At 32.8% G+C, this 144,179-nt stretch overlaps 1 protein-coding gene across 1 annotated transcript; it reads left to right on the top strand.

Annotated features, from left to right (window-relative positions):
* Positions 1-28,217: 28,217 nt before the first annotated feature.
* On the top strand, positions 28,218-127,767 carry LOC129219001 (zinc finger FYVE domain-containing protein 9-like). Its single transcript, XM_054853320.1, has 18 exons — positions 28,218-28,958; positions 33,732-35,669; positions 35,779-35,924; positions 60,990-61,086; positions 69,448-69,696; positions 80,020-80,166; positions 80,323-80,433; positions 80,528-80,581; positions 80,688-80,756; positions 80,838-81,002; positions 83,210-83,434; positions 83,519-83,601; positions 93,672-93,776; positions 106,382-106,535; positions 110,384-110,627; positions 118,014-118,160; positions 120,141-120,285; positions 126,178-127,767. Exons 1-18 carry the CDS (start codon positions 28,895-28,897, stop codon positions 126,331-126,333), a joined length of 4,299 nt encoding a protein of 1,432 aa, XP_054709295.1. The 5' UTR covers positions 28,218-28,894; the 3' UTR covers positions 126,334-127,767.
* Positions 127,768-144,179: the final 16,412 nt, after the last annotated feature.

Genomic DNA, 144,179 nt, shown 5'->3' with positions numbered 1-144,179 from the left:
TATCTCTTCATGCGGGCTTTTTTTTACTTGTTTCATCGCCGATAGTTTTAGTAAATAATGTTTGAAAAAAAGGACTTTATTTTGAACTTTTTTTTTTCCGGATGCTATTTTTTTACTTCCTTCCTTTTTTCAATAAAAATCTTGTCATTGTTCACTTTCAAGTAAAAAAAAAAGGTGCTACATTTTAACTGCATAAAAATTGTCCTTTTTGTCTTCATTTGTTTGGTTATTAATTTTTCCCTATGCAGATTAAAAATAATACCTAATGAAAAATGGCTTTTATAATTTAGTTCCATGATTTTTTTTTCACCTCGTTTGTGCGCAGAAATGCAGAAGAAATTTATTGAATTTAAAATGTTCCTAAAAAAGTGCTATTAATGTAGCTGGAATTAACTAAAGACTAACAGCTGAAGTAAATTAATTTTATATTAATTTTATAATAACAAAAAGGCTTTTTTTCCCACAGAACGCATTTAGAAATCTGCTGCCCCCCCCCCCCACACACACATAATAACTTTTGGGTGAATAGTCAGATTTGAACAAACTTTCTGTTCGAAAAATTTCAGCGAGCACACCTCATTTCCAGATTTTACTTTTTGATTTGAAATACATTTTGTTCCATTTTTTACGCATCAAAGGAATGTAACATTAGCCTCTAAGGGAAAATTTAAGGCAAATATAAATCCCTAACTTAAAGGTGAATTTGCTTCAAACAAACTTAGTTGGAAAAAGTTCTTGGTGATGAACATGTATATAGAAAAGGTATTTGTCAATTTAACTATTTTAAAAGTATTTTTTGAACAATTGAAAATTTTTTAACATTCAGAATGACAGAAAACATTATTTTTTATCACCTAAAAATTAAGGGAGGGGGGATTTGTGCAGATTTTGAATACATTCTCAATTTTTGGTATCAAGGAATAGATAAAAAATTTATCACTAAAATTGAAATGCCATATCTCGTAGACCTGAATATTGACACGAGATAAACAAGACTGAACCAAAATGAAAGGAATTTGAAATGCAAATGGTTTTACTAATGCTGCGGAATTGAAGGGCTAGCTACCAATTCTGACTCCTGTACCATACAATTAGTCGTAATCCAACTCTGCAGCTGTGGCAGAAATTCATTACTTCCATCTTTTTTTTTTTTTTTTTTTTTTTGTTTTACTTCATAAGTTAATTTATTAACTTTTCCCTATTCAGATTAAAAGTGTACGTTCTGAAAAATTGTTTGAATAATTTAGTTCTATTATTTTCTTTCTCCATGCATGTACAAAGAAATGCTAGAGAAAATTTTAGGGCCTCCGACTCATGTACCCCCAAAATTAGTCGTACTCCTACTCTGCAGCTTCCGCAGAAATTCCTTACTTTCATCCCTTTTGTCTTACTTTATTGACTACCGGTACCCGCACGGCTTTGCCAGTAGTAGAAAAATAAAAGGTGGTTTGGTTCGCCTGTATATTTACAAAAAATGGATGATGAATTTCTCGCCAATTTGCTATATGTTCATTTGCTCTCGAATGTTACGTTTCCATGTTATGATAAATTGCAAATTTATTTGTCCAGGTTACGATAATTTCCTTGGTAAAATTTTCTTAACATTGGAATAGTAAAAGAACAAAATCGAATTTTCGAAAAATTGCTTCGAGGTGCTCACCCCTATGCTACAAACTAATTCTGCGCCAAATTTCATAAAAATCAGACGTACAGAGATCCAGAGACAGACACAGACTTTCAGCTTTATTATTAGTAAAAGATTATTTTTTTCCTATTCAGGTCAAAAATTTTACAAAATGAAAAAGTTTAAATTACTAATTCAATGATTTTCTTTCTCCATGCTTGTACACAGAATTTTTTGAAAACATTTTACGTCCTCCGACTCCTGTATCCCAAAACTAATTGTACTCCGACACCAGTACGTAGTGTTTTCAACCCTAATACTACCCTAATATTAATATCTGTACCTCAGGTCAGAACAACGTACACTGTAAAATTGCTTCATTTAATTTACTAATGCTTTTCCGTAAATTTACTGTACAATTTCCCCTTATGAATAGAAAAGTTCCGTTCTGGATTGATAACGGAAATTTTCATGGAATTACTGGAAATTTTCTTTTACTTTAGCGCACTAACAGAACATGTCCGTATGCGATCGTTAGAGGAAGCCTTTATCCGTGAAAAAACGGAATATCTCCAGCGTAGAAGATTTTTTAAGTATTGAGTGATAGTAACAAATGAGTAATGGCGGCGAAGCACGTTGTTTATTTCGTGCATGGAGATAGCTGATACTGAACATTTTTCGAACTTTTTCCTCTTCTCCATCAACATCAAATTGTTTTGAACAACAGCAGTGATTACTGCATTAACTGAAACGCTTAGAGCATTTGTTCGTAGGCTACGGTTTTTTTGATCTTGCAGCAATGGCGGATTCCGTAGCGGTCAGAAATCATTATCGCCGAAGACGAAGTTTTTGTATCTTCTCATCCGGGATTGATTGCTGGTAAGTGTTTACATTTTTACTACAAATAAATACTTTTTGAATTCTCTAACGATGATTGCTGCTTAAAATTAAGTTTTTATCTAGTTTTAACATTTAATTTCCCGTAGATCTTTGTTTAAACATTAAAACATCGTGACAAGTTTTTTAAATTAAAAAACTTCTAATAATATTAAAAACTTCTGTTTGCTAAGGGGATATTTTACAAAATTGTCTCGAATAACTAGGTAATTGTTAAATGGGACACCATTGAGTCTTGATTTTGTTTTATTGTTAATGAAGAATATTTTCTGCCTATATGTAAGGTTAATGTAAAGATATTGCTTATTACTTAAAATACTACTGTTTTTTTAATTTTTTTTTATTAATTTATTTTAATTTCCATGAATAACAACTATGTCTGTATAAACTTGTTTCTTGCAATGGATTAGATTTCAATTAACAAGTTGAAGCATCTAGTTTTAGTTAACTACTTGGGTTTTCAATTCTTCCCCCTCCCCCTCTCTTTCAAACTTTTAAATGCTTGTTATCTACATTAATGAATATAGCACATAATTTTTTAAGGAAATGAATATAAAAAAAATGTATCAATCATTAAAAAAAGCATTATTTTGAGAACTTTGAATCATATTATTCTAAGCACTTTAACATTCCAGATGCTGTCCACTTTGAACCCTCTCAGCACTGGAACCTTCCAAAGTGAGCCGGAAAATTTATTGATGGAAGACGGATTCAATTGTGCAACTGAGTGAACAGAACTCCTTGAACAGAAAAGGGAAGTTTGCCGCGAATATGCAAATTGTAAGTATAAAACATGTTGTTTTACATATGCATTATAGACCAAGAGCTGAACCCCCAAAACACGATTTATCTCTTTTATGGCTTGTGGCCGGTTAAAATAATTAAAAAATGCAATTTAAAACTTTGGCTCGAATCCCCCCCACTAATTTTGGGTCACACGGCTGCGTGGGTGGATGAAAGGTCAAAAAAATGAAAAATATTAAAGTGATGAGTTAAATGGCTAAAAATTATATAATAACATTAAATTAATAAGAAAAAACACGTAGCGAATTTCTCCCCCAGCTATGTTGGGGCGTTGGGGCGAACGTGGTGGCCCCCAGGGGTAAAGTATCGATTATTAAACTTTAAAAATAATGATCACTTTCGTGGGGGGGGGGGGAATTTTACAGGGTATTAGTTTCATTATTTTGATTGCCAAAAAAATTCCCCCCCCCCAGTAACTATGGGTCAATTTGTCAAAAAAAAAATTTTTTTTTGTTCCTCTTTATTTGGTCTAAGTCGAGTATTATTCGAACTTACGCATGACTGTTTAAGTTGCAAAAAAAAAAAAAAACCCAAAGTTTGAACGTTTATTCGTTAAAAAAAAAACTCGTAGCAATCCCCCCTCCACACCTATGGAGGGGGTTGCTACGCGGTGCGCAGGTTTACAACGTGGTGCCCCCCCCCAGGGGTGAATTGTCGATTGATTAAATTAAAAATAAATGATCACTTTCAAGGAGGGAATTTTACAGTGCATACATTTAATTGTTTTAATTGCAAAAAAAAAAAAAATCTCCCCCCCCCCCTTCCCCTCCAATAACTATGGATCAATTTGTCATTAAAAAAAAAAAACCCTCTTTATTTGGTCCGAGTCGAGTACTATTCTTCGCACTTTAGCCTGACCGCTTAAATTGCAAAATACAAAGTTTGAATATTTATTCGTTAAAAAAACTCGTAGCAAATTTCCCCCATCTATTTGTGGGGGGGGGGTTGCTACGTAGTGTGCGGTTTTACAATGTAGTGCCCCCCAGGGGTGAACTATCGATTGATTAAATAAAAAACAAATAACTGTCGTGAGGGAATTTTACAGAGTATACATTTAATTGTTTTAATTGCAAAAAAAAAAAATCTCCCCCTACCCCAGTAATTATGAGTTTATTTCACAAACAAAAGTGATTTTATGTTAAAATTGCAATAACGATTTTTTTTCTTGTAAATGTTAATGCGTTAATCTGATGCGTGAAATGAATTTTTAAAATAATAATTTGGAAATTCATATAGATTTATTTACCTTCAGCATATTGGTTGTGATAGTGTCTATCTAGTTTGATAAAAATGTTCCTGCAATCTCGAAGATATAAATCTGCTTCTGTTAAGAACTCGGAAAAATCTAAATCACGGAATTTCAGTTTTCAGTGTTTTCGAATCTTTGAAACTTCCTTCAAATAAAGTTTCTGTCAAAACATTATCTTTTATCTGGTCGCTGGCTACACTTAAAATTACCCTTTAAAACACTCATAATATAAAAACATCAAAATATATTTTTGAAAAAAAGGATTTTTTTACGTTTTCAGTTTAAGGATGCGGTACAGTGTGCTCCAAAAAGAAAAAACCAACAGCTATAACGACTTCACTGTGTTGGCTACAGTTGATCACTGACGAAACTGCCCTCGAAACAGCAAGAAGAAATCATCACATGCGTATACTTTCCCCTTCCTTCTTTTCATACTGAGCACACAATGGTAGAAGCAGATGTACGGACGCTGAATTGCTTCCTTTCATTTTGAAAAATATTTCAAAATTTCTAATTTAAAAATTAAAACCTTTTTTTTTTGGGGGGGGGGGATTTTGTTTCCTGGGGCTACAATCAAATGTAAACTCTGAGGAAATCTCCCCTCTCTACGAAAGTAATCTTTTTTTTTATTTAATCAATCGATAATTCACTCCTGGGGGGCAACAAGTTCGCCCTAACATAGCTGGGTGGGGGGGAATTTTCTACGTGTTTTTTTTACCGAATAAATAATTGCAATTGTTTTTTACAATTTAAGAGGTCATTGGAAAGTTCGAATAGTACTGGACTCGGACCAAATAAAGAGAAACAAAAAACTTTTTTTTTTTGACAAATTTACCCATAGTTACTGGGGGGGGGAGAGATTTTTTGGAAATCAAAATAATGAAACAAATACCCTGTAAAGTTCCCCATCCCCAACCCCACGAAAGTGATTTTTTTTTTTAATTTGAACAATCGATATTCACTTCTGGGGGGGGGGCTCCCACATTCGGGGGGGGGGGGCAACATAGCTGATGGGGAGATTTGCTACGTGTTTTTTTTTTATTAATTTAATGTTATTATATAATTTTTAGCCATTTCACTTATGTTAATATTTTTCTTTTATTTTGACCTTTCATCCACCCATGCAGCGTGTGACCCGAAAATAGTGGGCGGAGGGGGGGGGGGGATTCGAGCCAAAATTTTTAATCACATTTTTTTATTATTTTAACCGGCCTCCCGCCATAAAACAGATAAACCGTGTTTTGGGGGCTCAGCTCTTGGTCTACAGGGACGACGGGTTCGAACTGAAAAATTCATTTTGTGTTGAATAGTCCATTTATTGAGAAGGCTATAGGCTATATAACATTGCGCTTTGACTAATAGGAGTGGAGCAGCAATAAGAAATGTAATGAACGCGGGAAATTTTATATAATTGTACAAAATGCTTGGAACGCCGAATACACGTACATTTTTGAGGTAGACCGTGCAACGCCTGGCAATGCAGCTAGTAGACTCATAATTGCTGGGGGAGGAGAGATTTCGTTTTGCAATTAAAACAATTAAATGTATACTCTGTAAAATTCCCTCCACGAAAGTGATCATTTTTTATTTAATCAATCGACAATTCACCCCTGGGGGGGGGGGGGGGCCACCACGTTGTAAAACTGCGCACCGCGTAGCAACCCCCTCCATAGGTGTGGGGGGGATTGCTACGAGTTTTTTTTAACGAATAAACGTTCAAACTTTGTGGGGGGGGGGGTTGCAACTTAAACAGTCATGCGTAAGTTCGAATAATACTCGACTTGGACCAAATAAAGAGGAACAAAAAAAATTTTTTTTGACAAATTTACCCATAGTTACTGGGAGGGGGGATTTTTTTTTGGCAATCAAAATAATGAAACTAATACCCTGTAAAATCCCCCCCCCCCCCACGAAAGTGATCATTTTTTTTTTATGTTTAATAATCGATACTTTACCCCTGGGGGCCACCACGTTCGCCCCAACATAGTTGGGGAGAAATTCGCTACGTGTTTTTTCTTATTAATTTAATGTTATTATATAGTTTTTAGTCATTTAACTCATCACTTTGATATTTTTCATTTTTTTGACCTTTTATCCACCCACGCAGCCGTGTGACCCAAAATTAGTGGGGGGGATTCGAGCCAAAGTTTTAAATTGCATTTTTTTATTATTTTAACCGGACACAAGCCATAAAAGAGATAAATCGCGTTTTCGGGGGTCAGCTCTTGGTCTATTAGAGCTGGGCGTTGGATTGATACATCGCCAAAAACCAGTGTAAACCCTGCATTGTTAAATCGGTTTCTAATTTTTCTCTTAACCAATGCATTGGTTCCACACTGACTACGAATCGAAGCGCCAATGTACGGACACCGGTTTACTATTATTGCCGTTGTAATATCTTTATTGTTTCAAAACGCCACTGGAAGCGGCACCCTGAAAGGAGGTCACTGTGAACTACCAAAAGTGTTCTACGTCGACTATTTTTTCTGATGATTTTGTAAATTTGGACACTTCACTGCAAAACTGTTTGAAATTTTTAAATAGTGATGTTTAATGTCTCTTCTCATTAGATGCACGTTTGCGTTCATGCTCGTATTTTATCATTCGGTAAAATTCAGAGTATCGTTCGACAAATTAAAAAATCATCCCTTCCCGAACATTTAAAAACGGGGTTGTCTGTAAAGAAGTATCATAAGTGAACGAACAACTTTCACTTTTCCGAAAACTTGCAGTAAATGCAATTGTTTTTAAAAACCTTTTTGAAAAAAATATATTGATGAACAAAGTTGATCAGATAATAACTCTACAAAACAAAGCAAAATGAAATCTCAAAATAGGAGCAAAGGTTGTATGCACGAATTTTATTGCCTCTTTCCAAATGCAAGATGATATTGCTTCCACAAGCTTGCATCTGTTTGTATTGAAAAAATAGGTTCATTGTAGTTTCAAAACAGATGCTAATATTTATTGCTACCTTGTACACAGTTTTTTTATTTTTGACAATTTTTTGCTGGTGCTAGAACGTGTTTGTAGAATTTATATTTTTTCATTTAGAATATATGTTTTTTTTAAATTTAAACAAGCAATTATAAGTGAAATGAAGAAAGAAAAAAAAATGTACATTTTGATGCATCATAACATCGTGATGTAAGGTTGGCGATGCATCACAATGTAGAAATCCCTACAATGCCCAGCCCTATTTGGAAACATAAATATGCAAGTATAATGAATATAGTATGCATATGCAGAAGTTCGACAAAAAATGTGAACTCTTGAGAGGTAAAAAGAAATTGTAGGTTACCGACAAATTACATATCCGAGTTAATTAGGAAACTCTTAGCTTCTGAAAGAGTCTTGCTCTAAAACAACTTGTCGACATTTTTTTTTTCTTTTTTTTAGTCACCTCGGTGACCTGTTGGATCCAGTATATTTGTAGATCTGGTGCCTGACCTGTTACTTTGAGATTTTCAATACTGAGGAGCAGTGGCATAGCTACATCAAGTGGTGTGGGTAACTGAATTTTGCGAGGCCCCTGATTGTAACTAAAAATTACATTTGAAGCAAATAAAACCAAATATCACATTTACCGACTCGGGATATCAATACAAAGCCAATCATATTCTTCGACATCATATTTCAGTGCTTTTATTCATTGATTTATTAAAAGTGCTTGAAGAGAATTTAGACTTGCATGTTGACTGTTGTTGTTGAAAATTCGTTATACATTATTTGTAAATATAACAGACGAACCAAAAGACCTTTTTAATTTTTTTATAATGGGGAAAGTCGTGCGAATACCACTATTAATTGAATAAAATATTTCATTTTTCACTTTGCTCCATAAAAAAAAAAGTTGAAAATTTCCACTTTTTTTTTTTTTTTTTTTTTTTGAAACTGCAAATTTACTGCCAAAATTAAAAAATACAGTTTCAATGTTAGTTTTATTTTAAATAGAATGTTCTTTCTTTACGTACTATAATTTTCAAAATAAATTTCTAATTTTTTCATTTTGAAAAAGCTCAGTCATCTTAACTATTTCACATTGCCCTACTCAGCACAAATGGTTGGCTGTTTATCAGTTACTAGGTTACTATGAATTATGACGACAAAATTTACACACATGAAAATTTTCTGCTTTAAGTCTAACAAAAGTAATTTTTAATTATTGCAGTGTAATCTAGTTTTAACGACATAGCTGCTTTAGCAAATAAAACTAATAAAGCAGACAGCCTATCCTAACCCAACACACTTCACAATTTGTTCTAAAATGCAGAATGTCTGTAAACCGAATTCAATGATAATTTAAAGAGTAACTGATGTTAAACAGAAGTCTTTCCGCTTGCGGAAGGATATACTTTAAGTTTAAAAACCCGATTGGCCCTGAGAAATAAAGCCTAACAATATTTTACTGTTTTAAAAATAAATTTTTTATGAAAAAAAAAGTATCCATGAAAAGTTTTTCAGGTGTATAAATAATCAGTCAGAATCGGAATAATATAATTTTTACAGTTTTATGTGGGGAGGGGTTAAGGAGACCAAACTAAGAAGGCGTAACCTTGGCTCCCGTTGACCTGAGTTCAACTATAACATATACACTGAAAAAATTAATTCTGCACCAGCTGCAATTTTATACGATTTTGTGGAATTGTGCATTATTGCATCCTTCCAAATAAATGCAAAAGGAGATTGAAAGCACAGTACAAGGACAAATCATAAAAATTAATGATTTTTTTTGTGGGGGGGGGGGGGAGAGAATATAGTAGAAAAACATTTAGGTATAACTCCGTGATATTTATTGTGATTCACAAATTCATGATTCCTTTCCTAACAGTTCTTTTGAAGTTTTTGAATAATATTCTCGAAACAATTCTTATAACCTGCTAAAATATTATTTTTTCATGGATAAGTTTTGTTTTGTTTCTTGAGAGTCAAGTAATGATGTTCGAAACAAAAATTGAGTTAGCAAATAAAATGTTACACTTACTATAGTTAGGGCAAACCTAACCTGGAAGCATTGTGAAAGCTAAGCATATCCGAAGCTCAGTATTACTTGGCTGCCAGGTTAGGTTCGCCCCAATTATAGGCGAGAATTAGAAGAGATCGAGAATTGTTTTTGAGCTATTGGCTGGCACGTTCAATTCTATCATATAAACTACTCCACACTGCCACTTTTAAAATTGAAAGTATTAATTTAAAAATTGTTGCAAAAAAAAAAAAAAAAAATATGCATGGGTGTTTACAAATTAACTGTTTCTGAAGTAAGATGCCTAATTTCTCTCCAAATTTCGACAATGCTGTTGACTACTTTTTTTGCTTGCTGTCAGCGTATTACCTCATTGTCAAGAAAAATAATGTCAAACTAGTCGACCCGTGCGAAACTCCGCACTGTGCTTCAAATCGTTTCATAAGGCATTTCGCTCTTTAAGAATTTCGAAGGAAGAACATTATGAAGAAGAACCGAAAAAAGAGTAAGCGCAGAAGAGAAGGCATGTAATTTAAAGACATCAGTAACAAAACTTCGTTAAATACAACGTTGTGATAATTTGATCATAGCTCCCCTTTTAATCGTACATATTTTCTATGCAAACATAAATGTCATTAAAAGTGTGGCTGAGTGGTGACTCGTGAAAAAGCAATAATTGTGCATGTGAAAAAACAGGTTGTGGCAAATACAGTCCTGCACATGTCAGCATCTGACGGGAAAAAAAGAAACATTAAAGAGATATTTATTGGCACGTATTCGAATTGGCGCCATTCTGACTAACAGCCCGACACCCCAACAAACCTAGCAATTGCGCCTTCCTTTTCGAAAGCTATTCATTGAAGGAATGCGTAGTAAAAAACAGCAAAAAAGCTTTTTGCCAAAAAAAAAAATAATAATAAGATCATGCATCTGTGTTTTGTCATTAACCAGCATGATACGATTTAAAATTATTCGCAAAGCATGGAATTTGATTAAAGAATGACGAAGATCTCACGTAGCGATTGAAACAAACATTCTAGAGAAGTAATAAATTTGATTGAAAATAAGTGTTTTTATCTTTGAATATTGAACTATTTCACATAGAAGGTTGCTTTAACCGTTACGGCTTAAATGCCCTCAGATGTTTCTCTTTTAATCGAACACTTAAAATTCAAAACCAAAACCAGTTGAACTGAGTCTGTTCTTAAGTGTAATTTTTCGAACGTAGACAAAATGTATTTTTTTTTTCAGCAGAAAGCAGAGGAGTAGAAAATAATTTCTTGCTAATGAAGTTGATAATACTTTTAATGCTTTATATCGTATTCGCGCGAATAAAAAATTAAAGGTTTACTGAGTGAAACTCGTAGTTTTAATCGGGTGTAGTATTTTTTCATTTGTGCAAAAGGTCGAACACTGCTATTAGAAACATCAACATTTTAGCATACAATAAAAATGTTTTTCTGCACAAAAAGGATTTCTTTAGGTAAATCTAATACTTTTTTATGCTTACATTATGTTGAGTGGTCTGGATATAGTCAAAGAACACAGTTCGATTAACAATCAACTTATCCGAATGATAACTGTAGCCTGCATAAAGGAGTCGAAACACCAAGTAGCATTCCCACTGCATTTATTGTATTAGGTGTGTATGTTATGAGCACATGTAATGCGTAATACTAATATAAATTTGATATTATGTCGGACAGCCCAAGCTTCCCCGAAGTTCAGATAGTTTATAGCCGAACGCTCTACCGAAAAAAACTTATCAATTAAACCGAACAACAAAGTCCAGTGCTGTTAAGCTTTATTAAAATATGAACACACACAAAGGCTTTTTTTTTTTTGCCGAAAGCGACGTAAAAAATGGAAAACTGCATTAGAACTTTGCTTTAAAAAATGCATAGGAACTACAGGCATCATCAAGGTTTTGAAACAGCAAGAGGCGATTTCGAAAATTTAAATTTTCGACCATAAGTCTATTTTTCGTCGTTAGCCAGCCTGATAAATTTTAAAATGAGAGGGGAATAATATATAAGGTAAGATATTGAAGAAAAATGTTTTTATTTTTGAAAATTTTTACAATTTGTTATCGCAGGCTGCTTGAACCGTTATAACTTAGATGGCAGCACGTGTTCATCATTTAACAGCACGGTTAAAATACAAAATAAATTGAACTATGCTCTTTTTTAAGCGTAGCTTTTCGAATGTAGTAAAAATGTGATAAGCTATTTGTTTTTTAGCAAAAAGAAGAAAAAATATATATTTTACCCTTCAAATTGAGGTAGTATTTTATTTATTTGTACAAAGAGTCAAAAACACATTAGAAGAATATATATTTCAATATACGATTTATTATTTTTTTTGTGAACAAAAAACAATTCTATTGTAGTCTGAAATCTTAAACCTGTTACTTATATTTTCGCTTACATTATGCTTTAATTTTCTTTCCAGAGCCAAAGCTTCAAAAAAAAAAAAAAAAAAAAACACGTGCAATTGCGAAGTAATTTAGCACAAAATCACTGAATGTTTTCATATCAGCAAAGAGCATTCCCTTCTCATTTATTCTATTCCCTCATAGTTGTTATTCATGTAGTTCAGTGTTCACATAATGCGCGATATTTCTCTAATTTTTTTTGGTGCAGATTTTCCGGACGTGGGCCCGAACACGTAATCTCCTGGTTATGAAGAGAACGCTCTGCCGATCAAGCTACTCAGCTCTGTCGGTCATAGCGCAAATTAAAGTTATAAGTTTGACCGAAAACCTTATTCTGGTTCTTTAAAACAGGTTTTTCGACTAAAAGAAACAACTTTTAGACCTTGGGTCTATTTTTCGTCAGTAGCCAGCACCATAAGCTATAAAATTAGCCGTAAATCAAAAAAATCGATCAAGAATTGAGGGAAATTTGGCGTAGAAACCAAAAACAGGCTACAGAAATAATATATAAGGATATCTTACCGTAGGTAATTGATATTTTCATCTGCATGTTTATGACATGACGCTTGGTAATTTATTCAATAAAATGTTTATGTGTTAAATATTTTTGATATCATGCATTAATACTTTTATTTTTGTAATTTAGGTTTGTGACATTAATTGTGAAAAATTGGAATCGTCCAAAGATGGCCCAGTTGTACCTATCAATCATATTTAATCCCTATATATGAGGGCAGAAATAAAAAAGGTACTGATGATGACAGCAAAGCAAACTATTAATTCGACATTGGCACAACCAAAAAATTTTAAAAATTGTGTAGCACAAGATCTGCAATAAATGATTTTGTACTTGTAATAAATGTTTTGTTTTATTGAAAACAATGTTAACTATGCACAATTGATAAGTTTCAATAATTTTGATAAAGTTAAATTTTGTGGCAGTTATTATTAAATAAAACATCGCACAGTTAATTACAGGAACTTTTTTTTGTCGGGGGGAGGGGGAGAGGAGGGTATTTTTGTGAAGACTGATTTAAAAAAGAAAAAAACGGTATGATTTGCGTTTATTTCATATGTTTTGCAATTGTTTGTTGATAAAAGATTTTAATACAATAAAATGCAAAGCAAATACATTCCCAGATAGCTGTTATATCTTCCCTCTATACCTTCAAAAGAGAAGGATGCATAGTTTCTGCATAGTAAAAATGTGTTTCTTCACTTTTAGGAAGTTTCACAAATTTTTGAAAGTTAAGGAAGAAATTTGTGCAAATGCTCTAATAAAACTGCTTTTCTTTTTCTTTCTTCTTCTTCTTCTTTTTTTTTTTTTTTTTTTTTTTTTTTTTTGCTGTTTTTCAAAAAAAAAAGAAAAAGAAAAAAAAATATATGGGCTTTTAAAATCTCCAAATGTTAATTCATTATGCTTTAATTGCCCAGCTATATTTTCAAAATAATAGTTTTTTAAACTGAAAATATACGTGCATAAAACGGAAAATATTTATATTATAAACTGAAAACATCAGCTCATGAAACGGAAAATATCTACATTAAAAACTGAAAACATCAGTTCATAAAACGGAAAATATTCCGATTGAGAACGGAAAATAGCAGTTTTAAAACGGAAAGTGTCCGTGATAAAAACTGAAAGTGTCAGTATGAAAAAACGGAAACCATCCGTGATAAAAACGGAAAACACCACTTCTGTAAAAAAACGGAAAATTGTCGGCAACTCTGCTGCCAGTACATTTTCCGTTTTTTGAGGGAATTTTAAAATACAGTGTAAGTCATATAATTGTAACTTTAGAGGTGAGAGGAAAAACTTTTGTCTGCCGCATGCAAAAGATTGAACATGCGCTCAACACAGACACAAACACACATGCCTACATACACACACACAAACGCCTACACACACAGCACTGCATACACAACATGCACACATATACATGCACCCACATACATGCGCCTACACAAACACACACGAGCATTTATACACACACACGCTCGTGATTGCGAAAAACATAATTTGAATTCAAGATGCCAAAAATTCAAATTAATATAATTTTTTTTTTAGAATTCTATTCACATGGCTCGATGCGGAATGAATAGGATTCTACGAACAATAATGAACGAATATAATAATAATATAATAATGAACAAATTGAAAATCACAATTTTTGGACTTACATCAAACTGACTCTGAGGTACAGGTATTATGGAAGAGGTATGGAAAGTGTTCACATGTGTCGGAAGATGTTATATTCACAAGTACCTCATCTTATCTACCTTACAGCTGACTTTCAAAAGAAGTTGATTCAATTTAAAAAGTTATGTCATAAATTCACTTGCATGTTCATATAATGGTTTGCAACAGCTAAGTTTAGCTCAATAATTAGTTTAAAATATGTTTTTACAAGGAAAGGACATTGGTAAAATTATATACAATACCTTGAATGGTACAAAATGGTACACAAAGATTATGTCACCAAGAGGTAGGACTAATACTGTCATATTTTGAGAATTTTAAATATTTTTTGCTTGAGGTTATCTTAGTAAAACATGCCATGTACACATGTGACCCGTGTTCAAATGTGCCCCTTTTTCCCCTACATAGTCATAAAAAATGCAAATCAACATCTAAAATACATTATTAAGAGTTATGCTAAAGATGTTTATTTTTTAAAAAAGAAATTAATAAACTCATATTTAAAAAGTCAACTTTAAGAAATCTTACTGTGTTCAAAAAATTCAGGTAGAGTCTTAAAAAATGCAAATTATTATCTTAACTACTAAAAGCAAAAATTGATGAAGGAAACATGAAAAGTTATTACATCATCCCATTTAATTGAAAATTTTCTATCAAACCCCACTTCATACCGGATAATTCCCACATATATTCCGGATGACTCCCATATCAATATCAGATTAACTACTGGATATCCTGCAAAAATCTGTCAGATATCCCATACGGTGTGGGCTGGCTGGATCAGATACCGGATTGTTAAAAAAAATAGCCAGAAACCGAATAGTTTCCAAATAATTGGTGCAACATTGTTAACATATTCGCAAAGTAATAACATGAACAGCGAGACACAAAATTGAATAACAAAGTTTATTTTAAATATAAAAACTATAGCATATGTTCCAATCATGCTTTACTCAGGTAAAGAACTATTCGTTAAAAAAATAGTATAAACTATAATAAAAGAACAGAATAAAAAAATACTATGAAATCGTAATAAAAATTGGTATAGAGGGAATACATTTCTAAGTTTATCAAAGTAATGATGCTTGGGTTCAAATCTTCATATCTTCTTGGCTAAATGCAATGAATTCTCTTCAAATGGGAAAACTTGGTTTTTTTTTTTTCTTGAATTAAAACGTAGCTATCACCAACTGAACTATTACAATTGTAAATGCCTCAATGACTTGTGGTTTTCTTCAATTACTTTGGCACCGGAACTCAAAGGATGGAAAGATTAACCAGCAAGTTAACCAATATGACAGATAATTTAATTTATTTAACCTGCCAATATCGACAAACCAGCTAGCGTTTAATGGTAAGATTTCACTAAAAGGTCTTTCTCATATCCTTCTTCATTCATTTGCACAGATGAATGGCTGAAAGGGATCCTTGTAACTGAGAAGCAAAAATTATGTACAGCTCTCTTACAAAATGATTCAGAAACTCACTTTTAAATCATGATAAAGCAATAACATAGACTAATTTTAATTTTTTTTAACACTAAAAGCAAGACAAAATGATAATTATTTGCAAGCAGGATTAATACTGATTTATTAGCACTGCAAAATGAAAAGTTGTTTTTGAATCTTATGAAATTAAGAATTATTTTCTTTCAATTAAATCATTTGAGATCTATACAAAGTCTGCCAATGAATTTCTCATCATTCTAGAACACCTCAAAAACTATTTTACAAACATTTAATATAAAAATTATATATCAAGCATCAGCCTACTTTTTATATGATACTGTTTTATGTAAACAGTTTTACATTTCGCACATGCGCACTATGAGAAATAATACGGCAAATAATCAAATTAAGATTATTGTTATTTTTTCCAATACTTTGATATAGTGCCTAGAAAGAGTAGTGTGCCGATCGATGGGGAAAAAGTGAAGTCAGATCTGAGGAAAATCCAGGTGGCGCTGCACACGAGGAGTACGTTATGCTCCTCAATCAGACTCGTTTTAAATCAGCGATTGCATGCTGATTTCGCAGTTTAAAAGCCTCGTTTTTCGGATTGAACTTATTTCTGCGCAAAAGACAAATTCTGTAATAAGTGCTAATTGTTACATGGGTGTTCGTTTATTTTTTGAAGCATATAAAATTACCTTATGCTAATTTATATTCAATGAAAATAGTAGACTATAAGGGCCCATTCATTAAATACGTAAGGGTCCCGAGGGGGAGGGGGGTTGGAAAAGCCTCTACGTACCCTTACTTGGGGGGGGGGGCAGGGTCAAACTCATTCTTACATAATATTTTCCAAGTCGATATTTCACATTAGAAATTGCGCGGTCAAGTGATTTGGCAGAGATTATGTTCCATTTGCGTCTGGAAGGTAAGAAACGTGTTAGGATAAGATTTTTTTTTATTTGTTTTACAAAGAATTTATAGTATAAAATATAATAAAGGAGTCGCATTGGGTACGGCATGTTTTATTTGTAATTAATATTACATCAAAAAAAAATGTCGAAAAAACATTCAGTTTAGATTCTTTTCAGTAACTATTTCTTTACGCAAAAGGTTTAATTTAATAATGTGAATTTAATAACGATTCCAGTGATGTAACGATGCAAGATTTGTTATTTTATCATTTTGAAACACGAAATGGAATCTTACATAAGAATGGGGGGGGATGAAAATTCTTACGTACCCTTACATGGGGGAGGGGGGTCAAAAATTGCCAAAATCATCCTTACGTAATTAATGAATGGCCCCTAAGTATTCAACATTCTGACATCCGATACTGATTTAAGGAGAGGATAATCTACTTTTACACCTTTGACTAAAATAGTAGCATTGATTTGTAAATTTTCTTCTACTTCAATAATGATCTTTTATCGTCAATATTATTTTCCACATAATTTTCATTATATACAAAAACTACAATATTTGGAGATTTTTTAAATTTCATACAAACCCAATATTCGTTAGGCAAATTAATATGAACAATTTCATTTATAATAGATTTATACGTGGTTATTTCAGTTTCATCTGCGGAAAGATCAAGTTTTATTTTTTTCAAACAGGGAACATTTTTCTTAACTGCAAAATTCCTGATGGACCTTTGCTTTGGTATTTTTTTAGTAAAGTATGTTGGCAGATTTGGGAAAATTGTCGGAATTGCCTCATCTTTCAAAAAAGGTTTTCCTCGAGGAATCAAAACTTCCTCACCATTTATAATATGCTTATGATGCGTTTCAATAAAATGTTTTTCGAAATGCAGAGCACAAATTGAGCAATATTTATCAAAAACTTTATCTAGCCTGGGAATTAACGAGATTCACTCCTTTAGTTTTTCTTCATCTGCTAGAGCTTTAAAAAGCGAAACTTTTTCTTTGCATGTTTTGTATCCACTTTTGCACCCTGGTACGAAACAAGATAAAGCTTTACTTCTTCTAAGATTAAAATTTGATGCCTCCATTAAAAGCCTTAAACGCTGTTTCATGAAATATTCACGAAATAAAGGTAAAAAAGAGAAACGTGGAACTAAATTGTAACAAAATCCCGCGTCTACTAATGTAAACACCGCGAAATTGAACGTACACCTCGACCGCACTGCCCTCTAGCGGTTTTCATACATTTTGTCTTCAAGAATCGAAGGGGAAAAAGCGCCGATCGGCACACTATTCTTTCTAGGCACTATAACTTTGACAAGGATTCTGTAAAATGTAAACAAACATTTGGCGTCGATTTGTACCTGCACTGTCGCCAATGTACCTTTAACCAAAATTACGAATCAATGTAAGACTTAGCCAAATTTACAGGCGAAATTTCAGCACACACAACAATAAAACTAAAGGCATCACAGCATTTAAAATTTTTCTTTCACGCACTACATCAAGCAAATAAATAAACATCGAAAAGGATATCTTTACCGTATGTAAGGAGTATGCATGCTTTCGGCAATTGCTGATTAGGGGCCGTGGTAGCCTGATCGGTAAGGCATTGGACTCGGGACCGGAGGGCCTCGGGTTCGATCCTCGCTGATCGAAGACCCACCGTCGTCATTAAAGGGGACTGGGCGACGTTAAATATGCTCGTGGTCTCAATGTCCTCCAAGTGAAACGATACCTCTGGGGGTGCTAGTACTAGGTAGCTATTAGCTCCTGGACTAGTTCAAAATTCTCACTAACTGTTCGATCCGGTGATGGTGCTGCCATCTATCGGTGTATAAAATAATGGAGGCAAGGCACTTAGTATGCAGTCCTCGACATAAATACAGTTGAAGTCAGTTGTGACTCTTGAATAGAATAGAATAGAATTGCTGATTAATCAATTCCTTGAAAATACTCCCTCATTAACCATATCCTATACATATTCATGAAGTACAAGGGACTTTTAACGTCCCATAGATATTTTTTCTCGCTAATGAAGTCCATTATTTAATAAATTTCTCGGTTTTCCACTTCGAAATCAAGCAGTCAGCCATGTTGGATTTGCCCGTGCACCACGGAGTAGGAAGAAGGAGAGAAATGTCCTACGGGATTGCTAGTGTAAAAGTGGCAACGTTTGTTCACTATTTCCAGAGGGCGCTGTATGTGCACCGCTCCCGACAATCGCAGCAGATCAATGTAAATGATGTTAAGTTTCTCATTTTTTTAGAGGCAGCTATTAAAGCAAAAAAAAGAAAAAAACTACTGGAAATTTGTTGTAATAAGGGGACAATATAGTGGACGATGTACGGCTTTCGTCCACAGAAAGTTAGCGCAGTATTTTGATGGAAAAATTTATTTTATTTTTCGTCACCAACTTGCCGAATTCGTCTGCTATTAATATTGCGCTGTGCGATGTTTTATTTTTTACGAGTTGGAATGTTTCTATTCCTGTAAATAATTGACGAAATGAGAATGTAGTAGAATTAATTACGTAAATCCTTTTTATAATTAGTTGTAAATTTCGTGACATGTTTCGAGAACTAATTAAAGCGAAATAATTTTTTGCTTTCGCGACCTTCAACAGATAAAATTAAATGTTATTAATGTTCTATTCACTTAACTTCAAGCTGATATTAATTATAATAATTTTATTCACGTGTTTACTCACTGCTTAAACAGATTGCATTTTTTTCGACAACCAAATGGAAAAAAAATCGAGAAACCTTATTCATTCAAAAAAATTATACATTGGAACGCTTTTTTGAGATAGTTTGTGGGGTTTTCTGTTGAAAATAATCATGTGTATTTTTTAAATGAAAAAGGTTTCCCGATTTTTTTCCGATGTGGTTGTAGAAAAAAATGCAATAAATAAAAAAATAATGATAACAATTCTGTTTAAGCAGTGAGTAAACACGTGAATAAAATTATTACAATCAATATCAGCTTGAAGTTAAGTGAATAGAACATTAACATTTATTTTTTTCTGTTAAAGGTCGTGAAAGCAAAAAATTGTTTCGCTTTAATTAGTTCTCAAAGCATGTCACGAAATTTACAACTAATTAAAAAAAGTATTTACGTAATTAATTCTACTACATTCTCATTTCGTCAATTATTTTCAGGAATAGAAACATTCACACTCGTAAAAAATAAAACATCGCACAGCGCAATATTAATAGCAGACGAATTCGGCAAGTTGGTGATGAAAAATAAAATACATTTTTCCATCAAAATACTGCGCTAACTTCCTGTAGATGAAAGCCGTACATCGTCCACTATATTGGCCCCTTATTACAACCAATTTCCAGCAGTTTTTTCTTTATTTTGCTTTAATAGCTGCCTCTAAAAAAATGAGAAACTTAACATCATTTACATTGATCTGCTGCGATTGACGGGAGCGGTGCACATAGCAGTGCACTCAGAGGGTTTCCTATTGGTCGAAAGACCAATTCTATCCAACTTTATTGCTCGGACCCTGCTCCACCCTGCAACTCGGCGGACATTAATTACAGCTAAATCCTGGCGATTTTTACAGGGAAATTTACGGCAACCTTGACATTTGGCGACGCAATGGTTTGGCGCGCGAACAAACGGTAGATACACGAGGGGGCCTGAGGATTTAGGTGATTGTGAGGTACGTTTTAATGATTAATTTGAATTTATGTTTCACAAAAACACAAATTAACTCTTGAAATTAGTAATGTTGCAAGTTTCATTTGTTATTTCAACGAATATTTATTCAAAAACTGCCTAATGACTTGCAAAATGGTTTCGCTCGATCTTAATACTTTGCTCGTTAGACGAAATGTGATTTCTCTGTTAACTAATAACTATTTCTGCAATAGTTATTATATTTAGCTTTCTATATAGTGTATCTGTTTCATTTGAGTAAAATTGCAAAGTTACAGACAGGAGCAAAATATGGTATTTTCTAGAAGAAAAATAATTTATGCATTTTTCTTTTTCAAAATGCAGGTACCTATTGACCAAATTATGTTTTTAAACAGGAGTATATTCATCTGATGCAGATTCTTACCTTTTTGAATTATAAAACAGTTATCAAACAATCATTTTTTTCCTTCTAGCTTCTGCTATTTAATAGAATTCTGTGTAGCGGAAATCTCAAATTAAATAATTCACTCATCATCCTTTAAAAGATCTGTCAATCATGCTTTTATTGCTGAATTGCTTCATGACTTTCAGAAAAATAACATGCAGATTTGATTTTCTTGCCAGTTCCAGATATTGTCACATGCTTAAGGATAAATACTGAAGTATTTAAATCAAAGTATCATGTGGGGTGCAGTTAGCTGTGAGCAGCAACAAACGCTCCAGGTTAAAGTGCTTATATGTTGAGGATTTTTACTGCTTGATGTTTGTTTTTATTCTTGAGATTTTTTCTCCATTCGCGGAAAGATGTCCAATCTATTTTAATTTATTACAGTTCTACTTTTTGAAACTATTCTATATTGTTTATCTGTGTAATTATTCCTAGGCTGTTATGAAACTTGATCCTCAACTTGAATTGGTTTTGTATCATACTATAATTTGAGAATTTTCCTGTAATAAGCAGGTCGTGCATTCAATTCTTGAATAATACTTTTTATGAATTTGTCTTACTTCTATTCTTGATGTAATATTATGAAGCAATCATAGCTGAAGTATTTTTTTTTATCATAGATGGTCACACCTTAGTGTAATATACAACAAAAAAAGAGTTAAAGAGAATAAGCTATTGATAACAGCTAGTTTACTATTGTACCTGTTGAAGAATATTTTAATTAATAACATGTTGAGAAGCAAAATATACTAATTATTTTCTGAATAGGATGGATACCTATTTAGAACTATTGTATGCCATTCCATTAGCATTGTTATAGTGTTGCATTCAAATTTTAAATTAAGTTTTTTCCTCCCCAGAGTCTAAAAACTGTTTCTGGTGTCCAGTTGCAGAGGCTGAAAATTCCTGACTGAATGGCACATAGTAGAGGGAATTGGTTTCATTTGCTGCCGTTTCCTCTGCTTATGCTTTTCGGTTTTTTCCGAGCTTGAAGAGTAATTACTGAATTAACGGAAGTGTGGGTATGTTTGATCTTTAAAATTGTTACTTTCTTAGGGATGCTATTCTCTATTGTTAATCTGTATAATTGGAAACTTGGGTTACTCCCAGACTGTTATGAAACTTGATTCTCAACTTGAATTGGTTTTGTGCCATATTATATTTAGAGAATTTTCTTGTAATACACAGGCAATGCATTTAATTCTTGAATAATCTTTCGTATAAATGTGTCTTGCTTCTATTCTTGGTATAATCTCTATTATGAAGCAATCATAGCTAAGTAAATTTTTTATATAATACATGGTTACACCTTGGTGTAATAGATGACAAAAAAGTAATAGCAAATAAGCTATTGATAACAGATATTTTACTATTGTACCTATTGACAAAATATTTTAATTACAAACATGTTGAGAAATAAAATATATTATTTTTCTGAACAGGATGAAAAACAGTATTGTGTCCATTAGCATTGTATAATATTTTTGCTTTTAAATTAAATTGTTTTTTCTTCCCAGAGTCCAAGAACTATTTCAGGTGTCCAGTTGCAGAGGCTGGAAATTCCCGACTGAATGGCACATTGTAGAGGGAATTGGCTTCATTTGCTGCCATTAACTCTGCTTGTGCTTTTCGGTTTTTTCCGAGCCTGAAGAGTAGCTACTGAATCAACTAAAGAATGGGATTCTCTCTCTCTCTCAACATTCCAGGGTCCCCATACTTACTACAACATGGAGATTAACCAGTTGGATGAGGCCTTGAAGACAGTTCTGGTTTTTTGATTCAGACCAGGAGCCAAGCAATCCCTGATCCAGCAGTCCCAAAAGTATCAGTTTGGCATGGGAACTTGTACTTTAACCATGGATATGTTTAACAAGCCCTGGTCACCACTAACAATCACTGAGGTCTTCAATCGTCTGGAATAAATTCTGGAACACATTTTTTTATTCGTGTTATACAATCAACTCTCAATATCTCAAATATTCCTTGAGGGGCTGTGGTAACTTCCCATAACTTGAAGTTTGAACCAGTCTGAGATTTGAATTTATTATATATTTTCACTAAACATAATGAAGTGCAAACTTAGATAAAATGAAAAGCTTTCTGCAAACACAAATCCTAACTGGAAAATTTTCGGCAAATAATTATTTCGCCTAACTCACCCTTGAATAAAAAATTAAATTTATATTCAAATATGAAAGAGACAAAAAAAGTGCTTTAAATCATTTATTTTTTTTTTACAATAACATATAGTTTGCTTATTTTTCATCAACAGAAGAAAACTGCCAAAACCATTATTTTTTTCCTCATGTGCTTTAAAAGGCTTTTGGAGAAAGGCTTTAGTAGAAATAAACTCTGAGATTTTCTTAAAAATTCCCTTTAAAAAAATAATAAAAATTAAAAAAAATATTTTTTTTTTATTTTAAATCAACGTTAGCAGTTAGAAAAAAAATTTCTGCAGAGCCAAACATTTTCTGCGAACATCGTTGGCGCGTTTGTCTATATTATGCAAGACTGATGAAGTGTAACCAAAAGTGTGGGGAATTAGTGTTATTGAACCCCTTAATTTCCAATGACTGGCACAACTAAACTTTTTTTTGTATGTGTGTGTGTGTGTTTTTTTTTTATAAATAAAGGTTTTTTTTTTTCTCATATCACTTCTTTAAAAACCTCTCTCTCACTTTACACAACCTTTATAGAAATGTATAAAGCAATTTTACTCCAGGTGTGGGAGCTTCTTTGAACATCCCATGCTTTGCTCAGTGAGTCATCATCACAAGTAATCCCTTTTCCTTGATACCTCATTGCTATTTTTTTCATGTCCTGATATCTTACCCAAGGGTGCCTCTAGGGTCAGGGACTCAGCTGCATTCCATGTAGTCTAGTAATCAAAGCTGATGTCATTAACCCACATAATCCCTGATCTGGGCCAAAGGGAAAACCGAAGATTTTTGTATTGCTATATGGTTATCCTAAGGCTTCATGTTAAAAGTAAAGATGCTTTTGAAAAAAATAATGGCATCAACTGCACCACCTGCTTAGCAAGATTAAATCAACTTTATTAAAAGAGTTTTGTTTATAACCATGTATCAAATTTCTGTTTCATTAATCACAAAGTAAAGAATACATATTTTGAAATGGTGCCTATATTTTTTGTAGCTATAAATAAAATTCTTATATCCAAGTCTATGTGTCTGTATATTTAGTTTTTTCGACTAAATAGTTATATTTTTGCAAACCCTCAAATTTGCTACTTCTGTGTGATATCTTACAAGTGTGATAAAGTTACATCAATTTATAAACTTTATTTTTGCTATAAAGAAGCCAGAAAGGGGAGGGACCATTTTAATCAGGTGAAGTCTGGTTGCTAATGTAGCAGATAAGCATTAGTTCAGTTATGTTTGATTAAATATGAGTAGAAGAAATTGTCTCAGACATACAGTTCATCAATTGTTTGTATATTTATATATTACAGAGGATATGTTTCTCTTTTGAAAATGAACACTAATAAAAGGTATAATGAAATATTAATTAGAGAAACTAAGCATTAGTTTCTGACTAATTGATGAGTGGGAGAAATTGTCTCAGTCAGGCAATGTTCATCAAGGACATGCTTATTTATATATTAGAGAGGATATGCTTTTCCCTTTTTTAAATCAATACATGAATTGTAAATAGAGCTCACTCATTTTCGCTTTCTCTGTTGTAATTTCTTAGTTTTAAAGATTTTGTTTATTTTCCAAACATTGGCAGGGTTTAATTTCAAATTAATACTTTTATTGATAAAGACAATGTATAGATTAAAATTAAAAACTGTTGTGTAACATTTGTTTATCACTTCAAATTTTCTGAAAAATTGAAAAAAGTAATATATTTTTATGGCTGTGCTAACAAAGGGCGTACCACAACTATGGAACCTGGGCCAAATTGAAAATATCAAAAAGAGATTAAAATTCATGATTGATATTTCTAAGTTCCACCAAAATGGAAGGGATCGGTGTAGTACATTCTGTCAAGAGGCCGCAAAATAAAGGATAAAGTATAATATAGTTAAATAGAAATGAAAGAGACTAATTAGTTAACAAATATTTTATTGATTTCCTCCCCCATTTTGCGGATTTATATGTCGTGTATTTTATTCATTTTCTCCCTTATGGAGAGAAAAAATTTTAAATATAAGTTTTTATTTACTTTTTTTTTCTAGTGACTCAAGAATTTAAATTTAATATCAACGTCATTTTTTGCTGGTGCGGAGTAGAGATGCGACAGTGCATTAGCATATCGGTCAGCGGCCACTTTAACAATTTTTTCAGCCGATTTTTACCGATTAATCTGCGAAAAGATGCCACGAAGTGCCCACGGTAGCATTCGTACACATATATGATCAATAAAGACTGGGATGCCTCGGAAAATTATATTTCTTCTAAGGCTGCCGCGAATCGAAAAAGTTTGGGAACACCTGCGCTATGGGATAGAATCGAAACCAAAAGTGAAACTTTTCGGAAAACGATGGACCGCGTTTCTATTCCCTAGTTTTGAATATATGAAAAAGAAAAAAAGCAAACTTTTTAATTTAAAAATGTAGATTTCACATGTTAAGAGCATCTGTTAAATAAGTGGAGACAAAACCAGAAAGTTAGAGAATGATGAAATTTTTTCAACAAACACTACCTTTATGTTGGTATGATGAATATGATTTTTGAGACTTTGATACTAATTTATATACCTGAAATTATTTTCGTTAGTAAATATTGGGCAAAATTTGACTATATTTAAAATTAAGCTGCCCAGCCACCAGAAAAAATGTCAATGCTTTATTGAAGGTATTTAATAAACGCCCTTTCATAATAATCGAAGCTTTCTTTTTTATTACTAATTTAAAATGGAAATATTTTCTTAGTTACTCCGTAAAATTACACATACAAATGTCTATGTATGCAGGCAGTCGAGGAGGGGGGCGGGGGAGGGAATAACAGTTGCAATTTGGCCTTGAGCTCACAGATTGGTCCTGTAAACGAGATGCCTGCTCAAAATTTTGTTTTGCGATTTTTTTTTTCTTTTTTTTTTAAGTATGGGATTTTAGGAGTTTACTAACGAAAATTTTTTCTAGCATTTCATTTGCATTGGGCTGCGAAAAAACAAAGAAATAAATGCACCAAAAAAAAAAAAAAAAAACTGATCTGATTAAAACAAAAAAATTATCTTCGTACTGAAATGAGAAATTTATATTAAACAAAGTATAGAATACGCAAATTTGCTATCCATTGCAAATTTTATTAAGGAACGGCTCCAGATGGGGACGGGTACCCCCCCATTTGAACTCAAGAAGAGCAATATGTGACACGACCCCTCCCCCCTTTTCTGAATAACCCCCTCTAAAAGCAGAAGTTGGATCCGCCCTTGATTTATGCATGCTCTGACTGATTCGAGCACTTTATTATGTAAGCATGTATGTAAGTTTGTAGCAATGTGTCTTTTGTCCCAAAGGCCCGCCATTTCAAATTTTCTGGAATGGAGGGAGGGGGATAATGTCCCCCCCCTCCATTCTAGAAACTTACATTATAAGTGCTCGAATCAGTCAGATTGTGCGCAATGCATTTAATTTAAAAAAAAATCCACCAAATTCGTACAAAGATGCCCAATTTCAGAAACATTTCAAAAATCCAGGGGGAAAGGGCAATTGAATCCCTGATCACCCATATGACGAGCATGGTTGTATGTGTTGGGGGGGGGGATTCATGGGACAGAACTGCGCTGCCATTAAAATTTTCTTTACAGGTATTTTGGTTTCGTTCTTGGGGGGGGGAGGGGTATCACACTCTTGAAGGAAAGGGCACCCCTGCAGATCATGGAACAAACTTTGCCGTTGATTTTTTTTTCGGGGGGTTGAGGAGTATTTAAAGGAGTCTTTTTTCTTTCATTTATGGTGTCTCTTTTTTTGGGGGGGGGGGGGGGGACTTTGTACAGATAACTCCAATGAGTTATTACAGTCCCTGTATGAAAAGTTTATGACCCTGTATGACTCTACCATAAGTATATTAATCAACTAACATATAACCAAATTTCACGGTGAAGTTATAATAAAACAAGTAACTGCATTTAAACTGTGTTGTTTGTTTGTTTGTGGCTTATTAGTGCTTGCTTTTCAAACGTGGTACAATTCGATTTTTTAAAAATAATTTTTCATATTTGCCTCTTATGTGATATTAAAAATATTTTTTAATTAATTAAAACGAATTGCATGAATAAAACACAATTTAGGAATGGTTCTTAAGTTCAATTATAAACTAATATATTTAAATCATAGACTAATAATAAGAGTAGACCGAGCTTTCTCATTCTTGCTGATGAAGAAAATTGGTTCATAGATGTATCATGTGACTAGTGGAAGGGCTTGGCGAAGACTTTGGCAGCATGGTTGCTAGATGGCAGCATTATCTATAGTTTGGCACTCGACATGTATTTTAAGACTGTGTTTTCATTAAAAAAACTTCCAGGTGCAGAGATTGAACTGTTTTTCTTTTAGTTATGCATTATTTTGACATTAGTAATAGTTTTTGATCAGTTTTCGGTAACTTTTATTTCATTTGGAGCTGTCAGCGTTGGCGTGAACGAAATGGCGAAAACGTTTTGCGTTAACGCAAAAATGTACTAATCGGTATCTTAAATTGAAACTGTAGGTAAAAATCTTACCGTTTGCTGATTCTTCTTGGTCGCTTGCATCTTTTATTGCTTAGAGAGTTATTGAAATTGACTGAAGAAAATGCACAATACTATCTAAACGAAAAACTCACTATATTAACAAAATATTTACAACTTAGAATAACAAATTTACAAATCGGACTCCATAAAAGATCATTCTTCCGTGTTCCATAAATTCTATTTATTTTATTTCGCGTTGGCGTTGATCGTCTGCTACGATCAACGCCCGCTGTTGCTAGGATATCCACCAGTCACATGGTTTGGTTTATGAGCAGCAAAAGGGTTGCCATAGCTCGGTCTACTCTTATTATTAGTCTATGATTTAAATCATTAAAAATAAAAAATTGTTTCTGTTAAATGTTTTTTTTTCTTAACTGTACACCATTAATGAAGTAACTTAACTTGATCCGTAACGATTGTATCAAAAGAATTGCTTCATTTTGCTTATTGCCAAATAGGGCGATAAACAAAAGAATCTAGCAACCTTTTTCAAATATGGCGGCTGGATTTCGCTGTATTTAACGGACGGTCTGCAACTCCGCCGTCGCACTCCACCCCTCTGCACTCCACAAAACGGAAAGAGTGACAACCTGTTATAAAATTAGTAAAAATTTAGTGGACAACTAAAACAAAAAACAAAACAAACAATTTTTTAATAAAAATACGCAAATTATATCACATTTGAGACCTTAGTTAGGAAAAAATCTTGACATTTCCGATTTCTTTCGTTCGCAGCCACAGTTGAGCCAATGCTTATTAATAAGTTGCAATGCAACTTGCAGCACTGTACTGCTGCTATGCGTGTGTGTTTTCACTATTCCTTGTATACAGTGCTTATGAAATGATTTGTGTTGTGGTTCTTGACGATTTTGCAATATAATGTTTCGTCGTTAGAAATGGCGACGCCTTCCGTCATTTGATAAGTCGCACACTCAGTTTTAATATATTGCTTTTTTGATACTTTAGAACGTGATATTTTGTCACTGTAGTTAGTTCATGATGTAATTTCATGCTGAAGGTCAATAGCGCCGTGATGACAGTGTCCTGATGGTGAACTTTCAAATTAATTATTTGTAACTGCAATGTTTTAAAATAAAACTTGCATGCAATTATATGTGCGGCTGTTTTGTTTACATGATATCAGTGCTTGCATTTTCAGTAATGTTCATATTGTTCATTTGATGCTCAGAAGTTGTATCAACTGAAAGAACTTTCATATCATGAGATGACATAGATTTAGTTTTCTTTTAAATTCTTTTGAATGCTGTTTGTTTTGATAATGAAAATTGTCCAATGCTGTTTTAAAACTTTGCTATGATGACTTCATTTTCCTTGAAGAGGATTTAGTTTGTTTTGGATTTCTTTTCTGTGGTGCCTCCAAAAAAAAGAAAGAAAGAAAGTTTAGTTACTGATATTCTTTTTTATTTAATAAAAGTAATCTAAAAAAAAAATATTATGTCAGAAATATAATTGACACCTAAGCATTCTAAATGTTCAAAACTTTGATTGATAATTCGAACATGTAACCATTTTTATTCACCTCTAGGGATGAGCATGGAAAAGTATACTGTGGACATTGATAAAGTTTTAGATGATTTTGAAGAGACAGAAGGTAATAGTTTGTCGATTTAAAACCCTTGCTTGATTTAACGATTAATTACTTCATTAATTGTGGCACATCTTCAAAAAATAAAGAAAGACAACTTTAGAGCAAATTAAGATTTTATGCAACACCACTGTTAACTTATTTAATCCTGACTACTACAATGTGCATAAAATATTATATGTTTAAACTGGTTGGTTTTAATTATCTAAATTAATAATGAATAGTTAAAGCAGTAAGTACGTAAGCCAGGACTAAGGCATAACTGCATTAAAATTACTGACAGCAGGTTATTACATCCAGAGATGACTGTTTCTTTCTTGTCTGGAATGGTCAATGACTGAGGTGGATGCAGATGAGCTCTCATTGAAGCAGATTTTCCAAGAATCTGGCAGCTAAAATGGATTTAGCACACCAGCAAAAGTCCACAAGCTTGGTGCGGTTCAATTCAAAAATAGAAAGTCAAAGATAGTAAATTTCTGCCCCTTAGTCAGGATTTAGGCAGAACTTCATTAAAAATACAGATGAGTTGATCATCAAAGTAAGCAAATGATCCATTTAGTGAGAGTTAAATGTACTTAATGCTCAGTTATGGCATCTAGAGATCAAGGGCCAATCCAGCTTCTGGTTTTGAAGGGGGTCATTTGGTAAGTCATTTTCGATCAAAAATGAGGGGTCAGGGGCAAATTTTTTGAAATAGAAATCTTTAAAACCGAGTTTTAGGCTATCTTTAGGGAGAGGGGGATCATGACCCTCTGTGTAGATCCGCGCCTGCTAGAGACTATCTCCTGTTCAGTAACTGTATGTTCTAATAACCACGACAAAACTGCAGTCTCCGGATCTTATAACCTACCTGTTGGTAGTAGGCCATTTGCATAATTTTTATCTATGCTGAAATTTTATGTGTCGCTGTTGATTATATCATTTGCTTATGTGCCACCATGCACTTCTTGTGTAAACTAAACTTTGCAAGTTTTTTGGCAAGAAACAGAATAAAGTTTTGATTTATGCAGTAATTTTTGTGATTGTGTGACTTATTGCTGATGAGCAATATCTTCTAGAACATTTTACGCAAAATATATTTTTTCAGTTATCATAGTGTGTAAGTTTGTTGCTTTTTATATTGTTTCTTATATGAGTACTTTCTTACGACTATTTTCTAACCACTATGAATTTAGGGGTGAGATTAGATTCATACAAAAATATTGAACTCACTGTGCAAAGAAATTTCTGTGCTAAGAATTGCTTAAATGCAGAATTTTAATATCGAAATAAAACCATGAAAAAAAAAACTCTTGGTTGACAGACAAGACTCATTAAGAAAGGACAATCTGCTATTTCCAAAGCACTTCTCTATCTACTGCATGCAAAGCATCTATCTACTCGTTAAGAAAGGACAAGACTCATTAAGAAAGGACAATGCTGCTATAACTTTGACATAGAATGACCCAAAGTGGACTTGGTACAGTCGTCCCCACTTAATCAAGTAACAGATCATTGAATACCCTGCTCATAGGAATGTAAATCTGTGGAACAAAAAACAATCCTATAGCAATAATGTTAAAATTCCCCGCTTTAGGAAATATTTTTTTCATCCATACCCTGTTTAATCGCATACATTCAAAGTTTGCCCGAGTTTAACTTTTAGTTCCAGTCGAATTTTTCATCTATTTCTTGGGGAGAAATCCCAGTTCACAACCTCGGGAAAGTAAAAGGTCACTTGTAACAAAGCACAAAGAGGGGCTAATAGTTATCCTAGTTGGCTTTTAGCTGTAATCTTATCTCAGGCTGTAAAATGCATCACGGGTTGGGTGTTTGGAGAGTTGGAAGAATTGGATCACATGCTGTGATCGGGGATTAAAATATTCCTTAGATTGGTCCTGTCCGACCAATGTCCTGTCTAATGCCCCAAAGAACTTGGCTGTTTTCTCTATAGAAAAGTGGTTCTCAGGGCTATTTAGTTCTTGGAAGAGACGGTTGTCAATAACATTGTTAGACTTGGTTTGATGTTTGAGGAAGTTGTCGCTGGAGAATACAGAAAGACTTTTTCTGAAATTGGTTGACTGTTAATTTTCTGCTCTGCTTTCGACTGACCGTGTGGTAAAATAAATGCAAAAAGGAAAGATGTAAGCTTATGTATTCAGTTAAAAGTTTTGGAGACAATTAAAAATAAGAAAATACATAGTCTGATAATTGCGAAAGAATTTGAGATTTCTAAATTCAGGTTTCAAGAATAAACCAAAACGCTGATAAAATTGAGGAAAAGTTCTTTAAGAAGAAATTAAACATAGTAAAAATATAAGTTTTTTATGTGCTCACATATGTAATACATGAAATTTTTTTATCATTTACATGAAAGCATTCAGTATTTTAATTTTGATGAAATTCGTGTGTATATTCATGTAAAGAATCGTTTACGATTTATCATAGTATAATGAATATTATACCAGCAAAATACTTCAAATATTCGTTTCTTGTATTCACCGTATAGCGTATAATCAAGTGCCTCGCTTAATCGAATAAGACATGTCGGAACTGTTGATATCCGTTTAAGCGGGGCTGACTGTAGTTTCGCATTCTTCAAAATTTCGATTACGTGTAGAACATAGTAAGCGCATTTGTTCATTCATAAGACAGAAGTTGGCAAGACGCTTAAGTGCTTAACGAACAATTGACAAGTTGACAAAACAAAACGGAACTGGGCGTTTAGTGCAATGTAAACTTTTGAAAATAATACAAATTGTGCTGTAAATCATTTTTAAAATTACTTTCTTGAAATGTGCAAAATATTTATCTTTTCAATTTTATCCTTTATTACTTTTGTTTTTAGTATCACTTTTATGCTACAAATTCAGAAATCTATTTATTTAAATTTTTAGCACACTTGTCACATTTGGTCATTTGTAGGATGGAAGTAGACAAGATGTGTCCAAAAACCAAATTGGATATTTATTGCAATGCAGACTAGACTTTTGAAAATAATACAATATGTGGTGTTTTATTGTTTTTTAATTATTTTCTTGAAAAATATAAAATTTTATTTTATCTTCATTACTTTTGACATTAATGTGTTAAAAACGATGACCATTTCATCACAGTTGTAGTTTCTTGAGGAATTTTTATTTTTTAATTCCAGTAATCCGTTGTTATATTGCTCATTCAGATATATCGCTTGTTTCCTTTGACTCTTGAAAGATTCTATTTTAAAAAATGTTGCTTTACATTTGACATTGCAGAAAACCATCATATCTTGCATACATGCAAACAAAGAACATTTTCAGGGCGATCCAGCTCAAAATAAAAGGGGGGGGGGGTAGGAGTTTTTTTTTTTTTACCATTTAAACTTTTTTTTTTTCACTTTTTTATTGTCTACATATCAGAATTCGTATTGAAGAGCTTGCATACTTGTGTCCGCTAGTAATCATATAAAGATATGCATGTGGTATGATGTAACTTCAGTGGCTTTGTCACCACAATCTGAGCGTATGAAATTGAGGGATATAAACTTGAAAATTAATATTTTGACTTAGTAGTTAGTGACCGTGGGTGTATCCAGAGGGGGGTAAGAAGGGTATCTGCCTGTCTGAAAGAGGAAATAATTCAAACAAACCCCGTAAAATATGATAGTAGACAGTTGTGCAATTTCTAAACTTATCAACAAGTTCGGTTCTGGTAACTTGTCTTCTGATATTAAGGGATATATTCTTTGGGAGTTCATTGAAAAGGAAAGTTATTGGAGTAAAGTTGGGTTACTGTCACAATATCACTATGCAGGTAATGTAAGACAAGGAAATGCAGCCTGGAAAACATTTCATTTTCCACAAACTGTACACAAAAAGTTTTCTTTTTGCAAAATTTTGTTACATGTTAACTCCCTTCCCCAAAATAGCAAGCATAGTCATGTTTTTGTTTTGGAGTTATTCAATTATTCAGTAAAAGGCAATCAACAGCTACTCAAAGTTATTCACGTATGAATTTCCCCACTCATTATATAGAATGATACAAATATATATATATAGCTAGTAATGTAACAACAGATTGAGCTGCAAATGAATTTGGGAACAAAATATGCTTACTTCAGATAAACTTGTCAGAGTTTATTTAAATAAGCATGTTTGAATTTGATGTTTTACTTCACAACAATTTCATTGAAAAATATTGCACTCCAAGGTATTTTGCACTCGCCGAATTTTGCACTCTCATGACATTATTCTTGAATGATCAATTTCCTTCAAACTTTTTTTTTCTGTTTTGGCTTAAACTATAGGTTTTAACTTTTTGTTATTTTTTGAAAAAAAAATACTCCTTTGGCATCCTTACTCGTACAAATTGGTTTATACTATTTGGAGCAATAAATATAGAGTACTCAATAATAAAATCCCTGAATTTCTTTCCCTTCGAAGCTGCAGTTCTCAGAAATATATTATTAGTATTTGTTAAGCTTATAAGACACCATTTATTAACATTTGGTTTAAAAAACTGGGAAAACAGGCAATTTTTTGTTATATCATTGAATTTCAAAATTGGTTTATGAATAAAGGATAAATAACATTTTTGAATTACATAGTTTGAGTCTACTTACAATAAAAATTATATATCATATATTGTTCACATTTATATCTTTTTTTTTTTTTAAATTTATATAGCCATAGTCTTTAATTCATATATTATCATTTTTATGCTAAGTAAAATTTAATCCACAGTACAAAATGTAATTTAAATAATTTGGTAAATAACTAAATTTAAGTTTGATGAATATTAATGTTAACAATTAAATTGCAGCTTTAAAGAACCTTGAAAGACTTGTTTATCAAGAAGAAGCAGTCTCCAAGTGTGTAGTATCTAATAATTTCATAAGCAATTGTAAAGCTAATTCAACAGAAAATATCCTGAAGGAAGAAAAAAGATCTGATTTTGAGGAAATTGCCTTTGATTCTGCTCAGATCACTCATGATGATCGGTTTCCCCAGAAATTTCTAAATGATGAAACTTTCACGATAGATTCATGTGAGAAATTGAATAGATGTTTAACATTTGATGTACATATTCCTAAGGGCTTAAACTCCACTGATGTACATGATTCTAATACATTAGAAGATTTAAACAATAAATCATGTTTGATTAATAGTGATCAAACTTCAAAGCTCTATGATTATGAAATATTTTACAAAGACTTTGCATCTTCTGATTATATACAGCACAACTCAAATGTAAATCTAGATCCGTCATCAAATGCTCAAAACTTAAATTCAAGAGAAAATGAAAACAGTTCGCAAGAAGAAATTCTATGTATTTCTATGCTCAAAAGAAGTATAGTAAGAAACACTTCTGAGTTAGAAGTTAATACTGCCATATCATCAGATAGTTTTGTAAGAATACAGAATGATTTAGTTGTAGATACTGCTTCTTTAAAATATGGGAAAAATTTCTTAGATTTTGGTAATATTCAGAACTGTACAGAAGCTAAAGTTTCAGAAAATGAATTCATTGATAAATGTAATGACAAGTATGATGTTGATCTCATTTCTTCAGTGCAACAAGAAAAATGTGTCAATATTATTAGTCCGGAACAAAACATTGTAAGCATTAAAAATTGTGCAAATATGATAGCTATTGAAAATGGATTAACAGGAAATGATAGTAAAAGTAACAGTGATGCATTAACTTCATTTTTAACTGTAAAAGAAATATGTGCTAAAGAAACACCCACTGACTCTTCACTGCTACTAAGCTCTGACAATGTAGAAGCTTCAAATGTTTACCCAAGTGACGAAATAAGCAGTTCAGAGTGTAGTGTTCAGGTTAATATATCTTCTGTTTCTAATTCTGAATTAGATGCTGAAGTTAAACTAGTAAATGATCAGTTTTTCGATCAAAATATTTACATTGAAGATCCATCTGATGATGAATTCGAACAGGATTCTGGTGTAAGTTCTCAAGAAGATATTAGTGGTAATAGTCCTACAGAATTAAATACTGAAGCTGCAACCTCAGGAAGTGCAAGCAATTCTCCAGAACTTGAGTATGTTGAGGAAGAAGAGCCTTTAATGGAAAATAATGACAGTAACATTGTTAATATTTCTAAATCAAACGAAGTAACTGAAATGAATTTCAACACCCTTATATCTTCAGAAAGTTCAGGAAACAATACTAATTTCATGCCAGCCAATGAGTGCTGTTTTGAAAAAAATACAAATGATCAAATACCTGAAAATGTAACAGGTGCAAGACCTAAACTTGAAAATTTTGATAAGACACAAAATAGTATGAGCAATACTGATAATATAGCATTGGAAAGTGACAATGTTTTAGCATCAGTTGATAAAGTTAACATGGCAAAAGACTTAAACATTCAAGTTGAAGATTTGGTTGAAGAGGCTTCAAATAAGTTGAAAGTTTCTGTTCAAGATGGTCTCGGTTTTGAGCAGTTGAATGTGCCTAGTGAATGTGATAAGAATACCCTGGTAGATAACAAGTTTGACTCTAATTCAGAATCTCAATCAATCTGTAATGACGTGACTCATTCGATCGAAGGTTCAAATGCTTCTTTTAATTGTTGTGAAGTATCTGAATTGACACCATCAAAAGCAGATTATCCTTCACGTTTACAGCGCCCTACCACTCTTAATATTCCTTCTCGTAATAATGCTTCTGAAGTGAATGAGGAAACTAATTCATATCAGTCTGATACTTTCAATCCAGATGTGGATCCACTATCCGGTGATGCTTCTGATGATAACGTTGATATTTCTGGTAAATATTTCATCTTTTAAAATGTTTTTGTTAATATATGTCTGTATGTGTTCTAAATTTGAATTTTGCTACACAGGAGCAAACTCTGTAACTGTAGAACAAAATCAGATTGGAAAAGTAAAACCATTTTGGATACCTGATTCAGCAGCTCCAAATTGCATGCATTGTGGAATGAAATTTACTGTGCTAAAAAGAAGGCATCATTGTAGAGCTTGTGGAAAGGTACTATATCTTTATTTTTAAGAAGTCCAGTGAAAACGGTCATTTTGTCCTGCATATGACGCCTCATATAGTATTTCATTAAATATAATTCTTTAGAATATTAATGAACAAATTTTTTCTCTGTAACAAATTACAAACTCATGTGTGCTTTCTTGAGCAAAAAATTTGACATTACCCTTTAAAATTATTACTTTTTATTGAAATACAGTAGAACCTCATTTTACGCAGGGGTTACATTCCACGGAAATGCCGCGTAAATTAAAACATCGTAAATTGAGACCTAATACTAGTGTTAAAATAGGGGTTTGGTTCAGTAGATAACAAAATATTTCATTCTAGTGATGACTAATTGTATAATAAGTTTAGTGTGTACTTATATCGACTTTTATTCACAACATGCATAAAGAAAACGTAAATTAATTTTGTGTCCTGTTTATAAAGAGGAGCTGGCGCTGATGATCTTTTGGCAGTCATAAAGAATTTTTCTCTGTAATTCTTTGCAGAGCACTAACACATCCATGATCACTTGCGTCATTTCCATGATAGAATATTTCTTCACTAACAAATTAAAAAGATTATTTCTGTTGTCTAGGAATGGCTCAACATTTTCAATGTGAACATTTTTGGTTGTGTGTCACTAGCGTTGGTATCCTCATTGGTTTTGGCCTCCTTTGTCACTCCTAAAAGCCCTTCTTCCAGTGAGTTCTGAACTGTGTGAGTTTAATAACTTTACTTCTAGAAAGAGCTCTGGAACCAATCACATAAAATGTCTCCAGTGGCCCGAGCTCGATTATTAGCACGCCAAAATGCAGTTGATTACGCGTAATCTGCAATCTTTAGGAGTTTGGAATTTGGAAGAGGAAAAAATTTTATCTGTTAGCATTGCTGCATCCGCATCGAACCAAAAGTCATTCGCGTAAAGTGAAGGTGTCAATTCTTAAACCGCATATAATCAAAACTGCATAAAATAAACCTGTGTAAAACGAGGGTCTACTGTACATAAACTGTCACATGCGGGACAAGGGTTCACTTTTTCGTGTAATGTCATACTTGATTCAGCTGGTATTCAATCCTCTACAAACTTGTGTGTGTGGAAAAGGATATCCAGAAGAATATTATATTCAATACTAAATTCAGCTTACATATAGTGGGGAAAGTGAGACATTTCTCCCCTGGAATTCCAAACTTTAAAATTTTCCCTGGAAAGTTTGCATTTAATTTCTTATTAATTAAATATCTTATTAATTCCTGTTATATTTTCCAGTAATGTTCTACTGAGTATTGACCTTCAATATATGCTATTAAATTTTTTTGCCTTAAACAGTAGGGTGAAGCGAAAAATCGAAATTCAGAAAAAAGAACGTGGAATGCAAGGTCTTTTAAACGTAACATTACACATTAATATATTTTTTTTTGTTCAATCTTATGTGATTTCTTCCCATGCTCCAAAGCATTTAAATATATTAGCCAAAATACAACATTTATGCAGATTTCGAATAAAAAATTGAAAATACACAATTAGTTGAATAATAGATCTTACCAGTTTAAATTACAAATTGAGCATGGAAAAAATATTATAAAATGGACAAGCATTAATGTTCAACATTCCGCAGCTTTTTTTTTTTTTTTTTTTTTTTTGTACATTTTACACTGTTGCAGTCTGAAACTTCTTCAAAGATCAAGAGGATTTCATAAGAGAGGAATTGAATAATCTGTCCCCCCCCCCCCATATATCTGAAAAATCAAGAAAATGCCTCTATAAACAACAAAAAATTTTTAAGTCATACAAAAACGAAGAAATGATTTTAAAAATACCAATAAAAATGGGAAAGTTGTGGATGTCTCATTTTGTAAGTGCACGATTTGACTCCTGTAAATGGAAACTGACAAAATAAGAGTTTAAAAAAATTCCTTAATTTCTTACTCAGGTTTAATTTTTATGTTGTTACTTGTTTTTGTACTTTATCCACGCTGTCTCATGTATTTTTATTCATATTTTCAAGTACATAAACTTTTTACCCTTTAAGTTTATACTTTTACCTCCAATAAAAAAACTAACATTTTTTTTCTCAACTAATAGCCTTTCATATGCAGCATAGTTTTATTTTTTTTTCATAATTTTAATTGAAGTATTTTAGTACGTAATTATTGGAAGTTGAAAAATTGTAAGTAAGACAAAGGTAAACCAGTGGTGTACGTTGGTCTTAAGGGTAGCATACACTGAACCATGTATATGCATGGTAATGTAAGCTTTTGGCTTACCAAATGACTTTACATTAAAAGCTCACTATTTTGCATTGAAAAAAGAGTCTTTGAAACCCCAAAACACCTGTCTGCAGTAATAGGTAATTTTATGCTACAAAACATTAGTTTGCCTTTTACTTATCTGCACAAAAGTATTCATATATTAATGTAAGGATGTTTGGTACTTATGTGTTATCTGTTTACCAGTGATTAATCATTTTTTGTGTGTGTGTGTTTAGCAAGGTTTTTTTAAGCACTCAATGAATTACATTTTTATCGCATCTGACTAAAGTTGATGTTTCTATAATTTTTGAACATGGATCAGCTGCGAGCACTACTGTCTAACCTTGCGTTCGACGAACCTCACCGGTCGATCGGCTAGTAACCTCAGCGTTCTATGATCAATCGGTTACTATTCTAAGCTGTTGATTGGAGCACGTGATCATTAGCTGTCACGTGATTAACTAACCGGTCGCTACCGGTCGTGCTCATCGAACGTAAGCTAATATTCCCTGCAGGTGCTGCTCCTCTGGTCCTGTCCCTCCACCAGCAGCACTTTAGCAGAATCCACTCATTTTGACCAATAGCATCCATGACCTAAGCACTTGCAACCACTTAACATGCTCACTAGGGTGGGCCGAAAAAACTCATTTTTTTATTTCGGATTTGTAATAGCACGGAAAAGTTGAGAATTATAAAACAAAGGAAAAAAAGAATTATGGAAATCGATTGATATCTTCCATTCGTGATGGGGCCTAAAGTTTCACAAAATATGAAAAAAACATCATTTTTCAGATTTTTAAAATTCTTTTTAAATTAGTTGTTTTCTTAATGTAATAGTTTGTAAATTCTTTAAACAGAACCTCAAAGCATTGTGTTTAAATTTGGTTTTGATCAGTTAATATCTTTCGGTTGTGCATGGACCCCAAAATTTAAAAAAATAATGAAAAAGTTTCATTTTTATGGGTTTTTGGTATTTGATGAATAATCAGTATTTAAATATGATAGACATAGTATTTTTTCAGTGGAACTGTAAATGAGATGGAAAAAAACCCCTCAGATTCAGTCAATGTTTTTCGGTTCCTCAAAGCCTTAGAAACTATGGTGCGCAGACGTCGGACAGCAATCCAGACAATGTCACTCGCTTGGCTGGGGGTGCTCTCCTCCACGGCCATCCCCAACTTTCTAGAATCACGTTAGTTGTCTCCCAACACTGTTTTTTAAGTCTGCATATGTCAGTAATGATCTCAGTAAACTATTATTTAGTTCAATCTAGCTGTTTTCATTCGGCAACGCTTGTAATTTTCTGTCATGATATATGCCTGTGCAATGAGCAGTTTGTCTCTTTCATTTCAATGAGTTGCCATTTCGCCACAAGTTTAAGAACCACTGTCTGTAAGAATCGGGCAGTTTAGGGCATTTGTGATTGTTGACATTTTTAATTTTCATTATTTTCCCATGTGTTGTTCCTTATCATGAATGTAATGTAAATCCAAAATATGAGCTTTGTCTGACTTACCATTTTTGGAAAATTAAATTTTTAAATTTAGGGGGTGTGGCACATTTTTGCGTGTTTTTCAAATTTGCAGATATTAAAGTTCTTGTTACTTCAAGTGCCCTTATAATGACATGGATTTTTAAATTTCACACTATTATGTGGTCATGTTAAATATTATTACGGCTGTCAAATCGGTGTCACTATGAGGACATCGCCCATAAAATCCATTTAAAAATGACCGAAAATGAAATTTTTTACTATATTCAAGGTCAATTTTCTCAAAGCACCTCATGATGACACCAACATTTTTACATCAATTTCTAGCTACACTTGCATACATCGAAAATGTAATAAAATTGGTGTCACCATAAGAGTGCCAGAAGATATTGGAACTGTTATTTGATAAATTTCACAAAAATGCAAATGTTTAAAATCTAACTACCACTCTTGCCCTCATAGCAGAGATCTGAAACTAATTAAGTTTGATAACCAACATGTTTGTCTAACATTTCAACTAAAAAATCGGTGTCACTCCTATTACTTTTGGAAATATAATCGTTCAAAATTAGTATGTTATGGCGTTATTTAAAAAAAGACTTTTCTAATTCGAATGGCTTTTTGCACTGTTTGTTTTAAACTTTATTATAAAATTACAGTAGTGACGCCTAAAATAATGCGTTTCTAAGGTTTTTGATAAAAAAACTTCATAAAAACATTAGAAACACAGTAAATCGATATAGGTACAGATGGATGTATTGTGTAATGGGCATTATATGCTAAAATAGTCATACTAATATTCATATTTTTTCAACTATACTGATTTTTTGTCTGTTATTTATATTGAGAATGCAACTATTTATTTTTACCTAAATTAAACAAACATAAAATCTTATATAGTTATGAACATAATGTATTATATAGCGAGCATTCAGAATATGAAACATAATATGAGGATGACGTAGATTAAAATAAAGAATATGGAAAGCATCAAATCAACGAGTTTCAGAAAGATGTCCCCCTCTTATTGAAATCTGGTAATTTTGAAGCACTAAAGGATGGGAAAACATGGTATCCCGGAGAAATAGTAGAAGTTGACCGTTTGCACGTAAAGATCAAATGCATGGCAAGAAGGGTTGGAAAAAATGAATTTGTTTTTCCGGAAAACAAGGCGAGTATTGGTATTTTAATGTAGCTATATTATGCACAATAGACCTGTACCTATATCAAAACAAGCATTTTCTGTTCAAGATAAAGACGCTCTTACTGCTCATAGCTGTTTATGTTAAAAGTTACACTTCTTTGTAACTAAACAAAAACTATCTGGATGTGAAAAGATTAAAATAAAAAATAAATAAAATAAATAAACAAATAAAATAAATTAAAAAAAAAAAAGGAAAAAAAATTGCCACAACCGCCATACTAACTTTGAATGATTATATTTCCAAAAATAGTAGGAGTGACACCAATTTTATTAGGCCAAATGTTAGACAAACATGTTGGTCATCCAGGCGCGGATCCAAAGGGGGGGAGGGGGGAATGGGGCAATTGCCCCTCCCTGGGAAATCAGGGCCGCCAGTAGGAAGGGGGCGCCGAAAGCGTCCCTGGACGAATATTTAAGTACCAAAAAGAAAGAACGAAAGATAAATGGAAAATTTATTAGTCTCATTCACCAGTTCTCAAACTGTGTGAAGTGAGGCGCTTCCGTGCCCCTCTAGGGGGCGCAATATCCACAAGTTATGAGCTTTCTTTCTGAATTTGGTAGGAAAATTTTGGAAAACAAAGATATTTTGAAAATTTATTTGGTTCATTCACTACTTCTCAATGTGTGGGAAATGGGGCACGTCCCTTAGGGGCACAATATCCGCAACTAATGAATTTTCCTTCTAAATATACTGGGGGGGGGGAGTCTTGGAATTCGGCACAAAAGAAAGAAATATACTTAGAAAATTCATTTGTCTCATTTGCGATTCTCAACCAATATCAAGTAGGGCGCTTCCACGCCCCTCTTAGGGGCGCAATATTCGCAACTTAAAAATTTTTCCTCCTCATTTAGGGGGAAAGTTTTGAAATTGGGTATAGAAAAAAGACATTCAGAAATGTTATTTGGTTCATTCACCAGTTCTCAATCTGTGGGGAGTGGGGCGCATTCCCCTAGGGGGCGCAATATCCGTAACTAATGAGTTTTCCTTTGAAATTTAGGGAGGAAGTTTTGGAATTGGGTACAAAAGAGAGACATTTAGAAAACTTATTTGATTCATTTACCGATTCTCAATCTGTGGGGCGCCCGCGCTCCCCAGGGGGCGCAATATCTGCATTTTATGAGTGTCCCTCTAAATTTAGGGGAAGTTTTGGAACTGGGTGCAAAAGAAAGACATTTAAAAAAAAATTTTTTTTACGTCATTAACCGTTTCTCAACCAGTGAGGAGTGTGGCGCGTCTGTGTCTGCTTAGAGGCGCAATATCATGAGAATTGCCCGTTCTCAACAGCGGATACAGAAATTTTTCAAGTGAGGAGCGATTGATTTTAATTATTCAACCTTTACTACGTATCCTGGTTACACATGTTAATAACACAGGTTTAGGTCTTCAATTCTGAAACATTTCCGCTTGAGAACTCTGACCCCCCCCCCCCCTTTTCCCTCCTATTATCGAAGATCATCTAAAATTACGTTTTTTTTACATTCAGTAATAAAAAAACTGCGGTGGGGGGGAGGTCCTCCTAGAGGGGGGCGGCCCTCCTTTATCCTCCTTGGAGTCCCTATATAGAAGCGTAGCTTCTAAATAGGGACTCTAATCCTCCTAACATCATCGAAGAGCGTCAAAAATTCCATTATTGACTTCAATTTCTAAATATATCCGGGAGAGAGTTTCAGAATTCCATTTCTTCGTTTATCGTTGAAGCTGGCTTGCGATTGTGTTTTTTATTTATGATTTTAGTTTTCAAAAATGTCCGAGAGAAGGGGCGAACCCCTCTCTGCCCTCTCCCCTCTCTGCCATCACCGAAGATCGTTAAAAATTGCGTTTTTGAAACTTCGATTTCGAAAAATGTTCGCGAGAAAGTTCCAAATCCAAACCCTTCCACTAACGTCTAACGTCATCAAAGAGATACAACAATTACGTCTTTAGAATTTTAATTTCGACAAAATTTCCTAGGGAGAGCCTCCTAACCTCTCTTTGCGAAGCATCATCGAAGATGGTCTGAAATTGCGTGCATGAAACTTTTTCAAAAATATGCACATAAACCTCATTGAAAGATAGTTTATAATAGCATTTTTATGACTTAAGTTTTGAAAAATATCTGGCAGTGTTTAGAGGTGAAAATACCCCGAGCCATTGGTTTTAACATAAATGCCAATTCTAGTACAGTAGCTTGAGCAAAAAACCACCTTCAAAAGATATTTTTGATTAAAAAAATCCACTTCATCAAAAAAACTCCTGCCAAGGATTCTTATTCCTATTCAGAGTCACAACTGACTACAACTGTATTTATGTCGAGGACTGCATACTAAGTGCCTTGCATACATTATTTTATATACCGATAGATGGCAGCACCATCACCGGATCGAATAGTTAATGAGAATTTAGAACTAGTCCAGGAGCTAATAGCTACCTGGTGCTAGCACCCCCAGAGGTATCGTTTCACTTGGAGGACATTGAGACAACGAGCATATTTAACGTCGCCCAGTCCCTTTTAATGACGACAGTGGGTCTTCGACCATCGAGGTTCGAACTCAGGACCCTCCGGCCCCGAATCCGACACTCTACCAATCGGGCTACCACTGCCCTCCTCCCGAGGATATTTTTGATTAAAAAATAGTCCCATATGTGCCGCAACCAGAGGAGTAGTCCACAGGACCTGTACCTACCCCTGAATGCTGAGTTGATGTTTTTTTCTTCAGAAGTATTCTTTCTTACTGAAAGGAACATGTCTTAGGGATAGAAAAGTTATTTTAACAAGGAAAAGAAATGTTAGGAAAAAACCTTAATTATTTTAAAAAGAAATCTTTAGATTAAAAACCTTTAACAGTTGCAGATTCTTGGTCAGCTAATTTGTTCCACCTCCCTTCTGAAAATAAGAATGCTGTGAGCTAAGTTCACCCTCCCCCCCCCATCGAAAATTATTACAGATAGTCTCAAATTTTGTTTCCTGGTCTTTAATTTTGTAGAGATTATTCTGGGCGGTCATTCCAAGTTCGTCAGCTTGCGAGATCGAGATTCTCGCTCACGTGATCCGTTGTGATGTAGAAATGTCGCAAAGTACTATTCTAATCTACTCGAACATAGCTTTCGGCTAGGTTCGAGTAGATTAGAATACTACTTTGCGACATTTCTACGTCACAACCGATCACGTGAGCGAAAATCTTGATCTCGCAAGCTGACGAGCTTGGAATGACTGCCCAGGAGGAAGAGCCCCCGAACACCCCGCCATTTAACAACACCGAAGATCGTCTGAGTAGCGATTTTGAATCTTCAATTTCGAAAAATTACCAGGCCCTTAACCTTCTCAAATATAGCCTACAACCGCATTTTTAAGAGTTCAATTTCGAAAAATTCCTGGGGAGGGGCCTTTAAAATCCGTCCCTCTAATATCAATAAAGAATGACGAAAATTGTGTTTTTAAAACTACAATTTTTCTAGTTTTAAAAGGATGAACCTCTGAATTTTTCCCTCTAACATCATTGAAGAAAGTCTAAAAACCTTTGTTTTAAGGACTTCAATTTCGAAAAACTTCCACAGGAGAGTCCCTCCTGGAATTCCCCTCTCCTCAATATCTTCAGATTGTCAAAAATTTCGTTTTTGGAGCTTCAATTTTGAAACATTGGCTGAGGGTGGTCAATCGATTCAAAAAATCGATATCCTAGTAGTTCAATAATTCTTGGCATTCTAGGGCTTTTTTACCGTTTGATAATAGCCTATTTGCATCCATGACATTTCCTAAACCCCAGTTCCTTCTTTAACATCCACAAATGCAGTCTATAATCACGTTTTTAAGAAATTTAATTTCAGAAAAATTCTGGCGAGGGCCCCGAACATTTGCTTCTTTTAATATTATCAAAGATCATCTCCCAGTTTTGACCTCCCAACGGTACTGTTAGTTTTTGTATGTGTGTTATATATTACATATATACCATATGTTTGAGGGAATTTTTTTAAAGTGCTCCTCCTCCCTCCAACCCCCCTCCCTCTTTCAAACGAAAAAAAAAAACTATTTTCAAGTTGTGCACCTGCTCTTCTTTTAACTTCAGATGGAATGCAATCGCGTTTTTAAGACTACAATTTGGAAACATTTTTGAAGGAAACCCCATCCTCCTCCCGCTAACTTCGTCGAAGATAGACTGAAATTGCGTTTATGGCAGGTGCACAGTCCCTCAAATTATTAGGGCTCGACCGATGGCATTTTTTGGCCGATGTCGATTGTTGGCCGATTGTTCAAAGATGGCCGATGGCCGATTGTTTTCCTCCAAATGGCCGATGGCCGATGCCTTTGGCCGATGGCAAAAAAAAAAAAAAATCAAACAGAAATAAATTGATAAGATTGTCAGGGATTTAAAGGATCATTGATTCATTTCATTTTACTTCCTTTCTACAAATTAAGAATTGTAATCACAAAAAAAAATCAGATTTCGACCTAAATTTCTATTTTACTATCACCAAAAGTTATACTTCACAAGTTTTTTTGGCACATCTGTACATACTAATGTACCTAAGAACATATAGATAACCAAATATCCATTTTGAACGCCTCCTCAGTTAATTATCGCAGATTCTCTTGTGATGTCTTCATGCGCGTAAACTTGCATCACTCAAAAACGTTATGAAATAGTAAATTAAAAACTCATACGTACGTAGTATGATCTAAAAGTTCGAGGTCAAGTTGTATAAAACCTTACCCTGAATAGTTCACATTACCGAAGCATATATCTATCTACAAAATAGTCACCTTGAACGATTATGCACTTCTGCCAACGTACGTATAGCTTTTAGAAGCACTCCTGGAAGACATTTTTCGCAAATTCCTATAAGGCCTCTCGCGCTGCTGCATTAACTTCATCGTGGGGAAGAAGGCGACTTTCATGTTGAGGATGCACGGTTCGATTGGTCAATACTCTGATATGACAAACAAATAACATAACGTTTTGTCGGACTTAGCTCCGTGTGACTTTTACCTGTTCCCAGCAAAAAAACACTTGCATAGATGCCGCTTTTTTCCGTCTGGAAAAGAGGAAGCTGCATCATAGAAGGTAGCGAAAAATGGCTTCCAGGAATGTTTCCAAAAGTTATATGAACACTGGCAGAAGTACATATTCCTTCAAGGTGACCTTTTGAAGGTGGATGTGCTTCGGTAATGTGAACTATTCTGGGTAAGATTTGATACAGCTTGTCCCCGAACTTTTGCATCGTACTACGTACAATCTGTATAGGGTGTAGTTATGCTTCTCCTTTTTTGACTGCTGTATGATGAAAGAGAAAGAACAATAGCCAAAAAAAGAAGGAAGAAAAACAAAGAGACTGTTTAGTAACCAATTGATTTGTTTTTTCGTTTTTCTTTAAAATTGAGCACATAACTAAGATTTCAGTAATGTTGTAATAATGTATGGATTTAGGTACACTAAACATAGTTAAAAAAATTAAATTACGTTGTTTAATCATTCAAAAAAAAAAGTTAAGAATAGAACTATGAAACCGTAAACAAATTACGCAATAAGTGGAAAGATTGCACATAGACATTTTTAGTCATAAAATTAAACAAAAAAGGTAACAGATAAATTACAATATTAAATCAAAATAGTAATATTTTTATACTTATTTAAAATTTATGAATAGAAAAGTTTGCATTTTTCATAAAAGCTATAACAGTGACATACATTTTGCTGAAAAAAAAAATAGCCATGAAAAGAGCAAGGTTCTTAAAACGCAGGTACAATAAACAAACTCAATATTTACACCAAGTTAATAACTGAATACATATACTACTTGATCTGATGTTTGCACACATAGTATTGAACAATTTGATTGTGTAATCTTTTATGAAGCTATACAAACAAGTTCAAATTGAATTTTTCAATTTAACAATAATTTTCTGAAATTTGAAAAATTGCATAATAGAAAATCCTTGAAACTTTTCTATAAAAAACGAAAGTAACTTATTCATTGATTTTATACAAATACATAAAAATAGTTACTTACAACAGAAAAAAAAATCAATCGGTATTAATGATGCAAAAAAGATGGCAATTTACAAAATATAGGTGAAACAAGTAAGAAATACGCAAAATGACATTTCTTGACCAAAATAAATAATCGCTAAATATTTAAGAAATGCTTGAAACGACGAGGTAGGGTTGGGGGGTCACCCTCTGATTTTGGAGTAAATCACACTTTGGCCCGAACCTCTTCCTCATTTTTTTAGTACAGAACAGCTACCACCAACGCCTCAGAAGAGTTTCTGAATCTACTTCAGCACTTCCGAAAAAAAAAAAATAATCAAAAGTCCCTTTGATTTCCGAATTTTGTCACCATTCAAAATGTCTTTAATCGATTTCTTACATTAATGCCCTAAATTCTTTCTAAACAATAGATAAAGTTAGAAAAAAAATCTACAATTTTATGAATGGTGTTAGTTTTAAACAATTCAGAAGTACAACTAGAGTTTAATTTCAGAAATTGAGGGAGTGGGAGGAGGGGCACGCAAGTGTTCTCGGAAATTCAAAAAATATTCATAAAAATAGTTTAAAATAATCATAAACATTGAGCAGAAAACCCTTTCAAAACTTGCACCCGAGTTTGTTTTGACGTGCAATGGCGGATTTAAAATATAGCAAATGTTGCAATTGCCCGAGCATCTCCATAACCATAGGGCCACCGAAGGAGTTACAAAAATGCGAATTATAAATATTTTACAACTTCTGTGATCCCCAAAATGTATTTCGATTGTAACTCCGCCGAAGCGTTACAGAAAAGACTGCATTACTGTGATTCATATTACAAATATCGAAAAATTAAAAATTACCGTCGGTTCAACGGGAATCTAATAAAATGACACAAAAATCGGTTTCGCCATCTCATATTTGTTTCCATGGTCTCCAATTCGGCAATATATCACCAAATGATTGTCAGTTTGAGACGCTATATTAGTTTTACATTGAAATAAGTAATTAATAGCCACAAAAAATTAGTAAACAGGCTTTTCAGAACTCCCGATCAAAAACAAAAAGGGAAGTGCACACTTGAACGTCCGCAGACCCTACATACGAAATTTTAACCTTCAACAGATTATCATTTTTGAGTTATGACTTATGACAGATACATACGTACATTGTGCTGCAAGAAACAACGCAATAATTAACTTGTCTGGTACCTGAATGTAGTATTACAAACTCTTCTAGGGATGACTAAAAATAGAAATTCATACTGAAATTTAAGTAAATAATTTTGTATGAAAACAACAACTCCATTGACTTTGTATTAAAAAGTAAAACAGCAAAGGTCCTTTTTTTTCCCAATACCATCGGCCAATTCTATCGGCTTTTCGATGTTTTTTAAGGCCGATGGGCCGATGTTTCCCGCAAGTTAGCATCGGCCATGCTCATTGGTCGAGTCCTACAAATTATCACCCCCATCGCCTCTCCCTTGCATTCGGGCTTACATTTTTGCATTTTGTTATTTAAAGCTGTACTAAAACAATTGTTTACACTGAAAACGTTATGCGCATTAATTACATTTATTGTAATAATGAATCACAATACCTTGTTGTACTTTTTTTTCTTGATGGGGCGAGTGAGGGGGGGGGCACAAATTAACGTCCTAGGTGTCACCCGTTGTGATAACTCCACTATAAAATCCTATTATGTCCTACATTAATTCATTTAAATTATTTTTCGCTTCCAGTAGCAATGCATTTTTAATATTTTTTTCCCTAGCGGGAGAATAGCTGAATGTTCAAAAGTAAAGAAGTTGTGGATTACAAACAAAAATGTGATTTTTCCTCTTTGTGAATTCATTTGCTGGGGGGGGGGGGGTGCCAGGTGTGTGGGGGCGCAGAAATTGAAAAAAAAAAAAGTGCCCCCTCCTGAGCAGAATCCTGGATCCGCGCCTGTGGTCATCAAACTTAATTTAATTAGTTTCAGATCTGTTATGAGGGGGCTAGCTGTAGTTAGATTAGCAAATGGTCAACTTCTATTTTTTCCCAAGCTTTAGTGCTACAAAATTACCAGATTTCAATAAGAGATGACCATCTTTCTGAAGCTGGTTAATTTGATTTTTTATGTCTTCTTTGTCTACGTTGTCCTCAAATTTTGTTTCAGATTCTGAATATTCGCTATGTAATGCATTATGTACATAACTATGCAACACTTTATGTTTATTTAGTTTAGGTAAAAATAAATAGTTGAATTTTTAATATAAATAACAGATAAAAATTAGTATGATTGAAAAAATATGAATATTACTATGAGTATTTTAGCCGATAATGCACATTACACAATACGTCCATCTGTACCTATATCGATCTACTGTGTTTCTAATGCTTTTTAAAAAGCTTTTTTACAAAAAGTTTTAGAAACACATTATTTTAGGTGTCACTCCTGTAATTTTATAATAAAGTGTAAAACAAACGGTGTAAAAAGCCATTCGAATTTGAAAAGTCTTTCTTTAAATAATGCCATAACATACTAATTTCGAATGATTATATTTCCGAAAGTAATAAGAGTGACACCAATTTTTTTAGTTGAAATGTTAGACTAACATGTTGGTTATCAAACTTAATTAGTTTCAGATCACTGTTATGAGGGCGATAGTGGTAGTCAGATTTTAAACATTTGTGTTTTTGTGAAATTTATCAAATAAAAGTTCCAATATCTTCTGGCGCTCTTATAGTGACACCAATTTTATTACATATTTTGATGTATGCAAGTGTAGCTAGAAATTGATGTAAAAACATTGATGTCATCATGAACGCGCTTTGAGAAAATTGGCCTTGAGTATAGTAAAAAATTTAATTTTCGGTCATTTTTAAACGAACTTTGTGGGCGTCGACCTCGTAGTGACACTGATTTGACAGCTGTAATGGTATCTAACGAGACCATATAATAGTATAGAATTTAAAAATACATGTCATTATAGGGGTGCTGAAATCAACAAGAACTTTAAAACTCTGCAAATTTGAAAAACACGCAAAAATGTGCCACGCCCCCTAAATTTAAAAATTTAATTTCCCAAAAATGGTCAGTCATACAAAGCTCATATTTTGGATTTAAATTATACTCATGATAAGGAACAACATATGCAAAAATAAAGAAAATTAAAAATGTCAACAATCACCAGGGGTCTGGCCAGAGGATATTTGGGTCCGTTAACGGACCCTTCACAAAAATCCGATCAACCAAAACGGACCTTTCACAAAATCCCGATCAAACAAAACGGACCTTTCACAAAATCCCGATCAAACAAAACGGACCTTTCACAAAATCCCAATCAAACAAAACGGACCCTTCACAAAATTCTGATAAACAAGATCGGATCTGTCACAAATAGTCAAAATAGAGGGATCAGCTTATACAAAATCGGCTAATTTTGAAAAAAAAGAAAAAAGAAAAAATCGGCACTCTTGCAATGCTCCGATGCTCCTGTAAGCGATAAATAATTGCTACTGCCAAATAAATATAATGGTTGTTTGTTTTATCACAGCTAATTAACAGCGGTGTTGTTGTAAACCTTTCTGAAAAGGCATTGGTAAGCACTTTTCTCCGCTCATGATTTAATAAACAATAATAATATATATCTGCGAAATGAACTTAGAACTGCAAAGAGATAGTAAGGGTGAGCAAAAAATATGATCGCTTCAGATAGGGTTACCAACTTCAAAACTATCACCACTTAGCGTCTGGCGTTGAACCTTTATAATGAGATTAGAAAATATTCTCATCCTTTTGTCGGCTTGTCAATATTTGCGTTTTTACGGTGCGGTGCGATGTTCAATTGTTATTTTGGGAGAAAATTATATGGGTTTTGATTTTTCGATGCTAACAAGGATGATTAACTTTAAGTAAACTCTTTTAATTACCGTTTTTTTTTTCTTTAGATGTCTACATTTTGAAAAATGCAATCTTTTAACATCCGATATGAGAATCATATTTTGTTCTTTTTTCAAGCTAACTTCGCTTTATTAGGATTCAAATAAATGAAAAGTCTCTTTTTTATTTCTGTTAGAACTCTCATTTTAAGTTTTTAAAGCAAAGTTCCATTTTCTGTTATGAGTCAAAAATTAAAATGCTGAATAGATGGTTTATTTTATTTTATTATTATTTTTTTTTGGGGTCAACTGTGTTCACAGATATTAATGATATGTTATCATAGGACTCTAAAATGCTATTTTAAAATAATTTTATCAAAAATATTTCTTTTACAATCCGTTTTTATACTTTTGATGCTTTCACTTTGAGAATTGCGATCTCTTTGCATCCGCTATGGGAATCCGATTTTTCGAATTTTTGATGATTATTACGCTTTGTTAAGAGGTAAACAATTGAAATATCTTCTTATTTTTGTTAAAATCTCGGAATTTATAAGTTAGAAACGAAATTTCGTGCTTTTTAAGAGTGTCTTGGGTCAAAAAGTTGAATGCTGAACCCTATTCTGAATTTTGTTTTATTTATTTATATTTTTGTCTGTACAGAAATATATCTAGTATAATTTAACATAATGCAGAATGCCCCCCCCCCCGCCAAATATCAGAAAAAAAAATCCAGAATGATTTTCTCGTCATAGAAGAAGAAAACACTCAACTTTAAGTTTAATTGATGCAGTTTGTGCCATCTCTAAATTCTAAAATTTCGTTTTAACATTTTTTTTTTTTTTTTTTTTTTTTTTTTTTTTGCGAAATTTTTTGATTTTTCACAAAAATAATTCATTTTTCACAAAATTATTTGATTTTTCACAAAAAACGGACCCTGTGAAAAATCCTGTACAGACCCCTGATCACAACCTGCTTGATCCTTACAGGCAATGTCTCTTAAGCTCTTGGATGGCAAGACAACGGAGCCCAGTATTTCTAAAGGGCCAATTGGTCTTGGTGAAAAGTTTTTTGGCTGTCTTGAACATTACTTTCAAGCAATTCCCAGTGCACACGCAGACTATTCAACGCTGCGTAAAACTCGTCACGGAAACGTCTCAGGAAAAGTTTGTGGAATCTCGAGACGGATTTATAAGAACCACCCTACTGTCCAGATCATCACCAGCAAATAGGTCTTCAAAGTCAGGGATTGATTGACTGTCAATGTGTGATTTGAGGCCGTCATAGTCACTGATTTGTACCAACAATGAGGAAGAAGGCAATTCACAGTACATCTAGTTGACCATTTTTCTGAGTATTCTTGCACATAGAAGTTGACTTTTGCGTGAATGTTCTGTTTTTCTTTTTGGATCTATCTTTTGTGACTACAGTCATTTCTTCCAGCCCCGAACATTTATGTATTTATTGTCATCTTGAGTCATGGCTTAACAGTAAGTTCTCTTTGTGAGTGAAAAAACCATTCCGTTCGATCACAGGGTTGACAACATAAGCAAAGGTTTTGGCAAGTGCCTGATATATTGTATTGCTTGGTAAACAACTTTTGGGTCGTCTTAAAATGGTTTGATATTAAACCACATTTTCATGAATGATTTCAATGTAAACTATACTAATTCTTGAAGTTCAAAAGCAAGGCTTTCTTCACTTATATACACAATCTGGGAGTTCTATTTGATTTTGTCAACCACCTCGAATGTGATAAACGCTGAGGATTTTGTGCAACCCAAATCGTCTTTACAAGTTCCTGATTCAATTGTCTTTGAAATATCAAATTAATGATGGCGATCTCTGCTGAACACGTTTTGATCCATCTCTGGGACTAGGCAACCAATACTCTGAAAGTTAAGTACCAGAAGATTCAGGCAGTCAGCTAACTTTTCCCCAATTGACCCTTTAGAGGTACTAGACCTCGTTGTCTTGCCATCCAAGAGCTGAAACATTTGATGGAATGGCAACTCGTTGAAATGGAAGAGACAAACTGCTCATTGCGTAGTCATATATCATGACAGAAAAGTACAAGAGTTGCAGAACCAAAACAGCTAAATCAAACTAAATAATAGTTTACTAAGATCACTACTCAAAGATGCAGAAAAAAAAAACAATGTTGGGAGACATCTAACGTGGTTCTAGGATGTCGGGGATGGCGTGAAATGGAGCGCCCCAGCCAAGTGAGTGATGTTGTCTGGATTGCTGTCCGACGTATGCACTGGAGAGTTTCTAAGACTTTGCACTACCGGAAAACATTGACTGAACCTGACAGTTTTTTTTTTTGCTATCTCATTTTCAGTTCGACTAAAAAAAATACTTCTTCTATTATATTTAAATACTGATTATTATCAAACTATTTACATTAAGAAAACATTTAATTAAAAATTTTTTAAAAAAATCTCAAAAATGATGTTTTTTTTCATATTTTGTCAAATTTTAGGCCCCATGCCCAAACGAAAGATGTCGATCGATTTCCATAATTCTTTTTTTCCTTTGTTTGTCTTTATAACTCGCAACTTTTACGTGCTATTACAACTTCGAAATAAAAAAGCGTTTTTTTCGGCCCACCCTAATGTTCACGGAAGTTAGTTGTGTGCTGAGTGCTGTTTTGGTCTAAAGAGGATTGTATAAAGTTAAGAGGGTTGAGTCTAAATTAAGTCAATTGGAACAGGAATGTTGGTAGAAACAACAAACCCAGCGAGTAGAGTCTTATTGCATTTCGTGGTTGCAAAAAACATAATTGGCTTCAATCATGAAACTAAATCCTATCTCGTTATGAAAATCACAATACTAATGTAATAAAAGGTAACATTTCGATTTTTGTAGTAGCTCTAGGTACTTAAGTGTACCTTGAACAGGTCCAAGGTACACTTAACAAGAATAAAAATGAGTGATTGTGCCACAGAAAATTGCATTATAATGGTACATAGAAAAGATTTTGTCTTTTAAGTTCAAAAATCAAGAAAAAAAGAGAGAAAAAAATTTGTAATTTATTGAGGGTGTGCTGGAAGTATGGAGCTAGAACTTGATATACTGCAGAAAAGCACACATTATATGTAGTAAACTAATTATTTTTATTACCTAAATATTTATGTATTTTTCAGATCGCTAATGTTAAATTTTCAATTTAATCGGTAGTGTAATGATTGTTGAGCTCCAAAGAATGCTAGGTTCTCCGAAAACATTTAGTTTATTTTCTTGGAATCCAAATATGTAGTATTAATGAATTTAGTACTTGATCATACTTTTGATAAATTCTTGCAAGACAGTTGTTTTTCTTAAAATGTTGCTGCCAAAGACTTTCTTTTAAATGACCTTCATATAATTCTTTGAAAAACAGATGTTCATATTAAAATTTGCTCTGCAATATGCGTTTAGTGATAATTAATTCAATGATAGAAACCATTCATCACTTTTCAAATGTATCATTGAAGGATATGATCCTTTATTTTAAACATTTTACAAAGAATTTCCAAGAAACATTTTTAGAATCAAATTTAGTTTCAACATTTAACCAACACCCAAGCAATAAATTGTAATTTTGTGGCCTTTTCAAAGCTATGTTTAGCAAATAATCCAAAGTGTTTCTCTATTTTCCTGTAATGAATGTCAATAATGCTAAATAATTCACATCTTTTTTCTCTTTATGAGGAGCAAAATAAATAAAGCTTCACTTAATTGCAGAAACCAGACTCGCACTGCATTGTTAGAAGTACAATCGATTGAAACACATTTTTTTTTTTTTTTTGGAAAATGTTTTTTCTTCGAACAAGGAGAGCAGCAAGGAGATATGGACCACTTTAAAGAAATATTTCTAATGAATTTGACAGCAAATGGGATGAAAATCAGTGCGATAATTACGTTTTAAATTTTTAAAGTGTCATTATTTGTGGAACACAACAGTTTAAGAAACTTTATCTTTAGCAAAAGAGAGGATAAAAATCTAGAAGTCATTAACCCTTAACTGATAAGGTGGGTATGTGATGTCTTAGACCCCAGAAGAATTGGATTTTTGGATTCCAACATTTTGTAACGTTTACATACATGGTTATAAATGTTCATCACTTACGGTACTGTTTCTGTTGTATTTATATAAATAAATAAGGCAAGTGTGCCCAAATAAGGCCAACCTAAGGTTCGGGATCTAATAACTCCTTCGTTTACGATTTAGTTCTTTAATTTTTTAACATTCATCCTAATATATCTTGGATAAAAAAATTATAGTTTGTGAAGGACAATTTTTTATTGATTTATTTTTTGTTTTAATTGATAATCTGGATAATTGATTCCCATCCCGTTGTTCGCGAGGTGTAGGGGAAAGTTTTGTACCTTGGGACAAGAGGGCCCATATAGGGGGCAAGGGGGGCTCGACCCCCCCCCCCCCTTTGAAATTAGAACTTCTTTACTTTTAGTACGTTTTTCTTTGTAAAAATGTAAAAACATTTCTTCTCCAGCCATAAATGAATAAGTTATCAAAAATGTCAAATTTTAATGACTCTAATCTGTCCTGAAATCAGTTTCCACGGGGGAAACATCCAGCTAAACCACGGGGAAAATATTTGAACCCCCCCTCCTTGCAACTTTGCATATGGGCGCATCCTTGGGACACTGCTAATTTCTAAGAATCTATTTTTAGCAGCCATGTTTTTGTAATCTCTAATAATAACCTTCACCACTAAATGGTGCCATAGTAAAAATTAGCATCAAATAAGTAAAATTGACGATTTTGTGAGAGAAAGAAAATTTCATGACTCCAAAGTAAATTTTTTTCTTCATTTTAATTTCATTTTCTGTCTTTGTAGTTGTAAGTAGTTGTAAGTTTAATCAACTGAATTATATTCTTTACTAACAATAAGGCTGAAAATCTCTCTGTCTGGACATCTGTAACGCGCATAGCGCCTAGACCGTTCGGTCGATTTTCATGAAATTTGGCACAAAATTAGTTTGTAGCATGGAGGTGTGCACCTCAAAGCAAGTTTTCGAAAATTCAATTTTGTTCTTTTTCTATTCCAATTTTAAGAATATTTTACCCAGCAAATTATCATAACATGGAACAGTAAATTATGAAAATATTATAACATGGAACCATAACATGGGAAAGCAAATGAACATAGCAAATTGGCGAGAAATTCATCATCCATTATTTGTAAATATACAGGCAAACCAAATGATCTTTTCATTTTCTACTACGGGCAAAGCCGTGCGTGTACCGCTTGTTTTTTATAAAAGAGACGTACTTTAAATAGTTTGCTTATGAAAAAATAATGATATTGCATCTAGATAGACCTTTATTTTGGCTTTTCTTAAACCACGGAGTAATTGTACCTTTGGACAACCAAACATTTTGTACCTTAGGACACATTTCAAGGTACAACAATGCATAGTTCTTAATAATTAAGATAAATTTAGGAACATGGAACAATGTTCTAATATTGTGTAGTCTTTTAAACGCATTTAATGTTGGATAATAATTCATAATTAATTATTTATGATTTAATTCACTAGCATCAAAAAAAATTTTTTGTTTTTTGTTTTCTGGAGCAAAATTGGTTCAAGTATATGGCTGTTTCCTGAATCATGAAGACTTTCAAATAGTACAACAGGATGTGACCCAAGGTACAATAGGATGTTGTACCTTGGGACAGCTTGGAACTTTCACTTTAAATAAGTGGCAAAATTTTATTTTCAAACTGTCGGAATTTAAGAAAAAATGTATAGCATAGAAGCATGTTGGCTGTTTTAATGTGAATTTTAGATTTTAAAAATTTGCTTAAAATAATTCACATCAAAAATTAAAATATGAAATTATCCCAAGGTACAACACTCTTTCCTACAAAGGGGGTTCACTAAAATAATACCCTAATGACGGATTGACGGATTTTTTACACGCTTACTTCAGTTTTACACTGTAGCTTTTTATCCGAAAGTATTTTATAAAAACTTCCAAGAAAATACTACAAGGAGCACATGCAAAGGTCTGAAACGTGTTTTATTGACTTTCGACGATTCTATTCTGAACTGTTTGAGCAAAAAATATCAGTTAAAGACTTTCTTTTAATAAAATATTTTCTTCAGAAACATTGCCAAGGGGAAACTTGTCAGTTTAAGTAATGCAGTAAAAAAAAATGTTATGAAATAACATGACCCAACATAATTTGTGTTATACCTGAGGAAGAATTTTATTTGTAGAGCAAAACTCTTGTAGTAAGAGAGAGTAAAAAATATTTTTGTTAGTAAAAATTACTTTTTTGTGCACTGCAAAAAATAGAAGAAAAATGTGTAAAAAAAAAATGGTATCTAAAATTTATTGTTTTCTTTATTATTATTGTTAAAAAATATTAAAAAAAAAAAACGTTGCTGGCTACAAGTGGTTTGCCTATTTCTTTGGAATATTGGAAGGGTTTCGCAACAGGAAAGAGGTTGGGAACCCCTTGTCTAGATTTATAGTAAAGTCGAATTTGTTCATAACACGCCCTGATTTAACGAGAACCCGGTTTTAGCAAGGAAATCAGAAATATTTGGTTGGTACAATGTTAAATCTATGGGATCACATCTCTCTTTTAACGGGCTGAGCCCACTTAAAGCGAGCAATAGTTTAATGATTCATACGATTTCCATGGATTTATTACTAAATTTATTCTTTCATGGAAAAATTCCTTTCTCATTCCAAAGTCAATCTAAAGTTATAGATGAGTCATAAATCCTGAAAACAAATGATAAATGATGGCCCATTTTTCAAAATGTATTGTAGATAATCATTAGAAATTTTTTTTGTTGATACTGGTGTTATCGCTTCCAAGAGGAATGTAACTCAAATTCAAGCTACTGCAGATGGAAAAAAAGAAAGCAACAATGATAAGGATGAATGTGAAGAATTTCAAGCTGAACTGCCCTCTACCATTTCGATGGCTTTTGATGTGCAGAAAAACTTCTAATATTCTTCAAAGCTGGGTGCAAATGACAATGTTTCTTTTGTCGTGAGCATTTCTCAAAAAACAATATCACAAGAAAGAAACAATAAGACAGCTCAAAGCAAACTAACTCTTTTAATACTGTACATAAAAACAAACAAATAAAAAATGTATGAGTTTTCATGATATTTCTCGCAAACTCGTTTTTTACGAGCTCTCGGTTACAAGAAAATTTAACAGTACTTTCGTGCTCATTATAAGCAAGTTCGACTGTACATATATTTTTAGCTGCTATTCATTAAGGCATCATTGAGAATGATCTCAGCAACTTAACTATGTGTTTCAGAATATTTTATTTAAAGAACTTGAAATATGCATAAAAATTAAAAAATACATAATTTTCAATGTGTAAAGACAACTACAGTGAATTCACGATAACTCGAAGCCCAATAACTTGAATATTACTATAACTCCAAGTTTTTATCAAGTCTTTGTCTTTAATTCCATGCTAATTATTCTCAATATATCAAAGTTAAGCTTCCTTTAACTCTAAGTTTTTTCCAAGAAGACTCAAAATTTATTTCATAAGAACGAAAAAAAAAAGGAAAGATACAAATGACTATGAGAGAAAAAGTAATTCACCTTCACTTGCAATTCCTGCACAATAGCCTCTAAGCACCTCTAAAGCAAGAAGAGCACCTGTTGAGCCGATGTACGATAAAGGAGCAAGATACTTGTACGGAAATGAGTTAGCTTGTTTTCTTTTGTTGTACTGTACTATTTACTTTTTTGACATGTTGCTGGACTACGAATTTGCTTTCAAGCTGTCAAGTCAACTAATTGTACCTTTATTCAAAGGTTGACCTAAGTTAAGATGTGTTCCTATTCATTCTTTTGTTCGATTATATGCGGATCTGTTCCTGAGAGACAGAGTAAGTTTTCTTTACTATTAACAATGGCTAAGCAAGAACTGTCAATGATATTAAAAGAAAAATAGAAACTTCTAAAGCAGTAGAATCCATGAATCTGAATTTGAAACGAATAAAGATGTGCACCTTTCCTTAATCAGAATCAGCTCTATTCGAGTGGTTCTAGCACTATCGAAATCAAAATCATGCTTTTGATTTTTTTCTCTCAATATTTTTGATTAAACTGCATATTGTGCTTAAAAACTTTTAAGTTCTGTAATTTTGTCTGTTATGTGTACATATTACTTAAAATATTCCATGGTTTTTAACATTAAAATGTTGAAAATCAAAACCAGTGGTAACTTCTGATAAGTCGAATTTTTTCGTTGGTCCCTTTAGATTCAAGTTGAGTAGGTCAAATGTTTAGCTTCAGGTGAAGATTTGGAATGTAATGAATGAACCAATCAAACATTCAGCTTCAGCTGAATATTTATGCTGTAAAATTTTAAATGAATTTTTAAAATATAATATGTTTTACATTTTTCTACTTCCACCAAAGTACGAAGACCTGTTTTATTTTACATAGAATTCTGAGAAATCTTAAAGTGGAATTTGTCTCAAAATCAGGGGGGTGGGAGCTAAAAGAACTTTTCTTACTTTTAATTTTGTCGCTTTGCCACTGGTCTTGTATGAACATGATTTTTTTTATTTTCACTGAAGTTCTCCCACAATTTTTCATGCTATCAATCAGCTTGTCATATAGTGGCTCAAATGGCTAGAGACCGGTGTTGTAGCTTTAGTGATGTTATTTCAGTAAACACAACTATCTCACGCCAATTATTTATTAATCTTAAAATATTATGCACCAAAATGTAACACGTATATTGTTGGCAAAAGCCATTTTTTTGGTTCTTGGAGAGATTCGTAAAAAGCTTGAATGTATTTTAAATTGTTTAAAACTTACTTGTGAATTCAAACTATCTGAGAGAAATAGATTTCCAGTTTTAAAAGACGTAAATACCCGGCGAGCGTGTAGAAATCCCCAGTGACTAAACACCCAACAGTCAATCACATATTTCGCTCATCGGCGGACGTGAAGTCAGGTCTCAAGTGTTGAGGATCTTTCTGCCGATAGCAGTGCAGAAATAATTTAAAATAGCAGCAGTTAAAAGATTAACTGTGTTGAGTTGCTTTGAGATGCAACAGATGTAAATTTTGACGACGTCACGTCATTGCTTAGGGGAAAAGGAGACTGCTTAAATAGCAAGTCAATCAATCAATCGATCTCTTATGATTTGCTTCCGTTCTGCAGACGGTTTGTTTTGATATGAGCATGTGAGCTCTGGTTGATTTGTCCACGCAGGGGACGTGGAAGTTTATTAAAGAAATGTAAAATTAAAATTTGTTTTGCCTGCAAGAAGTGCAGGATGAGTTCTAAAACAGTACCCTATGTTTGGAAGGCGGTTTTGTAAACTTAGAATTTAGAAATAAAGAGTTGAAGTATTGAGAATGGTGACCTCTAATAGACTGTGTGTCCTCTACTTCTGAATGTTCTCCTGTTTTGCATGGAAACCAGGTAAATAATTTCCTGTGCTGCATATGGTGAGGAGTCCTCTACTGTGGCATGGGTGTGCCTGGAATGCAGTGACCATTGACAGAGGATGGTCTGTCGTCCACGAGTGGACGTGTTTTTTTTCAACTCAACAGTACATCCTATTGGTGGATGTGGCCTTCATGCTTTTGTGTGCCAAGTGCTTGCGTGTGGACTCCCAGGGGTATGAACTTTTTCCATTAGTTTTTTCCTGGACAGTACCTACAATGTGGCATTGTGTTTAAGGTTTATTAAGGACGTTTTAGAATTGAAATTTAGAGAAAACGAATATGTGATATTTCTTGTTGATGTATGTTGGGGGGAATGTTTAATTTGTTTATGGGGAATTGATTTTATAAATGTTGAATGTTTGTTTTTTCTATTTACACTAATACATTTGTTTTGAATAAAATGTTATTTAAATTGAAATTCAGTTTCCGTTGCTCATTTCTCCTGAGCCGACCATTCCACATCAGTTGGTCCTTTTTCTGAGGGCCAACATACATTACAATCGCCAAATTTTTTTGCCAACCACCCATTCTCTCTGATCGAGTTGAGTTGTCCCCTCACTGGAATCTGCGACATGACGACTCTCATCACCTGCCTACAAATGTTATTACTTGTTGAGTTTATGCCAGTGTTCATTATTGTACTACATTTTTTATGTTTCTTGTGTATTTTTATCCAAAATTAGTATTTGTATTTGTGTGCATAAATTTTTCTTTAATAAATGCGAGAACATTTTTCAGGCAAAAATCCATGAATACACAATAAACATGCATGTGAAAAATTTTATAATGCTTTATAAACATTTGCAACATAGAGGATTTAATGCTTATCTTTTCTATATTCCTATAGGTTTTATGCTCTCGATGCTGTAATCTAAGAGCCCATCTTGCATACCTTAACAAAGAAGACAGAATTTGTCAACAATGCTGGGAAATTATATTTTCAAGTAATAATATTACAAATTAATTGTTTATTTCAAATTATTAAGTTATGTTCAGACTTTTAATATGTGGGGTGCGACTGATCCTTCTCTAAACTATTGATTATTTAAAAAGAAGATGCATTACAACTTGCTTATTTTTGTTAGTCCATCAATAATTGAAGATTAAACTTGTTCACATGTCATAGTTCCTTTTTGATCTTTTAGGGAAAATTGAATGAAAACTAAATTTTTCAAACATGCACGTAAAGCAATTATTTCAGATAAGTGAGTTTGTGTAAAACTATATGTATATACGAGGATATATTGAAAAACAAGGTTTCTACAATGGCATTTCCAAACGCTAGTTGCTAGGCAAAATGTGACGACAGCGCTGTATTCCTTGGTTCTCCCTCTGCAATGTAGAATAAGCCATGCGACGCTGGGATGCTCAGTTGTTGCCTGGTAGCCGTTTAGGATGGAGCTCCCCCTTCGTTCACCTGCCAGGTGCACACTGCACTCGATCATTTCATTTTTGAATGCCAAAAAGGTTTCTCCAATAGAAATTCATTGTCAGTTAGTGGAAGTGAAAGGTGAGAAATGTTAATGTCAAAGACGTACGGAAGTGGTGCCGGAAGTTTTCTCAGGGCTGGAAAAATGTCTACAATGAGCAGCGGTCAGGGCGGCCAAGTTTGCCGGAATCAACGGCGACTCGGATCAACAAGATGGTCCGCAGCAACTGGAGGATAACCATTAATGAGATAGTGGAGGCTCTTAATGGAGAGTGACTTCGCCGTGCAGAACATTATTTCGAAGGTCCTCGGTTACAACAAGGTGGCCGCCGGGTGTGTCCCTACACAACTGACTGATGAACACAAGAGGAAGCGCAAATTTCTCTGCTGCTATGAAAAAGAGGGCAAAGAATTTCTAGATTCAATTGTCACTGGAGATGAAACGTGGGCACATCATTTCACCCTGGAAACAAGGTGCAGTCGAAACAAAGGCGTTAACCGACCTCTCCGAATCCCTAGAAGTTCAAGACAAAGAAGTCAGTAGGAATGATTATGGCTACCGTTTTCTGGGACCGGAAGGGGCATCGTCTGGTAAACTTTGTGCTGAAAGGAACAACCATCAATTCAGACGGATACTGCGAGACTCAAAAAACTTAGGCGAACTATCCAAAACAAAAGAAGGGGTATGCTCACCAAAGGAGTGTGTTTGTTGCATGACAATACTCACCCACATGTGTCGCGTCAAACTACAGCTCTACTCGATAGATTCGGCTGGGATATCCTCGAACACCCCTTTACAACCTGAGTGTTGCCCCCATCAACTATCACATCTTTCCCGCTCTCCAGAAGATTCTTTTAAGATTCGATAAAAATCGGAATTCTGGAATTCTGGAAAGAATCTAGGAAAATCTCAAGCTGGTTTGAAGCAACGATGGGCAACTGTTCCTGCATTTTTGTCATGTTACTGTTACATACTTACCAGAACTTGAAGAATCCCAAAAATCTAATGCCTTTCAACCTTAGATTCACTAGAATGGAAATGGGGAGGGGCACGAGAGAAATAATTGCAGTACCAGCTTGAGAAAAGACGTTGTTCTTGCAAAGAGCAATTTGTATCCACAAATTAACCCCCGATACTGAAGTCTTTAAACGTTTTCCGTATATGATTGCGTATTAGTCGACCTTGCATATAAGTCGACCTCCCCCCTACTTTTAGGAGGAAATTCTTGAAAAAATTGAAAACCCGCTTATAAGTTGAGCCCCTACTTTCGGAGAAAATCGGAACATTTTGACACTAATTTTGAATATAAACATTGTAAAAAGGAGGAAAATGAAGTGCAATAAAAATTTTTATGTTAAAAAACAACTGATTATTATTCTTTTGCACAAAAAGGGTTCATTTCTGCGATCGTGATTTTTTTAAAGGGTTTGATTTTGCTGTTAAGATTTTTGTTACTTATTGCTTTTGAATAAATATCAATAAAATTCTGTGCTGTAGTCATGTTATACATTTTTTTTAAATGAGCATTAATTTGTGATTATCGGGAAAAATCACGAATAGGGCGATTGTTGCACTTTTCACCTTAGTTGGACGTTTACTGTAATTATTCAGTCCTTATTTCACAGTCAGACCATTTAAACATATAGCAGAATGCATAAGTATTTACTTCTATAACATATATTTAAAAGGGTTGGACTAAAATCGGAAAAATGTTCATGTTTACGAGTTTTTTTACCAAGAATTGTTCGGGAAAAATTTTCAGACAATCTGCCCCGCGTATCAGTCGCCCCCCCCCCCCCCCAACTTTTAACTTCATTTTTTGTGCTAAATTTCTCGACTTATACACAAGTATATATGGTCTATCTTTGATAATATAAGAGTGATGAGGGGAGGGCTCGAAGGTTCCAGGAAAAAAATTGCAAGTAGTGTCGTAAAAACGCAATTGTAGGCCATTATTTGAAGTTCGAGAATGTTAAGGTTTGTTTAGTAATGTAAAAGTTTAGGTTGAGGGGAGGCTCTAAAAAAAGTCTGAAACTGAAATCTTAAAAACACTAATTCAGGCAATCTTTGGTGAATTTATGAGAGGGTTTCAGGTATTCTAACCTGAAAGTTTTCTGTAGCTGAAGTACACTCTATAACGAAAAAATCGATGCACCAAGAAGTAATCATCCAATTGCTTTGAAATTTTGTATACATGAATGCTTTGATCAGATATGCAAATGATTAAAATTTCGTGTCCAATGAATGAATAGTTTGATCTCCAGCGCATCAAAACTGCGCATCCAGCAAATGTATATAAGGAGCAGTTCTACAACAGTTGTTACAACTTTCAGTTGTTACAACTTTTGGTTTGATTGCGATTCAGATTACCTTTCAACAACTTAAAAATGCCTCGCTGCATGGTTCGTTCTCATTACGAGCAACCGTCAGAGTTTAAAAGAGGTTGTATCATTAGATTGAAAGAGGCCGGTTGGTCAAATCGGAGAATCACTCGTCATTTGAGTCAAAGCGATGCAGCAATTCGAAGATGCTGGCAAGGATGGGTAGAAAATGGCACAGTTCAGCGTCAGGATGGTATCGGTTGATCTAGGGTCACAGCAGATCGTCATGACAGAGTGATTGTCCGATCAGCTGTCACAGTGCTTTCTTCATCTCAATGAACCATCAGATGTTCAACCCAAACAGCAGTGTCCATCATGACCATTTACAGACGGTTGGGACAACAAAATCTACTCTCGTGCCGACCGTTACGCCACCTGCCACTGACGCCTACACACTGCCGAGCCAGATTACAGTTGTGCATGGCTCGATCAGGTTGGAATGGTGCCGACTGGGGACGTATAGTCTTCAGTGACGAATCCTGCTTCCAACTGTGTCATGATGATCATTGAAGACGTGTTTGGAGACACCCAGGGCAGAGGGGGGATTCTGGTTTCACTTTTGCATGCTACACTGGCCCTCAACAAGGCATTATGGTCTGGGGTACCATTTCCTTTGATCGTAATTACAGGTACACTTACTGCACAGTGGTACGTCGACGACATCCTAAGACCTGTTTTTGCTACTGTTCCTTTTGAAGTACACTTGGCTGGTTTTTAGCAGGACAATGCCAGATAACATACGGCTCGTTTTGCTATGAACTGTCTGTAAGTTTGTCAAACTCTTCCGTGGCAAACCAGATCGCCAGATCTCTCTCCCATCGAGCATGTCTGGGGTATGATGGGATGGCGATTGCATCTGGTAAGGAATGTTGATAACCTCCTCCGACAATTGGTGCAAATTTGGCCGGAAATACCGCAGGACACCCTCCGGGAGCTTTATGGGTGTTTGCCACAGTCTTGCTTCAGTTTGTATCCAGCCTAGAGGCGGGTCAATACCTTATTGAACTTGTCACTGTAATTCTGACATAAATTATTCAATTATTCTGAGAATTTAATCATTTACTATTCTGTGCATTGTCTTCCTATCCACCAATTTTCGTCTCAATCGGATCACTCCTTGGTTCGTCAATTTTTTTGTAATAGAGTGTATTAAAAACTCCTATACTTGGATGATTTAAGGGAAGGTATTCAAGACTCTCTTGAAAATTGTTTGTAACTGAAGTCTTAAAACCTTTAGGTTGTCTTTGGTAATGTCAAAGAGTGGAGACGGGGGCTCTTTTTAGGTGAAATTCCAAAATGGGAAACCGAAAAGCACAATTTTAGACTGTCTTTAGTGAGCAGGAGCAGGGTTCTGCAGTCACCCCCCCCCCCCCTCTGTAAATTTTTCAAAGCTGAAGTATTCTGAACTCTGTTTTAGGCAATCTTTGGAGAACTTAAGGAGAAGGGATCTGAAAGCTTCCTTATATGATAATTTTAAATTAAACTCTTAAAACTTAAAGGCTTTCTTTGGTGATGGAAAGGTGGGAGGGCTGCTTTAACTATTTCTAAAACTAGAATCATCACAAAACTGTAAATTTTAGTCTAATTTAGGGAACTTAGAGGAAGGAGTTGGGAGGGGGGTCTTTCCCCCGAAAAAGATTCTAAATAATTAAGGGATTCCAAACACTCCACCCGAAAAACTGTTTTTAGCTATCCTTGGCTTAAACTTCTTCAAAAATGTTTCGGAAATGGAAGTCTCAGAATTTTTAGGCTTTCATTGGTGATGTACACTGAAGAGCCAAAACATTATGACCACCCCTAACTTTTCCGAAAAACTCGTCTGGATGAGGTGGAGACCATGTGATGAAGTGGAGTTGGTATGTAATTGGGGCTGGAGAAGGTCAGGCTTCGTTCAAGCACTTTCTTTTGTGAGTTATAGGAAACGGTAACAATCTTAACAAATTTAATGGAGGGCAGATTTTATGGCCTGAAGACTCGAAAAGAGTATCTCAGAAACTGCAAAACTGGTAGGTTGTTCATGATTTGCCGTTGTTAGTACTTATGCAAAGTGGAAAAAAGGCGGTGAAACCAAGAGTAGGCGTAAAGATGTTGGACAGCCATGTGTCATCAAAGATAAGGGTCGTCAGAGACTAGGGCGCTCGATAAAACAAAATAGGAGGCAGACAGTTGATCAACTGACAGCTCAATACAATGCAGGTGCGAGTAGAAGTGCTTCCAAACACAGTTCAGTGGACACTGTTGGATATGGTACTGCGCAGCAGACGTCCCACTCATGTGCCTCTATTGACCAATCAACATCGACAACTACTCCTACACAGTGGCCCCAAAACTTCGATACTATTCCTTGGATGACTGGAAGAAAGTTGTCTGGTGCGACGAACCATGATTTTTCATTCATCACGTAGATGGTCGTGTTAGGGTTCGCCCTCTTCCTGGTGAACCGTTGCTTCCATCTTGTACTGTTGGTCGTAAACAAGCTGGTGGTAGCAGTATTATAGTTTGGATGACTTTTTCCTGGCAAGTTCTGGGATCCTTAGTTGTGATTGAACATACCATGAAGTAGGACTGGGCAATATCAGAATTTTAATACCGTGATATATCGCTCGCCAAATATCGATAGTTTCAATATATCGATATATTCTTGGGGGGGGGGGGGTGCAAAGGATCGAAAAACAATAAAAAACATTTACAAATATAATATTTCTCTAATTCAAAACTTTCCTGGAGGGGAGGGGAGGGGAGGGCGTGCTCAATGGTATATCTCAATGCATGACAAAAGTGCTTCGCAACGAAAAAAGTTTAAATATTCAATTCAATATTTTGTTTAAATCTTTCAATTTGAGCAGTCTCACTAATTTGAATGTACTATGAACTATATTTTGTATTGATGTCTTAAATAGTTTGTTTTTAGTCATTTAATATAGCTTTTGCTTTAAGATTTTTTACTTTTTAGTTGAGTAACATTAAGTAATATACTAATAATAAATCTTTAAAGAATGCAGCTACAAATGCACTGCAATTTGATATGTAACTTAAATATTTTTGAGGGAAAAAATTAAAATTAAAAAATTTATTTATTTATTTATTTTTGAAAAAATCTGAATATTATCAAAATTAATGCAGTAAACTTCTTTTTTTTTGGCATTTTTAAATAAATTATAAGACATTTTTTTTATTTCAATAAAATTTTTCATAATTTTTAAAATCCACGAATTATGTATATTATTCATTTATGTTACATTAGTAAATAAAAAAAAATGCTTAAATATTGTACTTACTTAATAAATGTCCATTGGTAATCCATCCAATAAAGCGACTAGCTCAGCTTTTTCAATCTTACTTGGTACTTGTTACTCTTCCGAAAATGTATAGAACTTTCACAAAGAACATAAGCCCATTCATGGTAGAACTGAATTCCATCTTTGTTAATGGGTACAACTTTCACAACGCTATGTCATCGCATTAACGTTAATGCGTACAACTTTCACGAAAAACACTATGTTCGCGCATTAATGGTAATGCATACAACTTTCACAAAAAACACTATGTCCGCACATTAACAGTAATGCATACAACTTTCACAAAAAACACTATGTCCGCACATTAACAGTATTGTCTGGCGAGAAGAGTTCAGTTTCAGGGTTGCCGGAGATAATGCTTTAAAATTGGATTATCATGTTATGATCGAAATAAAAAGTATCAAAGATAAAGCTTCTATTTTCATTCAGTAATGATATGAGTTGCACGCTTTTTGATGCAACAGCTCGGATGGAAATGATTGAGCTTACGGCGTATTTTTTTTAATCTCATTAGATTTTTTTGTTTTTCATTTCTGTTTTAATACAAACATTTCTGTTCAGTATATTTCGCAAACCTTTTATTCAGCGTAATATCAATGGTTTACATTTAATTAGAATTATGAACCGTGTTGATACCTCCATTGGTTAATTTTTAATTGTTGCATTAAGATGCTTTTTTAACCAACACGCATTCACTTTTCAGGCCCCACAAGAGGCCATATCAGCCTTGTCAGAAACTAGGGGCGTAGTCCTTAGAAGGGCCCTGCTCTTGAAAACTTTTTAGGGGGATGGGATCCGGAGACCAATCTGACAATGGGTCCACCTTGACCGGCGGCCCTGTTGTTAATTTTCCCTTGTACTATAATTAAAAATAAAATAACTGATTGAAGAATGCAGTTAATTTCTTGAAATTTCAAGCTCTCATCCATCATACAGAACTAGAAAAAGTTATGTATTTTTGAGTCAGTATTTCAATTTCTCCGTAATTATGTCCCGTATTTCTGTTTCAACCGATATATCGGACGGATAGAAATCTAAATACTGTTACAGTAGTAATAGTTATGTATCGATATATGACGATGTATCTGTATATCGCCCAGCCCTACCATGAAGGTCTGTGGACTATCTGAAGATCGTGGCAGATCAGGTGCACCCGTACATGGCGTCGGTCTTCCCTACTGGAAATGGCATCTTCCAGCAGGACAACATACCATGTCACATGGCTAGAATGTGCTGGAGTGATTCCAGTAGCATAACAAATTCAAATTAATGCCCTGACCACCAAATTCACCAGATTTAAATCCTATAGAGAGCATTTGGGATTTCATGGAAAGGCAGCTCAGAGCTGAAACATCACCATGTCATTCGCCATGTCAATCACCATGTCATATTAATTCAGCAGCTAATAAAAAAGTTCCAGTTGAACATCTTAAAAATTTAGAAAGATATTGGTGATTTGCTGAACTGCATTTCAATTATTCTCGGATGGAAGAGAAATCGTAAGGGATCGTTCACAAATAACATAGTTTTTAGCAAGAACTGTTTTTATCATGAATCGTGCCGAGAGACTTCTGGTTAGTGTTGCAAATTTGCAAACAGTCCCTCAGCTTAAGTTCTCTTCCAACACTATCACATGAACTGTAACAAGGCTTTCCCAGTGTCTGGGCCTCACTTCCCATTTTAGTGCCCAGCAACTTAATTGACAGCATGAGAAGTCAATGTCGCCAATACATCCAAGTTGGGGGTAGATACATTCCTCATTGAACTTCTTTTTGTAATGTTTTTATGACATTTTACCACATAAAAAGGATAGACTGCTTTCTCCACCAATAGGCTTTTCTACCAAAGTGCTGAAAATTTCCATGCTTTCCTCAATAAATAAATATTTAATGCATATTTCCTCCAAAATTGTCGTTTCTACATCCATTCATTTGCAAATTGGACACAGAGAAATGTTTTACTTTAACTTCTACAGACCAGTGTTTGTGTATGTATATATAGATTGGAATTTTCGCTAAAATCATGTGGGAAAAGTCTGGAACTTCATTCTAACTTTTGTGGTAACCCTGACTTCACTTAACGTACTTAGTTGTTTGAAATGATTAATTTACTTCACTAAAGTATTTATTTATTCTTTTATTAAATTTTCAATCAAAGAAATAAATGTCAATATATGTTGTTTAATTTCAATTTAGCTCCAACAATTGACAGTGCTTCAATGTCTGGTGTGGATTCTCAAAGCTCCAGCTCTTGTGGAAGCAGTCCTAATTTTCCCTCTTCACCACAAGTCTCAAATTCTAACTTGAGTGATAAAAATATATGGAGGCCACATCCAAATAATCCTGATGATTATTGTTCTACTATTCCACCTTTACAACAAATTCAGCTATCTGGACAGAAACCACCACCAACAGTCATGGTGCCCATTGGCGTACTCAAACGAGGTTTTTTTAATTTTTATGATTACATATTTCAGTAGGATAAAATTTTCTAGGTAGATGATGTAGTTGTATAACAGAATCCGCCCCTCCCCCCTTTTTATACAAACACAAAAAAAGCAAAGAATTTTTAAACTTTTGCATTTACATGATTTACTGTAGCAATTTTATTATTTTTGTGCACCAAAAAATAAATCGGAAACATTAAAACCTTTTAATACATTTCTTATTCAAAGTAAAGTTAATCCAAAGTAAAATGCCTCACGCACTGGAAATTTAAATCACTTGAGACCAACCACAAGGTAGTAAATTTTGTTCTGTCCTTTTTCTTGTGCTGAAACTATACACTGTTTCTCAGTTCTAGATATAAGATAAGAAGAACCTCAGTATTTGGTTGAGTCTGATATTGAAGGGGGTGGGAGAGAGGGAGAAAAGGCTTGGACAGAAAATTAAACAAAATTTGGAAAAGCAAGAAAATAAAATTGGAGTTCTTAACAACTTCTATAAAACATTGAGGATTTAAAGCTTCAGTTGCCATCAGTGACATAGCATAGGTTTGTGCCCCTTGGAGCGGATGCCTAATTCACCGCCCTTCTCCCAATAAAACATGATACTGTTATACAAATAGAACACTTTAAAGCTAAGAAAATGTAAAGAAGTTTTGTTTTCTTTCTGTTTTGAATATTGATGCTCTAAAAAAGCAATTTGAAGCTATCATTGGTCGTATTAGGGGAATAGGGAGAAGATTCTAGAGTTTTCCCTCCAAAAAAAGTATTTTAAATACTCTTTGACAAGTTGGACAAGGAAGGAGTTTTCATCCCAGAAATTGCTTGAAACTGAAGCCCTATTAACACCATTTCAAGACATATTTGTCCAAGTTGGAGGAAAATTGACCCATTACCGGCACTGAAATATTTCAAAACAGAAATCTTTAAAATGAAATTTTGAGTTAGGATGCACCGAGTATCGGGTATCCGGCTTATCCGGTTGATTTTTTTTTACTATCTGGTATCCAACGATATCCAATTGGGCCGTTCCCCTCCCTACAGGATATATGGTACTGTTGCGGTGGTTATCTGGTGTTAATGTGGGGGATACCTGGTGTATAATACGGGGATTTAATTGAAATTTTTCAATTTTCATTAAACCTTTTTCATGATGTAATAACTTTTCATGTTTCCTTCATAAATTTCTGCTTCCAAAATAAAATTTGTTTATACCTTCAACTTTGTCTGGAGATGGAAGCTTTCCACACGTTTTGACTGTTTCATTATTTCCAATATAAGTATGATTTTCTTCAGCTTTAAAAAAAAAAAAAAATTAGTTGAAATATTGCATCAAAAAAAAAAAAAAAGAGCTACAAATACTCATGGATCACATGCGATAAAAACGATTAAAAAGAATTTGTAAAGATTACAACAAAACTTTTTTTTACTGAGCAATGACAAATTGCTTATTACCCTCACTTGACCAAAGTTGATATTGTCATGACAACAGTTGTTTTCAATATTTATTTAGAGAGGAAAATTTTCGTCTGCAGTTTGATTTTATTGATACTTTTTTCAGGGCTTAACTCAAGGGGACTTAGCATTAAAAAAGGTTTATTTGTGTAAAAGTAAGTTTATTCAGGAAAAGCCCTGATATAGATGAATTTAAACAACAAAACTAGTAAGTTAGGTCCAATTGCAATTTGTGTTTACCCAAAAGGTAATTTGAATTCAAGATGTCAAAATTCAAACGATTTTATTGTGTTTGTTTATTTTTTTAAACTTATTATTATATACTTTCTTTAAGTACCCATGATGATCGTAACTATTTGGTAGCTATTGAAATTGACCATCACAGAAGTATTAAAATGCAATTTTCAAATTATTTTATTTATTCAGGTCTTTTATTTTTTGTTTTTGTACTTCTGACAATAATAAGTGCAACATTTTTACTTTTCAACGATTACTGTCTTAATAATAAATAGCATAAAATTAATAAACTATCCAATCTTGACTAAAGTGTTTGTCTATACTTGGGACAAACCTAACCTACCTGTGTCGTAGTCTGTGATTAGGATCTGTGTAGCGTTCGCCGCCAGGTTAGATTTGCTCCTTGATACAGAAAACGTTGATTTTCAACTGGTGGTCCGGCAGACTGGTACCGGCCCGCAGAAAAATTTGGCCGGTCGCCACAGATTTTTGCTTGCCCACTTACACTAAAAAAACATCAAGATATCCATAATAATAAGGCTTACATTTTTTGCATGAATTTTGCGAAAACTTCAAAGTTGTCCATGATTTTTCTCGAATGCTTACTTTCTCATGCATAGTTATTGCAATGATTCGCTACTATCTTTATATTTAAATGTTTTGTGACAGTTCTTTATAATATCAATTAAAGCTTGTATGTATGTAGTAAAACAGCTTCAAGAGGATTTAGATCATATTACTAAGTGGGCAGATAAGTGGGGTATGGTAGTTAATGTAGGGAAATGTCAAGTGCTACACTTAGGGCATGGAAATAAGCGTACGAGTTATCGTTTACAGGGTTCAGTCGTTAGTCAGGCAGAAAATGTTATTGATCTGGGTATTTTAATAAATCAGGACTTCAAGTTTAGTCAACAGGGCAGCAGGGCAAGTAACGAAGCCAACTAAATGCTCAAGTTTATCAATAGATCTATTTGAAACTAATCTAAGAAAGTTCTTCTGCCTTTATATAGGAGTTTAGTGAGACCTCATTTGGAGTATGCTGTTCAGTTTTGGTCGCCTTATCTGAGGAAAGATATATCTGTATTGGAAAGGGTCAAAGAAGGGCTAATAAGAGGACTTTCAGATTTAGATTATGATACCATAATGAATGATTATATTAATAGGCTTAATATGTATAGCCTGAAGCAAAGGAGAGTAAGAGAGGACATGATTCCGTTGTTTAAACTTATTAAAATGAAATATGTTAATGGATTAAATTTTTGCACAGAAAGCAGGACGAGGGATCATTGTTTTACGCTATTTAAATCTCAGGCTAACCTGGAAATTAGGAAAATCTAGTCCTTTAGTAGGGTCGTGGGCACTTGGAACAGCTTACCGGAAGAGGTGGTAATGGGCAAGGGGTTGGATTGCTTCAAGAGGGCCATTGATCTTCATTGGGGACTAATAAATTGACATTTGTATTTATGCTATAGTGGAGTTAAGAAAATCAAGGGGTAATCATGGCTCATTTGACCTTGGATTACTAAAAACTCGGACTTGATTCTTCGAGATTTAAAATTGACACAACTCAGAAGGCATAGAGAGGAGCACGTTTTATTTCCTCATATATAGAAAAAGAACAATTGTTTTTACAAAAAAATAAATCACTCAAATTTCAACATAAGTTTCCTTTTAATTGCTTTTAAATAAATTTTGACTTGACTTTTTCTCAATATCAGTTCATATTTACGTGTGCAAGGGAACCAAAGCATGCATTTTAAGTGATTTCCTATAGGAAACTGAGGGAAAAAAAATCTGAAGAAAAAGAACATTAGAATGTAAGTAATATAACTTTCTGAATACAACATTTTATGCAAGAAAATTTCCATTTTTTCTGGGTGAAAACAAACCCCTTTTTAGGCGAAAAAAAGAATCACCCCTACCCCCCCCCCCCTCCCGGGCCTCAAAATTTCTAGTTTTCTACAGACTATTTTGATCTCGAATGCAGCATAATTCTTAATAATATATTTTAAGACATTAATTTGCATCCTTTAGGAATGTGTACCTGCATTTATTGGAGTTAAATTAAAATTTTAAGTTGATTAAGTATAAGTTTATTAATTTATTTAAAAAAGGGAACATGCTTAAAATAACTCTTTGCATAAATATTATATAATTGCTAATGGGCGGTAATTTACTGAATAAACTCTTTGCATATTTAAAGACTGTACCTATATTTTGGAATTAAAGTAAAATTTTAAATAAAAAAACAGCTGCACTCTAGATGTTGTAGAAAGACAATTATGCGGACAGACGTGTGATTTGATTTTAGTTTTGTGTGAAAATGATGGGAAAACATAGAAATAACACAGGGGAAACCTACTATTTTGCTATGATCTTGGGACAAACTTTCTTTTCTCCCTCCAAAATTGAAGGTTGGTGCTGGGGTAGTGAGGTAGAAGCTGAAATAAATCATAATTTTCCTTATCAAATATTGAATTCATCAAGTATACTGTTTTTTTTTTCTTTTATTGCTTGTTTTCTTTTTAATTTCTGTTGTAATGGAAAGTACTGCAACGAGATCTATCTATACATATATTCAAGGCGATTATAGATCAAACAAATTTTGCTCTTCTGAGCATAACCTTCCATGCTGTTAAGCTTCAATCCAGATTGCTCCCCCCCCCCCTACCGCCCCACATTCCAAAAAAAAAAAAATGCTGCAATGAGTGTGGTTCTGTTTGTCTGTTAAAGTTTTCCCCAACTTTTAATTTTTAGGATCCCCCCCCCCCCCCCATTTATAAGCCTTAGTCACTCTACCGATGTTTGGCAGTGTTTCAGTTAGTTAGGATTATTACTCTTACGTACCAGCTTTTTTTTTAATTTCGGAAACAGTTTTGGAAATAAAAAGATGAAAAGTGATGGTGTGGAGAGGGGGGGGGGATTACCAATCTGCAAGTTCATGTCAACTCATTTTAAGCATAGTCATGTTTACTACTTACTAGACCATCACCAGTAAGAGAACCTCATATTTAACTAAATAGAATCTGAAAAATATCATTATTTCTGAAGTCAAATATTATTCAAAAATTCATAAAAATATGTTCCCATTCAGATCCCAGCTTGAAATTTTGCACTAACAAAAAGATCAAATACACAAATTTTTGAAGATTTGGAAAAAAAAAATCATTATACGTATTCTAAGAAATTTAAATTTTAAATTAAATTTTTTAAATGAAAATTGTCATAAAATTAGTCACGTTGCATATCATATTAAACAACAACTAGTGCACTTTAAAATGCTTCTTACCAAACCTTTCTATCTATTTTTGGTGCTGAGTTATTGTCTATTTTATGTTCAAGCATCCATGAAAAAAAGAAATTTTTTCTAAAAATCAAAGTCTCATAAATAAAAAAAATAAAAGAGATAAAAATCTAAAAATTTGGACTTTTTATTATCTCAAAGGGTACAATCGATGAGCCGAATTTCAAAGAAATACAAAAAGGTGAGGGAAAATTTTTCTCAAATTTTGGATCACACACTTGACATGGAATGACCGTAATAAATTTTTTCTTGAATCTTTAAAAGTTGGTTTCAATATTGAAAATTTTTAGCTATTCATAATTATTGCAATGAAAACATTCAATGTTTAATTTGATATGTTTTTATCGTAAACTTTACCCTTCATTTAGGAAACAAAGTACTTATGAAAAAAACATTTTTTCAAGTACTTAAAATTTCTTAAATAAATATTTATACCATTTTGACTTAAAATTGAGTATTTAAGATACTTTAATCAAGATCTGTTAGATTATTTATTTGTAGAAAAAAAATTACAGAATGATACTTATAGGTAACACTCATGAAAAAAACGGTTTTTGAAATTTCTAAAATCTAAGCAATTTAACTCACAAATAATCACCTGGTTAGAAAGCTGTAAATTGTAAGGAATTTATACCTAGGAAAGTTTTAATGTTGATAACAACAAAAATTTTCAAACTGTATTAAACCTAATGTGTCAATGCATTTGAAAATCACCCATTACTGTTATTATTATCATTATTAGTGCTCTAAATAGATAGGTTCTACTACAAAAAATAATCAAATTGCTAGATTTTTTAAATTTTTAAACATTTTACTTAAAAACAAAATAAATATGAAAAATGTTTTCATTTCGAACACTAATCACTTGTAATTAAAATCCAAGAAGGCATGAAAAATGGACATTTTTAAATAATATAGCCAATATTACACTGGCTCCTTATTTTGTAATATTAGCAGAGTGCTTTAGTTCCACAAAAATATTGATACCATCATGCATTCTCGCACGCTTAAATATATATCCGCAATTCCGCATGCAGCCAAACCTCGTAATTGTGATACCCAGATTTCACGACACTTCATATGTCGCGTCATTTATTAAAAAGTTCCGAACTTATTGCATCTAATTTTACTGTTAAGCAATTGGGTTTCATGCAGTGGCGTAGCTACAGTGTTTGCCGCCCGGGACGGTTCCTCAATTTGCCGCCCTTTCGTTGTGAAATAGCTAATACATTAAATTGTTAAAGGTGTTTAAATTAAAATTAGAAACTTGATTGAAGAAAACAAGATGTAATTAATTTCTGTATACTTGAAAAGAAAAAAGAGGGGAGAAAATCGCTAAATGTACGCATAAAAAGGGTAATTCCAATCAATTTTTAGTGAAGTTCGGGGAGAGGGCGGGTTGGGTTTGCTCCCTATTTTTTTTCAAAACTGAAGTCTCTTTTAGTGTTTCTTTGTTGACGTTAGGGGATCAGTGTGCACCGCAAGACAATTTTCCGAAATGAAAGTCTAAAATGCATCTTAGCTACTTTGAGGAGCTTAAGAAAATCGTTAATGGTCGAATTCAAAAATTTTAAGCTCTGAAATATGCAATTTTAAGCTATCTTTGGCAACGCAATTGCATGTGTATTCTAACTCAGTTGTAAGCGTTAGAGGAGAGATAGGCGCTGAGGTTTCTTACTAAAATATTTAAACATTAAAATCAATTTCAAAGCTATCTTCGGTGGTTTGGTGAAGGTTTGGGTTCTTCCTTTGGAAAATTTTCGGCACTGAAGTCTCAAAAACGCAATGCTAGGCAATCTTTGGTGGCGCTTTCAAAGGGGGCACCAAAAATGTTGTGAAGCCAAGCAGCTCTCTCGTGGAAAAGTTTCGTAATTGACGCCTGACTTTAGGCTTTGTTTGATAATGTTGGAAGCAAGAGGGGGCAGAGTTAGGTTTCCCTCTGAAAATCTTTCTTAAAGCTGTAGCTCATTTTAGGCTATCTTTGAAAAGGAAGGGTTAGCGAGCGCTCCCACCCCCGCAAATTTCTAAGAAAGAAAATTTGGGCTATCTTCGGTGCCGTTAGGAAAAGGAGTGAGTAGTTCGGCTTTCTTTCCTCGGAAATTTTTCAAAATTAAGGTTTTCAAAACAGTTTTTCTCTTGGAGACGTTAGGTAAAAGAAGGGGAGAGGAGGAGGGTTTAAGTACTCTCTCGGAAAAATTCCGAAATTGAAATCCTGAAAACTTATTTTAGGGGCTATTTTTGATCTCGTTAGGAATTAAGGATATTCAAGGCTCAAATGCTGTTTTCACAAATTGGTATTGAAATATCAAAGTTTCAAAAACGTAATTTTAGGCTATATGTTGAGACTTCAGAAGGGAGGGAGGGTGGGAATTTTCTCATGAAAATTTTCAGAATTAAAGATCTAACTATGCACTTTTTGGCTGTGTTTGCCAGGTTAGTGGAAAACACAGGGTTCAGGGCTCTGGCCAGAAATTTTGCAGCATTGAGGTCTAAAAACCCAATTCTAAGCTATCTTCGGTGATATCAGGAAAGAGGATGAAATATTCGAGAGCTCTCCCACCTAAAAACATTTTGAAGCTATCTTTCCTGCTGTTAGATTACAAAGTAGAGGTGGGAGAGGATCCCAACCGGAATTATTTGAAGCTGAATACGCTAAAACACAATTTTAGACTATGCTTGGCCAAGTTGAGGGATCAATGACCAAACCAAATATTGGAAATTGTAATTCGCTTAACTTCGACAAGGAATAGACTAACATGTGATACAAAGTTGTTGGATAGATTTTCTGCTCTCAAAAGCAAGAAAACAGAAATCCCTTTTACTTCCTTTGAGAGAACTCATAATGAATGAGAAATTAAAGCGAACTCTGAAACATATTAAGCCACCACTGTGATAAGCAATGAATTGTTTCATGTACCATTTCATACCTCCCCCTCCCCATCTTACTCCTGTCACCATTATCCTGAAGTTAAAAAAAAAGAGAAAGTTTTTGTTTTACAAAGTGGTTTTTAAGAAACTCTATTATAATCCAGTGTGAACTTTTTCTTATAACGAAAATTGGAAAACTTCATTGTATTCTCCCCCTCCTGGAGTTAACTTCTACAGTCTAGAAAACATTGGTCCCATGATTGTCCACTGCCGCCCCCTCAGAGAAAAGCAAGGATTATACCGATATGCTATCAAGAAAGACTCTTGTTTTGTATCAAAATATTTTTAATCCAGTAGTGATACAAAAGCCTTACATTTCGATGATTTTCTTTTTGCCTGCAGTAGCAGATTAAAACCATAATGGAAAATACGTTTTTTTTTCCACATCAAAAGCGTTGATTTGCTGCCCCTAGAAAAGTGCCGCCCGGGGCGGACCGCCCCCTCCGCCCCTCCCTAGCTACGCTCCCTAGCTGGTTTCATGACTGTTTATTGTGAAACTCTGGCTACCACAACACTTTGGTCTGCTTAGATAGGATCAAATTTTCCTTACAGTTGAAATACTTCCAGTAAAATAATTAAAACATCTGGAAAAGTTCACTGTAGGAATTTCAGAGAAGCAATAAGATACCTGTGTTATTGGTTTTTCTTTAACCATTGTAGTTCATTCGTATTTTTTCAATTTGTCCATTAGTAATATTTTGTGTTACTTGTTTTGGCTACTAACAAAATGTTTGGATTTTCCACTTCCTATCCCATGCACCTGTTAAAATCCTTCTCCCACTTTCTGTCTCCAAAACTATATCGAAGAATTCCTTTTATCTCTTTTCTAGTGATGCATTTTTCTACTATTTATTACATCCCTATTAACTATTATCTATATTAGTTTGGCTTCCTTTTTAAGTAGCTTGGCAATGTCTGAATCTCAATTTTACATTCAGTATCCTGACTACCGAACAGCACGACCTTGAGGGTCACGGATCTGGACGAAATTCTAGATTTAGGTCAATTTGCACTCAATATGAGCCCAATTAAGGCGGTTTGACTTCATAGTCCCTAGTTTGACCGTAATGGGGGTCCAAAATTTCTAGTTTAGCTACAGAAAATTAATGATTTTTCCTTTGAAATTAACCTTTTTCACTCTTTTCCTTGATTTTGCATTGCAGTATTGCCCAACTGGATGCATTCACAGTATAAAATAAATTTTTCCGCCTGTACGTTATACTAACAAGAGATGCGACGGATGTTAGGAGAGCAAATATTGTTGCCTAAGTTTCAAATCCCAAAGCAAACACTATTGCAGTTCCGGTGCCAAACAAGCAAATTTAGACCCTCCTTGCATCCGAACTAGAGCCTATGCTCTCAAACTATTTAACCTGGGCTCATATCTAGTACGAATTGACCTAAATCCAGAAGTTTATCCAGATTCGTGACCCTCAAGTTTTTGCTGTCTGAACCACACTGATTTGCAGGATTCCAGAATTGCAATATCATTTTCATAGGAATTTGAATTTTTGGGACAATATCAACTGTTCAGACATTCAGCGTCTCTTGTCAAACCAACGAAAGAGGGAGGGGGGAGATTTATTCTATGTTGTGAATGCATTTAGTTGGCTCATACTGCATTGCAAATGCAAAGAAAACTGAAAAAGTTCAACTTAAAAGAAAAAAACCATTGCTTTTCTGAACTCAAATACCAACTTTGGAGCCCCGTTTCAACCAAACTAGGGCCTATGCAGTCAAACCGCTTCTCCTACGTTCATATCTAGTGCAAACTGACTTAAATCCACAATTTCGTCTAGATTTGTGACTCTCAAGGTCGTGCCATTTGGTTAGTGGGAATTTTAATATGGATTATTACTATCTATTTTTTTTTTTTTTTTCGTATTTCAATACATGCGGTTTTTTTTTTTGTGTTGTCCCATAGGATGATTTTAAAGCTCCCTTATATTATATATACATCTGAACTTTCTTCACATTAACTTTAATAAAATATTTTTTTATTTATTTTTTCTAGGCATATTTCCCTACTTTTGGGTAATTTTAGTAGTTTTTTATTAAAAGAATATAACTGATTTAATGAAACATTTTGAATGTAAATAAGTATGTCCTGCGGAGAGGTCACCTGTGACATTTTTAAATTAATAAAGTCATTCAAATGAACGAGTTCAGTGAATGGGTCAAAAGAATGAAAAATCCTCTGATGAACAGATCATTAAAACGAACAACACTGCCCATCTCTACTGTATGTATAAGAGAATAGTTATTGCTCCTAATAAATTTCTTAGCCCTCACTCAAAGTTTCAGAAATAGTGTTTTGTCATGTTTTATGTTTATATTTGTATGTGCGATAGGAATTTTCAGTTTATCAAATATAAATAAACAATAATTGTTATCCTATAGGAAATAAACCTCGTAGAGAACCTAAGCAAGTTATCTTCTCTGATGGTATTCGACCAGGTGGTGATTTGACAGATTTAACTGAATCTGCTGAAGTTGTACCTGCTTATCGTCGCATGGGTAGAAAAAGAGTGGATAAATTTTTCTTTGGTATGTTTTCGTTGATGATGATTTTTTCTTAATGCTAAAGTTGATATAAATCATATTGATTCATGGTTCATATAAACTATTACCATGTTTGAAATATTTTTTTAAAATCAAAATATCAATAGAGTGACATAATTACATTTTAATAAAATTATTTAGGGGAATCTGCAGCATCTGATCTTTCCCCAATATCTCATCTAAGAAATAAGCAAAGAAAAATTATTGTCACTGATGCTGAAGGATCTTTGCCTGCTATATTCTTGCCACAAGGTTTGTATTATCAAATCAGTGAGTTGTGTTTCTTTGTTTTATTCCAAACTGTTTAATTTCTGTACAATAAATACTATATTGTTTTTTTATTCAGATTGTGCTGCTGATCAGACTTTTGAATGGCCACAAATATTTGAGAGACTTCAAGGTTTGTTTCTAATTTGTTGTATTATGTCTTCTTTGTGTTTTATGTATGTATAACCATGTATGTCTGTTTTTTAGATGTGTTTAACAATATTTGTCTCTTGTTTTAGATGAGGATAAAAAACCTGTTAATTTTGCTCTTATGAAAAACATGCATTTATTTGTGAAACTGATAAAATGTAAGTATTGCCGAGACATTCATTTAAATACACACATTTATGCTTGGCAAACATAACTTTTTTCTTTGCAATTATGTGCAGTGGATTGTTGTTTTGGAAAAGAGTGCTGGTGCTTTACTAGTCATGGACTTTGTACCGTTGGACAAGATGAAGTCATGGTTATATTAGAAAGGCTGCCTGAAGAAAAAGTTGTACCTAGGGGAATCCTCAAATTGTTTTCCTATATTTATGATAGTGCAAGTAAAGGTGAGTCTTTAAAAAAACTCATTAACTAATTTTTGAACTTTACACTGTTTGAAGTTCTGTTATACTCCCATATCCAACAGGATGCAATGAGAAGAGTGCTTGATAATCAAATTCTCTATATTTGATTCTACCGCAATGAAATCTTTTTTTTTTTTTTTCAGAAAACATTTTTCAAATTCAAATTTTAGAAACTGATAATTATACTTTTGATGTAATTATAGAATTTTGCTTCAACTTTTAAACAATAGTTCAAATTCGAGTATCGACCACAGTCAAAAAGGGATTTTGGCTCTCTTTCTGTGATTTTTGAATTAGAATTGAAGTTATCAATTGGCTCCCTTCTCCTGTTTAACACTCCCCCCCCCCTATTAATTGAGGTACAATAATGTACAGTATAACCCCAATTTAATGATTCTGAAGGGACTGGAAGAAGTTACTGTTAAATCGAGGATGTCATTAAATCGAGTAGCATAGACATTCAATGTAGTCAAATCCAGTCCAGTGAAATATATCATCAAATTAAGGAAAATGTTAAATCAAAGTTATACTGTATGATTTAAGTTAAACAATGAGGAAAACTTTTTTTTTTTTTTTGAAGTCTGCTTTTCACTTTCCTTCCTCTCCCCACGTTTTAGTACTTTGTAAAAAGTTCTTGGGTGACAGAAAAAATAAGGATCATTTGTGAATTTAGTACCCAAAATGCATCAGAATAACTTATCATAATTTCAGAAATACGTTACAACCGCTATTTTTCAGGTCAGTGGAATACTATCATCATAATTTTTGAGTGTTGATGTATAATTCCTAATATTTTAAAAATTAATTTGAATTTTCTGCTTGGGTTTCAAGTTAAAACATGTATGCACCTTAATGTTTTCCAAAAATATTTCCATTAGTATTTTCAGTTACATTTTTTATTACAACTAGTGCTGATCTTAAAATTTTGAGTTTTTTGTTCAATACAGGGTGTGGCAAAAAAAACTCGGACGAAGTTTGCATCATCGAATGGAAGTAAAATGATTTCTTTTTAATGGATGTCTCTTTATTTATTTTTGTCTCTCACTTTATTAGAAAATAATTTAAAATATATCTCCTAGTTTATGTTTTTTTTTTTTTTTTTTACAATTTTAAGCAAAAGACCTGCTGTTTTAAAGTTGTTTCACCAAGGAGAACGACAATTTGTTTGCTTGTTGTGCCTCCGCAAACAGTATTTGATGCAATATGCCATTTCAAGTAGCTTGGAAACGATAGTCAAAGTCCAGAAAGTGTACGAAAATGAACAGTGAATGTTTCCGTTAATCGTCAGGCCATCCAAAAGCGAGTCCAGGGGCAAAAACAGAGCTTGAACAGAAACTTTACAAGTTCCAAAAAGTTCAGCCTTTTGCTGAAGAAAACAAATTCCAAAAATGCCCGAAAGGTTTGAGACGGACCGCAAGTCCGCGGTGGAAGAGATGCCTTTCCCTGATTTACCGTTCAACCAACTCATAATCCCCAGAACAATAGGATTTGGTCTGTAAACACTCCAAGCACTATAGAAAATGTTAAACATCGCAAAAACCTGAAGTCAGGCATGGTCTGTGATGGAATCTGCATAAGCGACAAAAAATCTTTTTTATTTGTGTATGAGGGCCGTAAAATGAATCAAAAAGTGTACCAGAAGGGCATTTTAGAAGCTATTGTACTTCTGTGGGCCTAAGAGCACTTCAACAATGTGGACTGGACATTTTCATTAAACTCTACACCAATTCATATGGCCAAAAAGACATGAGTGGTGTAAGACGCATTGTTTTTGACATATCTGTAGAGTGGAAGCTCTATTCGATAGACCTCAATTCCAATTATTGCACTGTATGGCTTATTTTAGAGTCAAAGGCCTACACTAAACTACACAAAAGTTTAGACTCTCTACACCAGTTGCTTTAGAGGAAATAGTGTAATCAAAGGTTAAAGGCTTGCGGCCTTTAGACGAAAATTTCAACAAGCATTCTCTCTATCACTGTAAAAGGTGACCATTTTGAAACCAATGAAATTTATTGATTGCTAAAAGTCTACTCAGATTATTATTATTTGTGTTTTGTTAATTTCTTTATTTTCAATAAAATTACACGGAAAATTACTTGTCCGGGTTTTTTTGCCGCACCCTGTAATTGCTGTTTGATTTGTGTTGACTGTTTATGAAAAAATGATAGTTGTTTTGTCAATTTTAGGCTGTACATTTGATGACTTAGGTCACGTTATTTTTCCTGAACCTATTTTGGGAAGCAATGATCACAGAGGTTTTCTTTTTGTCCGTCCAACCTTTCAATGTTTGAGCAAGCTCATTGTGCCAAATACACCATTTTTAGTTGCTATTCTAATTCATAAGTGGGAAGTTCCTTGGGCGAAGGTTTTTCCTCTTCGTTTGATGCTACGACTTGGTGCTGAATGTAGATGTAAGTATTTTTGAATAAAAATGTTTGCTAAAACTTCTGGATATGACTTTAAAATTCAAGTATTATTGTTTTATTTGATTTCAGATTATCCATGTTCTTTAGTAAGTGTACGTTACCGCAAACCTGTGTATTTTGAAATTGGGCAGACTATAATGAGTGTATTAGCAGTAAGTATTTTTTTTCTCTGTACTTTGTGCTACTAAACCTCAGTTTCTATTGTTACTAGTTTTCCTTCGACATTTTGAGTTTGTAATTTTATTCTAGTAGTTGTGTCTAATACCCTTTTGAGTACTAGGGGATATTATAATGTCCTCAGTGGTAAGTTACAGACTGAGATTATGCCCTTGTAGTTACATTTTTCTGTGTTGTCATGTAAAAGCTCACTTATCATTTGAAGTGGAAAGTGATTTTTCTCTGTTGTCTAGAATATTAACAACCTCTTACAAAGTCTTACTTACAAAAAGTATTGTTGAAATAACAGTTGAGTCATTCCATTTCAAATCAGGCAGTGCAGGTATGAAAAGTGGCATATGACCATCACCGATTTTTTTCTTGAAAAAATTACAGTACTTACAACTAAGGGCATATGAAATATCCCAAAAGGATTTTGCAAGAAATTTTTTTTTCTTTAGTTACAGCCTACTAAAATTCTGCACAAAATCTGCCATTTTGGAAACAAAACAGCAAAACACTCCATTTGAAACGGACACTATTTCAAAAGTATTTACCTATTTGAATAATTCTTTTTTCTAAAAATAAATAAGGACCCATATATCCTCTAGACATCGTTTTTGAAAATTTAGTTAGGTTTTTTGATTAAGAAAAAAAATTTATTTTTGTGACGAAAAAAACTACCTTTTTACCAACTTTATGATTTTTTTTCTCCATCAAAAACCTTTTTTTTTACTAAACGGAGATGGCAGTCTAAAGCCCTTATATAATAGTTTCATAGCATATTTTATTATAATCCTTAGATGCAAACAGCCTTGAAAATAAAATTTGAAAATTCTAAAAAATTAGCAATTTTTGAAGTGAGATTATTCAAAAAACCCATTTTTAAAAATTTAAAAATTGGCTCATTTGAACCCCTTCTAATGTTTAACAAGTGGATATACACTGCATCCTGTATTTTTTTCCAGAAAATGTTTTATGATTTTTTGAAAGTGACCTTATCGCCCATGGTATGCAAGTAAAATAAAATTATCTAATAATTTCAGTCACTGAAATTCTGATTATATTAATGCTTAATAGCTACAATAATGCCGTACTTTATCAGTAACAGCTAAAATCTTACTGATTTTTAATAATATACATGTAACAAACCGCTTTTGATGACCCAGTCAATTCGTCTTTTTGTATGACTCTGTATGTAATTAGAGAAGAGTCTTTGGTGACCATTTGACTTCATTATATAAATGTATTTTTCTGCTGATCAGGGCTTAATTGTTATGGGAGCTGGGCTCCCTTACTTACTTATTTCATTCAAATTTTAGTATTTTTGACTGAATTCAGACCACTTAAGCACTAAAATAAGTTCTGAGTACTATAAAGCTTCTGCACTTCTTTTGTAAGAAATTGGATCCCTGGCTATAATAGCTACCTTTGGTGAGATCTGTTTGGTTACCTCAACTTACAATCATCTTCAATCGATTATTTCTCTCATAAGACAGGTGGGCTTTTTAAATTCTTAAACTATAGGTGAGTTTTGAGTTTAGTATACCTATACTTAGGTATAAAAGTAATCATACGAGGTAGGATCCATAAATTCTGGGACAACAGTCACCAATGACAACCAAGCACGAAATTAAAATTAATCGTCTTAAATGCATTGTATTGTTCTTTCCTAATCTTGGATGTTTTCCCCTGTCATGATTGAGTTGCACATTTTAATTGAAAGAGAAAAAATGAGATTGGTTGCAGCATATATAAGTAACAGTGAATGCATAGCTTTGGAGAAAAAATAAACTAATATTAAAACAAGAAAAAAGAAAGATTTTAGCTGTTACTGATAAAGTGAAACATTATTGTAGCTATTAAGCATTAATATAATCAGAATTTCAGTGACTGAAATTATTAGATATTTTTATTTTACTTGCACACCATGGGCGATACGGTCACTTTCAAAAAATCATAAAACATTTTCTGGGAAAAAATACAGGATGCAGTGTATATCCACTTGTTAAGCATTAGAAGGGGTTCAATTGAGCCAATTTTTAGATTTTTAAAAAATGGGTTTCAAAAATCGCTAAGTTTTGAAAATTTTCAAATTTGATTTCCAAGGCTGTTTGCATCTAAGGATTATAATAAAATATGCTATGAAACTATTATATAAGGACTTTGGACTGCCATCTCCGTATAGTAAAAAAATGTTTTCTTCATGGAGAAAAACAATCATAAAATTGATAAAAATGCAATTTTTTTGCCACAAAAATAAATTTTTATCTGTATCATAAAACCTAACTAAATTTTCAAAAACAACGTCAAGAGGATATATGGGTCCTTATTTATTTTTAGAAAAAAAATTATTCAAATAGGTTAAATACTTTTAAAACAGTGTCCATTTCAAATGGAGTGTTTTGCTGGGGGGTTTTCCTAAATGGGGGAATTTGTACAAAATTTTAGTAGGCTGTAACTGAAGAAAAAAAAATTTTCTTGCAAAATCCTTTTGGGATATTTTATACGTCCCTTAGTCAGGGGCGTACTGGCCAGGTCAGCTAGTCGGGGATTCCCGACTGGGCCAACTGCTTAGGAGAAGCAACTTAAATAGTTGATCCTTTTTTAACCGACTTCAAAAAGGAGGCGGTTATCAGTTCATACCGTATGTATGTATTTTTTTTTTTGTTTGTCCACTCATAGCGTCTCACCTAGTGAACCGATTTTGATGATTCTTTTTTTAATGGATAGAGGATGGCTCAACTTAGGTCCCATTACATTGTTTGACCATATTTGTTCTTTAGATAAAAAGTTATGGGCAAAAAACAGTAAATTTCCCTATTAAATGATTAAAATCATATTGTAGCGAAGTTCGCTCTTTTCATCCGTGGATAACGTGGCTCAGTGGTAGAATTCTCGTCTCCCACACGAGCAACCCGGGTTCAAATCCCGACTAGGACAAAGTGAATTTTACTAAAATTTCGTTTCTACTGTTTCCCGTATTTTCTCGAATGTTCTATTAATTTCTGTATCTTTACAAGTCTGGAAAGCTCCAGCAATTTTTCAAGTTGTATATAAGGAGATGTAACGTTCATTCGTGGTTCTGAATAAAGATCTCGAGTTGAGACTAACGAGTATTCGCTTCATTTGGCTTTCACATTGTCTTCGCTATCTTCATCTACGCGACAATATGAAACTCATTGTTATAAAAGTTTGGTGCCATATAACTGTAACATTAATAATAATTGTAATGATAATTTCGAATAAAGGCTTTTCTAACGCAATACAGTGATATAGAGCCGCACTTCTTACTAGGTAACTTCTTACTTTTACTGAAATATCTACATTTACACTAAAAAGAATGAAATAAAAATATTTTGAAAAAAAAAATAGAACCGACTTCAAAATTGCTCTAAAAAGTGAAAAATAATTTTATTCTTTAAACACCGTCGATAATACTTTTAAAAATAATTTTTGAAGTTGGCGCAAAAACAAAAAGTAAAATCCATTGTAACCATGCTTCGTTCATATTTTTATCAAAAAATCAGCCGTTTTTGCACCAACTTCAAAAATTATGTTTAAAAGTATTATCGATGGTGTTTAAAGAATAAAATTATTTTTCACTTTTTAGAGCAATTTTGAAGTCGGTTCTATTTTTTTTTTTTCAAAATTTTTTTTCGTCCAACAAATTCTCCAAAAAAAATTTCTTAAGTTCTTGCATTTCAAATTCAAGTTGAAATTGTGCATAAAGTAAAACGGAACAAGTTCTATAGAACTGAGATTGATGACATACATCAGTAGTGCCCAACCTTTTTTAGTTTTAGATTGGGCCACACCTCATATTAAGAGGGATATCGTGGGCCAGAACAAACATAAAATTTATTTACTTTTCTAAATAGAATGGGAAAACAATGAAAATTAAAGATAATAACTAAAATTTGCTTACGTTATTACTGCATGCCTATTTTATTGGTACGAACTTTGGATCTGTTTTTTAGAAAGCAATACATGAATACTTGGCTCCTAATTTTGCGACTATCATTCATAACACCCAGTGAAGATTATCAGTAGGTTTGAAACGTTTTAGAATATACTTTGCATTCCATAACATTGAACACAACAAAGAGCTATATAGATCTGCTTCGCGGACCCCATGTGGTCCGCAGGTTGTAGGTTGGGCAACAATGATATACATGATATTTCAGTCATAGACCAGCTATCTTTATGCATCCATTCCATGGTGAAATAAATTTAAGACTGTCAAAAAGGCTAATAGCCAAGAAGACAACAATATAAGCACTTGAGATAAGGGAAAAACTTTTGAGAGGAAACGAAAATTTGCTCTTTGCAACCTCGAAAATTGTTGACTTCCCATTTAGAATTAAAGCAACAAATATGAGAGAACAATATCTTGGATTGCTGGCCCAATTGGAAAAATTTATTAGTAACATTCACTCAGCTGGTTGTGACAGATTCCACTAAGTGTTGTAAGTTGGCAAGAGATTTCATTTGTCTAGTATAAATTATGGCTACGAATATTTTCATCTCAAAATCGCATACCGGAAGGCAAGTCTGAACTACGATAAACTGAATCTGAAACAGAACAAAAATTCAGCTTAGAAGCGAGAGCTCCTGAATCTGTCATCACTACCCCTATACTTTTTTGAAGCTTCGATGTCGAAAAATTTCCTAGGAAAGCCCCAGAACCCTCTCCCTTACGTCACCAAACATTCTGTGCTATGTTTGGTGATGTAAAGACCTTCAGTGACGTTTTTAGACCTTCAGTTTTGAAAAATTTCCTAGGGAGAGTACACATATTCATTTTAAGACTGAGTTCAATGTACACACACTTGTAGTGTTTCACTATACAGAAAAAAGCTTTTTCCTAAAGTCACCAACGATAGTCTACAATTAAGGGCTTTGATGCAAGAACCAGTGAGTCTGGACTTACCTGGTTCTTGCATCAAGGCTCTCAATTGTGTTTTTCAGACGTAAATATCAAAAAATTTCCAGACAAAGTCTTTGAATCTTCACCATTCCCATAAAGTCACTAAAGATAGCTTAGAATTTTACTTAATAGAAATTTCTGTGGGAGAACTCCGTAACCCTTTTATCTGCATTATAGCCTAAAACTAATTTTAGTTTCAGAAAAAAATGCCGAGAGGGAACTAGTGTTTCTCCCAAACAAAAAAAGGAGCATTGCGTTTTCAGATAAAAGGGCACTTTTTGATAGAAGTTTTGTCATATAAAAAAGGTGCATTTTTTTACTTTTTGGTATACTAGGTGCACACAAAGTTCAAGTGTTTTTGATGGCATTTAGTTTTAAAATATTGAGAAGCTTTTTTGATGTTTAATTTTTAAAAAAATGCTAATAACATTCAGTTATATATTCTGATCAGATTCTTGTGGATAAGTGTTTGAAACTTGGGAGTGACGTTTCATCGACAGGCTTGTGTGAATCTTTACCTTTAGAAAAAATTTTGATTTTGTGAAGTTTTGATCAAAATTTTAAGAAGCAAGGAGGGTTGATTAAGTAAAGGGTCAAAGGTTAGCCTAAAAGCGGAAGAGCACGGTGCCCTCCTAAAAAAATCTTCACACAAAAGCTAGAGAAACCTGTCTCCTTTCCTTTTAAGGTTTCCAAATATATATTATGTATTTCCAAATATTATAATATTATGTTTTTAAAATTTCAATGTTGAAAATTTCTGGAAGAGAATCGCCGGATTCCCTATAGTAATTAAATGTAGTTTAAAATTGGGTCAAGTAGACTTCAGTTTTGAAATGCATCTGAATGAGACCACTGATCCTCCTTCTCTATCTAATGTGACCAAAGACAGTTTTGCTTTTTTTAATAGTTCAACGTTGAAACGTTTTCATTGAGCCCCCATGCTTCCCTGTTCCATTACTTTAACCAAGGGTAGTCTAAAATAGTATTTCTAAACTTCACATTTCAGAATTTCTGGGAACAGACCCGACATTCTACTGTAAACATAGATAGACTAAAATGGTCTTCAATTTTGAAAAAGAAGAAAGGAGGAAAACAAAATCAAGGGGAACCTCTTTCTTTCTCGCTTCTCTAGTGTTACCGAAAATTGTGAAATTGCAGTTTTGACATCTATTTTGAAAGTATCGCTTGGAAGAGAACAAAAAGATAAACCCTTTCTCTGGATTCCTTACTCCTTAAGCTTATATAGATCAACCAATTTTTAAGAATTTCTGGGAAAATTTACCCAATTTCTCCCTTTTCTGAGGTCTTTTCTATGTTGTCAGTATAGAAGCCTAAAGATGTCTTAAGACTTGTAACCAGGGCTGTGGAGTCGGAGTCGGACTGATTTTTTAGGTAAAGGAGTCGGAGTCGGAGTTGTTAGAAAACATTCCGACTCCGACTCCGGGCTTCTTTTTTTCTTTCCCTTTCGCTGACTCTCCTTGCATTTTTTAAAAACTGACTTCCAATTGGTTCGATTACATGTATGAAAAGATACTAATGAGAAAATAACTGCCATTATGGCAATCAGCTAGCTTGAGTGCTTACAGAACTTTCTGTAGCCGTCCCCTAGTTTGCTTGCTTTTTAACTTAACTAATAGCAACTGTCAGCAAACGGTTTTGTTGCCTAACATTTTCCAGTAATCACTTACAAATAAAAATAGAAATATGGTGTTTTGTTCGATCTCAGTTGTAAAATAGTAAAAGAAACGTAACAAATTAGTAAGTTGAGACCCGTAGCTAATGTTGAAACGTTGAAGGGTGAACGGCAAATTCAAAAAAGTTCTGGCGCGAAAGCACGAATCCAAAAGATCCGACGAAAAAATCTAATGTTTTTTTCTTTATTAAGACTATTTCTAAGCTTGGTTCTCACTAAAAAGTATGGAACAAAATAAGTGTAAATGATTTCTTGATTACAACACTCAATAATTGCAGTTAATCTTAAAATCTTCATATTAAGGTTACCTCTAAAGCAGCAAATAAAATTTAAATTAAAAATTTTGCGAATGAGAAACATAGGTATAGTAAAAGCTATTCGTACAAATTTGTATACCGCCGCATTTTGTGTAAAATTAGCTCCTGATGTATATGCGCCCTATTTTCGTTGCAATTTTACTGATGAAATATAATTTAAAATATATTCGCGAAAATTTTCAGAATTAAAGTATTTATATTTTTTTATAAACTCTGAAATTAACTTTGGTTACCATCTACCAGATGGGTGTCACCCTAGGCAAACCACCCCCTCTCAAGAACTTGGATTTAGAAAAAAAGGTTTTTGTTTTCCCTTCAAAAATTAAAAGCACACGATTTGATCAATGTCTATTTGTTAAACATTAAAGGGGAGCAAACTACAGATAATCCTTTTCAAATTTTTTAAAAGGGATTTTTAAGTCATCTCACTTTTTAACTCGTAACTATTGGAAAATTTGATTTTTAAATTGAATTTCTGACGTTGTATGCGTCTTGGGTTTACAATAAAAAACAAAATGCGAAATTTTCATAAAAAGGAATTAATACTTCAATCTCTGTTTAGAGGTTTTTCCCCCTTCCCCTGAAGGGAGAGAGGGAGTTGAAAAAATACAATTTAAAAAAAATCCGTAGTCGGAGTTGGAGTCGGAGTCGGGCGTTTCAAAATCCCGGAGTCGGGGTCGGAGTCAGCCATTTTCCTTCCGACTCCGCAGCCCTGCTTGTAACCATTAATATCCTTCTTTCAAAGCACATAAAAATGTGTCAAAGTTAGCTTCATTTTGCATTTCACAATTTTCTTTTTTTTTAGAAATTAAAAACTAGATTTAAAAACTTAAAGGAAGTAGGAACTAGGGACAAGCAGTAGTTTAATGTCTTTGCTCATCCTCGGAAGAAGGAGATCTGCTATAATTAATACTTAAGTAACTCTCATTAATAAAGCTATTTTGCTACAGTTTGTGATTAAATTTCAATATTTGACTTATAAAACATTAAACTATTTAAAATAATACCATTTATTTGTTAATATCACTGCTTACAAATAGTACTTAATACGATTCTAGTCCTCAACAGTCATTTTTTTTGGATTATTTTGCCCACTGTAGAATTTTTTTTTTTTTTTTTTTTTTTAGCCTCAGTGTGGTGGTGTTGTTATTTTTTTATTTATTATTATTATTATTATTATTATTTTTTTTTTTGACTGCTGCCGACCTATTTGTTGCTTTTCTACCAATCTCCTCCAGACAGTCCTGGTGGAAATTTCAGTAATCACTCATCTTCTTAGTGAAACGAGCTACACTCGCTTTGCAAATTTTGAGGTGATCACTGATTCTGTGACGGCTACAAGCATTGGTAATGTGTTTTCTGCCACATTTTCCTAAACAATCTACTCCCAGTGACATGTTTTGTCAGTTGTAATTTTGATAAAACACCTGTTATGCTTGCAATAACTCTTTGGATATATGTGGAGGGGAGTAGCAATGCTTGTATTTCCCAACATTTTCTAGGAGACATGTTTGAGCCATGCCCATTCTTAAAATATCTGTTTTGACAATATATCTTTATAATATAAATACAGTTGAACTTGGTTGTCGAAATGCCAAAAACTCACGAATTTGTTCATATTAACCGTCATTCGTAACAACCGTATATAAGTAAAATGGGGGAAAATAAAAAATGCATTTGTAAATTTTTTTAACATTTAAAACAGAATTGCTTTGCAACTCATTTACAATGTCTATCTTTTCACGAATTGATAGTGCTTTTCTTTTTATGCTTGTCATCTTTAGCTTTTAATGGGCTACCAAATAAAGCAACATTCAATTTATAAGAAACGTCAGACTGCCAGGCAGAATAGATACTACGGAATTTTTCTTGCATGAACCAGAAAAAGCTAAACTTATTTACAGCTTGAAATAACGCTCTTTATCAGTACTCTAAGAGATACTAAAAAGAAGGATTGGAAATAGTGGGACAGTAATTTTTATTTTGTAAAATTTTTTAGGGATAACTGAAGAACCAATTCGAAGAAAGGTGATAATGGGGGACAGGTGGAAATACCCAAATGAAAAGATAAACAGTTTTATCCCCAAACAGGCTGACTTAATCTAAACAGGTGTAATGAGCTTTAACTCTTTCAGAGAGGGCTTTAGCCCTACTCACAATAGCTCAATGCAGCAGAGAATATTTTCCACCCCCTAGAGAGTGGTCTCAATGGTCTAAGGAGCTAACGAGTATGAATTTAGGGTGTGTTCAAGATTAAGAAGAGGCAGGGTGATATAAAGGACAGGGTGCCTGTGTTGACAGCAGTTTCCTTTTTGCTTAAACTTTTCAGTGCCATCGGGAAAAGGTAGAATATAGCTGTCACTACTTGATGACTGAAAGAAAAGGGTTGGAAGTGTTACTCAGAGGATTAAGGAATACATGAGTGATAAAGTGACACAAAATTGCTGAAAAAGAAAATTGAAGCCCTCAATCAGGATTTTTTTCAGGAAGAGGTCAGAAGTTTTGTTCATCTAAACCAAAACTTTCATTTTGATCTACTTATATCCGAGACATTTCTAATGTAATTAAATAGTAAACCTTGCTATTGTTGTTCTGACACTTCATTGTGTGTCATCAGACTTTGACATCCAAGTTTTGATCTAGATTAGCCAAGCTGTTACATTTGCATTACTGCACTCATTTCATAGGTTAATTATTCACAAATCAAACTAGTTGAAAGCTCATAGCTTTTATACAAATATTTATCCTACTGTGCTAGTTTGGCATGTTTAAATATTTGACTTTATTTTGTTAGTATATGATATGATTCTGTGTATGTAGCTGTTTCTTATCAATATGTATCAGTTGAGAAACTGTTTAAATGCTGTAAGTTTTGAAATCTGAATAATTTTTAAAAAAAAATCTTACACCAATCATTTTCCATTTAACTGGAATCGCTTAATTTGCTATTTATTTTTCAAATGTGTGAATAAAAACAATAGCATGCAAAAAAATTACAATAACCAGATTTCTTTCTTTCTTCCTTTTTGTGTGTGTGTGTGTGTGTGTGTGTATTTTTTGCTTGAGCTTTTGCTGCATTCAAATTAATGCTGTAACAATGCTGTTAATTGCTTGTACTACCTCTAGGATCTTCGAAATTATCAGTTTACTGTTCCTGTTATTCCTGGACTTGTTGTGCATATGGAAGAAAAAAAAACTTGTGTTAACATTCCACGAAACCGGTATGAAAAGGTAAATCATGCTTCTGTTTTAACTTTTAACACCAATAAGATTTTCATTTAGTCTTTGCTTGTGTTGAATTTCTTCCTTATTGTACTGGAAATATTGATTTTTGAACTCGTGATTTTTAGTATAGGTTGATGAGTTACAGTTAAATGTACTGTGTATTAAGGGGAAGTATGTAAATACTCTGTATGACTAGGCATCTCAACGTGCCTAGGGGTTTTCAGAGTAAACCTAAAATTGTTCTACTTGATGTACATATATACTCACTGTAGAATGCTGATTGTACAAACCTGTCAGGGTCAGACTAACCTTGGAAAAATTGGACAAGGGATGTTCCTAAGTATACCAAAAACAGCTGATGTATTTATTTTTGTGGGGGAACTTCTTTAAAATACAGGATGTCCGAGAAAGATCCGTACAACTTCAAAAATATATTGAAAAAGAAAGAATAGGGTTACAGCGAAACTAATTAGAACCAGGGCTGTGGAGTCGAAGAGTCGGAGTCGGACTGATTTTTTAGGTTAAGGAGTCAGAGTCGGAGTTGTTAGAAAACATTCCGATTCCGACTCTCGGCTTCTTTTTTTCTTTCCCTTTCGCTGACTCTCCTTGCATTTTTTAAAAACTGACTTCCAATTGGTTCGATTACATGTATGAAAAGATACTAATGAGAAAATAACTGCCATTATGGCAATCAGCTAGCTTGAGTGCTTACAGAACCTTTTGTAGCCGTCCCCTAGTTTGCTTGCTTTTTAACTTAACTAATAGCAACTGTCAGCAAACGGTTTTGTTGCCTAACATTTTCAAGTAATCACTTACAAATAAAAATAGAAATATAATGTTTAGTTCGATCTCAGTTGTAAAATAGTAAAAGAAACTTAACAAATTAGTAAGTTGAGGCCCGTAGCTAATGTTGAAACGTTGAAGGGTGAACGGCAAATTCAAAAAAGTTCTGGCGCGAAAGCACGAATCCAAAAGATCCGACGAAAAAATCTAATGGTTTTTTCTTTATTAAGACTATTTCTAAGCTTGGTTCTCACTAAAAAGTATGGAACAAAAAAAGTGTAAATAATTTCTTGATTACAACACTCAATAATTGCAGTTAATCTTAAAATCTTCATATTAAGGTTAACTCTAAAGCAGCAAATAAAATTTAAATTAAAAATTTTGCGAATGAGAAACATAGGTATAGTAAAAGCTATTCGTACAAATTTGTATACCGCTGCATTTTGTGTAAAATTAGCTCCTGATGTATATGCGCCCTATTTTCGTTGCAATTTTATTGATGAAATATAATTTAAAATATATTCGCGAAAATTTTCAGAATTAAAGTATTTATATTTTTTTATAAACTCTGAAATTAACTTTGGTTACCATCTACCAGATGGGTGTCACCCTAGGCAAACCACCCCCTCTCAAGAACTTGGATTTAGAAAAAAAGGTTTTTGTTTTCCCTTCAAAAATTAAAAGCACACGATTTGATCAATGTCTATTTGTTAAACATTAAAGGGGAGCAAATTACAGATAATCCTTTTCAAATTTTTTAAAAGGGATTTTTAAGTCATCTCACTTTTTAACTCGTAACTATTGGAAAATTTGATTTTTAAATTGAATTTCTGACGTTGTATGCGTCTTGGGTTTACAATAAAAAACAAAATGCGAATTTTTCATAAAAAGGAATTAATACTTCAATCTTTGTTTAGAGGTTTTCCCCCTTCCCCTGAAGGGAGAGAGGGAGTTGAAAAAATACAATTTAAAAAAAATCCGGAGTCGGAGTTGGAGTCGGAGTCGGGCGTTTCAAAATCCAGGAGTCGGGGTCGGAGTCGGCCATTTTCCTTCCGACTCCGCAGCCCTGATTAGAACATTAGATAGAATAACTCAAAAAGTTTTTTTCCTATAACTTAAGTCATTACCTTAGGAAATTTCTACATGAGACCCTTTGGTAGAACGAACAATATCAAGACGATAATCCAATTCCATCCACTACCGTTTCAGCATGCTAACATCAACAGTAGCTACAGCTGTTTGGATGTTTTGTTACGTTGTGTTTGCGTATCAGATTTTGTTTCGATAAACTACCCAACACATTGAGCTTTCTTCACGCGATCCCCCAGTGAAATAACTCAAATGCTTTAATATTCGTTTGCGTGACTTGTAGTGCCATATATAGTCAGAAACATTCTGCAGAAAAAAACTTTTGAGTTATTTTATCTAATGTACTAACTAGTTTCGCTGTAACCCTATTATTTCTTTTTCAATAAATTTTTGAAGTTGTACGGATCTTTCTCGGACACCCTGTACAGTAGATGTTATCAAATTTAGTGATGAATTGGTAGATTTGGAAAAATTTTGTGTGCATAGCAGGATTTTTCTTCATGCTTCTTCCAGGATAGGATGTTGTTGATTTATGCTGTTTTTTTTACCTTTGGTTTTCATAATATTATTTACTTTTTCTTTCTTTTTTAAAAAGTTATACACTTTTCTTTCATTTCCTGAACAGTTGGGAGTAGCAGGGGAAACCAAGAGTCCAATGTACAGGGTTATGAGAGAAGCAGGAGTTCTGTTATCTTGACCTTGATTTCAACACGTTTTGGCAAGCACTTATTCTCTTGTTATTACTCCCAATGATACTAGCACTTATGGGGGGAATATTTTTGATTTTGTATAAGTTTATTTACTTTTCTTTCTCTAGTTTTTCTCTTTAAAAAAAAACCTTTTTCACCCCTTTTGCCAAGCACTCCCCCGTGTTATTCTTCCTAAGGATGCTATCACTTCTGGAGAGACTATTTGATTTTGTCAATGTTTATTTCTTTTTCTTTCTCTAGTTTGAGAGGGATTTTGACAACTTCAAGAACAACTTCATTACAGTACCTTCAAAATTATTGGATAATACAGTGTGCTGTGTACAGCATTGCCAACCTTTTTTTTTTTTTTAACTTGAAAATTGATATTATAACTTTGCCAGCACAGTGCAGTTTTGAGTCTTTCAAAAAATTGTTTCTTTGCAGCCAACTATACTATAAAATATGAAATGATATAAAGGTAACGTACATGACTCAAAGTTACCTAAATGAAAGTGTTTTAACCAGGCAAAATGTAGCTTTTATACAGTAGTCTCTGCTAAATGTGATTTCTGTCGAACTGAACAATTTCATAACAAGGAACAAATCATAAAATTTAATAAATTTACCAATTTTAGCCTCACATATTTTGTTGCAAAATGAAACTAGAAACAAAACTTGCCCTACATTTCCTGTAAAATATAGAAGTAAAACATAATATTTAAAAAACATCAATTGCTGATCGTCTACTATTTTTCAGAAGCGCATCTATAAATTACTAGTAATCAATGTTTTTTTTTTTTAAGTCATTGGAGCTGCTAATTTCAACACTTTCATTTTTGTCAACTCTTCATTTCAGCATTTGTAGGGGTGGCTCAACATCAAGGCATTTCTCACCTGACTCATCAGCATTATCATTCATCTGTTTTCCTATAACAAAATGGAAAACTTCTGATTATGTTGATGTGGAAGCCACATAAATATTTTGATTAATTTTCATTCAGGATACAAATTCTTGAGACATATCTGAAGGATTTTCTGTCATTTTTAGGTACTTTTTTTTTTTTTTTTTGAAAATATTGAGTAGACAAAGCAGTTTTTCTTCACTTCAAGATACCTAATCCCTGACTGCAGAACTGGTTGCATTAAATGATGTTATGATCACATACAGTGATAATTTTGAAATCAATAAGCTATTGATTACATGAACCTTGCTCTCCTTCAGAGGAAACTAGTGTTTTTGGTTTTAGGGTAGTATTTTTTGAGCCATGTGCTTTTTGTATTCTCTACTGTTCGGAAAATAATATGTAATTTGGAGAAACAATTTTGGCTGTATATTGCTGCAATGCTTTGAAATTTTGCAAGACTACTTTTTGCATGCAAGTAAAAGAACACATACATATAATTTTTCTTTTTGTAACTTATTTGCATCCTTTGCAAGAATCATATTTTGTTCCTTTTAACTATGTATTATTTTTCATTATGAAGTGAACTAATGAAACTCTTTTATTGACATTGAAAACAAAAGTTGGAATATATAAATTTTATGTGGAAATATTAACACACTATAGCATAAAGTTACTAAATCACTAGCAGTACCTGCACGGCAATGCCCGTGCTAAGAAGTTAAAAGAAGTTCATTGAACACCCCCCCACCCCCGTTCAGGGCCTTCTGATGTGAAATGATCATTTTTCCTCAACTAGAATGCGTACTCACCTTTACAAAAGACCTATTAAAGTTTTTGGAATTTAAAACTATTCCCCAAACACATAAAAACATTAACAGTAGCTTTAAAACTCAAAATAATCCTTCAACTACATAGTTTTCTTAACGCGCCAAGCAACCACACTACCGTAACCCTGCCATTTAACAAGTGAAGGGTTTTTTTCCCTGCAATTTAAAGGGTTTCGCCAAATAAACAATGTTATAATAAAAATGTTATAAAAAACAATCGCAATTGAATAATATGACAAATCAAATTATTTTACATAGATAAGCGAAGGTCCCCCCCCCCTGCAATTTAAACTGTTTTGCCAAATAAACAATGCTAAAAACGTTACAAAGAACAATTACAATTGAATAATAAGATAAATCAAATTATTTACATAGATACAGGGTTTGTACTTCATTAAAAAACCCTTAATTTCATCAAGCAAAATTAAGGTCCTTAAACTCCTAAAAAGTCCTCAATTTTCTGAAAATTTTCTTAATTTTTTTAAAAACTGTATCAAGTTCAGTCTCTGGTTTCTTATTTTACTATTTTCCACCCGCAAATCTTCATCCTCCTTGATATCTGCCGAAAACGTATGTTTTGGAAACATGCCAACTATGTCAAACACGTGTTTCGCGGAAAATTGCATGCCTTGTTTGAGATTTCAATCTTTTTGCATCCTTCAAATATTTCAATCATTTTTAATGTTGGAAGCTTTTTTCACCATATGCTTCTTTATACCTGCGTATTTTATTCATTATTTCGATAATATTTTTATTTCTTAAATTTATTTTAGAAGAACTGCAAAAGTAAGTCAAAAAATTGTAATTTAACTCCCACAGTCTCAGATTGTATTGAATCTTGACATGGTTACTTTTTTTATATATTTAAGAAAGCGTTCAAAATATTTATGTTGAATCTCTAATGGTTTAAGCTTTGCAGCCTGTAACCTTTTTTTTTTTTTGGAATTTCAAGATTAAATCTTTTGATCCTGAAATAGTATTATGAAGTTTTAAATCAAATTTCAAGTTCCAATGCAAGGAAAAAAGATAACTGATTATTTATGTTTTAAATTCTCGCTGTGAAAAACATGTTCTACCATACAAAGAAAACTTAGATTTTTCACTCTGTTGTAAATTTTTACTTTACAAACAAACCTAATATTAAAACTTACGCTCTCATTTTCAGTACCTTAAAATTCAAATGTTTTTAATTAAAAAAAGCGATTTTTCTCTAAAAAATATGAAAATTGATATTATTGAATGATGCAGCTAAGATTAAGCTCTGACTCTCTCAACCCGTTATTCAAAGACTTGGGGGGGGGGGGCTGCCTCTCTTTCAAAATTTATATATATCCTGAAAAACAATTTTGCAAGATATGGTGCAATGCAGCAAATTTGTACAAAATGGAGTGTTAGTAACAATAACAAATAAAAAGCGATAATAACAAAACCATAGTTTAAATATCTTGAGGAAAAGATATTTTAGTTTTTTTCTTCAATTTGCCTTTCACTCTAATAATGTATTCTAAAAAAGCTGAAAAAATGTTTGATGTACAAATAATTTTCTGCAGTTAAACTGAAATTTGAGAAATAAACACTATGCTTTTAGAACAATATGTCTCCTATTTATTGTATTAATTACTACCCAATTATTTCAAACATAACTAATTGGGAAAATATATCGTATTATCTTTGAAACTGATAAATTAGCCATTTTTTGTACACTTTTCCAATGTTATGGACTCTACATGGCTATTTTGATCTCGGCCCTTTTCTGCATGATTTTTTTTTTTTTTAGATTTCCTCCATTTTGATCTCTGACCACTCTCATCCCTGTAATGCATGGAATTTTAAAATATAATTCGTTGATAAGGGGGCATTGCAGTCAATTGCGCCTCTCTGCATTTTCGGAACAATGTTATGCATTTGTGTATGTATAATATGTATCAAGTACTTTGCCCCCTGGAAAACTTTGAAATGGTGTACCTAAAGTTATCTAATTATTTCTGGTGAGTCCTTAAACATTTTTGAGAGTCCTTAAAAAGTCCTTAATTTTCACTTTTAAAAATAAGTATGAACTCTGAGATAAATAACTATCTTCAACTATAAGAACAAAAACAAACGTTGAAGAAATAAGGAAAACAAAATCCAATAGAAAAATCCTACAAAATCAAATTATGTACCTAAACATAAAAAAAAACGCATTAAAAAATCTGTTCGCTGTTCAGAACAGTGTAGGTGGGCATGGTTCCTCGCAGCTATTGACACTGTAGGCCAGCGCCCTCTCGAAGAGTTAACTTACAGCGCCATCTATTAGGAATTCATAGAACTAAACTTACCCCGCCATCTATTAGGAATTCATAGAACTAAACTTACCTCACCATCTATTAAGAATTCATATAACTAAGCATTTAATTAAACAGTTACATCCAAGCAATTTGCAATTGGGGTCATTCCATGCGAAATGAGCAAATCAGCTGTGGCTGACATGTCACAGATTTTAATGAAAATTTTTATTTAGGTAAACCATGCATATCTATGAGGGAATGCAAAGTATGGAAGTTTAAAAAGTGTTTGTTGCTTTGTTATTAAAATTTAAAGTTGATGCTTACGCTAAGCCTAAATTTTCAGAGTTCATTGCTGCCAGTTTGTGACTTAATAACTCCATAAATTATAAACGTACACTTAAAAAATAAATATTTCCGCATTCTATAAACAAATCTCTATTGGGAAAGAGCAAAATAAAATTTATTCGGTTCTTTCTTTGAATCTGAGATATTAACAAATATTGAAATTTGCCAATTTACTTCAGATTTCAAATCACTCTTTTAGCTCTTTTAATGAAAAAATAACAGTAAAAATGATTCAGATTGAAAAACTATCTACTCTAATTTAGTAATTGTTTATGAATTTCTTGATGACAAAATCGTACTTTAAAAAATTGAAAATTTCCGAAAATTTCATTTTTTTTCTCTATTTCAAATTTTTTTTTGAAGATGAGGGAATGCTCTAAATTTACTCAAGTTTTTTTATATAACATATTGAGGTGTCTTTTAGATGCTACTAAATTTTAATCATTGGTAGCAGCGTGTTTTTATTACTAGTTGAACTTGAACTAAGGCAAAATTTCATTAGTTAGTTCTTTTTATTGTAAGTTTAGCAAAACTAACCATTTCTGTCGTATTTCATTTTCTCAAAAGCATGTTTATGAAGTACTTGCTAAAATGTACATTTTTTAAAAATCAAAATAAATGTTAGATATACTTGCTTTTGCATCATTGAGTCATTTATCCAGTTTTTTGAATTCTCGTAATTTCACATAAGTAAGGTTCCATATAGTATTAACTACTCATTCATGTCCAAATATTTCTAAGTTATAAGATTAAAATAATTATTTTGAAAATTACAATATGTTTTTTCAGTATAATGTATTATATAGGGCACAGTATACGTAATTTTAAGAAGGTGCAATGAAGTTTTCACACTTTTTATTTCTGTTTTAATGTGTGAATTGACTAGCAAAATTGCTGAATTTCAAAGACCTGTATCTTTTTTACAAACCAAACACAAAAAACAATATGTATAACATGTATAGTACTTGATTGGAATATTCAATTGGCCAAGAAATTGTATTTTTAATTCCATCCCCTTTTGGTTTACAGGGGTCTAAAAATGTCATTTTTGTCATTTTTCCGATTTTTGAGGGGCTGTAATCTATAAAGGGTGCACAAACACACAGCAACAGTTACATATTCTTTTTAGCATGGTTCTAGTGATTAGTTTTTGCCATATTTCATTTTGTTTCCGTCCCCCGCGAGTTATCCCCCTTTGAAACGAGTAAATTTTTACATTTGACCCTGAAATTTACCCTGTTGCCGTTATTTTAATTATTAACTTGCAGCTACATAACTCAGCATGTAAGACTATCAATTTATGCACTTTAACATCAAAACGTTAAATTACCTGTCATAAATGTAATTCAAATAGATTTTGGCCAAAATGCAAAGATCTAAAAGTCCCATTTTTGACTACGAAAATCACTTTTGATGACCTCTAAAAAAATCAAAGGTCCGGTTGAGAGAAAAAATAAAAGTGGTTTTAAACATTTTTCATATCCAGCTTTTAGGGATATGAATTTCAAAAAAATTAATAATGGTCGAGCGCACCCATCCATCAAACCTGTATGGATTGACCCATAAAACACAAAGAAAATGTTATTTTTCTGAATTTTATTTTACGTTTGGAAATCGAAAACCAATTTCGAGTTTCTTTAAGTAAATAGTAGAAACACAGCTCTATATTCTTGTAAAATTTTAAAGTTGTCTGAATTTTCCCTCATTTGAATTTTTGTGTCTATTTGAAGGGGAAAATCATCATTTTACAAAATATCACTAAGTTTAAAACTGATTTTGAAGACAAAGGAGTTAAAATACAACTTCAAAAGTAATGTATTTCTTTTATGGTACTTAGTACATTATTGGGTATTAATTTCATCAAAGCTAATGCATTCCTTAAAGATTAAGATTAAAAAATAAAATGCTTAATTATGAGAAAATTGAAATATTTTCAGTTTTTGAAACTGGGTTAAAAGTTAACTATAATGACTTCAAAAATTTTACTGACATCGGATTAATTACCCTACTCCATAGATTGCAACAACATATAACTTGTATGTTTTCATTAAATAGTTAATAAGATACAAACCTTCAAAAGTGCAACATTTAGCATTTATGAGAATGCTGTTCAATTTGACCAATTTTCAATCGCATGTACCTATTCAAATCAAAAAAATTAAGCAAAAATATTTTAGATATTTTTATATAGGCATAAAAGGAACCTGTATACCAAATTTCATAAAAATCTGTTACCATGCGGCCACCACTTTTTTGCGAATTTTGCTTATTTGGTATGGAATGACTCAATTACAAATATTTCGGTCAATCTGATTTTAAAAAATAGCTTATAGCCTTCCTCAATAAATGGAGATTAAAAAGAATTTTTCAATTCGAAAAAATAGTTCCTGAGATTAGTATGTTCAAACAAACAAACTCTTCAACTTTATGATATTAGTATACATATGAATCTCCCCGTTTTCATTACATTTTTTATTGCTACTGCACTCCTATTAGTCATAGCACCCATAGTGCTGCACCCCTATAGGCCATATAACATCAGGGTTGTTATATAGCCTATAGCCTTCTTCAATGAATGGAGTATTCAATGCAAAAATGATTTTTCAATTTCAAAATTGAGCGAAAATAATTGTTTTTAGTAGTATTAATTTTAGAGTACAGAAAATAAATAAGTAAATAAGAGATAATATGTATGAAGAGTGAGAGATTAATTAAAACCTGTGATAATTTTCTCGTAAAAAATTGCACATGGGCGCCATTTTTTTTTCCGAAAGAAAGGATTTTGCACTTTGAGTTGGCAAAATCCCTATAATCTATCGCTAGAAAATTCTTCGTGTGCTGAATGTAATAAGGTTACAGTAAAAGAAGCAAAATCTTAATGTTCTTGTTTCAAAATAAAAGCAAAAATCACAATTGTGACCGCAAATTCGTTACGAAAATCGTAATTTCAAAAACTGCGCTTTACAAAATTCGCGAACATAAAAACAGAAATCTCTTACTCGATTCAGTAAAATATACATTTCTGATGATCCTAAATTCATTCAAGTACTTTATTTCTCCTTTAAAAAAGGTTATTTTTAAGTTTTGCACTTTTTTTTTAAAGCAACGTGTTAACAAAATGGCGTCGTGTTGAAGAGTGCTTATTCAATTTTATTCACAAGTCACAGAGAATGAAAATTCTTCCAAAATGAATCAAAAGCAGTACAATTGCATAAATTTCTTTTGTAATACATATGAACAAAAAAAAAAACGGTGCCCTTGCATCAAAAGGAGTCTAGACATTTTTGCGTGGAGACCTTTTTTTTTGTTTAAATCATCCTGTTTTCTTTTCTTTCAAAGAAAATAAAAACTGCAAATGGAGGGGGAAACTAAACCTCTGTAAAGGCTTCTATGTAAAGCAGAAAATGTTATCTTTTTTTTTGATGGGAGTGGCAAATGAAGATGATCAGAAAATTTTCAGGTGAAGGGGGGGGGGGGTCAATTTGGGATTATAAAATGTTTTCACTTTTTACAAAAAGAAGGTGGGCTATAATCGATAGGGGGTACTTTCGGAATTTTACGGTATATATATATTTTACAAATCATTCTTAGCATCATTTAGGATTTTCTCTGAAAAGTACTGCTAGAAAAATAGTATATTTTTGGTTCTTGAAGATAATTCCTAAAGCTGTAGAAGGTTTCTTAAAATTTGACAACTTACTTCCTTCATTTTTGAACTTTGAGAAAATTATCCTGTTAGCTAACCGGCAAACAAATTGTTCCTCAAAGTTAAAATTCCAACAAGATTCATGTGTTGTTTACCATCTCAATGGAATGACGTAATGGACATAAGTGTTGAGTTACTTTTTGCTGAGTGCATGTGAGAAACTATTTTAAAGTTTTACAGTTTAAAATGTCAACTGTGTTGTGTTGTTCAGACAACTAATTTTTCCCATTGAATTGTATTGCGTAGTTGAAAGGTAAACGTATAAAAGCGGGAGTCAATCAATCAATCACTCCCTTATTTTTTCCATCTCAGCTCTTTGCTGTTTTTGGTGCTGCAGCGACTGTTGGCCGGTTGTTTTGGTGCTAAAATGTTGCACCTGGGAGCAATGTCTCCGATCGAAATTTTCCAGGCTGACGACGTGGTAGTAGTTTGAAATATGTCAGAAAAGTTTTGTTTAGTCCTGCTAAAAGTGTGGGCTTGTTCTAAAATTCACCTTCAGTGCTTTTCAAGGTCATGTTATAATTGAAGTTGATTTTTGCCGGTGATAGGCTGTATAGTGCTGTTTGAAGGCGTGTTAGTTGAATCAGATGTTAGTTCAAAACAGAGGATACCACCTGAGGACAAAATGGCGTCCGGGTGTCTGGCCAGGCTGGATGTTTGTTTAGTAGGGTTCTTCAATGGGGGGGGGGGGGATGGACGGACCCTATTGTCTAAAATTGACAAACCTACTGAGAAAAAGGCAGGATGGTGGTCACTGAGGGAAGGGATAGTGTCAACTCTTCTGGATATCCAATATGCGGATTGGTGCCTTCATGTTTTGTGTGTGCCATCTTTTAAGAGTGAATTATCCTGTGGTATGACATTCTTTTGATGTTGTTTTGCCAAGACCTTTTCATTTTTTGGCATGAACTCAAAGTGGGACTAGATAGATAGTCATTTTGATAATATTTAGAACTTTCACAAAAATTGTTTTGAATTTTTCCTATGAACATTTTGGGGGGGAGGGGGTTCTAGTTATAATTGTTTTGGGATCATGTATTGTGATATATACCATTGTTGTTTTTTTTCCTGTTAACTGTTTAATAAAATGTTTTTAACTATTGAATAATAAAGTGTTTTTAACTATTAAAATGTATCTGTAATTCTTTTCCTCCAGACAGATCATTCCACAAATTTTCTGTTGAGCTTGCTTTCAACCTACTTCAGTTCTTTGAACTTCAGGTTTTCAATTAAGCTATGAGACTAAGTCCAACAAGTACCCTCAAGATTTGCTTCATGGCTGACTCGAACCTATGCCCACTGGATCGCGAAGCCCACGCTTTCAGGTTGAGCCACCGTGACTACACATATTCTACATTCCAAGCATTTTATATCATAATATAAATTTTCCCGTTTTCATAAGATTTTGTATTGTTGCTGCACTCTTATTGGTCATAGCGTTATGTTATATAGCTTATAGCCTTCCTCAATGAATGGACTATTCAACACAAAAAGAATTTTTCAATTCGAACCAGTAGTTCTTGAGATTAGCGCGTTCAAACAAACCAACTCTATTGCTTTATATTATTAGTACAGATTTGAGCAGCCACTAGTAAAAATGAATTACTTGCTGACAAGTACTCTGGTGATAGAAAGAGTGTTTCCTATTGAAAACTTTTTTTGGATGTTTTATACAACTAACTAGCGTTTGCATTAGAGGAACGTGTCATCAGATTTTCTCTGAGTGAAATTGATATGAGAGTTCAGCAAAAAAAATTATGTTTTCTTTTTCTTTTTTTTGGAAGTTGACCAAATGCTTGTTTAATAAATATGTATAGTTCTACAGTACAGTACTGTATGGATATATGATGTATGAATGAAATTGAAAAATGTTAATAATTATAATCTTTGTCATTATAAATATTTTAACACAATTATAAAAAACTATTACTTTATTACTAGCTGGTTGAAATTTTATATACCTTGTTTCATTAAACTATCTAAATATATTTTATGGGCAGGTTATGAAAGTACTCAACAGTAATAATGTGGAACATGTCCTTGCACTGGGATCTAATTTTAGTACAAAAGCTGATTCCCATTTGGTTTGCATGCAGAAGGAAGAAGGAGACTACCAAACTCAAGCTATCAATATTGAAAACACTACGCGTAGAGGTAATTTGTTTTTAGTTTAGTGCATTCTTCTTTTTTTTTTGCTTTAATAGTGTAATGCAGCGAATCACAACCTACAGGATATAACCCACAAGTGAACCTTGAGCAGCATGGTACTGGGCCATGGACAATGCTCAGGAGTTTAAGACATAATAAATCTTGAAATCTAATATCTGTTTTTCAGGATTATTAATTTTTGAGATCTGGAACTGCTTCAGCATATTTACTCATATCTCTCATAATCAGGCTGTCTACAATTGTTCAACCAAACTTAGTCAATAATTCAGTATTTAAAGTTAAACTTTTTTGCATGATTCACTCTATACTGAATTAAAAAACATTAGTTCTAACACTATGCTATGCTCAGATAGTATGTCTTCTCTTAGTGATAAAGGACGCGATTCATGCTTCAAAGTTAGTCACAGACATTCATTCCCTCCCTAAAGAACACCCAAAATAAATTTAAGCAGTAGTAGAGCTCAAAACAGCCACTTCAACAATGAGCAAATATTAAATTAAAGCAAACAATTGACTTGGAAAAACATTCTTTGTATTGTGATACTTGTGATACATTTTTTTTTTTTTTTTGAAAACACTGAAGACACTCATTTACAGTCGAGCCTCAAGAAACTGCCAACCTTAGTGACAGGTTGAAAGTGCAGGGTGGCATTAACTGCCACCCTCGACTTTTCAGGCAGGGGTGCCCACCTAAAGATGGGGGATCATGACACAGACTGCACTATTGAAATTTTTAAGGGGGTTTAAGGGGTATTTTTTACTTTTGGGGGAGGGGACTTCACAATACTTAAGGTGGTGGGCACCGTTGGGTAAAGGCACCAATCCTTCATAAATGCTTGTTTGTTTTTTGTTTTTTTTTTTTGGAGAATACATTGGATAGCATGTATTTTCCTTTTTAAATGAACATTGACTAATAACAAGAAATTAATTATGTTTTATAGTGTGAGTAGTGAAATGTAAAAATGAAGAGATGGGTGAGGAAACAGATAAGCTGCTTAAAAATTTGTGGCAACGATTTGGAAACAATGCTCTATGGCAGTGGGAGACAGATCAGTGAATGGTCAAAATGTAGAGGTGTAGCTGACAAAGATAAGAAATCTGGACACTTTACCTGATGGGTAATTCTAAGTGTATTTGTAAAGGGAATGAGTGACAGGTGTGTGGTGTTGACTGATTTCCCTGTATGGCCTGTGGTCGTTCCCTAGGGTTATCTCCCGCCATCAACTGAATATTTTTTGACCTAACGTGTCAAATTTTCAGCTTAAAGATTAAAATTATCATATACTGGAAGCAGTTTCCATCAAATCAATGGTGGTTGGGGGACAGTGGGGGTGGCGATTTAATGAGGGAAATTGTATTGTATTTCTATACATAAGTTTTGTTGGCTTCTTTCTTTGCAAACTACGAGGGTGGTTTTTCAGAAGGAGGTGTAATGAGGTTTATCTGTAGCTTGATTTTCTATGTTACTAGGATTGCAAATATATGTTTCAATGTTACCGGGATCCCTATTTTCAATGCTAAAAAAAAGACTGGCGGATGTTAAGATGTTTGATTAAAGTGAAACAATGAAATTATAAACTGCTTTATGATAAAGTAACTGATTAACTAAATAACCAATTAGAAAATTAGAAATTTGAACCATAACAAACAGTAGCTTTAGAATTTTTAACTCCATTGATCCTAACATTATGTTTGCTTGGGAAAAATAACAGAGTAATGGCATTCACTGTTTAGATGTTTTTATTTTTCATTCTGAGTTCAGTTTTGAAACTACTGTTTACTTCATTTTTGCTGATTCTTTACATCATCACAGAGTAACGTCTTCTTGCACACTCAAAAATTTCCTGCTTTCAATGCTTTGTTTATCATCATAAAATTTTAGTGCTGTTCTTAACTATCTAACAATGCTGAACTTGATTCTCCAACAATTGAGATAAACTATCCTCCAACTTAGACTGATCCAATTTAGAAACACTTTTCTAAAAATCTCAAACTAATATTTTTAGCAAGACTTCCACCACTAAGAGTTTGGCTGATTTGCCATTCTTTCCTTCTGTTAGTTATCTGGTAACAAATTTTTTTAAGGGTTTCCAGTTTCATGTGGTATTCTCTCCTACTGATAAAATTTTACTTCCTTTTCTTAAGGAATCTATTCATCCTCTTAATTTTTGTGGAAATTATCATATATTTTATATTTCTTAACATTGTTGAATTTGAATCACTCTTTTCACTTTGACTTATAAAGTCACTAAAAACTACCCAAATTCTTCAGATCTTGATTTTTGGAAAACTTTCCATGTTCTGAAGAATTACTCTAACTTAAGTTAATGATCTTAAAGCAGTTCTATATTTGTCAGCAGTAAGGCTACCATTTTCATTATTTGGTCTCATTTACTTGGTTGATTTTGAATTTTTTTTTCACTCTTTGTTATTTATTCATTTATAGATTTATTTGTTTTCTGTTCTAATTATTTTTAATTTTTATACTTGATTTTTTTTTTTTAGTTTTTTAGTTGGCCTCTTTTTTGTCTTTCTTGTTGTGCTATCATTATTAATGTGTTGTTTAGTTTCTTCTCAATATTAAGAGGGTATTGTACTCTAGGGGGGGGGAGAATTCAAAAAAGTCCTATTTTTTCCTTCATATTCTCAAAGTTTAGACTTTTAAGAATAAGTTTCTAAGAGGATTTATAGAAATTAAAATTTTTTTTGGAGTTATAGTGATTTTTGTTAAAATAAACTCCTTTGCTGAAATGAGACTGCAATCTTTAAACGCGTTTTTCTCAAAACTAGTTTTTTGATACAGTTGACAAGATATCTCAAGTTCTATGCATCGATTTACTTGAAATTTGGTACAGACTTCCTTAGTACTATCAAAGTTGTCTTCACCTAGGGGTTTTTGTCATTTTTGATTTTTATTATTTTTATTATTATTATTTTTTTTTTTTTTTGAATACCCAAATTTTAAAAAAAGAGCCAAAAAAGGAACCTTTTTTTTTTTCAAAAAGACGCTATTTAGTGGAAAAAAAAGATTTTCAATTTGGCAACGCCCAGACAATTCTACATCCTTGTTTAATAAGAATTAAATTTAACTTTATGTTTCAGATCACCTGGAGGATTGGAATCATGTCAACCAGGAGCCCCCCCCCCCTTTTTTTTAGGTCCTCACTTTTCCAGCCTCCACCAACTACAAATTTGAATTTTTTTTCAACTATTATACCTTTTTATACTTTTAAAGTATCAATAAAAGACTGATAAAAATAGATAGAGAAAATAGCTGCTGTTTTTTTTTTTTTTTCTATTTTAAAATCACCTTAAAATCAAGCTTCTCAGCTAGAATACCCCCTTAATTTTTTTTTTCCTAAGAATTTTGAAATCTTTTTTCATTTCCTTTTCTCTCATTTTGTGTAACCGATCATTGAAACTGTTGCTTGCATAAGCTATATCTGCTTTCTTTCCACCCATAAAATTCATCATCCATTTTTACCTTGTGTTTTTCTATTTTAATAGAATCTGTTTTTTTCTTTTTGACCTCCTGGGTGATAGAAAGTTGTGTGTGTGTACTTAACATCTTTTTTTTCCTATTGACTTTTTCCATTTGTGCCTTCAGTTTTGACCAGATTGTTTAGTTAATCATTTTGTTGCTTTTGCCTGACCTCTTTTCATTCATGAGCTCTTTGTTTTTTCTTTTATTTTTGCATTGAAAACAAGGGCCCCTGTGACCCTAAAGCATGTGTCTGCAGTTCTTAGAGCTGTTTACAATTTTGATATTTTTAGAATTATAACGATATTACCTTTACATTATTGGAAACAAGTACTAATAATTTTCAAAATAGTTACAGGTGCAAGCTTTATAGTCTTCAGTGGTGCATTGAAAAGTTCATCAGGATTGTCTGCTAAATTTAGTATAGTTGAAGATGGTTTGCTTGTACAAATCCCTCAAGAAACTATGGTAGTTCTGCACATGGCCCTCAGAGATATGAGAGACCTGACAATTAACTGTGGACAAATTAACGCAAATGAACCAGAAGAAGTTGTTATGATTCAGTGGACACGAGATGACAAAAAATTCAATATTGGGTAGCTTTTTTAAATTCTTTTAATATAAGAAATGTTGTATGTGCTTTATGCATGGTATTTTTGTATACAGAGTGGTCCAGAAAACTTGAAAGTATTTTGAGTTCCTAATTTCAAATTTATTGATATAAGTACAATTCTCCTATAGCGTAATAGCATGTATATTGACATATCTGGTGAGTACCGAAATAATGCAGATAAATATTAAGTAATATCGAATACCTGACCTTGGAAGAACTGCTTTTTTCGTAAGAAAATTTCATGAAAATAATCGAGATAGTGCCGCCGTTTGATGGACATGTCGTTCACAGTTTCAAAAACAAGGACACCTAATGAGGTGGTAATCATGCGGTAGGTTATAGCACTTAAAAGTCAGTCATTTTGATGCCATCATATGGTTAATGTTCTCGCCCCTACGATTTTCATTGTTTACCGGATAATGGCTAAATTTGAATCTACCGGAAGTGTTTGTAATGCAAGAATCATGATGTAGGGACGAAAATCTACCAATGATGGCAGGGGGCATGTACTCTCATTCTGTGAGGATCATCCAACCCTTCCTCTTGAAAGACATTCCAACAATTAAGAATATCCAAAACATCCATTTAGAAACATTCACAAAAGCTATAGAGTTGCGTCCGTACAAGATCATCACTTTGGCCCTGAAACGGGCCGGCTCAACATGACACGCCGGTACTGGTTCACGCACGATTTGGCTCATTCCCATAGAACTGCTGATGTGCTCAGGTGGTTTCAAATGACATCTAGTAAGCAGTTGATTGCATTAAATGCAGAAAATTTATACATATGAGATAGGGAGGATCCCCATATAGTCCGGACCTAAATCTATTCCACTTCTTTTTTATGGGGATACATCAAGGACAGAAAATATAGGAAACTCCTTAAAACACTGGAGGACTTGAAATCGTCCATCAGAAGTGAGACTGATGCGTTTGTTGGTCTCAGCGCACTCCAGCAAGTTACATCGAGTTTTTGAACTGGCTTTATAACACTATAACCAGAGACAGTAGACCTTTCAAGTATCTTGTATGTTAAATGTCATTTATATCTTTATCGAAAAATATTGGTTTCATGTTCTTGCATACTTTCTTTTTCACAACGATTGCTTTCTTTCTATCATGTTTTTTTGGATCACTGTATATACATAAAAAAAGGGAGAAAATACCAATCATTTATTTGCATAATAGTGTAACGAAAAAGCATTGTAGGTGGTATAACAAGGTTCTTAACTTCTATAATGGCTACTTAAATTTACTTATTTTTCTTGAAATTGTATCCACTCATTTTTTTTCCCTGGATCATTCCATGTGAATCACCCTTTATTTGTGGTGGTGCATTCAAACAAATGATGAGCATTTAACATCTGTACCTGAATACTTCTTTGGAAACTTGCTCTTAAGTCAACAACTTTTGTTTCAACCCCCCCCCCCTTCTCCTCTATTACATGTCTTCTTACCTAGGTATAGTTTCAATTTTAAAAATCAGTAGCAAACTTGGCTAGTGCAAAAAAATACTTGTTTTAAATCTGGAATGCATAACAACATTTTCTGAAGTTCAGGGTTCCCACGGGCCCTCAAAAGTCCCCATAAAGGCCCTATTTTCAAGTACTGTTTGTAGGGGCCCCTCTAAAGGCAATATTTTGTTGAGGAAAACCCTAAAAATTAATCAAAGGCCCTAATTTTTTAGGATTTGTGTCAAATTAATGAAAAAAATATATTAACTTGACTTCTCAGATTTTCATGAAACTTTGAGAAACCTTACTCTTTGATGTCTTAAATATCTGTATTTATTTTTTTAACCTATCATTCATAAGTGATGTGTAATTAATTTTTGGAATTTGTTAAACAGCTTTTTTTTAACCTTCCTGCAGCATTTTAAAGTGTTTAATTCAAGTTCTATGTGAGCAATAGAGTTGTACAATAACTCATTTTAAAGGTACTTATATGCACTTTTATTTTGTATACAATAAACTCTTGATTATCCGTGGAATTGGGTGAGACGGTAACCACAAATACCGGAATTGGTGGATAATCCACAAAATAAGTAGAAGACAATATTAGTCTATCATGCAATAGCTTTACATAAATCAATTATATTTCTTCCTAATTAAAATGATAACATTGTATGAAAAATCTATGTAAAAGCTAAAAAAGGATTGCTCATTATAGCAAATGGATTTTACTCGTATGCGAGCAAATGCAATGGTGTAAGCTGATTAATTGAAACATATCAAGCAAGGTTACACCAAAACTGCATAGGGGAAAGGAGGGAAATGTTTTGATTGGTGCAGTCACTAGATTACGTGCATAAGTCGTATAAAAATCAGTAAATATAGTGTAGCTTAAAAGCAGTAAGGTAGTGTAGATCTAAAAATCAGGTTTCAAGAAGTTAGTTTTTAGAGACCATGAAAGGTTTGATGCCATTGGAAGGGAAGGAGAAGAAATAATATAGGGATGTCTAGAAACAGGTTTTGCCCTAAGTTAAAATGTGAGCATTTATCTACATTCAGTTAATCATAGTCAAAAAAAAATTTTTTTTTTTAATGTAAAAGCCAGTGGGTAATCCGCCCTGAGGATAATCGGGAGTTTTGTGTTTACAGTAGGCGCCGCTTCATGTGATCACTTTGGGACAGATACAATTTGATAACAATAACCGACTGATAACTATAACCGAAAAGAATCCAGGAGACACAAAATAATGAATTTTTTCCAATTAATGTGTACTTATTTTGGCAACCTCAAATTAAAATCACAATGACTCAACTGATCACAATTTTAAATTATAAAATATTATATTAACAGAATGGAAATATCTGAATTATAAAAAGTTAAAGCTAAATTATGTAATTTTTAATCACATAGTAATAGGTGATGTAAAATGTTACCGTTTTCCCTGGCATTCGTAAACCAGTTTCAAAGCACATTCAGCTTTTCTATGTTTTCCAGCATGGTTTTGCTTGTTGTTTAAATTTTAATTTAACTTCGCTTTGTTTTCAATCTTGACACAATTCTTTAACAGCTTACAAAGTAATGACAACAATGGCGTTCCTACATCAATGCCTGCAACATATCCAGCGACTGAATTTTTTTAGGTGCAAAAGAAATTTTTCTTAGGGGGAGTCTGTGATCACTGAGGGGCGAACTTTCTGTAGCTTCATTCCTAGAAAAATTTTGAACTGCTATTGAAAACCACAAAATGCTACACAGAAAGTTAGTCTCGTCAGGGTTTGCCTATGTATTTCTGTTAATTGAGGAACGAAAATGGGGAAAAAAATTGAAAGTTTATGAAAAAGTGATAACACAATAAACAAAGACGCTGATTACAATATCCGACTTTTTAAACGTGTGTTAACTTACAAGTGTTCCGGTACTTCGCGATTCTGATAACATTAGGCGAATGATAACATTAACCGTGATCACATTAAGCGGTGCCTACTGTAGTTTAATAATTTTCAAGAAAAACTTTTTCACAAAATTTAAAATTTAAAATAATGTCCTTTAAAATTTTTGAAAAAAAATATGATCATAAATTTATTTTAATGAATACATCCAACATGTTTCAGAGTGGGACTATAAGTTGCTCTACAGTTACTGCAAATAATGTGGGAAATGTTTTGCAATTTTTGCTAAATTTTGCTTTCAAATGTTATAGCTCATGTCTTATGAAAGCAATAGAGTTTTAAAATTGCTCATTTTAAAGAGAATTGCATTCACTTTAGATTGAAACTTGAATAATCTTGGAAACAAAATGTGTTCCACTCAAAATTTTAAAATGTAAAAATTCAAAAATGTTGTGATGTTATCCTTTAATTTTTTTAAGTATAGTTTGATTTTTAATGCATATTTATAAAAATGTCCAAAAATTTTCAGTGGGACCATGAAGGGTTCAGCAGTTACTAAAATGTTTTAGCGGAAATTGCAGGTAATGTGTCCTACAATATTTGCTGTAACTGATAATTCTTTCATGGTCCTACTCTAAAATTCTCTGTTTTCATTAAAGTACAATAAAAATAATGTACTTTTTTCAAAAAGTTTAAAAAATACTATTTTTAAAATTTTTGAACTTAACATTTTATGAAAAAAAATTCTCAACAACTGTTCAAGTTACATAAACATATTTAATTAATGTGCATGTAATTGTCTTTAAAATGAGCTATCATAAAATCATCAATTATTAAAATGTTACATTAATATCATTACCTTTTAAGTGCTAATGTTCCCAAATGTGAACATTAACTTTAAAAAATTGTAAAAAAATAAAGATTCACTGGTAAGGACTTAATTTTTTTTCTATTTATTGCCAAAAATAAACCTGAATTTTTGAAAGAAAAACTAACTCTATTCTGCAATTACTGCTTTCAACAAAAATGCTTTTTTACCGATTTTCAGGGAGACACATAAAATTTTTTTTAATTTTTTTTAAAAATGCTTAACTGTTTTGATATTCTAGAGTAACAATAAATAGGGATCTTTTTGATGACCAAACATGACAGATAATAATTTACAACAAAAATGTAGATCCTATAAGCGAACAAACTTCATTGTTCCCGAACGGAAACATTGGCGTAATCCAGAATTTTGTTCCTACTCACAGTGAGTAGGAACAAAATGTGATGTGACACAGCTTCAAGCTGTGTCACATCACATTTTGTTATTCAGAAAATGTGATAAAATTAATGTGTGACAAATTGTAAGACAAAATTGTTACCGAATGATTAATTTTAAATATTCATACTTAAGTTTAGGATCATTCTATAGTGAATAAGACATTTATGTTACACCTCGGACAGCTGTATTTGGTTACATAAATACTGATTAAAAGAATTTTTTTAATGGATGGAAATCATATGTACATGTAACTTCGTAAACAAAAAAAAAAGTTTTTGATTTCTTTGATCAACTATTTCTCTGTGAGATATAGCTGTCATCCTTGAAACATGAAGCGTCTCTTTTCCTTGGATTGACCCTTAAGATAGGATTGGTTCATACTATTTTCGCACCATAAGATATAGATAAGTTTTCATTAAATGAAACGTATGCGCTAAATCTTGCGCATTTGACAAAATACATAAAGTTTTAGTAATGGTTCAGCTACTAGTCCCCATGAATTTTCTAGACCAATAGGTGAGCCAGTAAAAAATTTGAAAATCTAACATAAACCCAATTTGAAATAATTACGTACGTACTATTAAAGGTAAGGACCAGAAATACCAGGTGCGGCTAGAAAAAAACCGAACTAGTGAAACAGTAAAACGAATGCAATAAGGCTGAAAGTCGCCTGGCCTGTCACGTGACTCTTGCTCCGCCTGCTGCTCGAGTTTCATCTGCCTCCTGCACTCAGTCTGCCCGTGGCGTCTGTTCTAAGTAGTTGACGTTTTGTCTGTGCGTCGGAAAAATGTTGAGTGTACAGAAAGAACAGAGTGTTAACATCAAATTTCTTTTCAAACTTGGAAAATCTGCAAGTGAAACGTTTGTAATGTTGCAACAAGTTTACGGCGATGATTGTTTATCGCGAACACAAGTGTTTAAGTGGTTTAAACGATTTAAAGATGGCCGCGAAGACACAAGTGATGACGCTCGCACTGGCAGACCATTGTCAGCAAAAACTGATGCAAACATTGAAAAAATCGGTAAACTTGTTCGAGAAGATCGCCGTTTAACAATCAGAGCAATGTCTGAGTTGACAGGAATTGACAAGGAAAGTATTAGGCAGATTCTTCATGAAAGTTTCAACATGAACAAAGTGTGTGCAAAAATGGTTCCAAAGTGTCTCACAATTGAACAGAAGGAACGCCGAAGAATGATTTGTTCTGACATCCTAGAAAACATTGAAAGAGATCCCTCATTTTTACAAAATGTTATTACTTGTGATGAATCGTGGTTTTTTACTTACGATCCCGAAACCAAACGCCAGTCGATGCATTGGAAATCTCCTGATTCTCCACGACAAAAAAAAGCATGAATGTCAAAATCGAAATTCAAGGCAATGATGATTGTTTTTTTGATGTCAAAGGGATTGTACACATTGATTGGGTACCAGAGGGACAAACAGTGAATCAGCATTACTACATTAGCGTCCTGACTACCCTATGTGAGCGAGTACGGAGAAAACGGAACGATTTGTGGGGAAAAAAAGACATGGATCCTGCACCAAGACAATGCCCCAGCTCACAATGCGTTGTCAGTGAAGACGTTTTTAGCCAATCACAACATTCCCATCTTAGACCATCCACCCTACTCACCTGATTTGGCCCCCTGTGATTTTTTTCTTTTCCCTAAAGTCAAGTCACCTTTGAAAGGAACTAGATTTGAGAGTGTTGAAGCAGTAAAAGAAAAAGCGACGGAAGTAATTACCAAAAATGATCTGCAGCATTGCTATGAACAGTGGAAAATTCGTATGGAGCGGTGTATAGACCGAGGAGGAGAGTACATTGAAGGAGATAACATCAAATTGTAAGTAATGGAAAATAAAATTCTTTTATAGCATCAGTTCGGTTTTTTTCTAGCCACACCTCGTATAAGCAAAAATTGTATCAAACAATCTTGTACAGCCAAAGCTGCCTAAACTTGACTGATTGTAATTCAGGAAAATTATTGTACTCGAAGGAGATTGCAAACTATGTTCAGAACTCCAAGACTGTACAATGCAAGTGAGGGTCCATCTTCAAGTTTGAAAATTTTGGTTGAATACTTATGTATGGGCAGGTAAAGGACAATAACTGCAAATTTTTCATATATATATTTTTTTTTCATTTTTGCATTTTTGTCGTATGTTGTACATTTGCTTTATTGTACATGCTTGCTTATTTGGGTTCCACTGACAAAAAAATTCAAAGAGAAAAAAGTTTTTTAACCCTGTAAAATTATTTTTTTCTCCACCGTATTGTAGAAGGATGTTACATTTTGTTTTCCGGCTAATACGGTTAGATCTCAAGCTCTTCCAAAGAAGCCTTTATTAGCCATTTTAATTCTGCTGTTAATTTCTGCTCTTAGCTTATTTTTGTTATCAATAATCCTGCCAAGACATTTAAATTCATTAACCTTTTCAACGAAGTCATCATTAATAAACAATAAGTTGCTATAGATTACCAAAAAAGGTGAAAATTTCAGAAGTTTGGTTTACTACATAATAACACCTTGTTTGGCATCAGCTTTGAGGTCTTCAATGTTAAGCTGCTTGAAAATTTAAAATTTGCTAATGCTTTCTTAAAATCGTCTTGTACTGAAATAAACTAAAAATATTCGACTGATTACTTTTGATTCATAGGTTATTTTGTTTTCAATTAAGGTTTTGTGAGCTTTTGCATAAATTGATGTATTTTACTGCTGAAACAATTCTTTTATGTACTTATATTTGAAAAATATTTAGTGTTCGAAGTCCCATTGATGGTCGAAGTTTAGAAGGAGTTCCAAATCTAAGAATTCACACTTCAACAGATTATGCTGGAGAAAACTTTTTAATTCGCTGGACAGAAGTATTTTTCCTTGATGTTGATGAAGCTGGGAATAATTTTCAGTATGTTGTTTTCATTCTACTTTAGACCTGAAAATTTGAATTTTTATTAAGTCACCAGTGACCAGTAGACGCTTTTAGTTAAGTAGCCATAGCCACATTACGAAGGGCTTTTTTTATTGAGAATGTTGACATATGAGGCCTAACTGCATCGTTATACATATGAATATTTATAATGGATGGAATAAAGAACATTTGAGAATTAATATTGCTTCTGCCATCAATTTTTGCAGAACCACTTGAAAGGTATATGGACCATTCCTCTGAAAACGATAATTTTGTCCCATGTGTGACTCTTCATATATTTAATTAAAAATCAAAATTTAAAAAGGTAATTATTAAAATTGTACTGCTTAGATTACAAACTAATGTGTGACTCCTTAAGCAAAAGATTTTGTCATTACTTTTTTAAATAATTACTTGTAATGAAATACTCTAGTACTTCTGAATAAAGGACACTTTTCCGGTCCCAGTCCCTTTGAATAGGAACCCCCATGCATTTACCTCTCATTAAGGGACAGTCACATAAAAAAGTTAAAAGAAATTTATAAATGCATTAGAAATATCTAATTTATAGGAACTCAAGGTTCCCTTTTTGTCCAAAAATCAACTGGCAAAAGTTTGTCTTGACATTTGTTTACAAATAAACAAATAAATATTCTAAAATTCTTGGTAAAGCTTGCATTCATGCTTTTCCCTCTCATCAATTTTTTTTCAAATGGGCTGAGCTCCAACAGATAGTGTGCCGCCCATGACAAGCTTTGTATAGAAAACTTGAAATATGATCACACTGTTTTTCACATTGTAAATTTCTTGGCAACAAAAAAAAATCCATTTAACACATTAATTCAAAATTTCAATTCATGAAAATCAGTTATAACACATCGATACTACAAATGCTTTATACAATTTTATTGTTAATTTTTTTTCCAGTTTGATTAATTCTGCATTTTATTTAGTATGTATTGTCGCCTCAGAACAACAGTAGGATATCTTACTGTTGTTTCTGGGATTAGATGTCTTACTGTTGCTCTGAGGCGACGATATATAAGAAACATTTTCAATACTTAATCTTAAACATTATTAGTTTATGTTTATTACGAAATTATACTGAGTTTGCACAGCATGCTTGAATTCATATATCTCTGAAGAAGGGACACCTCTATTTAAGGGACAAGTTGTTTGGTCCCCATAGTGTCCCTTATTGAGAGGTTCTACTGTATATGAACTGCCACAAGCGAGACAAAGTGACTACTTTTTCGTGGAATGGCCCAATACATAATATCTTCAGTGGTTTAAACTATTGTTTCTCAACAAATGAGATATGTTTCCTTTTCTTTGGAATCTTTGCTCTCAAAATCTCTATTTTTTTTTTTTTTGACATTAATATGTTAATTGAACAAAATTATTATCTAATTCATTAGCAAGTTACAAGAGGTTGACTTAGGATGTCCTGCACGTCACACATGCAAATAAATTAAATTTTAAGTAACAAAATTGTTTAATAAAATATAACTGTGGCTGGAGTATCTTTGTATTAAATGTAAAGATTTAAAAATTTGCTTACCCCTGTTTAATTAAAATATTAAGAGATATGACAAAATGTTAATGAAATTAAAGCATCTTTTTTATCTCGCACGTGAGGGTGAAACAGCCCATGTATGATTTTCACCTCGTTCAGCGATGTGTCAGAACTTGGGATCGTTTTTATATCACAAAATAAGTGCAACAAAATGAAAAGGACTTGTTTAGAAAAAAATCAATTTTGTAGCCAGTATTCAATTTTTTTAAAAAGTGGCCGGGTGAGTATGTTATGCAGTCCCCAAAGTGAGACCTTTAATCACTGAGTGACGAGTGATTCTTTTCATGTCTATTTTGCCATGCGTTAAAAGTAGATTCATTTTTGATTTATGCTAAATATTTTGTTAAATATAACTTTGTTATCAGAAATTTTGCAATATTTTGTCTTGTTTCTGTTTACAGAAATGAATTAGTTGATCCCTGCAGATTGGCTGAAACCATTGCTCAGTCATGTTGTATGGCACTAACACCTTTTCTTGACAAACTAGCTGAAGGTGAACTGACAAAAATTGGTTTAAGAGTTACTTTAGATACAGAAAGAGACAAAGTATGTATAAAACTTGTTAAATAGTTTTGATTGTAAACATGCTAATTATGTTTCATTTTTTGTATTTTTAAGATGCTTGCTTTCATTAAAGTAACTAAGTGCTCCTGGAAAGTAGGACATTAACTATTATGCTGATTTTTGATTTCTTTCCAATGATTTTCTCTGAAAGTAGGGGGTTGACTTGTATGAAAATTAGCTTACATAACAGAAAAGTGCTTTGGGAACAGTATAATGCACATTAGGTTTCTCACCTTGATTTTCAAAGTGCCTTTGTGAATTTTGTAAGTGCCCTTTTGTAAGTGCCTTACCTTATGGTTTCTCTACTTCACTACATTGCCATCATTTTTTCTGTGTGAGCTCCGGTGGTGACGGAATCGGGAATAAAGTCGGGGGAATTTCATTGTTTTGAGTAAAATCGAAGAAATAACAGGGAATATTTAAAAAAACAGGAAAAAAATTTTTTGCTCTGCAAAATTAGCTACTGTTATTTTCTGCATATTATCTGTCAAAAAAGTGTTAAATTAATGGGATGCAGATTATACGCTGCTGAAAACGTTCTGAGCTTTTTTCCCCCCTCAACATCAAAGTATTAAACCATAATCAGGGGTCAATCTAGACAGAAATTCGGCCCGTTTACGGACCCTTCACAAAATTCCAAACCCTAAAAACGGACCCTTCACAAACTTCGGACCCCTATGAACGGACCTTTCACAAAAATCCGTAACAAAACCGGACCTTTCACAAAATCTATTTCACAAAGCAGTCACTGAAAGTTGTTTCTACCTCAGATCAACTAGGCACTCCGAGCGGAATGAGTCGCGCGCACGTACGCTGATCGGATCGGATTGATCGGATCCGATTGTATCGGAGGGAGGATGACGTGTGACGTGCGCCTCTCCGTGATTGAAGGAATTTCAAGTGCGCAGCGTGCTTATTGGTGGTTTTCGTTTTGAACTGCGAGCAGTGTGGCAACGAAATGGAAGTTGTTGGCGGATGCCTTGTTGCATGGTGTGTTTTATTTTGCTCGCCACGTTGGAACGTGGAGCTAGGAATGCAATCTTAATTTTGTTTAAAGCTTTTATTTTTGCTCTCAAATTTACTAAAAAATAAAAAATATGACTTTAAGTTGATTTTCGACTTTTTTTTTTTTTTTTTACTTCACTAGTCGGAATGATCATGTTTCTTGGCGGTTTCGAAACCTCCAGTTTGGCAACACTATGCAAACAACAAGTTCAAGTAGTAGAAAAAACGCACGGCGTGCAATTGAATTCTTAAACTTAAACTGTTCAAATAAATGAACTAAAAATGATTTTTAATTGAATTCTCATCTTTTTAAAACTATAACTAAGAGTTATTTAGGTTATAGTGATCTTATGATCTTTTTTTTTTTTCACAAAATTCCATTTTAGTTTTCACAAAATTCCAAATTATTTTTCACAAAATTCCTAAAACAGGACCCTGACAAAAAATCCTAGATTGACCCCTGATAATTTACAGCAGGTATTAAACAATAATTTACAGCAGGATTCATCTACAGAGACTGCTTCGTTACCTGTAGGCTTTACTTAGCTTGAATTTTCTTTTCACACAGTAAGTGCTACAGGAATTAAATAACCTTATAGGCAAAGAAAAAGCAGTCCCCATTGGCACTAACTCTCCATACTAGTGTAGGTGAAATTGCTGTTTGACTACTGTGTCCAACATTAGGATAATCACACGGTACATGCGGAAAAACTTTTTTTTCAACTAATCTTTTGTGACACCCCCCTAAAATGTGCCAATAGACTTTAAAATGATTTGCAACGTTTCAAGTCATCTCAATTATATTAGCATGTGCTGCAAAGAGGCTAAAGTTACGAAAAAAAATTAATTTTTAACAAAAAATCGTAGTTTTTCATCTGTAAAACCAAAACTATTCATTTTAGAAACTTCGTTCTGATCTCGGTTTACATGGAATTTTATTTTCTTTAAGTCTAATTTCATCTAAATTCTTGTAACAGTTGATTGAACATTATTCAGGATTTTTCAAGTCAAGTTGTAGCTAATATCCTCAAAATCGCTTAAAAAGAATGAATCATTATAATATAAATTGTATTTATTAATAGTATTTAGTTAATGGTTGTAACAATCCTTCAATGTTAAATTATCAGAGAAAAAACAGCAATATTATCAGAAATATATACAGTGAAATCATGTTACAAGGAATACCGATACAACGAAATATCTGTTTCAATGAAAGAAATTTTCAGCCCCGAGGCATGTAAGGGCTTCTGACCCCCTAGAGAAAGGAAAAACTACGATTCCCAGGAAAGTGGTCTTTGTTCTTAGACAGGGACTTGTTACGGCTTTCGTTAAAATGACAGTCATGTTATGGCTCCTTTCAGCAGTGCAAACCTGCATTTTTTGAGTACAGTTGTTCCATAAAAAGTTTTTGTATTTAGCATGTCTTTACCACATCTTAGAAGTTGATTTAAAAGGAGTTTTTATTTGCAAAACAGGTAGGTCCACTAGTCCTTAACCAGATATTTTTCAAGAATTTCAGAATGAATGCTATTGATAAGAAGCCATTCAAAGCACGTTTGAAAGATTAAAAACAAAATAAGCAATCCATGTGAAATTTCAAGCTTTCTTTTTTGAAGTAAAAACCGTTCCAGCCTAGGGATGACTACAAGGAAGTCATTCAACTTTACTTCACTTATTTAGGGAGTATTTCTCCAAAAAAAGTTACTTTTTGAGTACCTGAGGCTATTCATCATAGCAGATGGATGGCCAAGGCCATATGAGGTAGTGAGACGCAAAGGGATGTAAGTGGACTTGTTAATAGTTCCTTATAAAACCGTGTTTAAAGTTCAGATCCTAGATAGGCTTTCATTGGACTTTTTTTCTAAATCATGGTATGTAACCCCCTACCAGGGCTACTAGTATCCTCTGCTCCTAAGCAGAGGAGAGGATCCCCTATTATTTATGATGATTATCATAAAATTTCAATTTTGTCAATTATATCCCTTTGCTTCTCACTGCCTCATATACTCTTTAAAAATATATATTTTTGGGGATCAGCTGTCCTTAATTGATTTAGAGATAAAATGTACTGGAAGATATTTGGTTGTTTATCATCAATATTTACAAAAAAGTATGGTTTGTTGTCTGCAGTCCAGCTTTGGTCCCCAACCAAGATCTACAGTTCATAAAATCTTTGGTTCAATACAAGAGTATTTTTGAAGATGCTGTAGGCACAAAACTACCTAAAATAATTGACTATCTCTGGTCCCTCAGAGAAGGTTGCATTTTCCTTTTTTGATGATACTTTAGGGGAAAAAAAGATCAAAACAAAGAATGCTGCAAAAATTAAAATCCGAAGCAGGAGATAATGAAGATGATTGTGATGATAGGGATACAAAAGTACAGCTTAGAGATTTAATTTTTTAAGAGATTTGAAATTGATATAAAGTTTTTAAATACTGATCTTGATGAATAGTGTGAAAACCACAATATTGTATTAAAGCTAAAAAGATAGTAAACAGTTTAAGGGTTGTCAATGCTCAGCTGAAAGAAATGTAAAACCAATTTGTAACTAACGACAGTTTCTATTACAAGTTATGTCTGAATGCAGGCACATTTTTCCAGATTCATCAAAATCTATTATATCAAAGCCATTACCACTTTAACTTGTTAGTGAAAAGTAATAAACATAATCATGTATAATTTAACAGTAAGTAAGAAAATGCATTAGATTATTTTTTTCTTTTATGTAATTTTAACTCTTTGCTTTCTCTTCTGAATTGCTTATTTCCTTTATTTCAAACAAGCAGTACCCGCACAGCTTTGCCCGTGGTAGAAAATTAAAAGATCATTTGGTTTGCTTGTATATTTACAAATAATGGATGATGAATTTCTCGCCAATATGCTATGTCAATTTGCTCACCTACGTTATGGTATTTTGCTCGTCCATGTTATGATAATTTGCTCCATAAAATGTTCTTAAAATTGGAATAGAAAAAGAACAAAATCGAATTTTCGAAAAATCGCTTCTAATTGCATACCCCCGTGCTACAAACTAATTTTGTGCCAAATTGCATGAAAATCGGCTGAACAGTCTAAGAGCTATGCGGGTCACAGAAATCCAGACTTTCAGCTTTATTATTAGTAAAAATCAGGAATTTGTTAAATTTAATTTTTAAAATGCCTCCAAGTGAAGCCTTTTTAATAGATAAATTAAAATCAACAAAGAGCAAATAAATGAATTGAATATTGTAATGCTTTTAGGTCTTTGCATGAAAATTCCTTATTGATGATATCTTCCATGACCTAACCTGAAAAGTGCCAAGTACTATTTTGTAAATTTTGTTTTAAAAAATGGATAAGATATCTCATAATGAGAATATAATTTCCTCTAAGCTGAGACCAGAACGAAGTTACTAGGATAAAACGTTTTCATTTTAAAGAGTAAAAACTAGTATTTTTTGCCAAAAATCACTGATTTTCGTACTTTTAGCCTCTTTGCGGCACCTGTTAATATTATCAGATTAATCTGAAACTTTGCAAATCATGTTTTCTAATCCATTGGCACATTTTAGAGGTGTGCCTCGGAAGAAATTCGAAAATTGATTTTTTGTGACCACCCTAGTCCAACATCCATGGATTTGTGTATTCACCATGAGAATTTAATGTACAAAAATCAGAATGTCCAGAAAAGATCCTAATTTTTCAGATTAATTTTGATTATAGCTTAAAAATTACAACGTCACTTTTTTTTATTATTATTTGTCAAAATTGTGTGTTAAATCAAAATGAACTTTGTTTTTTACCAGTGGGTTATCCGCTCCGCCATTGTTTATATATGTACATATTTTTATCAAGTTATTTATGTTTAAAACTAACTGATTGCTCTTTTTTTCCCATGAATAATAAAATCATTTAAAATTGAGTTGCCTTGTATACATAATGTACATATTAGGATGCAGTGCATGATTAAAAACAGAATAAATCAGGGTTTTTTGAAAAAAAAACCCAACAAAATTGGGCATTGTCTCCGCATTTTTCGCTGAAAGTGGTGAAATAAAGCATTGTTTTAATGATGCCTTACTTATGAAGTTTGATTTAGTAATAAGTTAATTGTGGCATTGTCACAAAAAAAAACCTTTCAGAAATAATATATATGATGGATGTTCATTACAGTAAATAATCATACAAAGAGTTTATATGCATTATTTTTTTTTTCCTTTTTCAGATGAGATCTTAATTCATTAGTAATTTAGATAACAATATTGCATCCCAGCAAGGAAAGTGATACAACTCAAAAAAAAAAAAAAACAGCATTGGAAAAAAAATCAAAGTTTTATGTAATAGTAGTTTTAAGTGATTTAGTCTCAAATATTATAATATCGTCGCCTCAGAGCAACAGTAAGATATCTAATCCCAGAAATAACACTGAGATATCTTACTGTTGCTTTGAGGTGACGATATGTGCAAAAACAAATATTTGTTGCTGGTTAGTTTTTGTTGTCTAAATTAGTAACCATACTTGAAGTGCGAAAATATTTCTTCTAAATTGAAAATTTAATGATGCATCATTATTGATAATATCATTTTTACACCACCATGCACCAGTTGTGTAAGCTGCCTTTGTAGGAGTTTATGGCAAGAAAGAGCATTAAATTTAGTTTTTAAATCAATAGCTAGTAGGTTTTTCACAAATTTTGAATTATGTTATTTTCTTTGCCCAGGTCTGATATAATGACTACAAAATTTATTTTTTCTGCCATCTTTAACATACACTTGTAATGCGTGTTCTCTGAAACTTTTCACTCAAAATGTATAAATGTTCTACTTTTGTCTGAAGGTATTGAAATATTTTTAAACTATTTCTTTTTTTTTTTCTTTTTTGCATAGGTTGAGTATGACATTGGAGCAAGATGTAAGCCTCTGCCAGCTGCATACATGAATGCATTAGATACTGGACTGATCCCTGTTATATTACGACTATCAGGTTCAACTCAAAATGAACCAGTTGCTTTTGAGCTTATATTCCACATATTGATCAAATAACTGGAAAGAATTACGAATGAATTTGATCTTCTGTGTGAGTCCATAGATTGTACAGTCTTGTGCAGTTGTTTCTATGAAAAACTTTTTCTAACTTATAGTCATACTTTAGAAATGTGTACAGTACTGGGGAGGGGAAAAAACACTTTCTGGTTCTCCATCATACATGCTAGAAAAAGAATAGTTTTTGAAATAAAATTTTGAAAAGTAGCTGTAATCAATTTAAGTAGAAAAAACTCAAAAATTCAGGTCAGATTCCCTACTTTTGATGTCAGAGGTAAATTCAGTGCTAAAATCAGCCATAATATTGAATTAAATTGCATTTTGACTGTTAAAACAGATATTCACGAAAAGACCATCACTATTTTTAACATAGTTTACAGGTCTATGTAGGTGAAGTTAAAAAAAAAAGTTGATGTGTTTACTGAGCAAGACCAATTTCTTTTAATTCAATTTAACATATAAGCTTTTACTAACTCTTTGTGCTGTGGGGGTTTGGGGGGAATTCTTATCTTTAAGAAAAATAGAATTATGCATTCAGCAATGGTATTTTATCCTCTAAACAGAAGGATAAGGTATATTTTAGCTTCGTAAAAAAATCTATTGAATATATTTAGCTGAAAATTTGGATATTCATACAAAAGCTCTTCAAAATTAGTTTTCATCAAAATGTGATATCATTTCAGATCAATGTTTTTTTAAATGCTTATAAATATTCATACCAAAGTTCATACTAGTTTCTTCAACCACTTGAAACATATCTTTACTGTTGGTATGTTCATTGTTTTATACTGGAAAAAATGTTGTGACACAAGAAATTAGATAATATTATCAAAAATGTCAAAAAAATCTAAACATATAAGTCTGCGATAATAAATCGATTGTAAATATTCTTCAAATAAAGTAAGTGTACAGTTCTTCCCCTTAGTACTGAACATATATAAAGTGTATAAATACTATATATATATAAATATATGTATGTAAGATTACATATATTTCCAAAAGATGTATGTTTTGCACACAAATATGTCTTACTGAAGATGGTTTAATGAACTGTGCTGTTTTTCAAGCCAATTTGAAGAATCAAATAACGTCAATTATGGCTTTAAATTTTTGAAAACTGCAATGACAGTAAATATAATTCAACGATGGGATATTAACTCCCGAAAAGTGAGTTAATAATATCTGCCCTAGTCAATAGAGGAATTTATTGTATGTTTTTAGTTTTAATATTTGTTTTAGATTTCAGAGTTATTTATCTTAGCTGAAATGTCTTTTTTGTGTTGACTAACATTCCACTTCAATGGAAAAATGTATGTCCTATTTTTTTAAAATACATTTTACTTTTTTTTTTAATTCTATATAAAAATATTTTTGAAAACCTGTCTATAACATTCATCAGTATCATGATTCAAATTTTAAGCATGCTGAATCTGCTGTTGATACTCAATCAATTGTAGTTTTTTTTTTTTTTTCATTAAGTTTGAAGTTGAACAAAAAAAAAAAAAAACTTGTATATTGATTCTCAAGCGAGCGTTTTTAACATAAATTTCAACTTTTTAATGTGTTAAAATTATTGAGTTTATTATGCTTTGTTGAATTATTAACATCCTTGCATTAATATTTTAAAAATGTTCTTAGATGATGTTCTTAAATGCTTGATTTTGTCCCTAAAAAAATTCCTCAACCTGATTTTACACTATTAATTTGAGACTTGTTATTGATTAAGTGTTTGTATTGTGAGTAACTTAGTTTTTATATGAATAAAATTTGAGAGAATGTAGTATTTATTGTGTTGGTCCTTCAGAGTTCTCTTAGTACTTGAAAATTCTTTTTCATACTTGCTGTTTTAAAATTCTTAATGGTTTGATTTTTTCAGATGTGTACATATCATCGCCTCAGAGCAACAGTAAGATATCTAATCCCAGAAATAACAATAAAATATCCTACTGTTGTTCTGAGGCGACAATATGTATATTCATAAAGATATGTCTTTTATTCATTTTATGCTTTTAAAAGCTGAATATTTGTTAATATGTTTATATTTTAAATGAATCTTATCATTTAAATATTAATTTATAGATAAACCATTCTAACCAAGCTGCAGTCTTTAATAGTCAAGTCTTTTAGTTGATTTTGTGTATAACCAATCAAATTAAGCATGAACAAAATTGCCTCTTGAAAAGTAAAACCAGCAGGTCTCTATTAAAACAATATTAAACTAAGTATTGGCTACAGCACAGGATTTTGTAGTTGCAATATTAGATTATAGCAATTTTCGAACTTTGTTTTCCCCCCACGTCAAAATCTTCCTGCAACTTTTTGAATTCTGTACATTTGGCGATATCACTAAAGTAGTATATGATTGTGTTTATCAGCCAATGTGAGCCTTTATCAGACTCAAACCTTTGATCAAAGCCTTTTTTAATCAATAACGAGGCCTTTAATTTACAGTTTGTATGCCTGATAGAGGTCCAAATACGTTGGTGAATACTTCCATCAAAGATTACTGTATCAATGTATAAAATTATTTCTTAGGAAGATTTCAGCTTAATATGGTATACAAATGTTTTTAGATATGAGTAAACTTAAAAGCTTTTACTAAAATGAATAAACCAAAAAGCTTTTCCCAGTTGATGATACTTATTTTCATGTTACTATTTTTATACATGCTTTTGACATATTTCCGTCCAGTTTTTATTTCTCTCTGAAAATGATTAAATGAAAAAAAAAGTGTGCAAAATAATTTGCAGTTGATTTGCTTACACATATACTCATGAACATAGTAATCTTTTCTGGAATAATTCTTAATATCTTAGCTTTTGTACTCTTAAAGATGGCCCCTAGTCATTTTTTATTAAAGCTATAGCATTTTCCCTCATTTATATTTTTCCTTATGAGTTGCAATTAAGGAGGTGCCATGCAAAAGCAAACAGATCCACAAACATACAAAATTGAGTTAATGACTGATTTTTATTATTCAGCCTCATTCCTATACAGTAGTTTAGTTGGTTTTACCTCAAAAAACCATATCCTATTAGAACTTTGAGAGTTGACATTCTGTGCATAAAAGAATATGTGGAAAGGAATATCCATATATGTGGCTGAAGCAAACAAGAACAAATCCACTTCAGCCAATGGGATGCTGTAAGTTGGTCACGTGACTCTTACAATGCTCACATGGATTCAATGTTAACTATAGCATTTTCAACAGTGACAGAAAAGAAATTCCAGTGTGTAAAAAGTTTTTTTTTTTATGCACCTAACTCGATTGAAATGAACAAGTTTAAGTAATACAGCTAAAGAGTTGATTACAAATCAAAGTCTAAAGGAGAATTGTGGTGGATCTGCAGGGAGAAAAATTTGATTCGAGAGTTTTTAAAAAAACTAAAAGGACGAGAAAGTCATTATAATCGCAAAAAGTCGAAAAGAATTTATTTGCATTCTGATATTAATGTTACAAAACTTTTCCAGGTAACATTGCAAGTAAAAAAGTTGATGTTTTGTAGACTATTTTGTAAGTTTAGCATCGGCATTAAACCACCAGCTACTGATATTTGCAGCTATTGCAACAGGTTAGATTTTAAATTGAAAGTACCAGGCTATATATTATTTTGTTAATTTTTTGGGGGGATTCTACTAAATAAATTGAGAAAACAAATTGCCCAGGCGAAACAACATATTCCAACCTAGTTCATGCAAAAAAGCACATATCCACCTAGTTCAAGAGAACCCATCCAATATTTAACGTTTTATTTTTCGCATATTTCTATCAAAACATGATGTAAAATAATTAACAACTTTTTGCTTGTGTAAAGTCCAACATTAAATAATAAATGATTTTTCGTGTTTTCCTGAAAGTTATTTTAAAGTGGACCTGTTTGCTTTTGCATGGAACCTCCTCATTTTTGCTAACCATATTTTCTTTAGAATTTTGAGTAAGGTTCTGTCTTTCATTTTAACACTAGAACACCGAGAGGTGTCATTTCGACAACTCGGTATTTTAAAAGTTATGCAAAATTTGAAATTCACACGGGATCCATACGAACTTTCGTGACTTTTATTTAATATGTAAGGAAAACTCACGTACAAAGACATGAGAAATTAACTTTTTAAAAATTGATTTTATGGGTGAATTTACATAGAACGCCAGTGTGGTGTCAATTCCACACTGCAATAATTTTATGTCCAATATACTGATTTTTTTTTTTTTTTAAGCAGTTCTATAATAAGCGTCAGAGTATTGAAGGTCATCAATGCCTGTAAGCTAATTTCCTGCTTAGCAGGTGATAGTTCCTAATGCCATATGAGCACTCATGTGATATGATTTATCAATTACACAGGGCTTTTGGATTTTCTTTTTTGCTGAGATAGTTGATGCGCTTGCATATGTGTTGGCAGCTCTTTGGATTATTTATGATGCTTTTTATTCGAGCATTTTATATTATTATAGTTTGAAAATTTAAAAATATCTCTCAGAAAAGGGCTAAAAGTTCGAAATGCGCAGAGAATATATCAATAATTTGCAGGAAAAAAGAAAAGGAATGAACATGAATTTTAATATAACAACTCACCAAAGCGCAAAAAATGTAATGGAAATGTGGCGACCAAAATATGTTTCTCCTGTAAAAGAGTAGTATGTGGAAAGTGCACCAAACATATGAATTATCTCTGTGTTTAATGTATGGGTCATTCCATACAGATTCAATGGATGAGTGCGCACGACCATTTTCAATTATTTTGAAACTCATATCCCAAAAAGATGCATATGAATGATGTTTAAAACCACTTTTATTTTTTCTCTAACCTTTACCCTTGATTTGTTAGAGGTCATCAAAAGTCATTTTCGTAGTCAAAAATGGGACTTTTAGACCTTTGCATTTTGGCCCAAATCTAATGGAATAACATTCGTGGCAGAACATTTTACATTTTGATGATAAAGTACGTAAGATAATAGTCTCACACAGTGAGTTATGTAGCTGTAACTTAAATGGCAATAGGCCAAAGTTCAAGGTCAAATGTAAAATTTTTACTCATTTCAAAGGGTCATAATTTGCTTATGGGATAAAAACATAAAGTGAAATATGGCAAAAACTAATCACTGGAGTCACACTAATGAGAAAATATAGTTGTAATTGTGTGTGTGTGTTTGCCCCTTACAGCCCCTCAAAGATCAGAAAATTGAGAAAAGTGACATTTTTAGACCTCTGTAAACCAAAAGGCGATGGAATTAAAAATAAAATTTTTCAGTCAATTGAATATTCCATTCTTGTACTATGGACGTTATATATATTGTTTTGTGTATTTGGTTTGTAAAACGGATTCAGCTGTTCGAAATTGTGTTATTTATCCAGTTAACTCATTTTGAAAGGGAGCACTAAATCACTGAATTAGTTAATTGCGGGGTGTTTTTTTATCTATAAATGGGGGAGCTCTAAAATATTGCAAGACTACTTTAGTTATAATTTAATGAAGAACAACAAAAAGTTTTCTTGCTTTAAAAAAATTTAAATCATTTTCTGAGTTAAAATATTTAAGACAAATGAAAATTACTGACCATTTTTTAGCTTTAATTATACAAAAACGATGAAGCATTTTTTTTATGTCAGAGTATCATAAATAATCGGAAATATTTTATAAAATTACAAATAACAGTTTGTGTATTAGTTAATAAAGTGAGTAAATAAAAAGTGATGTTGCATCATCTCTATTTTCGGATTTACATTGGTCACTTGTGACAGGACAAATTTGGCATATATTGCATCATCTTAATTCTTCAATATTATTGGGTGCTGGTAATTGGTTAACATGATAGGAACTGAACATAAGTTACATTTTTCCCGTAGTAAATCATTAGCGGTCATTGACGATGGCATTACCTGTTTAAAATGAATAGTATTATGTGGTTAGTACCAGAATAGATCTTCTGTCGTGAGCAAATGGAACTTACTTTGCAAGTATAAAATACTTTTATTATGCAATAATGTATATTTTTTAACTGAGAAAATGTTTTAAATACATTTTGTGATTTAGAAACTTTGAGTAACACGTTTACTGCATAATTTTATCATGGAATGTTCTATAGGATTTTTAATAATGAACCTTGTCATAAAAAGACTTACAGTTCTACATCTACAATTAAAGAGATCAATCAGTTATCTGAGCATCAACAGCATCAGGGTTCGTATGCCCTTGAAAAACCTTGAAAAGTGCTTGAAAAAAAGTTCATTTTCAAGTGCTTGAAAACCTTGAAAAAGTTTTAAAACCTTGAAAAAGTTTCTTAATGCTTAAATTCTCCCAAAAATCAACGAATTTTGCTTAGAAGTTTTAAAAAAGTATTTCACCAATGCAATTTTCTGAACATGTGTTCAGTATGCAACATCGCGAAAAATTGCTTCCGTGTTTGGGATTTCAATCCTTTTGCATCTTGTAAATATTTTGATGTTTTTTACAACCGAAAGATATTTTGACATATGGTACCTTAGATTAGTTTATTTTTTGTTTAATTTCATTAATTAACAAAGAAATTAATTTGGAAACCATGACAACATTGACCTTACTCGGGTTTCGCGGAAAATTGCTCTTGTGTTTGAAATTTCAATCTTTTTGCATCCTGCAAATATTTAAATATTTCGGCTAATCAAATGTTAGTTTCGCATATGCTACCTTAGATTAGTATATTTTTTGTTTAATTTTAATAAAAAAAAAATAAATTTATTTCATGGGAAACATGCCACGTCGAACGAACTCAGACTTTGCGAAAAATTGCTTCTCGTGTTTGAAATTTCAATCTTTTTGCATCTTGCAAATATTTAAATATATTCACTAATCGGATGTTATTTTCATATTTGCTACCGTAGATTAGCATATTTTATGTTTAATTTCAGTAAAATATAAGTTTATTTTATGGGAAACATGACAACATTAAACTTAATTCGCGAAAATTTGCTTCCCTTGTTTGAGATTTCAATCCTTTTGCATTTTGTAAATATTTTTGTATTTTTGGCAATTAGTAGTTATTTTGACACTGCTACATCAGATTAGCTTATTTTATTTTTTATTTTAATAACTAAAGAGTTAAAGAATTTATTACCTTGGTCTTGTTTAATTATTTGCTAATTTATTTTTGCAATTTTGAATGATTATCTTTACCTAATTTTTGGTCATAGCAGATTTTTTTTTAAAAAATTTAAATTTCAGCAGTTGAGCACCTAACAAATTAACTTAAAGTTTGTATTTTAAATATAAAGTTGATTTATATAATTTTATTTATAAGTACATCATTTTTTTATGTCTGCTAAAATAAATAAGGTGTATAACAGGGGTGGTTGTGTTATGATTATTCACTTGAAATCCAGTAGTGTTCGTTTTTATGCTTTTACCTCCCTATATCTCCAATTTTCCCCCTTTTCCTCAAATGTTCAAAATTACTACTTTATTAAGGTTGTGGGTACTTGGAGCTTACCAAAAGAGGCTTTAATCAGCAAAGGGGTAGATAGCTAAAGGAGGGTCATTCATCCTCATTTGGATCTAATAAATTGACCAGTACAAGCCTAGCTAGGCCCAGTTCCGATTGTTTATGATACTCTGACGTAAAAAAATGTTTCATTGTTTTTGTATAAATAAAGCTAAAAAATGGTCAGTAATTTTCATTTTAATTAAATATTTTAACTCAGAAAATTATTTGAATATTTTTTAAGCGAAAAATGTTTTTGTTTTTCTTCATTAGAATGTAATTAAAGTAGTCTTGCAATACTTTAGAGCCCATTTATATATAAAAAACATGCCGCAATTAACTAATTCAATGATTTAGTGCTCTCTTTCAAAATGAGTTAACTGGATAAATAACACAATTTCAAACAGCTGTATCTCTTTTACAAACCAAATACACAAAACAATACATATAACGTGCATAAACCTAGAATGGAATATTCAATTGGCTGAAAAATATTATTTTTAATTTCATCCCCTTTTGGTTTACAGGGGTCTAAAAATGTAATTTTTCTCAATTTTCTGATCTTTGAGGGGCTGTAATTTGTAAAGGTTAAACAAACACAATTACAGCTATATTTTCTCATTAGTGTGACTCCAGTGATTAGTTTTTGCCATATTTCACTTTGTGTTTTTATCCCTAAGCGAGTTATGACCCTTTGAAATGAGTAAAAATTTTACGTTTGACTTTGAACTTTGGCCTGCTGCCATTATTTTAGTTATTAAGTTACAGCTACATAAATCAGTGTGTGAGACTCCTATCTTATGCACTTTAACATCAAAATGTAAAATGTTCTGCCATGATTGTTATTCAATTAGATTTGATTTGGGCCAAAATGCAAAGGTCTAAAAGTCTCATTTTTGACTATGAAAATGACTTTTGATGACCTCTAAAAAAAATCAAGGGTTAAGGTTAGAGAAAAAATAAAAGCAGTTTTAAACATCATTCATATGCACCTTTTTGGGATATGAGCTTCAAAAAAAATTTTTTAATGGTCGAGCGCACTCATCCGCTGAATATGTATGGAATGACCCATACATGATGTAGGTAAGTTTTTCTTTAAAATATTCTGCATAATTATTTTTTTCCCTATACATATAATAATTCATCAATCAATAAACTTGATGTCATTTTATTATTTCATTACCATTCATAAATTAAAAAGATATTAAAGCGAAAATTGCATTTATTTTATTCGAACATCGTACTTAGTTTTGACCAGTGTCGAAATGACATCAGTCGGCGTTCTAGGGTAAGAAAACATTCCGGCGTTCTAGTGTTAATGGAATGTAAATATTGTTTAGAATGGAAAAGAAAAGTTGTTCTTCAATATGAATATTGTCAACTTACTTGAAAGTCTCCCCTGCTGATTGTTTTAACTTGAAATTACATAATTTGATGCTGTTTTTCAATTAGGTGCAAACTCGTTAGTTATTGTTAAGTTTTAGGACCATGTTTGAGAGTTCAGGATCATGCTCATAGACCTGTAATAAGTTGAAGTATTTTTGCAACTGACAAGTAACCCTGCCCAAGTGTGAATCTCCGATAGGAATAAAACTTTGCTCATTGATAGAACACTTCAAAATATTGAACAGGATTTTTTTTGGGCAACAAACACCTTCAATGAGGTGAAATAAACCCTTAAATATTGGATAATTGGGATATTATAGGGTATACTAACTTTAATCCCAAAAATTCTAATAATGATTGAAAATTTGAAAAAACTAAACTAAACAAAAAAAGTTTGTTTCACGGTTTTTCTGAAAATACTATTAAGAGGGGTAGACCATCTTTTGCAATCAACCCTGTCACTGTGAAAGACCCTGAAATTTAAATCTATCGCATGAAGATCATGTTATATGTCAACAGAAAGCTCTATTTTTTTTATCTTAAATGTTTTTTAAATTTTCCTTTTACTATTATTAAGAGAGAAGTTACAGTCATTTGTCAGAACTCACTTTTCATTTTGTTTTGGCACATTTTGAGTTTTTTTACTGGCCTGCATTTCAAACAATTTTCAAAATAGAATCTAAAAATTGGCTGGAACACTTATCTTGTCATATGTGTCCTTCCTACCAAATGTTATTGAAATTGAAAATGGTGAGATCAAAAAGGTAATTTATGTGACATGAAATTTCTCATAGGCAACTAGCCACACAACAGGGTAAGATTGTGAGGAATGGTTTACTCCTATAAATAGTATTTTCAGAAAAATTCTGAAGCTTGTCAACAATAGTTTGTTTAGATTTTTTTTAATTTTCAATCATTATTTGAATTTTTGTAATTAAAATTTAAAATAAAAGAATGTATTGTACCCTGTAATATCCCAACTATCCGTATTTAGGAGTAAATTTCACCCATTAAAGGTGTTTGTTACCGATAAAAAAAAAAAACATGGGTTCAATATTTTTAAGTGTTCTATTGATGTGCAAAGTTTTATTCATATTGGTGATTTACTCTTGTGTAGTGAGTCCAGCAGTCTCAGCATATGAAAATCTGGCGTTTCGAATTACTAGATATCCTTTTGCCCTTTTAAGTAAAGAAACTTTTTCCGAGATCAATCTTTTATGCTGACTTGCTAATTTTATTTAATTTTGACTATATTCTGTACTGCTTCTATTTTTTAATCATAGATATTTATTTTAATGTTAAAAACATTGATGAATTATAACCTATTAACAAAAAAAAAGTAATTCTTTTTTTAAAGCTTTTATCCTGATAGCTTGCCATTTTATAAACTTGGTACTCTTCCAATCCATCATATGCTAACACTTCACTATTTTTTTCCCCACTGTAGCATTTTGTCATCACAGTAGCACCTTTGCTATCATCGACAATTTTCATAATATTACACTATGCTCTTACTATTTTAGAATTTTTTAGAAACCTTTACATTAATTAAATTTAAAATGTTAAATAAGTTATTTATATTTAAAAAGTTTTCTTTTTTTTTTTTTGTCTGGAGTGATTATATGTATCACCTTTATTTCATTTTAGCAAAATAGTGTAGATCAGCAGCGTACATAGCACCTTCGCTACCCCCCGTGCGCTTAAAAAATAACACTAAGTTAAAATTAAAGAAAACAATTCTTATGGGGGGGGGCACCAAAGTCTATGTACGCTAAAATTATATGATAGGTGTGGCATGAAGTAATATAATGCATGAAACCATAATATAAATAAGATAAAGAATTACTGGGTATGAAAGAAAATAAAGCATCTGTCAAAAAATTAATACCAGTTTTACTTTTCCGGAAATTATAACTAAGATGAATGAAAGAAGTGTATTCAAATATGCTTAAGTTATGAATAATGCCATCATTTTCATGCAATGGTTAAAGTGTTTCTTTTTTGAATAACTAAATTTGTCTTTAATATCATAATTGCCAGAGTAAAAACTGTTTCCATTGAAATGAATGTTGAAGTAACCTTGTCATTCGTATGTTTGTACACCAATAAATATGTATCGCCACTTTGATCAAACCAGATGTTAGTGTTAACTACAATATTTTTAAGTTCTACTGTTTATTTTATCTTTGTTGTTATTTATTGAATTTAGTTGTTCTGTCAACATTTTTGAAGTAAACATTTAAAATGCAGTTCCTGTTTTATGGTAACTAAAAGCTTTTGTTTTATAGTTTCTTTCCACTTTATAGCCCGGTCAAATAGACATTCGAGTTCGGAAAAATTCCCATAAAGCTGAAAATTGGTACAAACCTTAAGAACATCATTATAAGTGAAATGTCAAAAGTCCTCATCGATCCGAGTGGAGCTAAAAATTTTATGCAAGGTCAAAGGTCAAAATTGAAATTTTTTTTTTTTAAGTTGAAAACGTTCATACAGTGCTGAAAATTGGTACAGACTTTAAATGCATCATTGTGAATGATATATGAAATATTCCCATCGATTCCACTTGAACTAAAAATTTTATGGAAGGTCAAAGGTCAAAATAAACAAAAAAAACTTTAAAAATCGGAAAAATTCACATAGAGCTGAAAATTGGCAGAGACACAAAATACACAATTATAAATGAAATATAAAAAATCCCCATCGATCCCACTTAATATGAACATTTTATGCACGGTCAAAGGTCAAAAAAAATTTTTTTTTTTATTTTGCAATTATTTCAAAACATAACTGTTATTATAAAAAGCGCATTATTAATTTGTAAATTATACAATATGTTGAAAAGACGTTTTTATATGAAGTTCAACTCTTTCTGGTTCAAATTATGTGAAAATGGTGAAACAAGTACAACATTATCCCTTTTTTAACGGATATAAGATGCCTCTCAGTACCTATTATCCCTAATCAGATTCTTCAGGTGCAGCAGCAACAATTTCTCTAGTCTTTGCATACAAAGGTTGATCAAAAGTAACAGGTAATGCTTTGTATTCTCCAAAGCACAAAGTAAAGTAGTGTATATACTATTGTAGTCATTTGCAGGTTGGTGAATAAATGATAAGAACAAAATTCTAGACATTGAAAAATCCATATTATTCTTTGTTAAACCTTCAATATAACCGTTCCAACCTGATAGCGATAAATTATTCCATTTCCCATACAACCATAACAAATCTATTTTCCGGAGTAAGAAAGAAGTTGTATCACTTTCGTAAGCAAAATTCTGAGCAGTTATTTTACTATATCCTACTACACCATTATTGTGGTAATCTTGTGTTGGAATATGAGCTTTTTCTGCAAAATCTTTCGCTGAAATAATTTGTTTCATTCGCGATAAAGGATCTTCTGCTAAAACTGAACTTCTAGGAGTAATAATTTGGATTATGCCCATTATGTGTAGAGTGTTATGGCCATCTAAAGTGCGTACGTTAATACTAGCATTGTCTGCTGCGTATTGAATAAAAGTCCCGGTTTCTGGTGATACAAGATGTGTCTGATGGTTAAAAACTGTAGCCGCCTTATACGCCATAGTATCATTATACGAAGCACTTAAACCAAAAGACGAGAAAATTTGTATCAAACGTTTATATCCAAATCGTCGATGAAAAAAAACTGAGAGACCCAATTGTAATATCGAGATGAACGATCTAGGACGAACAGCTGCCATAATACAGTGGCTGACACTACATTATTAATTTCAAATGTTCCAATTTAGATCGTTTTCTTTTTAAGATAATTTGCTCCAAAAAATAAGTCAATGACTCCGGAATGTCACTATTAATATTTTCAAACATTTGACATGGCGGGGGACAATTGTTAGTGTCGCACACGACAGATTGGATATCTTCTTGAATAATTTCTGCCGCAGTCTTTAATACCCTAAATCTTTCCTGTTTTGCTGTTTTTTTTTATTTTCGTACCAATCTTTGTTCAGTATATCGTGCTGAGTGTAAACAAATCATTGCTAAACTTCCACGTTTCCCGGTTATAATCATTCTATTGCCATACCTTAACTTTAATCTGTTTTTGATTGTTTTATCATCTGGGATTTCAGTTTTACAAATATTTTTTAGTTCTTATAGTGAAAACTGACAATCATCATTATTTTCAATATAATCAAATATTTCTGTCATCGCCATAGTAACAGCGGGATTTTCAGGACGACCTGCTTTAAGACCTACAGAACGCTTTAGAAATGAAGTGTAGCAATTAGAATGGTACTCCGCTTCAGCAGCAACTAAATCGTATTCATATTGTATGCGTGCAATAACAATTTCTGCTACGTCATCTGAACGTTTATGTGCAATCTTTAGAATATTATCTTTAAAGGAAAGAGTAGCAACTTGACAAATTCTACGCCGTATATTCTGCTGTTTTTTCTTTTCAGTCTCTTCATTTGCTTCATCACCACAAAATAAGCAACAGTTTTTAAAACAAAATGTTGTTTCACCTGATAGGACTCTAGTACGAAGTGGACTACTCAGAGATGTACTGGCCTCTGTCTCTTGTTGTCTTTTAGCTGCCTCAATGCCCACTTTCGGGTGTACATTTTGCGACACTACATGAACTGATCCACCGACTGTTTGTCTTTCAAGTATTCAACAAACCCATCGTTCCTTGCACTACTTGAATCAATTATAGATTTTAGTCCGCGTTCTACAGTAACAATTTCACCGTCAGTCAAAGATTTATTGAAAATGAAGCAATCTTGCGGCATCTTTGAAGAATTATTTGTTAAGGGTACGTATTCATATCAAAAATAGTATCAATAAACCCGATTTTTAACCGACTTCAAAAAGGAGGCGGTTATCAGTTCATACCGTATGTATGTTTTTTTTTTTTTTTTTTTTTGTCCACTCATAGCGTCTCACCTAGTGAACCGATTTTGATGATTCTTTTTTTAATGGATAGGGGATGGCTCAACTTAGGTCCCATTACTTTGTTTGACCATATTTGTTCTTTAGAAAAAAAAGTTATGGGCAAAAAACAGTACATTTTATGCAATTTCCCTATTAAATGATTAAAATGATATTATAGCGAAGTACGCACTTTTCATCCGTGGATAATGGTGGCTCAGTGGTAGAATTCTCGCCTCCCACACGAGCGACTCTGGTTCAAATCCCGACTAGGACAAAGTGATTTTTACTAAAATTTCGTTTCTACTGTTTCCCGTATTTTCTCGAATGTTCTATTAATTTCTGTATCTTTCCAAGTCTGGAAAGTTCCAGCACTTTCTCAAGTTGTACATAAGGAGATGTAACGTGCATTCGTGGTTCTGAATAAAGATCTCGAGTTGAGACTAACGAGTATTCGCGTCATTTGGCTTTCACATTGTCTTCGCTATCTTCATCTATGCGACAATATGAAACTCATTGTTATAAAAGTCTGGTGCCATATAATAGTAATTGTAATGATAATTTTGAATAAAGGCTTTTCTAAAGCAATACAGTGATATAGAGCCGAACTTCTTACTAAGTAACTTCTTACTTTTACTGAAATATCTACATTTACACTAAAAAGAATGAAATAAAAAAATTTTGAAACAAAAAATAGAACCGACTTCAAAATTGCTCCAAAAAGTGAAAAATAATTTTATTCTTTAAACACCATCGATAATGCTTGTCGCAAAAACAAAACGTAAAATCCAGTGTAACCATGCTTTGTTCATATTTTTTTCAGAAAAGCATCCAAAGTTACGAACGAAACATTTATATCGTTATTCAAATATGTTGTCATCAATACATAATTTATGTGATAGTGAAGAAACGGGGCCTGGTTAAATTTATAGTTGTAGTTGAGTTATGACTGTGAATGATTTTATCTATCGTTTTTGCGCCAACTTCAAAAATTATGTTTAAAAGCATTATCGATGGTGTTTAAAGAATAAAATTATTTTTCACTTTTTAGAGCAATTTTGAAGTCGGTTCTATTTTTTTTTTTTTCAAAATTTTTTTATTTCACAACAAAGAATCACTCCCTGTTATTAGGAGCACTTGTGCGACTGACTTTGCTCATACAAAGGAATCTAAGCGCATCCACTCTCCCCTGAATGTAATTTGATCTTTTCAATTTGAAGGGGGGGGTGTGAATCGTAAGAGGGGATAGGCATAGCGGTCAAGTGTAGTTTCTCGAGGTCACTCGAAAAAAAGAAAAGGAGCTTCAGTACTATTTCCAAGTTTCAAAAACTGCGATACCTTATGAATGTTATCATTTATTGGGGGGGGGGGGGGCACGAATATTGGGCTTTTTTAACACCTAGGGCAGATCCAGTTTCTGGTTTTGGAAGTACTCGTTATCAGAAAGGGATCAAAGTAATTTTAGGGCACAAATAGGGGGTTTAAGGTCAACGAAATATGTCATCAAAATGCAGCTTTAATTTTGTCGCTTACGGGGGAGGAGGGCTGGGGGGTAAGACCACCAAGGCACAGCCTCAAAATCTCCGCTTGTATGTACATAAATTCATAGTTTTCAAACTTTGTATCCTCTATTTTAAGACACTTACCGTTTAAGAGATATTTGTGAAAAATTGATTTTCTGAGCTTCGACCTTGAATAAAACGTTTAGCTCCACTGGGATTCGTTGAGAAACGTTTGAAATTTCGTTTATAATGATGTCTCTAATTATTTCTATAGTAATTTCATAGTCAAAGCGCAATATTTGGACAAAAATTGGGATTTTAGGGTGAATTTTTAGAAATTTGAGTCCTTGAACTGCAGTTTTAGACTTTATTTTATCGCTTTAGGGAGAGGGGGGTATGACCCCTTGACCCATCCGCTGAATCCCCTCCCGTTTGTGCATAATTATCTATTAATTATCTATTAATTTTCAATCTTTGTATCCCCTATTTTTACGATAACACTTACCGTTTAAGAGATAGTTGCGAAAAATCGGTTTTTGACCTTTGACCTTGAATAACATTTTTAGCTCCACCGGGATCGATGGAGACTTCTGACACTTCACTTTAGTGTTTTCTTTACTATATTTGTGTTAATTTCATAGTCAAAGTACCAAATAGGGGTACAAATAAGGGGTCTAAGGGATTTTTTTTTTTTTTTAATATGTCTCCAATGCCATTTTAACCTATATTTAATAGCTTTAGGGTGGAAGGTATGACCCCCATGACCCATCCTCGGAATCCCCACTTGTTTGTACACAATTGCATACCTTTCAAACTTTGTAACCTCCATTTTTTCGCTAACAATTATCGTTTAAGAGATATATATGAAAAATTGATTTTTTGACCTTTGACCTTGCATAAAATTTTTAGCTCCACTCGGATCGATGAGGACTTTTGACATTTCATATATAATGATGTTCTTAAGGTCTGTACCAATTTTCAGCTTTATGGGAATTTTTCCGAACTTTCGCTTTTTTTTGGTCTATTTTGACCGGGCTATTAATTAAAATGAAATCTAAACACTTCCAATTTTACTCTGATATAACTTTAGTGGTATGTGTTAGTTGTTTAACTACTCATTCTGAGTTTAGTATTCAAGATTAATGTCATCAAAATGTATGTTTTATAGACATTTATATTCTTACTCATATTATACATTTCGAAATGGACTTGGTTAGTTTGTATATTTATTTGTTTGCTTGTAATTCTTTCATGCCTTAACTACTCAACCGATCATCATGAAATTTTGTATACATTGTCAGGGGTGCGGAATAGGGCTACCATTCATCCACAGAAGTATTCCAAGGTTTTTATTCCAATTGTATGGAAAATCATTAATTTGTGAGCATTTCATCAAAAAAAAAAAAAAATAGATTTGTGTAATTTTTGCAGCATTTTAAAGTCCTTAAAAAGCTGCACTATACGAACTTTACCCGAAGTTTGAGGGATAGCTAGAACACCCATTAATTCTTCATTTTAAGTTGATTTCATATTCTAAAACAAGTTTTATCTTCATTTTTAAATTATAAGCTGCAGTTTCTGGTCACAGAGTTGAAATTAAATACAGTTAAATTTCTGATTCATAGCAGATAATAATTTCATGAAGAAATGTAATAAAAAACAACAAGCATGAAGAATTTAAAGAAAAAAAGAGAGACAATATTTTATCTTAATATAATATTGTTTGTTTCGTTATCATAGTTATTTGTGGAAAAATGAGTGAAAACTATTTTTGTATGTTCAAATAATAATAATAATAATAATGCGTTAATGGGTTTAGTTTTCATGTTATTTTTTTTAATTATTATTATTATTAAAATTATATCAACTGCACTCTCTGCCAGTGTTATTTGCTTTTGTGGAACACAATACATTGGCAAAATTCTGTTTAGTTGATGTACGTTAATTTTAGCATTACTTTTAGTCTAAGTATTTATTTATTTATTTATTTATTTATTGAAATTTTCAGAACATAATTCATTAATACATGCCAATTCATCTAACTAAAAGTCATTCTAGCGGCCATCTCAATGAAAAGATCACGCCTGATGCTGGTAAAAATATAAAGATGACTGAAGTTTTGGGATTTAGAAGAAAATCCAAAGAGGTCTGAATTTAAATTTTGGGTCAGAAAATTGCTCTTTTCTAAGTTCTACTTAACAGTTTAAAAATATATATATGTAGTAAAAAATTACATACTTTATTCTAATTATAAAGTTCCGTGTACATAAGTTTTGCAATAAAATGCTAAGTTAAAAAGTTACATTCATAAGTTTTGTGTTATAGTATTTACTGGGAGACAAGCTTTGGCTTATAGGTATTCAAAAGTTAAGTTCTAACTACTGTAGCTAACCCTCTTGTGTGGCATATATGATGCAAAAGTATTATTGTAAACGTTTTAGTTTCTAAGTAGTTTTGAATGTTGTAGAAGTGAAAGGACAATTATGTTTTACAAGTTTCTGCATATGTAAAGTGCACAGCATTTTTTTTTTTTTTTTTTTTTTGTAATTATGCCTATTTAAATATAAAGTTTGGCTTCTTTCATATTATCAAAGG

The sequence above is a fragment of the Uloborus diversus genome, chromosome 3 (genome assembly GCF_026930045.1).
Source record: "Uloborus diversus isolate 005 chromosome 3, Udiv.v.3.1, whole genome shotgun sequence".
Lineage (NCBI taxonomy): Eukaryota > Metazoa > Arthropoda > Arachnida > Araneae > Uloboridae > Uloborus > Uloborus diversus.
The sequence above is the reverse complement of the archived record's forward strand: the minus strand, read 5'-3'. Positions and strand labels throughout refer to the sequence as shown.

Coding starts and splice junctions, on each gene's coding strand:
- LOC129219001 (XM_054853320.1), top strand. CDS start 28,895: ATGAGCATGGAAAAGTATACTGTGGACATTGATAAAGTTTTAGATGAT. Junction 61,087..69,447: donor CTGGGAAATTATATTTTCAA/GTAATAATATTA, acceptor ATTTCAATTTAG/CTCCAACAATTGACAGTGCT. Junction 69,697..80,019: donor CATTGGCGTACTCAAACGAG/GTTTTTTTAATT, acceptor GTTATCCTATAG/GAAATAAACCTCGTAGAGAA.